Raw genomic sequence first — 141,252 nt, forward strand, 5'->3', positions numbered from 1 at the left:
AGCAGCAACAGAATGATGAGAGAGTGGGTCTCCGATCCTGTGACCAGGGACACAGTGGATTCCAATTGCCTTACTTGATGTCGTCAAAGCTCTGGGTGGCACATCCAAATATCAGAGCTCGGCTCTGAACATGTAATGACTGGCTGAGACTCACTGGCAAGTGCTCAAAATGGTTTATTCAACTCATAAACAAAAGGTGGTTCTGACATCGTGTACTGAGTAGATGGGGAGCTAGATTCTGCCTTCATTTCTAGGAAACTAATGTAGTCCTATGCCCTAGTACAAAGGCATTCCAGCTCTGTCAGATTCCCCTCCAGGCCTTCAAATTAACTGGGACAGCAGCAGGCAGCAGTACCCACAATATGCCACCAGAGGGCACAAGAGACTAACAAATTTACCAAAGGCATGAGCGTGGGGTGTGGTGGGGGAAGCAAAAACCAGTACTGAAGGTGGAGAAAATCTGGATTGAGTGGGGCTCTGTCAGACCGTGGGAACTCAGAGAAGATAAACAGCAGTGTGAGCAGAAAAGGGCTTCCGTGTTCTCTTGGCACTGGCTACATGCTCTCCTAACTGTGGGAGCTCGGCTTCTCCCGGTCTTTGCTCTGAGAGGACTTTGAGCTCTTCTTTTTTATGGCATCAATTTTCCAACTGTAAACATCCCACTTCCCACCTGTGCCCATCCAACCCAGTTTAGCACTGGAGTGCAGGGCAAAGATAGCAGGGTGAGGCACACTCCCCCAGCCCTTGGGCGGAAGGAGCTTCTCCTACGGGACTGGCGTGTCAGTTCTCAGTACGGCGCTTGGCACCGAGGAGGTGCCTGACAAGTATTAGCTTGTTGATAATTATTTGACACGAATAAATGCTACCAAAGGAACCACAGCAGGTATAGGGTGCTCCAGTGCCACAGTGCTTGAGTCCTTGTACTTTCTCACAGTCACTACTGCTGTCCTAGCCTAAGCCACGGTTCTTCCTGCTGGACCACTGTAATAGCTTCCTAAGTGGTTCACCTCCAATCCCTTCATCCTACAGCTCATTCTTCACCCAGCAGGCAGAGTGATCTTTTAAAACCATAAATCAGAATGTGCTACTTCCAAGCTTAACACCTTCGAAAGGCTTCTCGTTACACTCTGAATGAAATCCAAACTCCTTCCCCGGCCTGTGGGCTTCTGCACCGGCCGGGGCATGCCTGCCTCTGACCTCATCTCCTACTTCTTCAGCCTCATTGGCTTTCTTAGTCTGTCTAGAGCCCAGTGAGCTGGCTTTTGCCAGAGGGCTGTTGCATTAACTGTTCCTTCTGCTTGGAATGCTCTTTACTCAGATGCTCTGATTGGAGGACTCCTTGTCATTTAGGTTGCCATTGTAAATGTCACTTCCTCCCAGAGACAGCTCTTGACAATGCAACATAGGTTTCTTCTCCAGCCACTCCATCAAGTCCATTCCTCATTTAAAGGTGATCCTAGTGTTTATCGTGTCTCCTTGTCTATTATTTTTGTTTACTTTTAAGATTTTATTTCTGATTATGTGTATGCCTGGGGGGGGGTGCATATAAATGCGGGTGCTCCCGGAGGTCAAAGGCTTCAGATCCCCCGGACCTGGAGTTACAGGTGGTTGAGCCTTTCGATATGAGTGCTGAGATCTGAATGCAAGTCCTCTGCAAGATTAGGACACACAGTCTACACTTGAAACCACTGAGCTATTCTCCAGACCCCTTTCATGGTTTTTGACCATCTTGCTACACAATCCAGGCTGTTTTTTCAGCTTCCCATCCGTTTGCCTCAGTCTCCGGTGTCCTGGAATTACAGGAGCTTGTCAGTATGCCCAGGTCTCATTTGCTCCCAGAAGAGAAACTCCACAACAATAGTGACCTTGTGTACTTAGTTCAATTACTGCCCCAGCACCTATTAATAGAACAGAGCCAAGAGTCAGGCGGTGGTGGTGCACGCCTTTAATCCCAGCACTTCGGAGGCAGAGGGAGGCAGAGCTCTGTGAGTTCAAGCCCAGACTGGCCTACAGATTGAGTTCCAGGATGGCCAGGGCTATACAGAAAAACCCTGTCTTGAAAAAACAGAAACAATGGGGGCTGGAGAGATGACTCAGAGGTTAAGAGCACTGGCTGCTCTTCCAGGGGTCCTGAGTTCAATTCCTAGCAACCACATGGTATCTCACAACCATCTATAATGAGAACTGGTTCCCTCTTCTGGCAGAACACTGTATGCATAATAAATAAACATTTAAAACAAAAACAAACCAAAACCTAAAAAAATACATATATAGTGCCAAGCACACAGTAGGCAGACAAATGTTTTTCACTTGCATGAGTCGGGGCACATCTAGGTGGACAAGGAAAAGATGTTCACTTTCATTTAAAGCTGACAGCCAATCACTCTGTTCCCATGAATACTGACTGTGGAACTGACTTGGAGCCAAGACCTGCCCCAGTTCTGGCCACTAAAGGAAGCACTGAGCCTTTGACCGGTCATGGTTAGGGGTGGTGAAATGAACCTAATGTGTCTGCTGGGTTGAATGAACGTGGGTGAATTTTATATTTCCTCCTCCCTACTCCTCCTCGTCCTCTTCTTGCAAGACTGGAACGGAATGCAAGGCCTACTGCATGCTGGGCAGTGCGCTACCACTGAGCTATAGCCCTGGCGCCTATATCTGTTGTACTTTCGAAAGATAAAATGTGCGGAAACCTTAGCTTCCAGCCAGAAGTGATAGAAAATGGCTGATTATAGTGCTGAAGCTTGGCTGGTACCTGAATAAATCAGGGGAGGCACAGAAAACCAAGCATATCTGTGATACACTATCATGTTTTCAACACTGTGTACTTAGTGTTATCCAGGTACACTTTTAGCTGTATGGAGCTTGCATTTGCATATAATATATTCTCCAAGCAGGAGTTTCCTCGTTCAGAAAATTAGAGGTAGAGAGTAACTCCCTCTCACATTATAAAACCCAAGAAGATCAGGGAGGCTCGGCTGGACCTGGTGTATTAGATACAGTGTATCCTGACCACCTGCTCCTCCTCCTTCTCTTTGTCAGGGTTAACCCTTCCCTTCTCTTACAAGGCTTGGCAGGACCCCGTGGTCCTGGGTCACAGGCTTCTCCTGTGCATACGGAATAATAACCGATGCTTCCAGTTCAGAGGAAAAGGAAGAGGATGTTCTACATTGTAAGTTTTCCCCACTGTTTCCTAAAACTGTGGTGTCTGCTGGTCTAGACTGTTACCTGCTATAGCGCACGTCTGTATTGGGTTATTTCAGTATGTTAGCATTCTGTCATAGTCTACCCAACGGTCCTGCTTCTCAGAAGGGCTCGGGGTAAGCCTGGGGGCCAGGCTTAGAGACCCTTTCTGCCTAGCCAGCATGCTCCTGCAAACCTTTACAAACAGACTTGGTGCATTTCAGAGGCAGACAAGTTGACTGAAACGCCAGGCTCTAACCCGCTGGTCTGAGGATTCCCTGCTTCTGATGCTGGTTAACAACAGCTGTTCTCACACTGCTCTGGTCAGGGAGGCTGGCGATCAGCGAGGGCCTTCCGAGGTACAGCTCAATGTATTCCCCACAGCCAAGTGGAGCCAAGGCCCGCCCGCCTTTCTGAGAAAAGCTCAGGTACAGGTACGCACTGGAACACCTCTTGACTGTTGTGTTTAATGTTAATAGGGAAGGCTAAAGCAGCAGTCGCAGGGGGGCTGGTGGTAGGGCTGAATGGTCAAGGCACCTGGTGCCAAACGTGATGATTTGAGCTCAGTCCCTGAGACCCATGCGATGGGACATGAGAACCAACTCCCAAAAGTTGGCCTCTGACATACCATGGCATGCGTGCACCCCGCATACAGATACACAGACTCATATTAAAAAAAAAATCAAGAACCATTAAAATAGCAACAAATTGGGGCTGATAGTAGTGAATTCTAGTTCCCCTCCCACAGCAACCAGTCACGTGCCTGGGCAAACCGCCTAACACCCCAGGTACGGGGCTTTCTCTAATCCATATAGAACAGTGGTTGCAAGCATGAACTCTGACGGTATATTGTAAGAGGCCAGAATCTGAGCCCACTACTTACTGGCTGAGTTGGAGAAATTCTTGGACCCCCCCCCCTGTTCCTTGTCTGTCCCATCCCCGAACTGTTATGAGGGCAGGATGAGTTACTTATGCCAAGGGTTTTGAAGACCAAAACTGTATCCGCTGAGGTAATCTTTTTTTTTTTTTTTTTTGGTTTTTCGAGACAGGGTTTCTCTGTAGCTTTGGAGGCTGTCCTGGAACTCACTTTGTAGACCAGGCTGGCCTCGAACTCACAGAGATCCGCCTGCCTCTGCCTCCCGAGTGCTGGGATTAAAGGCGTGCGCCACCAACGCCCAGCAGCCGCTGAGGTAATCTTTGAGACACCTTCCTTCTCAAATATCCTACAATTTTCTTTTTAATTTCATTTATTTATTTATTATGTACACAGTGTTCTGTCTTCATGTATCCCTGCAGACCAGAAGAGGGCACCAAATTTCATTATGGATGGTTGTGAGCCATCATGTGGTTGCTGGGAATTGAACTCAGGACCTCTGGAAGAGCAACCAGTGCTCTTAACCTCTGAGCCATCCCTCCAGCCCCTATCCTACAATTTTCAAATTTAGTAACTGAGCCTTTCCCATGTCCCTAGTTCTAGCATAGGTTTCTTATCTATGAAATAAGCGAGTGGACTCATTCTGAAAGTCCCAGGTAGGATCCTAGAAACAGATTTGGTGGTGGGAATCTGAGGAAGGTGCTCATAAAATAGGCCTGTCCTTCAGACACAGAAAACAGAGACAGGGTTTCTCTATGCAGCCCTGGCTGTCCTGGAACTCCCTATATAGACCAGGCTGGCCTCACAGTGATCAGTCTGCCTCCGGAACGCAGGGATTAAAGGTGTGTGTGCCACTATGCCAGACATCCACAGCCTTTCTGGTACGTGCTGGATTAGTGCAAGGACCTCCTCCTTATCGCAAATGTCTTGGGTTTAAGAACCCGATGGGATCTGGAATGGTCAACAGTTAGGCCTCGAAGGACAAGAATGTAGGGAGAGCTTGACCGAGTTTCAGGCAGCTTCAGGTCTGGCTGAGGGACTGGGCAGGGGATTCAAAGGCAAGGTTATGCCGAACTCGCTTACATCCCGGGAACGGGCCCTTCTCTACTTTCTGGTTCCGTCACTCCACTCCTCAAAGGGTTAAAGTAGCTTTCACATGATTTCCCCATCTCCCAGGTAACTTGGGCAGCTGCTTGCGAGGGAAATGAATAAACATCCCGGAACAATTTTTCAGTTCATGAACCTGGCAGTGCACCCCAGCCCCCCACATCAAAGAAGCACAACCCTTTGGGTAAAAGGTGCCGGGGGGAGGGACTCTGCCAGTTGGCAGGTGCGGGGGAAGGGCTGCCCCAGAGAGCGTGGGGCCAGAGGGCGGCACCGAGAATGCCCCTGCCCACGGCCCGATCCGGTTCTGGGCGCAGCAGGTTTGCGTCGGGCCCCGCGCCCCAGAGGGCTGGGGAAGCGGAAAGAAGTGGGGTGCGGGCGAGCGGGTGCCAGGCGCACACACCTGGCGCCTTGTGGAATGAAATCTAAATTAATTATTAAACTCAACTCCCGCTGGAGGGAGCGGGGCCGCGGTGGGAAGGGAGGTCGAGCCGGCGCGGAGGGGGCTGGGGCTGGGTGGAAGGTGGGGTGAGGAAGGGGCGCAGGACACCCCGACAGGAAGGAAGCCGACCCTCTGGGCGGGGCGGGCATCTTCGCAGCCAGTGGGTGGCTTCGCCGGTCTCTGCGGACCCTCGGGTGAGGGCGGAGGGCACCCTGCAGGATGCCGCCCTGGGTGGAGGCGGGAGCGCGGGCGGGCGCCCCGACCCTCCCGCGGGGTCTGAAGCCCAGAACAGTGGCCACTTGTTTGGCGGAGACCCGGGGAAGACGCAGCGGACAGGGGAGGGGGCGCGCGGGACTCTGGCCTGGCTCACCCGTCTCGGGTCCCGGGGAGGGGAGTGGGCAGCAGTGCCCCCGCCTCTGGGAGGGGGAGGGGGTGCCCAGACAAAAGGAGCTTGTGCCTTTAAGGCGGGGAGTCCGGGAGCCGGCGGGGAGGGGACTTCTGGATCCGGGGTAGAGGGCGGCTGCGCTGGACAACAAGGGAGGGGGCGAGAGCCGGAGGCTCTGCCGCGCGGCGGGCGGGACAGCGGGGACGCGCGGGCACGGAGCAGGACGGCGGGACGGCCGGCCGGCCGGCCGGAGCCCGCGGGCGGGCGCGGCGGGGCGGCGAGCCGGGGCAGGCGCCGACCCCCGGCAGGTGAGCGCGGGGGGAGCGGGCTCCTGCGAGGCCGGGGAAGCGGGGATAGGGGAGTCTCGACAGTTTGCGGGGCGCCTGGGAAGTGGTCAAGGGAAGTGCTGGAGGAGATGGGAACCCGGGGCTCCTGGGGCCGGTTTGGAGGCTTCCACCCTTCTTCCCTTCCTGCACTCTCCAGAGTTTCCAGGCTTGCCCAGAGAAGCAAAGCAGGCATGCTCGAGGAGAGGAGATGCCCCCAGAGGTTGGCATCGGGGGTGGGGGGGGTGAGTTTGGAGTGTGGGAGACAGAGCTGGGAGGAGAGGGAGGCCCCTTCCCTGCCCTCACCCTGAACCTTTGGAATGAAAGGGTAGTGTCAGTGCCTACTTCCCCAAGGCCTGTTGCGGGGTGGGCAAGGGTGGGGTGGGGTGGGGTGTGGGCAGACTTTATTCAGAGTAGGCCCAGCCGCCTGACTGAAAAGCCAGAGGTGGGACTAGGTGGCAGGAGAGCCTTTCCGTGTACCTGTGCCCCTAGAGTGTCTCTGTAGCCAGAGGGCCTGAGAGTATGGTTGGAGCTGGCTAAGGGAGCCCTTTTTGGTCTTTCGGGAGAACCAGAGCTGGGGTAGGCTGTGCTGAACCTACAGGCCCTGGGGAGGTTCCTCTCCATCTGGAAAGGCCTGGAAATTGAGAGGGCTGGGCTCCAGCATGGTGAGTGTCAGGCTTCCCCCTGAGCATAGTTGCCTATGTGAACTTTCTGAAGTCTTTCAAACCATTTTGCCAATAAGGGCAAAGGCAGACAGACTCTGGGGACGAGGTGGCTGAGGGGTGGCCAGGAAGAGGGTTGGGCGAAAGTGGGCAGAGCCATTCTTGAGGCCAAGTCTTGGCTTCCAGACCCTGGGCTCGGGCTGAAGGATCGGGGATTTGGGAGGGGCTTGAGGTCTGGGAGACACTGGGCTTGGGACTGTGGGACTTGGCGCTCAGTGGACATGACTTTGGCTGTGGGGGCAGATTGTGTATGGAACAGCAGATCTGGGAGAGAGAGCAGAGAGACCGGGACTCGGGAGGAGGCCGTCAGGGGCATAAGGTTCCAGCGCCTGAAAGCGAAAGAGGGACATGGTCTGTGCCTTTGGAATTCATGGTGAGGGGTCCTGGAACAGGGAGGTTTGGGGGAACATATAGAGAAGTTTTGTGGCTTGGAAAAGTGCCTTCTGGTTTCCTGCTTTACTAGCCTGGCGTAGAGGAGTGCCGAGAGCCCTGCAAGTTCTCCAGGGTGGGCAGTGCCTGAGTAGAGCCCAGGGTGAGATGGTCACATTTGCTGAACAGAACTCCGAGGCTATCTCCTTGGGGAGTCAGTTAGTTCTTGAAGGACCATATGTTTCCCTGATAGTGTCTGCCCCTTCCTCCTCGCGTATGAACCAGATGCTAGGATGTGCTTCTAGGGGCTGGGAACATGGCCAGAAACAGGTCCTTGGGGAACAGAGACCTGGGCCAGTGGGGGTCCAGAGCGGAGATAAGAACGGGGTAGGGGACTAGAGAATGGGGGGAGGCGGAAGCAAAATGTCATGGTGTGTGGAGTCGGGGTGGGGGTGCATAGTGGGAAACTGTGCACTCTGTGTTCTGTCTCCAGCAGCTCTGGAGACCCACGGCTGGGGACATAGGGCCTAACAGCACCAGGCATCTGATTGGCTGGGGGGATACATGTTCTTGGTCATGACTGTTGTCTTTCCATCTCTACGACATTGGCAGAGCTTTGCACTCAAAGGTTTGTAAGGTGGGAGGAAGTAATATTAACAGGGTACGACAGGCAGGGAGTGTTAGATTCTCTCATCAGGACCATTGCACTTACCTTTCGGGTGAAGAAACTGACATGGGGTGGAGGCGGGCAGATAGCTTGTCCCAGCAGGGTGGTAAATCACTTTATGCTTTGAAACCTGGCCTTGTGCCAGAGATCAGGCTTCCAGTGAAGTGTTTTGAAGAGCCAGGGTTTCTTTGGTGACCTTTTCCAAATGCCAGCCTGACCAGAAGTCTTGTACTTCTGATTTGTCCTTCGAGACGGTGCTTTTGGTGCTGGGAAGTTGAAGGGCATGCTACCCTGTGGCTGTAGAGGGGACACTGGAGGAACTTGGCTGAGGGAGACCCAGAGGTGGAGTGCAGAGAAGTCCCCAGCTCAAGTTCTGCTTTGGGTCCTCCCAGCGCCTGTGTGGAGTGTTGTTCTTCTCTCCTGAGTGTGTGGATCTGTGGCCACCTGGGGCAGGTGCTGTGTAAGCTGCTTTCTGGTTCCCTAGGGAGTACAAATGTCAGTGCTGCCAGCTCAGTGGGTACAAGGGGCCCCTCAGGGTACCCTGCAGAAGCTAGGAAGAACCTAGCCCTGGGGGTGGTGTCATCCACGGATGACATGGCTGGCAAGGTGGTTGTCATGGAGTCATCCACTTCAGTCCAAGTCTTGTCCTTGCCAGAAATTTAGGATCTAAGACTGATTTGCTTGTCCAGAGCCTCTATGTGGGTGAGCTATAGAAAACTGCCCTGGTTGTCACCCTTTGTTTTTCTCTCTCAAATCTGTCCGTTCTCCCCCTGCGCCCCTGGGTCTTAGGAGTAGTTTCACAGGCTTTTGGCGAAGAACAGATGAGTGTAAGCATGTGGAAGGATCTTGGACATTTATGAAGGAGAGAAAGTATACTATTGCTAAGGCCATCCATCCCGTCAGCAAACACGCAGGAGTGGTAGATACCACAGTACGCAGAAGCAAAACCAACAACAAAACACCCCAAACCACCCAAATCCTTGCCCTCATCAAGTTGGTATCCCAGTTAGGAGTGACAGACAATGAACAAATAAGAAAAATTATAGAATGGCCGTTGCTGATAAGGGCCGTGGAGGGAGAAAAATTATAAAGCTGGTAAGAGAGATAGGGAGCCCCAGGAAAGGGAGTTGCTATTTTAATAGGCTGGTAAGAGTAGTTCTGATAAGGGACTTGGGCTGTGACCTGAAGGAGCTCTTGTTCCAGTTGGGAACAGACTGGGCTGAACTCTGTACAGGGGAACAACAGACCAGCTAACGTGACAGTGCAGCGAGGAAGGGGAGAATTGTCATGAGCGGTATTGACGACCCCACACCCTGAGCTCCCTTGCTACTGCCCCGTCTGTTTGCCTGTTGTACTAGGCATGGAACCCGAGGCCCTGAGTATTCTAGATAAGCGTTCTCCTACTGAACCCACGCCATGCCCATCCTACCTTTCTTTCTTTTCGGTCGTACATTTATTATCTACTGTTAGCCAGCCCTAGTAGCTGGCTCTGGAGCTAAAATGCTGGCCAAAATATGTGTAATTTCTACTCTCACAGAGCTTATAGTCCTAGGGAGAGAGGCATACGTTAAACAAGGAATGATTTAATTATAAATTGCAATGAGTACTATGGAGGAAATGGACAGAGGTGAAACTGGATCAAGCTTAGTCTAGAGGGGCTGGGAGGTCTTCCCTGAGGAAGTAACACTGAGCTGTGACCTGTGGAGGAAATTGGATTCAGCTTGCTGAAGTGTGTGTGTGTGTGTGTGTTCAAATGTGTGTGTGTATGTCAGTGTATATGAGTGAATGTGTCGGTGTGTGTGCATGTTTGACTGCAAGTGTGTGTGTGTGTGTGTGTGTGTGTGTGTGAGAGAGAGAGAGAGAGAGAGAGAGAGAGAGAGAGAGAGAGAGAGAGAGAGAGAGAGAGAATGTGTGGTGTGTGTCTCAAGGAAGGATGTGAAAAGAGAGGGCCTTTTGTATAGAGGTCACCGATTGGCAGTTCACAGCAGAAATCATTCCATTGATTGGATTTATTTGGCTTCTTATAGTATTATAATATATGTATATATGGTGGCGCACGCCTTTAATCCCAGCACTCGGGAGGCAGAGGCAGGCGGATCTCTGTGAGTTCGAGGCCGGGCTGGACCAACAGCCTCCAAAACAATACAGAGAAACCCTGTCTGGTAAAAACCAAAATAAATAAATAAACAAATAAATATGTATATAAACAAGATTTAAAAATTGAGAGATGTTGGGCTGGAGAGATGGCTCAGAGGTTAAGAGCACTGACTGCTCTTCCAGAGGTCATGAGTTCAATTCCCAGCAACCACATGGTGGCTCACAACCATCTGTAACGAAATCTGGTGCCCTCTTCTGATGTGTACATGGAGGCAAGGTGTTGTATTCGTAATAAATAAATCTTTAAAAAAAATTGAGAGATGTCACATTGAAATCCAAGATTTTCTTAGACTTCTGCTGAAAAAGATCAGAAGTTCAAGCCCCAGTGGGGCACCAATGGCACCGGTCAACTGGCACTAGATGGTTCTTGGCACCTTGTCTCAGTCTGCTGAATGTGTTCTCATCCTTGACACGGGAACCTGAACTTGTGGTGATGAAGAAGTCAATGCTAGTGGGTGGTGGTGGCACACGTTTTTTATTCCAGCACTCAGGAGGTAGAGTCAGGAGGATGGGTCTCTGTGAGTTCAAGGTCAACCTGGTCTACAGAGTGAATTCCAGGACAGCCAGCGCTATGCAAAGAAACCTTGTCTCAAAAAAAAAAAAAAAATAGGCAATATTCATTTTAGGAAAAGGGCAAATTCCTGGCTTTGGGGGGGTCAGTCAAGCTGAGAATCTTGATTTTTTTAACTTTAAAATTTACTTTTATTTTATGTGCATTGCTGTTTTGCCTTCATGTATGTCTGTGTGAGGGTGTCAAATCTCCTATAACTCAGCCACAGACAGTTGTGAGCTGTCATGTGGGTGCTGGGAATTGAACCCCAGGTCCTTTGGAAGAGCAAAGGGTGCTCTTAACCTCTGAGCCATCTCTCCAGCCCTTAGAATCTTGGTTCTTTTACTTGTTTGGCTGCTGTGTTCTTTCCACCAGTCTGTTCCAGTTCCTTACCTGTCATGTGGGGATGTTACTGTCTCTTGCAGGGTGGTTTTATCAGGATGCTTGCTGGGAGTGGGGGGGGAGGGACAGAATGGAGAGCAGGGTTGTAGGAAATAAGCTGCTATGGTGGCTGTGGCGACAGTAGTGGTATTAATTCCATCCATGCCCTTCCTCCCAGCAGCATGTCATGGTTTAGTGGCCTCCTGGTTCCCAAAGTGGACGAGCGGAAGACAGCCTGGGGAGAACGCAATGGGCAGAAGCGCCCACGCCACGGGACTCGGACTGGTGGCTTCTGTACGCCCCGCTACATGAGCTGTCTTAAGGATGCAGAGCCACCCAGCCCCACTCCTGCGGCGGCTCACACTCGGTGCCCCTGGCAGGATGAGACCTTCCTCAGGAGGGCTGGCCCAGGCCGGGGTCTGGAGCTGGGGCTGCGGTCCGTGGCCTTGGGATTTGATGACACTGAGGTGACATCACCGGTGGGGACAGCTGAAGTGGCCCCTGATATGTCACCTGGGCGCAGTCACTCCTGCTGGCACCGCCTGGTGCAGGTTTTCCGGTCTAAGCAGTTCCGCTCCGCCAAGCTGGAGCGTCTCTACCAGCGGTACTTCTTCCAGATGAACCAGAGCAGCCTCACGCTCCTCATGGCGGTGCTTGTGCTACTCACAGCTGTGCTCTTGGCCTTCCATGCCGCGCCCGCCCGGCCTCAGCCTGCTTACGTGGCCCTGCTGACCTGTGCCGCCACCCTGTTTGTGGCGCTCATGATAGTGTGCAACCGACATAGCTTTCGCCAGGACTCCATGTGGGTGGTGAGCTATGTGGTTCTGGGCATCCTAGCAGCTGTGCAAGTCGGGGGTGCCCTGGCAGCCAACCCACACAGCCCCTCAGCAGGCCTCTGGTGCCCCGTGTTCTTCGTCTACATCACCTACACGCTCCTTCCCATCCGCATGCGAGCCGCAGTGCTCAGTGGCCTGGGCCTCTCCGCCTTGCATTTGATTTTGGCTTGGCAGCTCAACCGTGACGATCCCTTCCTCTGGAATCAGGTAGGGGCCATCGGGTGCACTGGGTAGGAATGGGAAGGGGACTTGCTGAAGAGGGAGACCATATAGGGACATGTAGGTCTGTCAGGCTGAGCTTTCAGGGGTTGGCCTCTGCTTGGGACTTGCGTCAGTGGGAGAGTCCCAGGACCAGGTCTGTAGGGTGTCATGATCGGCCAGTCTTTGGCTGTTTGGCCCAGGAGAGATGGTATAGTCTGTAGACATGCTGTGTGCAGGCCTTGCATCTCTGACCTCTTGTTGACCCCTGACACTCAAGCTCTGGTGTCAGCTCCAAGATGCAGCTGTAGGTGCTGGGAATTGAACCCCAGGTCCTTTGGAAGAGCAAAGGGTGCTCTTAACCTCTGAGCCATCTCTCCAGCCCTTAGAATCTTGGTTCTTTTACTTGTTTGGCTGCTGTTCTTTCCACCAGTCTGTTCCAGTTCCTTACCTGTCATGTGGGGATGTTACTGTCTCTTGCAGGGTGGTTTTATCAGGATGCTTGCTGGGAGTGGGGGGGGAGGGACATTTATTCACAAGTGAGGCCCCTCCTCCTTGCCAAAGGCTACGGCCCATAGCCCACCATGGCCTCACAAGCAGAGAGAAGCTGGGTGCTCTGACATGGTGCCTTTCTTAGCCTGGAACAGAACATACCTTTTAAAAGTAACTTTATAGCTAGTTAGTGGTGCAACAAGTGCCACAGGGCAGTATCAGACCTCTTAAAGGGCCAGACCTGTATCTGCTAGTTCCTAAGTTCTCTTCTAGGCTGCCTGTGCGGTGGGGTTTGGGAAGAACTGCTTTTCTAGGGGAGATGCTTAGGACTGGGGCCTCCCTTCCCCCCTCCTGCCAGACTTGCCAGAAGGTGGGTGTGTGGCTCTTCCCTGCTCTCAGCTGGCCTGGTGCCTAGGGCCCAGCCCAGTGCCTTATGGGGAGGCTGAGCCTGGAAGGCCCGGAACTGCCAACCTCCTACCTCCCCAGGGTGCCTGGCTTCAGTTTCACCCTGTGGGGTCTCTGCAGATGCATTCCTGGGTTGTTGGAGAACACTGGTCTCCTCGTGCCCATCTGTGGGGCTGCGGCTGCCCATTCAGCATCTGGGAACTGAGAACAATCCCGTGTGCCCTTTGGGGCCTGTGTTCCTGCATGGAGTAGGGGCCTGTCGCCTCCCCAGGCAGCCCCTTCCCAGATGCAGCCCCACTCATGTTCCTAGGAAGAACTTTCCTTCCTGACCCACCCATTCAGACACACTGAGCGGTGTCATTGGTTAGGCTGGGGTGGCCTCCAGAGTCTTGGCATCCATTTTTTCTCACGGTAGATAGGGGTATGTATGTGTGTAGTTATTTCAGTCCCTCACCCCTCTTCCCCTTCCCTCCACTGTGACTCACATTTTCCTCTTGGGCTCCTGGGGCCAGGAAGGGAAGTTGCCTGGATTGCCCCCCTCCAACTCCCCCACTGGGGGCTATTCTTAGAAGCCCCCAAGGGAGATAAAGTGGCCCCTCTCCACCCCTGCTACTGAGAGGGGGAGCTCGGCATAGGCTCTCTGGAAGCTGCGTGGACTGGGAAGGGCAGCTGAGGGTCAGTGCCGGACTTAGGAACTGGGAGTGACAGGCCTCAGTTTTGCACGGAGGAATCGAAGATTAAATGTCCTGTCCTAGTCCGCAGGGCTAGTTCTAGTTCAGGGCAGTTGGTGTGCATTCCCTCCCTTCTCCCTAACCATAGCCCTGCCCCATTCAGCTTGGGTGGAGGCCCAGTGCCAGGCCCGGTGCCATGTTAACCCCTGAGTCTCCAGTCACACTGAGGCAAGCTTCTCTTGGACTTGCTGTCGAGTCAGTTCTAGCGATGGTGGTTTGGTACTGGCTATGCCGAGGCGGGAGCTTAGGCAGGAAGCCTTGAAGAGGTATGTATGTAAGAGTTGGAGGGCAGGGCAGAGAGAAGAGGAGGAGGAGGAAGAGGGGAGAGGAGAGGAGGAGAATCATACTTTGTGGTAGGGGTGGCCATGCATTCTTTCTACTAGCAGAACTGAAGGCTGCCATGCCTGTGCTTTGAAACTGGCCTTCAAGAGTGAGGGTCAGTGGAGAAAGCTTTCAGAAATCTGGAATCTATTAGACAGTGGGGTTAGGACAAAGACTTTGGAGTCTGATTGTCCAGGATTGGAGTTTCATGCCAGCTATAACCAACTATGGGATCTCGGGCAAGTAGCTGGGTTCCTTTGTGTTTGACCCGTTCACTTGTGTAGTGGGATACTGTTTCCTCATTCATAGACTTGTAAGAAATCCATCGGTTGGTATATGGAACGCGTCCTTAGAATCCTAGTCTTTGCACGTGGTCAGCAAGCTGGCTACTATAATAACAACAGCCATAACAGCTTACCCTGCCAGCCCATCATTTGGGAATCTGAAACAGGAGGATTGTCATGAGTTTGAGGCCAGGCTGGGTTACATAGTGAGACCGTATCTCAAAAATTCAACCATAGAACAACAGTAAAAAACAAAACCCAGTAGTGGTCATCTGTGGTAGTCAGCCTGCAGGGCCAAGGCGGGGGTGGCTTTAGAGATGTTATTCCTCCTGTTTTGGGCTATATTTGAGTAAATGGAGGCCTAGAGAGAAGAAGTGACTTGTCTTCTGGGTCACCCAGAAGAGGATGGGAATCTCAGACCTCCTTGGTGCTGTGCTGTGGGGAGAACCACATGCAGAAGGAATACTTGTCTTTTGTTAGTGTTGTTTGTGGGGCGGGAGATTATGGGGTACTGGGACTGGGCCCATAACCTATATGACTGTGGTTGGTATTCTTGCTCCGGAAGCCATGAAAAGCTCATTTTTCTGGTCACAGAATAATCTAGGTAGGCTGGGATGTAGAGTGCTGTAGGGAAGAACAGTGTGTCACAGGGATGGCACAGCTTGGGGACAAACATCATTCGGGACTTCATTCCTGCTCAAAGAATGTCCTGAGAGATCGGAGGAGCTAGTGCGCGTGGGCGCGTGGGCTTGTGGGCGCGTGGGCTCGTGGGGTGGCCATTCATTTACCTGTGCCACCCTACAGCTCGGTGCTAATGTGGCGCTCTTTCTCTGCACCAATGTCATCGGCATCTGCACACACTACCCTGCTGAAGTGTCTCAGCGCCAAGCCTTTCAGGAGACCCGAGGTTACATCCAGGCCCGGCTGCACTTGCAGCGTGAGAATCGCCAGCAGGTGGGGACCCCTTCCCTTAGCTAGGGTACTCCTTCTCTTCTCCCCCAGTACTTTGTAGATCAGACCTGCTGCCTTGTCCACGCTGTGGCTATGGAACACAGTGTGAGTGGTCCCCAAGGACTGTGCATCACAAAAGCCCTGGGGGTCCTGTCCTGTTCAAGGGTGGGAGGGAGGATATAGGAGTACATTCAGGGGGTGGGGATTAAGTGGAGATTGGTCTGAGAGAGCTAGGATAGATGACTTCTGAGGGCAGTGTCAGGCCAAGGTCCAGGAGGGAAACTCAGGTCACAGAGATATGGGAGGATTCTGGGAATGAGAAGGGAACAAGAAGGATCAAAATGGAAAGCAAAGAGGATAGTGGTTGGAACCACTGGTCTAGGAACGGCTGCTGCTATCGGTGTTGCCCCAGCATGTTGCCATGGAGATGAAAGAAGACATCAACACAAAAAAAGAAGACATGATGTTCCATAAGATCTACATCCAGAAGCATGATAATGTCAGGTAGAATGGGGATAGGGGACAATTGCCAAGAGGGTTGCTGGGTACCAGAGAGTCCTGGAGGGCTAGGAGGCCCGTCTCTCTTCTGCCGTTATCCACAGCATCCTATTTGCGGACATCGAGGGCTTCACCAGCCTGGCCTCCCAGTGCACTGCGCAGGAACTCGTCATGACCTTGAACGAGCTCTTTGCCCGGTTTGACAAGCTGGCTGCGGTGAGGGTGCTGGGGCTCAGGGGCAGTGTCAACGCTGATGGCCGCACAGCGTTGCTGGAGGCAGCTGGGGAGGGTGTGGGGGCAGAGGTGGCGGTGATGGTGGTGGGCCAGCTGTGCCCGGTGGTCAGGAGAGTGAAGGCGATCCTCCCCTCCTCCCTCTTTAGGAGAACCACTGTCTGAGGATCAAGATCCTGGGGGACTGCTACTACTGTGTGTCAGGGCTGCCCGAGGCCAGGGCAGACCACGCCCACTGCTGTGTGGAGATGGGAGTGGACATGATCGAGGCTATCTCGTGAGTAGTGTCCCTCCCAGGCCTTGTGGATCTGTGGCTTCCCAGTTTGCTCCTGCTCTGATGTGTCTTTAGGGATTTCCCCCAGTCTTCATAGCTTTCTTTTCCTTTGAGATGGGTTTATCCCTGGGGAAGGGAGCGGATCATTCCCCAGTCTGTGCTATGACCCCTTGCTCCTTCTGCCCCCAGCCTGCTGAAGGGTGCAGGGAGCTGGAGCAGTAAGGCTTTGTGGCTACAGAGCATGCCAGCCGGCAGGCCGGAGCCAGCAGCAGCTCAGTCCTACAGGACAGTGGCAGCCCCTGTTGACCATAGTTCTCAAGCCTTTGTCCTTGAGCTTCAGGTAGCCTCCTGCCTGTCTGCTCAAAGCTGTGCTTCTGTCCCTGCTTCTGTTTCTGTCTTTGGCTGCACTGCTTGAATGAAAACAACAACAACAACAAATTTTAAGCCAGGTGTTGGTGGCACACGCCTTTAATCCCAGCACTCGGAAGGCAGAGGCAGGTGGATCTCTGAGTTCGAGGCCAGCCTGGTCTACAGAGAGAGTTCCAGGACAGCCTCCAAAGCAATATAGAGAAACCCTGTCTCGAAAAACCAAAAAAAAAAGTTTTTTTAAACCACATTCATTTATTGACTCTTCCCTCTGTATGTATGTACGTGTGGATGAACCTGCCACGGTACATGGATGCTGGTCAGAGGATAACTTGGAGTTAATTGTCTCCTACTGTGTGGGTCCCAGGGATCAAACTCAGGTAGTCAGGCTCGGTAGCAAGTACCTTTTACCACTGAGCCACCTTGCTGGCCTCAGCTTGGGTTCTTGACTAGAGGACGAGAAGACAGCTTAGAGCTGATCTAGCGTTGCGTCTTCCCAGGCTGGTGCGTGAAGTGACAGGTGTAAATGTAAACATGCGTGTGGGCATCCACAGTGGACGCGTGCACTGCGGCGTCCTTGGCCTGCGGAAATGGCAGTTTGATGTGTGGTCCAACGATGTGACCCTGGCCAACCACATGGAGGCTGGGGGCCGGGCCGGGTGAGTGGAAGGGTCCAGTTGGTGGCAGGGGTGGGTGGGAGGGGGCTGGAGAGCCAGGGTCTTACTTGGTGGCAGGGGTGGGTGGAGGGGGCTGGAGAGCCGGGGTCTTACTTGGTGGCAGGGGTGGGTGGAGGGGGCTGGAGAGCCGGGGTCTTACTTCCTGGCTCCGTGCAGTCGCATCCACATCACTCGGGCCACGCTGCAGTACCTCAATGGGGACTATGAGGTGGAACCAGGCCGTGGTGGCGAGCGCAACGCATACCTCAAGGAGCAGCGCATCGAGACTTTCCTCATCCTGGGCGCCAGCCAGAAACGGGTCAGGGGCCGGGGCTTCTGGGAGAGGGGGGGAGGAGCAAACAGGGAGGTACTAGCAAAGGCTTCTTGGGGTTCCACTTCTGAGCCTGCGCTTATGCTACTCACACAGAAAGAGGAGAAAGCTATGCTGGCCAAGCTGCAGCGAACACGGGCCAACTCCATGGAAGGACTGATGCCTCGCTGGGCGCCTGACCGTGCCTTCTCCCGGACCAAGGACTCCAAGGCATTCCGTCAGATGGTGAGAGGGCTCTCTGCACCATGGGGGGCGGGGTTTCACTTTTTGGTCTCTCTCAAAATGAGGGAGCTGCCACCTCCATGTATGTGTTCTAAAGTTGGAAGCAAGGGGAACTGTTTCACCCAATGGGCCCTAAGTCTCCCGAAGTGTGGGGGGACACTCTCGTGGTTAGCGCCGCTCCTCCCTCACGCATTCTGTTTCTTTCTCCAGGGCATTGACGATTCTAGCAAAGACAAGTAAGTTGGTCTATGGGACAGGAAGGGTCAGTGAGGGAGGGAGAGGCATTTGCAGCCTGGGATGAGCTGTGGGAGCTGGAACCTCCCATTTCTCAGAATGGGTAGGAGGAGCGGGTACCACACATGTAGCTCACACAGCCTTCTTCGGCTGCCGCCTGGTCCCTGCCCTTCTCGTTGCTTCTCACGTGACATTATTCACGCACCTGGTGAAACCTGTGTCCTGTTACCAGCCGTGGTGCCCAAGATGCTCTGAACCCTGAGGATGAGGTGGACGAGTTCCTAGGCCGTGCCATTGACGCCCGCAGCATCGACCAACTGCGTAAGGACCACGTGCGCCGGTTCCTGCTCACCTTCCAGAGACAGGATCTTGAGAAGAAGGTTTGGGGGATACAAGGGCAAAAGAACGAGGGCTGGAGGGAGGGAGGGAGGAAGGGCCTGGCTGGGAGGCTGAACACAAGAAACAGGAGGACGAGTTAGGGATGGGAAGAGACCACGGCACAGGTGGGAACTCATATAAATTGGGCCAGCCGTTCCCCACAAGGCCCTGGGATTGTCCTGCTCTTGCCGTCCATGCCATCCCTGCCAGGGCAGGACCCAGCTCAGCCTCCTTTCTTCCCTCAGTATTCACGGAAAGTAGATCCTCGCTTTGGAGCCTATGTCGCCTGTGCCCTGTTGGTTTTTTGCTTCATCTGTTTCATCCAGCTCCTCATATTTCCACAGTGAGTCCCGTCTCTCTCACTACGTCCCGAACTTTCCTAAACACCTGTGCAAGCCACTGGTCTCTGAGATCAGCTCCGGGCATGGGATGGGGTTGCCCGGATTTTGCTGACTTCCGCCTGGTCTTAATCTGCTGCAGCTCTACCGTGATGCTTGGGATCTATGCCAGTGTCTTCCTGCTGTTGCTGGTCACTGTGCTGATCTGTGCTGTGTGTTCCTGTGGCTCCGTGAGTAGGGGGACTTCCCTGAGACTGCTGGGGAAGCCGGGGGGTTCCCATGGAGCAGAGAGGAGGAGAAGGCCATGTCTCTTGTTAGACCCTGCTCTTGGCTGGTCTTCCTTCTCAGCAAATGTCACTTCTAACTCTTGGTGTCTCGCTCCTGCAGCTCTTCCCCAAGGCCCTGCAGCGTCTGTCCCGCAGTATTGTCCGTTCACGGGCGCACAGCACAGCAGTTGGCACCTTTTCGGTTCTGCTTGTGTTCATCTCTGCCATCGCCAACATGGTAATTCTCCCATCTCTACCCTGTGCCAGGCATTTTCTGAGAGCTGAGAGGGTTTCCAGCCTTTGGGGAACCCGTCGGGTGGGACAACTCTTGTTCTCACTCTGTTTCCCCTGTCTTTTGCCACCCCTGGGAAATCTTAGTCTGTCAAGTATAAGGCACCTGGGTGTGGCCCTTGAGACCCTTTCCCTCATTGGCCATCCTTTTGCAGTTCACCTGTAACCACACCCCAATAAGGACCTGCGCGGCCCAGATGCTGAATTTAACACCGGCTGATGTCACGGCCTGCCACCTGCAACAGCTCAATTACTCTCTGGGACTGGATGCTCCCCTGTGTGAGGGCGCCGCACCCACCTGCAGCTTCCCTGAGGTGTCCGAGCAGTGTTCAGGCAGAGGGGGTTGTTTTGGCACAGTTATCCGCCTCTCTGTGCCAGGCCTAGTGACGGCACCATAGAGCCAGGAATGCAAAGTATTCTCCAACTTTAGGAGCAACCAGGGCCCCTCCTCTGTAGCTGAGCATGAATTATAAAAGGAGCTGGGGCTGGCAGGTGGTGGAGGGAGGGTAATCAGGCAGGGGGAGGCAGGGTGCTTCCTGCCCTGGGTGCCCATGGTCTTTGCTGTCACCCAACGCTGCCTCTGCTGTGGCCCCTCCCCCAGTACTTCGTCGGGAACGTGCTGCTGAGTCTTCTGGCCAGCTCTGTCTTCCTGCATATCAGCAGCATCGGCAAGCTGGCTATGACCTTTGTCTTGGGGTGCGTCTATTTGGTGCTGCTTTTGCTGGGTCCCCCAGCCACCATCTTTGACAACTATGATCTACTGCTTGGTGTTCATGGCTTGTAAGTTCATTGTCAGCCCCTTTCATGCCTCCCCTGACCCTTCGGGGCTGAGAGTCTCTGGCACTGAGGCCCTTGGGCTGTACAACTCACTTATGGGAGAAAGGGAAGGGGGGGCATGATATGTGACCTCAGGTAGTTCCCTCCACAATTCCAGTTGTGAAAAATTCCTGGGTCTTTGGGCTAACCCAAATAAAAAATCCCCATATTTGCATGGTGCTTTCCTGCCTACTGTGCTTTTGGTTTTGTTTTGTTTTGTTTTTTTGTAACAGGGTTTCTCTGTATAGCTCTGGCTGTCCTAGAACTCATTTTGTATACCCGGCTGGCCTTGAACTCACAGAGATCTGCTTGCCTCTGCCTCCCCAGTGCTGGGATTAAAAGTGTGCCCTACCACCTGGTTCAGAGAGTTGTGTGCAGGCAGAGCTCTGACAAAAAGCTAACCCTTCTGTCCCCTTGTGGCTACAGCCTGTGTTGGGGATAGTAAGAGTCTGCCAGGTTTGAGTCCGGCCTGCTTCTCACTGCCTTCATAACCTTGGCTAGTAGTTAACTTCTCTAAGCCCGGGTTTTCTCATCGGCAAGTGTCAGTATCACCTGTGTCTCAGGGCAGTGGTGACGATTACAGTAACAAACATTTCTGGAGCCTGATGTTAAGCATCCTGGGCACACACTAAATCTTTCAGACGTGGTACTTAGCTCTGACCACTGTTTCACTGACTCGGGATCGAAGCAACTAATCCTGCCTGGCCCATTTAGCTGCTCAACGAGGAGTACCTACTCAGGAAAGGCTTAACCTTTGCCCTTATTGAGCTCACTTATATGAGCAAAGGTGTTACCCACAGGCTTGATTAGTGGTTTGGCTTAAAGATGTAGTCCCTGAGCCGGGCGTTGGTGGCACATGCCTTTAATCCCAGCGCTCGGGAGGCAGAGGCAGGAGGATCTCTGTGAGTTTGGGACCAGCCTGGTCTGCAAGAGCGAGTTCTAGGACAGCTTCCAAAACCACAGAAAAACCCTGTCCTGAAAAGCAAAAACAAAAAACAAAAAAAGATGTAGTCCCTGACTCCCCCACAGTGTGTCCCCCCCCCCCAGCAGCCAGCATCCACTGACTTTTGTATCTTCCTGCCAGGACTTCCTCCAATGAGACCTTTGATGGGCTGGACTGGTAAGTGGGGGCTCTGGGACAGCAATGGATGAGGCTGGTCAGTGTCCCCTTCAGACACCAAGCAGGTCTCTGATTATTTGCAGCCCAGCTGTAGGGAGGGTGGCACTCAAATATATGACCCCTGTGATTCTGCTGGTCTTTGCCCTGGCCCTGTATCTACACGCGCAGCAGGTGGAATCAACCGCCCGCCTGGACTTCCTGTGGAAGCTGCAGGTGATTGGGATGGGTCTGTGCGGGAGGAAGAGGCTTCTGGGGCCAGAGCCTAGGCCAAGCCGGAAATGCACCTCTTGCTACCTGGCTGAGGCTGAGGCCGCCCAAGCACACCTGGCTCCATGCCTTCTCTGTGTCCATCTCCTGTCCCCGTCCCATCTCGTACCTGCCCCCTTCACTCCTTTGCCTGCCATTTAGGCCTTCTCTGCCCCGTGCGTTTTTCTTCCTCCATGAGGTTCCCTCTGATGCCCATCTTCAGGCTTTGGCCCACCCCTTGGGAATGTTGGGCGGTGGGTGATGGATGTGGTTGCCCACAGGCGACAGGGGAGAAGGAAGAGATGGAGGAGCTCCAGGCATACAACCGACGGTTGCTGCACAACATTCTGCCCAAGGACGTGGCTGCCCACTTCCTGGCCCGAGAACGCCGCAACGATGAGCTCTACTACCAGTCATGTGAATGTGTGGCTGTCATGTTTGCCTCCATTGCCAACTTCTCTGAATTCTATGTGGAACTTGAGGCAAACAATGAGGGTGTCGAGTGCCTGAGGCTGCTCAATGAGATCATCGCTGACTTTGATGAGGTACTTGTTCATTGACTAGCACTGGCAGAGTAGGGACGATTTGGGGACCAGGTAGATGGAATAGACTTTGGTTTGATGGGGTGAGTGCCCCTTGCCCTGTCAGAGACAGCAAGGTGGTGATTGTTGTGGGGAGTCAGGACATGAGGCTCCAGGAGGGTGGTGACAGGATAAGCATCAGGTGGTGTCGTTGGAGGGGGAGACAGTAGTCAGTGGACTAATCCATATGGGGCCAGGCAAGCATGACGGTCTCTTGAATCATGAAAAGTGTGAGGTAGTGTTCTGAGCACCCAGGTCAGGGATGGGCTGTCCACTGTTCTGGAGGGAAGTCCCCCACTCACTCTGGGACACAGTTCCTCAAAGCATTCAGAGTGTTTCTGCTGCAGGGGACAGTCACAGTCAGTCAACCTTCTGAAGCCACATGCCCAGCTCCTTGCCCGGGGTCCTGAACTGCCTGATTTCTTGGCTTCTCAGAACTACACTGAGAATAGCAATGGGAAGGGGAATCGCCCACTAAAACAATGGGGCTGTTGAGGGGAGGAGGGGGAAGAGAACTAAGGAATGACAAAAAGTGAACTTCGAAAAGACGTGGGTCTGGCTTGACAGACTCCTCCTCCCCACATTGTCCAGATCATCAGTGAGGAGAGATTCCGGCAGCTGGAGAAGATCAAGACCATTGGCAGCACCTACATGGCTGCCTCCGGGCTAAATGCCAGCACCTATGATCAGGTGGGCCGTTCCCACATCACTGCCCTGGCAGACTATGCCATGCGGCTCATGGAGCAGATGAAACATATCAACGAACACTCTTTCAACAATTTCCAGATGAAGATTGGTGAGGGCCTGGGTCTTGGCACGTTTTTTCTGGGACAGTTCGTGGGTAAAGCTGAAGGTCTGGCTTGGGAAGGGTCACAGGCTCAGGACTCCTTAGGGTTTCTGCATCCCACCCTCATGCCAAGTATGACACTAAGGACAAAGATCATTTATTTTGAGTCTCCCATGTGCTGGGGTCTTGTCCTAGATATTTTGAGTACATTTTAATTCTCACATTAAGCTCCCCCACCCCTTAAGATGAGAACGAGGCTCAGAGATTGACTTGGCGAAGGTTAGAGGACTAGTAGGCAGGTTTGTCTAAAGGCGGCTGCCTGCTCTCTGTGTGTGGTCAGTCTGAAGAGGTACCTCTCCATTGCACTGGTGGAAGGCAGTGATTGATAGCATAGGCCTGCAGTCTGGTCTGACTTCCCACAGTTCTGTTTATTGGCTCAGGAAGTTACCCCAGAATCTTGTCTGTACGATAGGGGTACAGCAATATGAGCAGTGAATGCACAGAGGCATATTTAGCATGTACAGCAGTAGTCGTCTGGACTCACGGGAGCTACTTCAACTGTCACGCCCAGACCTTTTTTTTTTAAACCACCAGGAGAATTGTCCAATTTCCACTTATTTTTTTCCTTTGGGTCCTTCTCAAGGTTCAAGGGAAGATGACTCCCTAGAGGGACCCGGAGGATCTTAGCCCCAATCTCTTGCTCTCTACTTTTGCTATTATCTCTGCTGCAGGACTGAACATGGGTCCAGTTGTGGCAGGTGTCATTGGGGCCCGGAAACCACAGTATGACATCTGGGGAAATACAGTGAATGTCTCCAGTCGTATGGACAGCACAGGGGTTCCTGACCGAATACAGGTAAGGGGATGGGAGCTGGGGGGGAGTATGGAACTAGAGGGCTTTCACCAGTTTGCAGGGGAGGGCGGCTGCACCAGTCTGCAGGGCAGGGGCAGGGCGGCTGTCTTCTGTGGCTGTTGGGGGAGGGATGGGGGGAGGGGGGCTAGCCTGATAGAGAACTCCTGTTGAATTCCAGGCTAAGCAGGGTTCCCTTCCCACTTCCCCAGGTGACCACGGACCTATACCAGGTCCTAGCTGCCAAGGGCTACCAGCTGGAGTGCCGGGGTGTGGTCAAGGTAAAGGGCAAGGGGGGAGATGACCACTTACTTCCTCAACGGGGGCCCCAGCAGTTAGCAGAGAGCAGCTGAAACTCAGCTGGAGGGACCAAGGTGGCCATCGAGTGGACTTCCTGCTCGATGGGTGGAGCTGCTGCCGGGGCCACTGAGCCTCCAGATCTTGCTGACAGCAAAAGGGGCCATCCCAGCAGGCTGTGCTTGGACCACGTTCGTCTGCCTTCAGAGTGGCAAAGGAAGAGGGGACACCAAGAGGATTATCCAAGTGACTTTCTCAATTGGGGTAGGGGCTGTTTGCTCTCCTCGTTTTTTTGGAAGCAGAAGAGAGGGCGACAGCAGGGGCCAGGTAGCCCTCCTGCCTGAGGGAGTCAAATGGCAACTCACTATGCCTACTGTTTCCCTGTCTGGGTGACAGGCTCAGGGCCGGGTCACTGCTTGCCCTGTTTTTCCTGGGACTGCCTTGTACAAAGCCTGGGGCGGGCATGAGGAATGCCTATTCCATGCTTGCCTTTGCTTGGCTGTGTCCTCAGCACTGGTCCTGGGCATGCCCAGCCCCAGACAAGTCTCCTTCCTGGGCACAAGGTAGAGGAAGGAGGTACTGTGGGGACCTAGCTCTAACCACATTTCAGGGGAATGTTTCCATTTGCCAAATCCTAGTCCCATGATCTGTCCCCAAAGGGGAACAAAGGGACCTCTGATAGTGAAGACTTAGCCCCAGTTCCTGCGCGCTCCAGGGAAAGGGGTATCTGGCCTCACTGGTACTGTGAAAATGACCAGCCAGAGAGCAAACCTGTGTGTGGGGACGTCGGAAGATCAAGAACTGGACATTCACCTGCAGGTGCCGAAGAGTACAGGCGGCCAGGGAGGAGGAGGGTGGCACACTGACCCGAGGCCCCAGTGTGGCCGCCGTTGGCTCCTTCGGCCCAGATCTCACTTGCTGTCTGCTGGCAAGGGGGCATGGAGTGTCTCTACCCCTTGTATTGCCAAATAGAAGAGAGTCAGGGTTCCAGGAAGGATGACCCTGACCCCAAACCTGGCCTCCTAAGTCTGGCACTAGGGAGGGCCTGTGCATTTGTGTAACTGTGTGCATGTTGCTTTGTGTGTGTGTGCGTGTTTTCTAGGTCTCTGTGTGTCCGTGTGCTCCACCTCCTCAGATCCCTACTCAGGGCCGCCTGTCTCCTGGGGGCCTCTGCCTTCTGTTGTTACGGCAGGGTCTCCATCAAGGCTGGAGAGAAATGCCCAGGTTGCACAGGAGTGGGGTGGGGTATGGTAGCAAAATGAAGAGTTGTGTGAGGAGAGGAGTCCTTTATGTGCCAAATCCCTAAGTGCCATTTGGGGGCCACATGTGCAGTATGATTGTCTCCCTGCCCAGGGCAGGGGCCCAAGCACCTGCTTAGTTTCTAGTGTTCCTTGCACTTGAACTGTTGGAGGTTTGGGAGGTGGAAGCTCAGGCATTCCCTGGGTTCCTCAGCTTGTGTCTTGGAGTATGGTATACTTTCTGACTGGGGTAGTGTGGGGTCCCTCTGAGGACCCAGATTTTGGTACTAAGGGATAGAGCCTGGGAAATTTAAACTCGGCTTTCCAAAGCCTTTAGCCTGAATCTAGCATGGCTAGACTCTAGTCCTGGCTTCCAATCCTCATGAAGCCTGCCAAGGGTTGGACTTAAGTCTCTTCCTTTCCTTGCCTTCTTTTTACCCCTGCAGCCTCCTTGACTCTGGCCTGAATTAGTTGGTGCCTTGGTTTGTCTGTCTGTACCTATTTAAGCCAGAGGCATATGCCTCAGTTTTGATTGGAGACCACTCTGTCTTAGACGCTGGCAAGGCAGAGGGGAAAGAATTTCACGGGGCACCGACGGGACGGGCAGTACTCTTGCCCTTCCTCAGACACCAGTTCTCGGCAGAAGCCTGGTTTCTGGCTTGGTCCTGCCTTCCTGGGACTCTCCACGTTCCAGTTGATGGACCACTGGGCGCTTGATTATCCAAGGTGCAGAGAGGGAAGATTAGGGGTCCAGACAGAAAATTCCTCCATCTCCCCCAGCTATATCCCTGGATAGGAAGGGACTACTCGATGCTATTGGGTGGGAGCGAGGAGCGAGTAAGCCAGAATGGGAAGGCCTCAGCTTTGGGTGGTGTCTGCTTCTTGCCAGGTGGGAGGGGCCTGTCCATACCCTGGCTCCCTGTACCACAGTGCCAGCCATGTTCTTCTCCTGAGTTACCGTTGCCCCTTTCCTCGCCGGTTGGCGGAGAAATCGGGGCAATGGGAAGCCATGGGCTTTGGTTTTATAATGTAACCACTGTGGGAGTGGGGGAGGGTGGTGAACCATGTATTTCAGTGAAATATTTAATATATTTAAATATCAATAAAATCAAACTCTTTGTAAAAAAAAAAAAAGCCTATTCCTCTGTAACTGTTTGGACACCGGGTCGGGGTCAGAGGTAACAAAGGCTGGTGCAGTTAGCAAGCTCTTGTCTCCGGGATCTCTGGGCCTCTTTCATCTGTGATCTAATGGCTTCCTGTGGTTTTCTGCCTGTCAGGATGAAGCTGCCAGCCCTACTGCTCAGGGCCTGTCAGCCCCAGGTGTTTACTCTGACCCCTGTCACGCATCAGGTCAGGACCCCTGTGGTTGTCCTCCCAGTGCTCAGGTCCCTTCACCCCTCTCACACCAACATCTGGCCTCATCCGGAACCTCACAGCTGCGCCCACAGGAGTCAGGGGCGCTGGAATAACCCTGCTGCCTCCCACCCCCAGGGTGAAGACGTGCCTTCCGGTTCAGTTTGTTTATTCTGCTTTCTCTATACCCTCCCCCCCCCAGCTTGAGGACTTGGCCATCTTCACCCCTCCTTGCACCCCTTCCAGCCTTCATCTCGTCCTGCAAGCCTGTCCTCCTCAGTATGGGGTGAAGGTTTTGTCATTGAGAATAGTATGGTCCATGTATCTGGAAAAGAGAGGAAGCATCCCAGATTCAGCCAGGCCAGGCTAAAGGGGAGGGTGTGTTCTTACAAATGGTCCTCACGACTCCCCCTGTGCAGCATGGGCATGGATGATGAAGGAGGGCCACCGAGGGCAACTGTTGCTGATGGATGTTGCTTGGATAGAAACATCCTCAGGAGACCACAGGGATGCTAGAGACATGTTCTGTGTCACCCATAAAGCAAAGCAGACAGATCTTAAACTATACTGTGTGGATACCACACTGCCCAGGGTCTGAGGCCCACTCTCCCTAATAAGACCCAAACCCCTTCTATTCTCTGACACCACTCCCCACCCCCTTTTCTATCTGAGACAGGGTCTCTCTATGTAGCTCTGACTGTCCTGGAACTCTATGTGGGCCAGCCTGGGCTCAAGCTCACAGATAACAGAGATCCATTTGCCCTTGCCTCCTGAGTGCTAGAATTAAAGGCTGCATCACTACACCAGGCCAATTCTCAGCTCTTATGTGGAGCTGAAACATGACTATGGGTTTCAGTGCAGGAGGAGAGAACTTCCTCTTGTCTCCCACCCTGACCCTTCTCAACCTGACCTGGTCATTGCGCTTTTAATGCGACAGTGGCGTGGAGCCCGGATCCATGGTGCTGTGTCCTCTGGGCGCACGCCTGGACTGTGGGTCCGCCAGAAGCTGAAGTTCTGAGCATCTGTCACTGGGACTCTGAAGACCTGATTGGGGACTGGTTCAGTTGAAAGAAAGGCAGGTTATTGAATTTCTCGTGTTTTTCTGTCTCAGGATAAAAAGCACAGTCCAGCAACTTGCTGTGACCAGTGCGAGAGGTCCTGGGAATGTGTTCACCACACCCTCCCTCTCTTCCGGATTCCAGCATCTCACACACTTCATGGTCAGATGGTTTAATCTTGGTGTTTCCTGTTGCTAAGTAAGCCCACCTCTAAGACGTGCCAAGATGGTGAGAAAATAAGTAGCAGGCCCATTGGGAAGTCTACAAGATGAGTCTACTGACTCAAGTGGCAGAGTTTGTTTTTGTTTTTTGAGAAAGTGTTTCTCTGTGTAGCCCTGGTTGTCCTGGAACTCCCTCTGTAGACCAGGCTGGCCTTGAACTCACAGAGATCTGCCTGGTTCTGCCTCCCGAGTGCTAGGATTAAAGGTGTGTGCCTTTTCTGAATTATCTTCTTCCATTTCATTTCCCTTGTCTGAACTAATGCTTTCCTTTGCTTATTCTAGGGAATTCCCTGAAACTAACCAATGACACCACCCCACTTTGAGATACCACACACAGATGTTATCATGTTGCTCAAAATATTGTATAAGGTGTTTGTGTGTGTGAAGGTGCACCTATACAGGTACTTGTATGTGCAGGTATACATAGAGGCCAGAGGTTCCCAAGGAGCCATCCAGAAAAGTCCTTCACTAAGACCTGGGGCTTAATGATTAGGCCATATTGGCTGGGCAACCAACCAACCCCAGAGGTACACTTGTCCCCTCCACAGCTCTGGAGTCCTGAGTGTACACTTTGGAACCTGGCTTTTTACATGGGTGTTGGGGATCAAACACAGGTCTTTATACTTGCAACATAAACACCTTCTTAACTGAACTGTCTCCTTAGGGTGTGTGTGTGTGTGTGTGTGTGTGTGTGTGTGTGTGTGGCTGATGCTGAGTGTCTTCCTCTATTGCTTTCCATCTAATGTTTTAATTAATTAATTTTTTTACTTTGGTTTTTGAAACAGGATCCCTTTACATGACCCTAGCTGTCATGGAACCTACTGTGTAGACCAGGCTAGCCTCAAACTCACAGGGATCTGCCTGTCTCTGCCTCCCAAGTGCTGGCATTAAAGATGTGCACCACTGTACCTTGCAAATTTTCTTTCTTTTTCTTCCTCCCTCCCTCCCTCACTGTTTTTACAAACAGGGTTTTTCTGTTCAACAACTCTGACTATCCTGGAACTCAATCTGTAGACCAGGCTGGCCTCAAACTCACAGGGATCTGCCTGTCTCTGCCTCCCAAGTGCTGGAATTAAAGACATGAGCTGCCATGCCCCACCAATTTTCATAATTTTAAGATCAAATTATGGTCTAATATTTTCTGGTTTGCTCTGTAGTCTTGAGAATTATTTAAGTCCTTAGTTCATTGACAAAATGTTACTTTTTTTTTTTTTGGTTTTTTTCGAGACAGGGTTTCTCTCTGGCTTTGGAGGCTGTCCTGGAACTTGCTTGGTAGTCCAGCCCAGCCTCGAACTCACAGAGATCCACCTGCCTCTGCCTCCCGAGTGCTGTGATTAAAGGCGTGCGCCACCAACGCCCGGCTAAAATGTTACATTTTTACCTAGTTATTTTCCTATTAGTTAATCATAAGCTTTAAATTATTTTTCCACTATTAGAAATAACTTGTACCCCCTTTTCTTATCTGTACCTGTTTTGATCTCTAAAATTTTTTGTTTAATTTTGGCCTAGCCTGTGATGAAGGCCTCTAATCTCAGTTACCTGGAAGGTTGAAGTAAGAGGACCACAAGTTCAAGCCTGAACAGTTTAGTGAAAACCCATCTTAAGCCGGGCTACACAGAGAAACCCTGTCTTAAAGCATTCCATTTATGTAATATTCTTATGATGACAAAAGAACAGAAATGAGCCGGGCGTTGGTGGCGCATGCCTTTAATCCCAGCACTCGGGAGGCAGAGGCAGGCGGATCTCTGTGAGCTCGAGGCTGGGCTGGACCGACAGCTTCCAAAACAATACAGAGAAACCCTGTCTCGTAAAACCAAAAAAAAAAAAAAAAAGAAAGAAAACCCATCTTAAAATAAGACTATAAAGAAGGACTGATGATATGTGTAACCCAAGGGTAGAGTGAAATTCTGTAGGGAGCTAATTTGAAGTAATTACAGAGTCACAGAGATATAAGAAATACTACTGGGAGATTCCCTGACCCTGAAAGGTGACAATTGGGACATTAATATACAAGACAAGAATTGTAAGAGACAATTCCCAAACATCCAGAGTTGCTATTCTGTAGCCTCTGGTACAGTGATCTGTTCAATTCTGTTTTTTTTTTTTTTTTTTTTTTTGGGACAGGGTTTCTCTGTGGCTTTGGAGGCTGTCCTGGAACTCGCTTGGTAATCCAGGCTGGTCTCGAACTCACAGAGATCTGCCTGCCCCTGCCTCCCGAGTGCTGTGATTAAAGGCGTGCGCCACCAACGCCCGGCTCATTTCTGTTCTTTTGTCATCATAAGAATATTACATAAATGGAATGCTTTGAGACAGGGTTTCTCTGTGTAGCTTTGTAGACCAGGCTGCCCTCAAACTCACAAAGATCTTTTTCTCTCTCTCTTTAAAAAATTTGTATGTGCATGTGTGTCTGTTGAGTATTTGCTACATTGTGGGAACCTGTGGAAGCCAGAAGAAAGTATCAAATCGCCTGGGGTTGGCATTACAGGAAGTTGTGAGCAGTCAAGTGGGTGCTTGGAACCAAACTCAGGTCTTGTGGAAGAGCATCAGGTGCTCTTAACCACTGAGTCATCTCTCAGCCCCAGGAATGGCTTTCTTTAGAGAACACACTCCCTGAAGGTTCCTACGTGATGCTGTATGCATTGAGAGTGTGTCCTACTTGCTTTTCTGGACAAAGTTGAAGAGCTCCCATTTTCAAGTGGTTGGGAGAAGTTAAATGACCAAAGGAACGTCCCCAAGGTCACCCAACTTGTTTGGTATTAAAGCTCAGTTTAAATTACTGGTGTTGGCTCTACTCCTTGGTGGTGCAGTGTGACAATACACCAGTACTTTCATTGTTTCAGCTTTGTGTCATTGTCCTCACAATTCTGAGAGCATGTTCATAAAACAACACAGCGTCCCCTTTTCCAATAACCATGTGACACCCTAGTCATTCTTTAGACACTCAGGCTTATTTCTTGTTGCCCACACCAAGATACTTACATGTTTTTAACAACACCTTCCGTACAGCTTCATGGTACCTCGAGTGGCTATTCTGGTGTATGGAGTAATTACCATCTTCTGAGACAATTGGGGGAAACCTAGAGGATACTGCATCCTTCTGGTCTGAAATGAGAAGGCTTGTTTTGAGTATTTGGCAAATGGGACTACTTTAGTCTTTGATTTCCTGGTCTCCATGCCAACAAGGTACATAGCAGGAATCCTTCTTAGCTCCCAGACACTCAGACACTCAATTCTCAGCATCCCAGGAGTCAAGTTATCAAGCCTGAGATAAAGCAGGGGGAGGAAGAACTCAGTGTTTGCAAGAATCCCTCGCCACTCCTCTCTGACTCCCAGATTTTGAGTGGCTTCCCACTGGACTCAGGATTCTGGACAGATATTTAGAACTGATGCAGGTGAAAAAAATGGCCTCTTATCTGGACATAGACTCTCCCGAGACTAACATGTTTGTAGAACTTCAATTGGGCTGAAAGGAGAAGAGCTTGTTAAATCTTGGAAGACCAGAGCGAGTTCCAGGACAGCCTCCAAGACAATACAGAGAAACCCTGTCTCGAAAAACCAAAAAAAAAATCTTGGAAGACAAGCAGTTTCTGGGCCTGAAGGAAGGTACGTCAGACTGCAGGATGGCTAGTGCTTCAGAAGTGCAGAGAGGTGCTAGAGTGATAGCTCAGAGGTTATGAGCACTGGCTGCTCTTCTAGAGGTCCTGAGTTCAATTCCCAGCAACCACATGGTGGCTTAGAACCATCTATATTAAGATCTGGTGCCTTCTTCTGGTGTGCAAGCATATATGCAGGCAGAACACTGTATACATAAAAAATAAATCTTAAAAAAGCTGGAGTGTGGGAGAGTGAGGGAGGTCTCTGTTGATTGGAACCTGGAATGCTAGGTGATATGGAGAAGGACAGGGGTGGGTGGGGGCCTGGGAGGGTTGTGTAGTGGGTAATGGTGTTCATCATTTTCAGAAATTGGCTCTTACAAAGCAGAGCTTGCATCTCACAAATGACCAGCTCTACCCCACCTGGCCTCTCAAAGCGATATGAAACAGGCTGGGCTTAAACACATCTGGATTTTAAGTTTCTTTGGAGACAACATCTCACTATGTAGCCCTGGCTGTTCTGGAACTCACTCTGTAGACCAGGCTGGCCTTGCACTCACAGAGATCTGCCTGCCTCTGCCTCCTGAGCCAGAGGCTGCAGGGAGGCAGTGTGCAGATAGAGCTGTTGCTAGCTCTGGTAACTGGGAGCAGCAGCATGGCATCTGTTCCTCCCTCAGCACACAGAACTCTGTACTTGGTGCCAGCAGTGCCCACCATAATGTCCAGGGCATTAGTGTCTGTCTGCACCTCAGAACCCTGAAGAGGAGTGGGTTGTGACAACTTCAAGATGTAGAACAGCATGACTTGGTCAGGGGGTGAAAAGAAGGATGTTGTCCAGGGTTGCTCCAAGATTTCTTCTGACTGTTCCACGCATGTGTCACCTATGCCATAAAGAGGGGCTAGATCACCTTGTCCCTTCTCTCCAAGCCCTAATAAGACCCAGATCGTCATCTTCCGTTCCAAGTGTCTCTGTTCTGTTCTCACAGAGCCGTGGCTCTGAGGCACTCTCTCCCATTCTTACTCTTCCTTCTTAGTGCTTGTCAGGGACGAGATCAGTGGAGACCATCGAAGATTGCTGCCTCATCTCAAGGGTGAGGGTGCTACTTCTGTTGTGGAGTTCTCTTCCAAATCCTAGTTGTTTCCCTCTTTTCCCTCCCCTGGCCTCACTCATTCGTCATCTCTATCCTCCCTTCTCTTTTCTGTCCTCCAAAGGAAATCTTGAATGTTTGATAACCAATAAGACACCTCCAGAGTGACGTGAAGTTTGAATGTCCCCTCTGTGAAGCTGAAGACGTAAGAGGGGTTGGAAGTCCTGAAAGCTTTGTGGGAGCGCCGTTCTGGGATGCTGGCCTGTAGCAGGCGATGATCTGCACTTAACTGTAGGTTCCAGCAATGAAAGGTCATTTCCTGGAAATGGTATCATTTGGGCCTGGTTGTTCAACTTTAAGCAAGGTAAAAGTAGTAATATGCCCATGGAAAAATAGCGGTGGATTGAGGATAGCAGGCGTATTTCTAGTGGGTGTCAGGATCTGGGTTGAGAGTAAATTGTGGTTCTAAATGCAGGAGACAGCAAGAGTGCCGTCTGGTCCTTAGGCATCAGACTGTGCTTAAGATACAACCAGATGATGTTCTCTGGTATTTGAAAGAGTCCAAGCAGCAGGCTCCCAGCTTCCCATATGGACGGTGGCCACGTCTGGTGTCTGCGAGACAGTCTCACCCACTTGGATGCCTGCCACTTGACTCAAGCATATACCTTGCTCCTTGGGTTGGTTTGATTTTGTCTTTCATTTTTCTTTTGGTCAAACTGGGAGATATTCTTGGTTTTATAGTGTCCCCCCAAAATGTCCAGGTTTGAAAAGGTGCCTGCGATGAAGGGTGGCAAGGGTGGGTAAGAAACATGTCAAGGTGGACAGTAGTGTCACACGCCTTTAATCCCAGCGGCAGGCAGATCTCTATGAGTTTGAGGCCAGCCTGGTCTACAGAGTGAGTTCCAGGACAGCCAAGGCTACATAGAGAAACCCTGTCTCAAAAACACAAACAAACACACAAACAAAAGCCCCAACAACAACAAAAAAGAAAAATATCATGGTTACTGAGGAATGTTCTCTGAATAGGACACGATGAGTCAGCTCCACTGTGATGGGAGAGCTGAACCAAAATCTTGTGGTACAACAGAGGTTCTTCACACAGCTAGTTGATGCCCTGTCCTGAATGGTGCTTGGGAACTCGGAATGACTATAAATAGCTTCTTTTAGAATTGGGCCATAACTTGGGGTTTTCCATAAAGCCACATTTAATGCTTTGACTGCACTTTGAAAACAACCTTGGTAATATGAGAGTACCTGGGTGGATCTTGTACTCATCCTAGTTAACGGAGGCAGAGTTTTCAGTACTATAGGCTATCCTTGAGCCAGCAGTGATCCTAGAGTCTAATTATCTACTACTTGGCTCATGGCTTCTGTTGGAACCCAGGCTGGTTGGGTCCAGTATTTCTAGCTGAAGAATACAGTCTCAGTGACTCCCTGAACTCTGACTTCTAGATGTTGGTTCCAGGTTCTTGGGTCATAACAATGACAGTATCCAACACATTATTTGCACTTGTCTTGACATGCTGGTTTACAGAAATCATACAAGATTGGGATGAGAGAAAATGCTGGCATTGTATGCAAGAATATAATGGTTCCTGAGCTGCCTGGCTGGCGCAGCAGTTATGAGTGTTAGATTGCTGTGCTGACCCTTGTTGCGCTAACACATGAGAACCAGAGTTCATATCCTCACACCCATGAAAAGGCTAGATGTAGCCCCGTGCATGCCTGTAACTCCAGCACTGAGGGGACAAAAATGGGGTTGCTGATACTTGTTGGCTGCAATCCTAGACAAAAGGTAGGAGCTCCAAGTTCAAGAGCCTCTGTCTCAGAGGAACAAGGTAGAAATAGGACATTCGGTGCCCTCCTCTGGCTTCCATGTAAGCACAGGCATACTCATTCATACATATATGTACATACACTATATATATATAAAGCACACATATGTATGCAGTTTCTTTTTAATTTGAAAAATGAGGGGGCTAGAAAGATGGCTCAGCAGTTGAGAGCACTGGCTGCTCTTCCAGAGGACCTGAGTTCAATTCCCAGTAACCACATGGTGGTTCACAACTGTCTGTAACTTCAGATCTAGGGGATCTGACACCCTTACACAGACATATGTACAGGCAAAACACCAATGTGCATAAACTAAAAATAAATAACTTTTAAAAAAGAAAAATGAGTCGGGTGTTGGTGCCACATGCCTTTAATCCCAGCACTTGGGAGGCAGAGGCAGGAGGATCTTTGTGAGTTCGAGACCAGCCTGGTCTACAAGAGCTAGTTCCAGGGCAGCCTCCAAAGCCACAGAGAAAATAAAGAAAAATGACCCCTATCTACAAGATCATATCAGATGGTAGTATTAATCATTGAAATTGACCTGGGCATATTAAAATGGTTTGCTGACGTTTGTTTGAAGGGCTGTCTTGTACTTACTGTCTTCCTTGATGCGAGGGAATTATCTGTGCTTTGGGGAGTGGACATGAGCCCAGGGAACCAGATCCTCAGCTATGTTTTCCAGATGGGGCCAGCTCTTTGCCTTTGCAACTTTGGTGGCACGTCTGCTGACTCTGAGTGCAGGGACGGCAGATGGGGCATGAGCAGCACAAGGACGTAGGTAAAGCAGATTCTCTAGAGATAAAGATTGCTAACACTAATGCACCCTGCACAGCTCTTTAAAGTAGAAGCCATCATTTAACAAAAGGAGCCAGAGACACAGAGAAGTTTAGTCATTTGCCTGAGGTCACAGACTCACACGTGGCAGGAACATACGTTTGTCCAGAGTAGCTCTGGGGACCTGATTCTTCCTGACTGCTCCCTGAAATATCGAGACTTCCAGGAGAGATGGTCAATTAGACTGGAAACATCAGTCTCCTTACCGATGTGCATAACTGAGTGGGGGATTTCAGCAAGCATGTCTGCTCGCCTGGAACAGACATGAGTTGGATAGGGGATATGGCATCACTTCCTTGATCCAGAGGGAGAGCCCAAGCTCTCTGGGCTTTTCTGGACATAGGATGTAATTAAAGTCAGCACTGGAAGCAGAAAGGGCTGGGACTTGTCATTCTTGCAGTGAGCTGGAACAGCCTCACTGGAGAAGAGCAGTGTGAAAAGGCTGAGTCCTTGTAGGAAAAGTGGCCTGTCTGCTGTCTATAGACAAAGTCACCATTGTCACCACCATGGAGGCAGGCCCATTCCGAGGCTTCAACATTGGTTGTGATTAGCATGAACATCTTTCCATCTAGTTTCATGGGGATGAAATTTGGTGGCCCACAGCAGTTAAAAGTAAGTCTAGGTTTTCTAGATACAGTTCCATAAGGTTGCTGTATACATTGCAAAAGCAGAGGGTCTCTGGCCAAGTTCATGGTTGACTGAACTGCCATCCGTGCTCCTGTTTGAAAGGCTAGAACTATAGTGCCCTCTGCTGGAGTACACAGGGGGCATAGTTTGTCTCCCAGCAATATATTGTCACAACCCAGGCATCTCAGAGAGAGCAAGAAGCCTAGAAGATTAAGTAGAGGACATTGCAGGCAGGGTTAGAAAAGTGGCTCCCTCCCTCCTTCCCTGTCATCCCCCCTCTGTGTGTGTGTGTGTGTGTGTGTGTGTGTGTGTGTGTGTGTGTGTGTGTGTAGGTCAAGGGACAACCTTGGGTGTCGGTTCTTGCCTTTGTTAGAGACAAGGTCTCTTTTGTTCACCTCTTCATACACCACTGAACTGAACCATGTGCTACCACAAATTCTCCTGTCTCTGCCATAGGGGTGTGATAGGAGTGTGCACTGACTACACCAGGCTTTTATGTGGGTTCCATCTGGGGATTGAAACTCAGGTCATTAGGTTTTCCTTACAAGTGCTTTACCCACCGAGCCATCCCGCCACTGCATTTATGCTCTACATTTAAATAATTAAGTTACATGTGTCCTAGAACTCACTGCATAGCCTGGATTGCCCTTTCGGTCTTTCCTGCCCCAGCCTCCCAAGTGCTGGGATTACAGGCATGAGTCATCACACATGGCTCACAGTGCTTAATCTCTGCAACAAAAAAGGTAGACGCTATCTCCATTTACAGGAGAGGGAACGGAAGCACTGCAAATTTGCAGTTAGCACACTACACACTGATGAAACCAGGGCTCTGCCATTAAGGATAGATGAATGTAGCACGAATTCTAGTTGGCATTAATAAAAACCCAGAGCCAGATATTGGGATTAAAACTGAAGGTCAGAGAAGCAAAGCAGCCAGCCACTAGAGAGTGCTCACCTCTACCAATATCAGACCGAAAGGGGTGATCCGCCAACCTCAGACTACTCACAGAGCTCCTGTCTCCTCCTGCCTTACATTCCTCTCTAGTGCTGGGATTAAAGGTGTGGGATCGCAAATGCTGAGATAACCTTTGTGTGAGCTGTTTCTCCTTAGATTGGATCACTTTTGTGTAGCTCAGGGTGGTCTTGAACTCAGAGAGATCCCCCTGCCTCTGCCTCCCGAGTGCTGGGATTAAAGGTGTACACCACCACCTCCCGGTGGTTTGCATATTTTTTTAAAAGCCTTGTTTTTTGTTTTATATGTATGTGTGTGCCTGAGTGTATGTACACCATGCAGTGTCTATGGAGGCCAGAGGACATCAGGATTTCCTGGAACTGGAGTTATAGACAGTTGTGAGCTGCCATGTGGGTGATGAGAATTGAACTCACGTCCTCAGGAAGAGCAGTCAGTTATCTTAACCACTGAGCCACCTCTCCAAGCCCTGTATTTTTCTTTTAATCAGGAGGAAAAGAAGGGAAGGGTTCAGGGACTGGGAGACTATCTGACTGCATGCCTTGACTCACCTCTGTGAGTTTTCATTATGTGTATAACAAGGGAACATGGAGGAAGCTCTTTTGAGTTGAATGTTTAATACACTCACACCCACTAGGAAAGGAAAAAAACCCATCCTTAAAAAAACTTGTGATAAAAATATACCACGGTAGTAAGAGTGTTAGGGAAGAGGAGCGACTATGAATAGGTTCGCTTACATCATTGTTGGGGAAGGGCTGGCTGAGGGGCCAAGGCAGAACGAGGCTGAAGTAAGCTTGTAGAACAGGTTGAAGAGCTAGTGCTGGGATTAAAGGTGTGCACCACCACCGCCCATCCCAGAAAATGTTAAGTAACTATTATAACCTATTGCTATAATTGTCTTATTAGTTACTATTAATCTCTTACGTATAAAGAAAAATTTAAAACAGGTAGAGTTTATGTATATATGGGGAAAAACAGCATATGTAGGGTTTGACACTGTTCAGTTTCTAGGTTTTCACTACAGATCTTGAGATACCACCTCCTACATAATTAGAAACTACAATAGGACTGGAGTGATGGCTCAGAGGTTAAGAGCACTGACTGCTGCTATTCCAGAGGTCCTGAATTCAATTCCCAGCAACCACATGGTGGCTCACAACCATCTACGATGGGATCTGATGCCTTCTTCTGGCATGCAGGTGAACATGCAGATAGGGTATCATATACAAGAAATTAATTAATTAATTAATTAAAAAATGAAGCTACAGTAATGATCAAGCCAAGATGCTCTGACACCTTCTGATAATCTTTCAGAAGGTATGTTTACTTCCTCTTTCCTTGAGGCTTGGTTTAGTGACTTCTAAGAAGATGGGTTAATTAATGTTGCCACTGTAATAAAATGCCTGAGGTAATCAACATAAATAGAGCAAAGGTTTTATTTTGGCTCTCAGGTTTGGGTGCTCTGGTTGATGATTACTTGACTGTGTATCTCCTTGGTGAAGCAATACATTATGGTAGGGTTGCACAATGGAGCAAAACCACTTACCTCATTGCTAAGGAGCAAAAGAGGAAGAGACAGGGATTCCATAATTACCTTGAGCACTCCCAATGAGCTAAAGATCTAGTATTAGTCACCCCTAAGGTTCATTCATCTCTCTATTGTGCCACACAGAAAACTAAACCTTTAAATCCATGGAGCTCAGAGGGACATTTAAGACTCAAAGGCAAGCGGTGGTGGCGCACACCTTTAATCCCAGTGGCAGAGGCAGGCAGATCTCTGTGACTTTGAGGCCATCATGGTCCACAGAGAGAGTTCCAGGACAGGCTCCAAAACAATACAGAGAAACCCTATCTCAAAAAACAACAAAAAGACCCAAAGAACTGTACAATAGAAAAGATAGAAATGACCATTATTTCTGAGACTAATACATAAAAACTCACTTGTGTTCTCTCTCTCTGTATGTATGTATGTATGTATGTATCTACCTACCTACCTACCTACCTACCTACCTACCTACCTACCTATCACATCAAGGGACAGTTAGCAACCTTAGAAACATTTAGGCAGCCTAAGGGGTGACCCATACAGAGATACTCTGATTTGTCTTGTTAATTGCTAGAAAGGCTTTGGCCTCCAGACAAGCCATGGCTCCTCTTGTCTGGCCCTGAATCTGGCCACATATGATTGCTGTTCCTGATATCCTGTCTGCAGCTGTAAGAGAGACCCTGACACAGCTAAGCTGTCCTGAACCTGACTCTGTAACTGGGGAGAGACATGTTATAGGTTTAGGTCTGTTTTAGGTAAGTTGTTACACAGTAATAGATAGTAAACAGTGACAGTTGGAAAGATGATATTGAAGAAGCCTAACGAATAAGCAATAATAAAAATATGTAGGAAGATTTAATAAGTTAGATGATCAACTCAGGAGGTTTCGTAGCTTACAAATGAGAACTTGAAAAGGGTAGGAGTGAGGAAACAGTATTCCTCGGGGAGGATGGGCTAGGCTTTTAGGATGGAAGAGCCGCTACTGTCTCCCACAATCATGACAGAAGAGCTGCACCCATTCCATCACTCCAGCGGTTTAGGACACCGGGGAATGGAAATCATGAGGTTTCAGCAAAAAAGGCATCTAACTGGAAACTAGAATAGTAAAGCTACCCCTTCAAAATGTCCAGCCTAGAACTCTACATCTGGAGAACTGTATGTATGAGGCTTGAAGAAAGTCACTCTATGTTCATAAATATAACTCTTACACATAAAGCAAATAGTTTCTCATTAAACTCTAGCTAGTTGCTCTTGCAGAGGACCTGGGTTCAGTTCCTGGTACCTACATGGTAGCTAAGAACTGTCTTGTAATTCCAATTCTAGAGAACCCAATGCCTTCCTCTGGCCTCTGGTTCACAAATCTATAAATAGGCAAAGCTCTCATGCCTGTAAAATAAAAACCAAGGAAAATTATTAAGTGGAAAATCTTTTTTGTTGGTTTGAGACAGGGTCAGTCTGTTGGCCAACCTTCACTTTGTGGCCCAGGCTGGCCTTGAATTTGTTGCCTCCAGCCTACTCTCCTAAATTCTATCATTACGGATATGAGCCACCACACCTGCTTCCTATGTCCATGTATCTGTGTGTATGCGATATATGCATATGTACGAAAGTGTGTGCACTTGTGTGTGTGCATATGTGCGGGTATGTATCTCTGTGCCTATGTGTTTTAGTGTGCATGTGAATGTGTGTGCATCTGCATGCATATGTGTGTGGGTGTGTGTGTGTGTGAAAGGCAGAGGACTTCAGGTATCTTTTATTGCTCTCTGCCTTAATTTTTAAAATTAAATGTTTATATGTATGAGTGATGAACCTGCATGTATGTCTGTGCATCTTTTGTGTGCCTGCAGAGACCAGGAGAGAGTTGGATCTGCTGGGCTGGAATTAGATAGAGATGGTTATGAGCTGCCATATGGGTGTTGGGAATCCAACCAGGTCCTCAGCAAGAGCATCTCTGAGGTATCCCTCCAGCTCCCTCCACTTTAATATTTTGAGACATAGTCTCTCAGTGAACCTGGACCTCACCACTCTAGTTAAGGCTGGCCCTTCGGATCTGCCTGTCTCTATGTCCCCCAGTGTAGGGTTTACAGTTGTGCTCACTGTGATATGTGGATGCTGAGGATTCAAACTCAGTTCCTCATGTGATATGTCCATGTTTTCACAGCAAACACTTTATCATGGTCAGCCATCTGGAATGTATAAAATTGGAGCTGGACGAAGTAAGCAGTGGGCAGGAGTAATATATTTGAAGTCCAGTCTTTACTCTAGCCTTAAATTCTATCTATGTCACCAATTTGGCCAAAGCACTGGACACTCAGGCTACAACACCAGAGTGGGTAAATAGGAGCATCTCATAGACGACTGTCCCAGTCAGGGTCACTATTGCTGATGAATCACTATGACCAAAGCAATTTGGGGAGGAAAGCATTTATTTGGCTTATACTTTCAATCATAGTACATCACTGAGGGAAGTTGGCTTAGGAACCTGAGGCAGGAGCTGATGCAGAGGCCACAGAGGAGTGCTGCTTACTGGCTTGCTTGCTCCCTTTGGCTTGGGCAGTCTGTTTTGTTTTGCTTTTTGGTGAGCCTCGAACTCACAAAGATCCGCCTGCCTCTGCCTCCCGAGTGCTGCTATTAAAGGCGTCAACACCCAGCATCTGCATGCTTTCTTTCCTTTTTTTTACATCTTGTTTATTTATTTATTTATTTATTTATTTATTTAGTTATTTATTTATTTATTACATATAATCTTCTGGCTACATGCCAGCAGAGGGCACCAGATCTCATTCAAGGTGGCTGTGAGCCACCATGTGGTTACTGGGAATTGAACTCAAGACCTCTGGAAGAACAGTCACTGCTCTTAACCGGTAAGCCACCTCTTCAGCCCCTCCTTTTTTTTTTTTAAGATTTATTTATTTATTATGTATACAATGTTCTGCCTACATGTATCGATGCAAGCCAGAAGAGGGCACCAGATCTCATTACAGATGATTGTGAGCCACCATGTGGTTGCTGGGAATTAAACTCAGGACCTCTGGAAGAGCAGCCACTGCTCTTAAACTCTGAGCCATCTCTCCAGCCCATCAGCATGCTTTCTTATGGAACCCAGGACCATCAGCCCAGGATGACACCACTCACAATGGGCTGGGCCCTTTCCCATCAGCACTAATTAAGAAACAGCCCTACAGCTAAATTATTTATTTATTGGTTTTTTGAGACAGGCTTTCTCTGTAGCTTTGGAGACTGTCCTGGAACTCACTCTGTAGACCAGGCTGGCCTTGAACTCACAGAGATCTGTCTGCCTCTATGTCCCGAGTGATGGGATTAAAGGTGTGCACCACCAATGCCCAGCCCTACAACTAGATGCTATGGAGGCATTTTCTCAATTGAAGTTTTCTTCCAGACAACTCTACCTTGTGTTAAGTTGGCATATTTCATTGTTCTATGGCCCTAGCTTCCTCTTTCCACCATGTTTTCTATTGTAACTGAGGACCAGCTTCTAATACTGCTATTGCCAAATCTTTCCAGTCTTGAGGGATGATTCTGTTCTGAGTTGCCTATGAATTTAATATCTGCTTCCCATAAGGTGATACATATCATAAGAAATGACCACTTTCTTAAGTCTCCTCAAAGCTAATATTTCTATAGGATTCCACTTAACTTCTTTATAACATTGATGTGTCTATCATCTGCTGGTCATTCTTGTATAGTAACTAGATAAACTAAAGTTGGTTTTCTAACAACCTGGAGCCTCCCTCTTCAGTTTCATCCTGTGGTAGGTTCTTGTCTAAATTCCTCTATGTCTGAGTAATTTTCTTATTTTCATTTACAAGTCTTTCTGAGGCTTGTATCTTGTCAATCCACTTTCATATTTGGCACAATTATCAAACCACTTTTCATATTTGCCACAAAGCCACTCTGGCTATTAAGGATAAATTATGAATTACCAGACTGATAGTAATTATAATTGTTATTATGTCAATCTCAGTGAAGTAATTTATCTTTTAATTTTCTGCTTCTATTTTAAACCCATCTAATGTAGCATTATACAGGGTCCTAACGCCCTGTGTTGTGATTTTTTTCCCCATCCATAACGTGGGAAAGATTTTTCCTTTTAATATTACTTGCTTGAGGACTTCCTAGGTTTCTTACCAAATCTGATGGCTTCTCAGTTTGTCCACAGCTGATGTGATTTCTCTGTATTATTGTGCCATGAGTTGGAGTGCCAAATGTTTTTTGTTTGTGAACTGGAGTGCCAAATTTGTTTGTTTGTTTGAGACAGGGTTTTTCTGTGTAGCCCTGGCTGTCCTGGAACTAGCTCTGAAGACCAGACTGACCTCAGACTCATATAGAGATCCACCTGCCTGTCTGTTCACTTCCTGTAAATTGGTTGCCTACTCTGCCTCTTGAACTATGGTTGACTTTATTTAACCCTGTTTATAATATTCAAGCAGAAAGCTTTTGGATTAAAGGTGTGTTGCTAGGGCTGAGCCACACCACAACTAGAAACAGGTTTTTCCAGTAAATAACACAATGTGATAAAAAACCCTGCAACATCTCTAGGAGGCATGGCAGGCATTATAAATATAATGCAAATCAAACATACACTCAAATTCTTCATCAGTTCCCTATAAAATTAAAATGTTTCTCAAGGTTGGTAGCATCTTCAGTGGCCTTGACCTTGTTTTAAGGCCTGCATCCTAGTACTTTACCTTTCTTCATGCCCAAGGCCTTGGACTTTACTTAATATGAATGGAAGTTTCTATTCCTTCTTCAGTGTTAATTCCCTTCTTGTTTATCTGATTAACTCCAATCAACCTTTTACACTTGGTTCAGGAAATGTCTCTGGAATCTCCCTCCCTCCTTTATTTTCCAAAACCTATAGTATCAGGTATTTATTCCTTTGAGTTTGAGAGTCCATATTTAATTTAATCATATACTATGCATATTACAAATTTTGTATAATTTATCTTCCTCATCAGATAGTCAGCTACTCTATAGTTTACTATAATGGCTATTCTTGGTTGTCAACTTGACTATGTCTGGAATGAACTACAATCCAGAAATGGAGGGTACACTTGTGATCTGGATCTTTTTATTTTTTTATTTTTTGGTTTTTTTTTCGAGACAGGGTTTCTCTGTGTTGTTTTGGAGCCTTTCCTGGAACTCGCTCGGTAGACCAGGCTTGGTCTTGAACTCACAGAGATCCACCTGCCTTTGCCTCCCGAGTGCTGGGATTAAAGGCTTGTGCCACCACCGCCCGGTGTGATCTGGATCTTGAGGCTGGAAGACACAGGCTTTTGATCCAGATGACACATTCCTTTATCCAGATCCTGAGGTAGTAAGGCACACCTTTGACCTGGGCTATACCTTCTGCTGGAGGCCTATATAAGGACATTGGACGAAGGAAGGGTTCATGCATTCTTACCCTGCTTGCCCTCTCCTTCCCAGCAAATCCATTTCTTCACTAGCATTGGAGCCTACTTCAGGATTCCAGCTACAGGGAAGACCAACTGAGACATCCAGCCTTGTGGGCCTGAGCACTCCTTGGACTTCCATTCATAGCTAACCAGTGTTGGGTTAGTTGGGCTGCAGCCTGTTAGTCATGGTAATAAATTCCCTTTATATATGTAGACATAGAGCAACTCATTCTGTAAGTTCTGTTATAGGGGCCTTCTTCCATCCATCTTTGTATCCTTAGTCACCAAGGTAAAGCACAGACCCATGATTAGTGGGTGGTGAATGCTGGCTAAATCAATTATATTATTTGGTTGAACCAATTACGTATCCTAATGAGAATATGAAATACCTGAAAGTGAAGCTGGATGGCCTCTGTCCCTGCTGTGTAAATTTCACTATGGTAGTAACTGGTAATGACTGATACATGTCTAACCCTTCCAGAAAGGGAAATGTCTGGCAAGTGTCGGAAAGGCCCTGTATCCCACTGTGCCAAATCTCCTTACCTGTTCCTTCAGTTGTGGTTTTCTTTTTATGTCGAAAGTAATGCTGATATCCTAGCAGATGCAAGTTGAAGAAAGCCATCCCAACGCCTCTTTTCAGAATGTCTACTCTGGAGTGCTGAGTTCTAGTAACCATGGTAATGTCTTGAAGAATTGCCATGACTGACGTTTGCTTTGTCCTATGAGGCACAGGATTTATAGGTCACCATGGAGTTGGGATTGAGTGGGCTAAATAATTCAAGGAAACTTGAGGAGTCAAATATGATTACCGACTGGGTGTTGGTGGCGCACGCCTTTAATCCCAGCACTCGGGAGGAAGAGGCAGGAGGATCTCTGTGAGTTCGAGGCCAGTCTGCTGTACAGATCATGTTCCAGGACAGTCAGAGCTACACAGAGAAACCCTATCCTGAAGAACACCAAACCAAACCAAACCCCAAAACCAAACAACCAATATTTTTTTATTCTTTGAAAATTTCATAATCTGTGTAACGTACATTGATCATGTACATCCTCCACTACTTCCTTTCAACTATCCCAAATGCCCTCCATCTTGTCTCCTTCCTAACTTCTCTAGTAGCTCTGGCTGTCCTAGAACTCACTGTGTAGACCAGGCTGGCCTTGAACTCAGAGATCTGCCAGTTCTGCCTCCTAAGAGATGGGCTTAAAGGCGAGTGCCACTATGCCCCACCTACTTCTCAAGTTATTTTAAATTCCTAATCTTAAAATCCCCAAATTCCAACATGAGTACCTGGTTCTGATGCTTCCAGATTTTGTATTTCTTGTTTTTTAAGCTTGAACAGAACATATTACATAAGGCTCAGGGTCAGAGATGGTTACTGTTTGTTGTAGATGCAGTGTCTCTCCTGAGGTCCTTGCTTTCGGTCTCCCCTGCTATCCTTGATTTTCCTTGCTTTCTTTAGGTTTATTGCACTGCAAAAGAGCCATGTGTCTGAGAACAGCAAGACTGCCTTGATGCTCCAACAGGGTCTGAGCCTTGCAATTCTTTCAGTTGCCATCCTGTTGTTATACTGGAATTTTATGTATGTAAGACTGGAGGACTTGGGAGTATTTTGTAATTTTATTATTAGGTTGTTGCCCAGTCTTGTATGTTTATGTAGTATTATGTGTGTGCACGAGTGTGAACATACATGTGAAGGCTAGAGGTTGACGTTAGGTCTCTTTTTCTATTGTTTTCCATTTTATTTATTTATTTATTTATTTATTTATTTATTTATATGTATTTATTTATTTTTGAGGCAGAGTTTCTCTGTGTAGCCTTGGCTGTCCTGGAACTCATTCTGCAGACCAGGCTGGCCTCTAACTCACAGAGACCCACTTGCCTGTGTCTCCCAAGTACTGGGACTAAAGGTGTGTGCCACCACTGCCGGGCTATTTATTTTGTAAAACAGGGTGTCTCTACATAAGCTTGCCTGACCTGGAACTCACTAATGTAGACTAGATGGACCTTGAACTCTGAGAGATGGGCCTCCTTCTTGAATACTGGTATTAAAAAGGCATGCCCTATCCTGCCTACCCCACCCCCTTTGAGGCAGGGCCTCTTACTGCCTAGACTATCTGGCTAACAAACCCAGGATTCCTCTTTCTCTGTCTCCCCAGTTCTGGGGCTACTGGTGAGGCACCAGTTTTTTTCCGTGTGTCCTGGAGATCTGAACTTGGGTTCTCATCCTTACGCACAAGGATAACACTGGCTCCCTAGCAGGACTTCAGTCTGCTGAGCTCGGTTTCCCACTGGGCAGTGATCTTACAAATATTTCTGCTACCTTACATAGTAGAGCAAGGGTAGAAAAGGCTGAAGCTGGCTAATGCCTTTCTCTCATGGTTATACTTTGGTAAAACTCAAGTTTTGTTTAAAAAGTTTCATCTGAGGGTCAGTGAGATGGCTCCATGGGTAAAGGTGACCGTGTTCAAGCTCTGGATCCCACAGAATGAAAATCTTAACGTTGCCCTCTTCCCTCTCTCTTTATGGGGTGGCATGTGCAACCCTGCATGCACAGGCGTATGTACATGTACACACTAATTGGGGGGAGGGGTTGCTTTGTTTTTCAAGACAGGGTTTCTCTTGAAACAGTCCTGGCTGTCCTGAAACTCACTCTGTAGATCTCAAACTCAGAGATCCACTTCCCTCGGCCTCCTGAGAGCTAGAAGTAAAGGTGTGCTCCACCACCACCCTGCCTACGCATTAATTAAAAAAAAATTTCCTTAACCAATCTTTTTCTCCCTATCATTTACTTACTTATTTATAGACAGGATCACTATGTAGTCCTGGCTCTTGATATGTATCCGAGGGTAGCATTGAATTCACAGAAATCCTCCTGCTTCTGCTTCCCCAGTGGTGGGATTAGAGGTGTGTGCCACCATGCCCAGCTTTATTTTTGAGACAGGTTCTCACTATGTAGACCAGGCTGGCCTTGAACTCATATAGACACAGCTGCTTTTACCTCGGAGTGCCGGGATCAGAGGTGTGCACCACTAACAGGCCTAGAGTAGATCCTTAGGGACAAGAATGCTGGATGTATTTCACAATGCTTTTTTTCTTCCTGCTTGTTAGAAACAAGAACGACTTTTTTTTTTTTTTTTTTGGTGTGGTTTGGTTTTTCTAAACAGGGTTTCTCTTTCTCTCGGAGCCTGTCATGGAACTTGATTTGCAGAACAGGCTGGCCTGGAACTCAAGAGATCCGCCTGCCTCTGCCTCCTGAGTGCTGGGATCAAAGGTGTGGTGGGACTTTTCTAACAATGAGAACTTGGTGAGGCTCCTATAGACATAACACAAAAGTGAGGAATCCATTGAGGATGACCTCCAAGAACTTTTTTTTTTTGAGACAGGCTCTATTAAGTAGCTCTGTCTGGAACTCACTCTGTAGACCAGGCTAGCCTCAAACTCAAATCAGCTTCCCTCAGGGATTAAAGGTGTGTGCCTGGAATTTACTTTGTAGATCTGGATGGCTTTGAACTTTGATCTTCCTGCCTCTGCCTCCTGAGTGTGTGGGTTAAAGGGACACACTGCTATCAATTGCCCTAAATCACTAATATCTTACAGACACAATGAGCTTGATAGGCATGGAAGAACAGGTGGGAAGTTGAGCCCAGAGTTCACAAGGTCAGTGCCTGCCTGGGTTATAAAGCAAACTCAAGACTAACTTAGTCAATTTAAAACAACAAATCAAAACAGGGCTGGATACAGCTAGGAGGTAGCGTACTTGCCCAGCATGAGCTCAGGGGTCTAACTTCAATCTTCACTGGAGTTGAAGGGCGAAGTGCACAGAAGGCAGACTGAGAGGAATTAATTATTTTGCTTAGGCTGAAAAGCTGTTAGACCTGGAGCTGGGCTCCAATTCAATAGCGGCCTGAACTTAGGAATTTTCCATGTGGTGGTGGTGGAAGTTTCCACACTGTAGAGGAAGTTTTAGTTTACCCATTAGCAGATCCTAGGATTCTTTGCTACTTCAAAACTATTTATTGCTCCAGTGCGTTTGGCACAGTCAGTCCTCTCATCTACCATGGGGGTCCCAGGGATGGAATTCAGGTCATCAGCGTGGGTAGCAGCCTCCTCTACCTGGTGAGCCATCTCGAGGGGTCCCAGAGCACTTCTTGGGTAAAAACCAGAGTCCCAAATTGAGATGGACTGCCAATTCCCAGGCCAGTGGTGGCTACAGTCGACTACTCATAGATCTGTGATTTGAGACAGCGTGAACATCAGAACTGTGCTGACCACTGCGACAGAAGCCTGGGAATAGACACCCTGGAGTGGACAGGAGGGTGAGGCGGACGGCAGCCCCAGCTCGCTGTTGTTCACAGCCCCACAAAGTGGACCCAGGAGTGCAGGCACAAATGATCTCTTGTTCTCCTTTGCTTGATAATCTTTCCCTAAGGTTTGGGTTTCCTAGAACTATTGATCCGGCCGGCACCGGCGCCGGGCACACCCTTGGGACCTAAGTGAAGGTTTGGAATCTGCCCTGGCAAGCATATCGCTTTCACTGACAAAAGTAAAGCAAGAGAAAAGGCCTCACCACCAAATGAAATTATACTTAGGTCAGCGGTCCCGAGCCTGTCGTGGTGTCGCACGCACGCCTTTAATCCCAGCACTCAGGCGAACACCAGGCCTGCCAGAGCTACACAGTAGGCTTTTCCTAAAAAAATCAATCAAAAACAGAGGACAGATCTCCATCCCCAAGTAAAAACACCCCAACACATCGTGTTCTTGGGACACGGAAGCATGAAATCAGCATGGTTAGTTTTATTCCTTCCGGTTGTTTATCCGCAGTGAGACGGAGGAAGGGTTGCTACCAACAGAGCTGCTTTTTCTCGATGCAGACCAGGCTGCCCTCGAACTCACAGAGACGCTCCTGCCTCCGCTTCACCAGTGCTGGGACTACAGGCATGCGCCAGTAAGCAATACACCCAGTTTTGTAAATGCAGCCTGAGACGACCAAGGACCGCCGGCAACGCGACCTCCGTACAGTTATCGCGGGGAGCGGCGAGACTTCCAAAGAACAACTTGGAAGAGCGCGCCGCCTCCGGGCGTCACGTGACCCGAGCGCGCCGGCGTCTTGGCTGCGGCTGCGTCCCTCGTCGCGGACTGGCTGCGGGTGCGTCTACGGGGTGTCGCCGGGTTCATTTCGGAAGTAGGCGCTTGAAGCCCGGCTTCCTGGGCGGAAGTGTGTCACAAGCTGGGAGTCGACTCTCGGGAGGAAGTTCGTCACGTCGCAGTTGTCTCGGCCCGGCGGATGTGTGTCGCCGCTTCGGTGACGCTGGGAAGTGCTTGCAGCCCCCGCCGCTGCCTTTTGGTTGAAGCACTATGGAGGGAGAGAGGAAGAACAACAACAAACGGTGGTATTTCACGCGGGAGCAGCTGGAAAATAGCCCATCGCGGCGTTTTGGCGTGGACTCAGATAAAGAACTATCTTACCGCCAGCAGGCGGCCAATCTACTCCAGGACATGGGACAACGACTTAACGTGTATCCTTGCGGCCTAGGCCTTCGGCCTTGGAGCCCGTCCGGCCATGCTTCGACGTCAGGCCGGGCACACCGGCGGGGACGCGAGCGGGTAAGGGGGTGGTGGCAGGAGCTGGACGTCTAAGTGGGGAGAGCCCACAATGGCGCTGGCCGAGCCACTGTTCGCGCGAGGGAAGTGAGGCGGAGTCAATTTCCCGCTCGCTCACCGGTGCCACCAGCCTGGCTGGGAATTCGGACCTCTCCCGTCTTTGTGCTTTCGCCCCTCCTTCCCAGCCCCTCTCATCTGAATTCTGACCTGTTCTAATGGCTTTTGAGAGTCTTTCTGCCGTGACCAAAGGCTCCATTTAAGAGGCTTCACTATTGACGATGACTCCCAAAGTGTGTAAAAAAGGGTTTCGGGAAATCGTGTACCCGGCGGGCTTATGAAGGTGGTCTAGAATTAGTGCCCCGGCTTTGGTTCCAAACCCGTTCCTCCCACTTGCTAGCTGTTTAACTTGCCAAATTCTTGTTTTTCAATGTCCACCACAACGCTTGAGTGTCAGTTGTTCTGGTAGCTGTTTCATAGAATTTAAGAGGAAGGAAAGATGCCAACTTCGGTTATTAGGGAGGTATAAATATGGGAAATAATGTTTTAAGTATTTTGCAGAGTATTGAATCCTTGATTCTCAGGGCATTAGAGACTATTCATTCGTTTTCAAATTTCAAAGATAAGATAATTTATTGACCCCCCACCCCGGTTTTTTTTTTCTCTTAAGAGAATACAGTCATTTGTGGCAAAACTAATAGTTTTGTTAAAACCCTTTCCATTTTCCATCTAACTTTTCTTTTAGGCGCAGCTTCAACTTATGTAGCATTTATTTAAGAGTGATGCTCCATGTGGTGTTCTCCTTTGATCTCAGCTTTGGGGAGGCAGAGGCAGGCCAAAGCTACAAAATGAGACCTTGTCTCCAAAAAAGAAAAAAGTTAGTTCCGACTATAGTGTTTAGGTCTTAAGGGTTATTTTTCTTCTAAATTTGTGATTAGTGTTATCTTTATTGACCAGTTCCCTATTCAAATCCAGTTTGCTTCCCAAGTATTCAGTCAGTGCACAATTAAACCTCTGCGTTTCTGTATATGTTTAAGGCACCCTTTTAAAGTGTATTTAAGCTTGTTACCGTCATATTGTCATCTCTATATAGTCATTGCTGCAGTCTGGGAATAAAACATTTTCCTTTTTTTTTTTCTTCTTGGCTAGAGGTACACCCACACAAACGAAAGACTCTAGGGAGGAGTTTATTTTTAGTGGGTCACCATCAAATCATTTCAAATGTTTTGTAGTTCGGAAATCTACACGTGATATTTCCTGGAAGAAGTAGAACTAAGCTGGGCTTGGTGGTGCATGCCTTTAATCCCAGCACTTCAGAGGTGGAGGCAGGCTGATTTCTGAGTCTGAAGTCAGACTGATCTACAGAGTGAGTTTCTGGACAGCCAGGGCTACACAGAGAAACCCTGTCTCAACACTCCCATATCTACCCACCCATTCCCCAAAAAAGGAAGAAAGATAAAAAGTAGAACTGAAAAATTAATCTCTGGAGTATAAATTATCTTTGAGCGAGCATGATGGCCCAGCAGGTAAAGGCGCTTGCCACCAACCTGATGACCTGAGTTTTATCCTTGTGGCCCATAGGGTGGACAGATAACTGGCTCCTGCAAGTTTTACTCTGACTCACCACACTTATGCTATGGCCTGCATCTCCCCTCCACAAGTAAATGTAATTAGAAAAAAGGTATCCTGAGCTAATGGATCATCTTTGCAGAAGGCAAATGACATGACAGATTTACACTTGTTTTGTTTATTCAGTCATGAGTTCTTATTAAGTTCTTGTTAGGTAGAAGACATGCTGTCAGTTGGCAGTTAATAATTTAAGTAGTTCAGGAAAACAAATCTGTTTGGTTTGAAGCTATAACTGTTACCTTCATGTAGGATAGTCTGCTGTGCTGTTCTTTTGGGAAGGGGATTCTCTTGTCTGTTATTGACCCTTAACTTAAGCATTTCAGCTCACAACTGACTATCAACACTGCTATAGTATACATGCACCGATTCTACATGATCCAATCTTTTACACAGTTCCATCGATATGTAAGTATAATTTTGTATGGTGTAATCCTTTTGGGTTTGATTCTAGGTGCCTATTTTATGATTGTTGTTATTGGACTAGGATTTTAATTTTAGAATTTAGGGCAGGTCATTTTAAGGTTAAAAAAATCATGATTTAAGTATAGCTTTCTACTCGTAATTTAAGACCATAAAAAGACAACCGGGCATTGGTGGCGCACGCCTTTAGTCCCAGCACTCGGGAGACAGAGGCAGGCGGATCTCTGTGAGTTCGAGACCAGCCTGGTCTACAAGAGCTAGTTCTAGGACAGCCTCCAAAGCCACAGAGAAACCCTGCCTCGAAGGGGGAAAAAAAAAAACAAATTAAAAAGACAACTGTAAGTTAGATTTTGCAAAACCTTTGATAAAATTCAGGGGTTAGCTGGAGGGGTTAATGACTGGGGAGGTGACTTTTAGGAATGGGGAAGAGCAATGGGAATAAAAAGCTATTTTTTTTTTCTTGGATAAGGTTGTAAATATAGTACTGTTTTCAGTTTTATTAACTGAAATGACCTATTTAACAGTTGGTGATTTGGAAGTGAATACATAGTGATATTTCAGTTGCAAGTAAGACTATATTTGTTTAAGTAAAATCCCAAGGTAAAGCTGGGTCTATGGTGATACAAGCCTTTAATCCCAGCACTTGAGAGGCATAGGTAGGTGGATCTCTGGTCTACAGAGTGACTACCAGGTCAGCCAGAGCTACATGCTTTTAATCCCAGCCCTCGGGAGGCAGAGGCAGGTGTATTTCTGTGAGTTCGAGGTTAGCCTGGTCTACAGAGAGAGTTCCAGGACAGCCTCCAAAACAATACAGAGAAACCCTGTCTCGAAAAACCAAAAAAAAAAAAAAATCTTTCATGTGGATTAGTGGGTCAAATATTCTACTATTATTTTTAAAGTCTTGAAGGAAACGTGTTTCAAATGTAGGATAATGCACTTTAAAAAACTTAGTTTTATTTTTGGGTGTGTTTGTGCTACTGCCCACAGAGGCTAGATGAGGGCACTGAATTCCCCTGGAGCTGGAGTCATAGGCCGCTGTGATCCACCCTAGGTGGGTGCTGGGGTCAACGTACTGAGACGTCTCCAGCTCAGATAAGACATTTTGAGTTATTTTGTTTTGATGCTATAAGAAGAAACTTTGTGAAGCTAAATCTAATTCTTGTAGTATAAGAAATTGGCAAAATCAGATTTAGAAGTAACAGGAAATTCCTGGGATCTTTAGTTAAGTATTGACAATTTTGAGTGATTAGTCAATTTGACTCTTTGCTGCAGTTAGTTCCTATACTTCTCATAAGCCTTTATTGAAGCTGTCTGATAGCCCTGAAACAGAAGTAGTGAATACAGAATGAAATTAAAGAGAAATTCTGTAGTTGTCTTAGTAATTTTGAAGAGTTTCCTCTCTTCTCTTCTCTTCTCTTCTCTTTTTTGAGATCAGAGCCTCACTATGTAGTCATGGCTGGATTTGAACTATCTAATTTTGGCTGTTTTGAATTTCTAAGTTCTGGCATTATGGGCAGGAGTCTTCTCTTTTATTGCAATAAAGGTTTGAAATTTAGGGTAGAATCTTAAATCAGGTTGTTTAGTCTGCATTTATGGGTTAAGCATATATTTCCCTCATTTAAATGACAGGCTTTTTGGGGGGGAGCGTCCAGACACTTTGTAGACCAGACTGGCCTTGAACTCATGTGAGATCCACCTGCCTCTGCCTCCTGAGTGCTGGGATCAAAGGTGTGGGCCACCACCGCCCAGCAGTAGTTAGTCTTCTCTAGAGTATTGGTTTTAGATATATTTTAGAATTAGCACATCCAAAATATTACTCACTTAACACATTAATTTTATAAGTTGGATTTAACTACAATCAATTAAAATTAGATTTGAGCCTGTTATGGTGGTGCATGCCCTTAATCCTAGCACTCGAAGCAGAGGCAGGTGGATCTCTGAGTTCTAGGCCAGTCTGGTCTACAGAGTGAGTTCCAGGACAGCCAGGACTACACAGAGAAACCCTGTCTCGAAAAACAAAACAAAAAGATTCTAGCCTAATGAGGTGCCTTGTAGCAGGAAAGGTGCTTGCTGTCAAGCCTGACAACCTGGATTCAATCCCTGAAATTTAAAAGGAAGGAGAGAGTGGATAGGGATCAAACCTAGAGCTTTACATAGACCAGATATAACTCTGCTAATTGAGCTCCACTCCCAGTGCCCTCTGTTTTCCTTAATCCATTGATCTGTTGATAGATATCTTGACTAGTTCCTTTTTAGCTTTTTAAGAGTGGAAGGATAAGGAAGGTTGTGCAAGTATCTTTGTGGCATGTCAGACTTTAGACTAGAAAATTGTAACTTAGGTAGCAGTGGGTTGCAAGTCAGTATTACAATGTTTCAGTTGCTGTGTAATCTTGTCTAGTCAGTCACTGAGATCTTTATCTACTTTTTTTTTTTTTTTGTTTTTTGTTTTTTTTGAGACAGTGTTTCTCTGTGGCTTTGGAGACTGTCCTGGAACAAGCTCTTGTAGACCACGTTGGCCTCTAACTCACAGAGATCCGCCTGCCTCTGCCTCCCGAGTGCTGGACTAAAGGCGTGTGCCAACACCTCCCAGCCTTTATCTACTTGTATATTGGCTTGAATTAATTTTCCTCCCCTAAATAAACGGCCTTGACTGTTCTGGAACTTGCTCTGTAGACCAGACTGGCCTTGAACTCAGAGATACCTCTGTCTCTGCCTCCCAAGTGCTGGGATTAAAGGTGTGGGCCATTGCCCCTGGCTTTTTAAAACATTTTTAGACAGTCTCATATATCCCAGGCTTGCTTTGAACTCAGAGAGATCTACCTGCTTCTGCTGGGATTATTGCAGGTGTGGGCTACCACACGGAACAAAAACTTTTTTTAAAATTTAAATTAGAAACAAGCTTGCTTCACATGTCAATCCTGGTTCCCTCTCCCTCCCCTCCTCCCTTGACACCCATCAACCCTCCCAATTCTCCACCCAGTCCCTACTCTGCTCCCCAGGGAGGGTGTGGCCCATTTCATCTGGGGCAGGACCTAGGCCCTCCCCTGTGTGTCCAGGATGAGAGAGCATCCCTCCATGTGGAATGGGCTCCCAACAAAAACATTTTTATTTAATGTGTATGTTGGATACATTTGCATGTTTGCCTGTGTGTAGGGGGCAGAGATTAGAAGTTGACACCAAATCTTCTGTTGCTCTCTACTTTATTTTTGAAATAAGATCTCTCTCACTGAACCTGGAGCATGCTGTTTTGATGGACTGGTTGGCCACGAAGCCTCTAGGATCCACCCATCTGTACCCCTCGGCCCTGGTATTTTAGATGTGCTGTACCCAGACTTATTATATATCCCTACTTATTCTGCTGAGCATCCAAATTTAGTTTTTAAAATTCTACAATTTACCACCCCTTCCCATATTTACAAAAGTAGGCAACCATCACCAGTGTTTGGCTTCAGAACATTTGTGTCAATTCTTTGTTCTTTTTTTTTTTTTTTTTTTTCGAGACAGGGTTTCTCTGTGGCTTTGGAGGTTGTCCTGGAATTTGCTCTGTAGACCAGACTGGCCTCGAACTCACAGAGATTTACCTGCCTCTGCCTCCCGAGTGCTGGGATTAAAGGCGTGCGCCACCAACGCCCGGCCAATTCTCGGTTCTTAACAGTCACTCCTAATCTATTCTTGCAGCCAGCCTCTGGGACTAACCTACTTTCTATCTGTAGATTTACTTATTATAAGGATTTTAATTTACCATTAAAAAAATGGTTGCACATATCTATAATCCTCACATCCAAGAGGCGAATGAAGCAGAAGGTTTGCTAGTTAGAGGCTATCTTGAGCTATATAAACATTGAGTTCCAAACCAGGCTGGGTGTGAGATCCCTATCTAAAAAAGTAGTGCAAACAAACAACAGACTTAATGTGATTTTTCAGTGTAAAACAGCTTTCCATATACAGTCTCCTCTCACTGAGCTCTTGCTGAAGCGTAGCTGTCTGTGATTTGAAAGTCAGAGGCAAGTGTACATAAGAAGGATGAAATATTTATACCAGATGCTTGATTGTTTGATGTTTAGCTCCTCTTGGGTTGATTGTCATTTGGAAATCAATAACAAATGTGACTTTTTTTCTTTTATGAAGTCTATGGCTCCAGCAGCCTTGTTTCTAGCAGCAAAAGTGGAAGAACAGCCAAAAAAACTGGAACATGTCATCAAGGTAGCACATACTTGCCTCCATCCACAGGAGTCACTTCCTGATACAAGGAGTGAGGTAGGTAATTACACTTTTTAAAAACCTTGAATCTGGGCCATTAACTTTTCAGTATTTAATTTTTAAAATACAAAGTTTGTTGTAAAATTAAAAACTTTGTAAGAGCAAAGAATCATGTCACCTTCATGTGTTTCTTTTTATCCCACTCTTTTTGTTTGTTTTCTGAGACAGGGTTTCTCTGTGGCTTTGGAGGCTGTCCTGGAACTAGCTCTGTAGACCAGGCTGGTCTCGTACTCACTTTATCCCGCTCTTTATATGGAAATGTTTTTCTTATTCTCTACTGTTTAGAAATGTTCAGTTGCTTGATGTGATGGCACATGCCTTTAATGCTAGCACTCATAAGACAGGCAGCCGGATCTCTGAGTTCAAGGCCAGCCTGGTTTATAAATCCAGTTCCAGGACGGCCAGGACTGCACAAAGAAATCCTGTCTCACAATACCAAAAAAAGAAAAAAAGGAAAAAAAAAAGAAAAAAAGAAAAAGTCTATATGGTATTTCATCATATATTTGCATATTTATATCTAACCATTCTGCGAACATAACACAATTTCAGCTTTTTATTGAAGTTAGAAGCATTCTTTGTGGTGGTGGGTTTTTTGTTGGTTTGTTTTGGGGTTCAGGGTTTCTCTGTAACTCTGGCTGTCCTGGAACTTGCTCTGTAGCTCAGGCTGGCCTCAAAGTCAGAGATCTGCCTGTCTCTGCCTTCCGGGATCAAAGGTGCACACCACCACACCCAACTTCTTGAAGTATGAAAAAGGGTCACTGCCTGACTTAAATATCAGTTTGGAAAATGAACCACGTGCCTAGAGATAATAAAATGTGTGTGTGTTTATTATATTTGATTTTAGGCAAAAGGTTAAGAGCATTGTAGTCAATAAAGAGTTCAAACCGTACTTGGGAGGTAGAGGCAGGTGGATTTCTGTGAGTTCGAGACTAGCCTGGTCTACAAGAGCTAGTTCCAGGACAGCCTCCAAAGTCACAAAGAAATCCTTTCTGGAAAAACCAAAAAAAAAAATTCAAACATTTTGTTTATTTATATTTTTCAAGATTGGGTTTCTCTGTGTAGACTAGGCTGACCTCAAACTCAGAGACCTACAGAGTACAAACTTTGAAAAATCATTTCAGATTAAGTTCTCCTTCCTTTTTTCCTGTGAGAATATGTTGGATACAGTTTCATAGATATGCTGCTGGATCTTTATCCTAAGCATGCATATATATGTACATACATATTTTTTTTTTCATGCTTCCTTGACTTTCATGTGTGTACTTGTGTTAGTGATGTTAGGTATTCAATCTAATACCTCAGAAAAAATGCTAGAGAAACATTTTATTGCAAAGCCACACCCCCAAGCTGGATGCCTTCAGCCCTATCACTTTGGAGGCAAAGGCAGGTGGATCTCTGTGAGGCAATCTGGTCTGCATAGTGAATAGTGAGAGCCTGGCTCCTCTCTCTCTCTCTCTTTTGACTTTTTGAGACAAGGTTTCTCTGTGTAGCTTTAGAATCTGTCCTGGAACTTGCTCTGTAGATCAGGCTGACCTCAAAGTCACAGAGATCCTCCTGCCTCTGCCTCCTGAGTGCTGGTATTAAAGGTGTGTGACACCAACACCCGGCCTGAGAGCCTGTCTCTTAAACAAAGGGGGGGGGGGTGCCGGAGAGATGGCTTGGAGGGTAAGAGCACTGGCTGCTCTTTTAGAGGTTGATTTCAATTCCCAGCAACCACATGGTGGTTCACAACCATCTGTAATGAGATCTGGTGCCCTCTTCTGGCATTCAGGTAGAACACTGTATACATAATAAATATATAAATCGTTAAGAAAGAAAGAAAGAAAGAAAGAAAGAAAGAAGGCAGAGGTAGGCGGATCTCTGAGTTCGAAGCCAGCCTGGTCTCCAGAGCGAGTTCCAAGACAGCCTCCAAAACAAAACAGAGAAACCCTGTCTCGAAAAACAAAAAAACAAACAAACAAAAAAACAAAACAAAAAAAAAAAACAAAAAGAAAAGGAAGCCACACCCCTAGTCCTTGGCTCTCCAAGATGGTTTCTCTGTGGGGCTCTGGCTGTCCTAGAACTCACTTTGTAGACCAGGCTGGCCTCACTCTGCCTCTTGAGTGCTGGGGTTAAAGGTGTGCAACACCACTGCCTGATGTCCTCAGCTTTTTAAAAAGAAGGGCGACACTCCTGGTTTTATCCATATATTTAAAAAATGATTTATTGTGTATTGAGTTAAATATGTCTGTGTGTGTGTGTGTGAGTGAGTGCTGGGAATTGAACTCTTGTCCTCTGTAAGAGCAATATATGCACTAAGTCACTGAGCCATCTCTCCAGTTCAGCTTTTAGAAGTCAATGATTAGAGATATTGAGAATCCTAACAATTTCAATTGAGACACAATTACGGATTTCTGTTACTAGGTTATTGAAGTCTCTTATGGGCATATTAATTATGTTTTATGAAAAAGATAGATGGAATTATATGTATTTTTTTCCTATTGAAATTTTCTGTATCTTTTCAGTTTTAATATATGTAGCTTTAAAATGAGCATTGGTAGCCACTTTTTTTCTCCACCATGATGCAACATCTGAGAAAACAAAGGGAAGGAGGATTCTTTTTGGTTCAGTTTCAAAGATTTCAGCCTATGGTTACTTATCTGTATTATTTTGGACCCAGGTTATGAGGCAGAATATCATGACCAGGAAGAAGCAGGTAGTAGAGCAAAGTCTTCATCTGGCAGCTAGTAGCTAGAGCAACAGTAAAGAGCCAGGGACAAAATGCTGTCTTTCAAGGGTGTGCTTCTGTGACTTCCTTCCTGGCCCCACCTCCTTGTTTCTTCTACCTTTTATAATGCCATCACATTATCACTGCATTTTCCCATTAATCCACTGGGGAGGTCAGAGCCCTCATGATCTAATTACTTCCTAAGAGCTGACAGTCAGACCTTAAAGTTTATTTTTTATTTATTAGTGTGTGGTGTGCCTGTGTGCCTATATGCATGTGTTCCAGCCAGCCAGCCAGCCAGCCACAGACTGGAGGCTAGAATACAACTGTGTGCCTAGCTTTTCTCTTTCCACCTTTATTGGGTTTTCTAAGACTGGTTGCCAGGCTTGCTTGACACATCTTAACTGTCAACCATTTTTCCAGCCCAACACCTAGACCCTTTAACACATCAGACTTTGGGAGACATTTCATATTAAAATCTTTTTTTTTAAATTATTTTTATTTATTTATTTTGGTTTTTTCAAGACAGGGTTTCTCTGTGGCTTTGGAGGCTGTCCTGGAACTCGCTTGGTAGTCCAGGCTGGTCTCGAACTTACAGAGATCCGCCTGCCTCTGCCTCCCGAGTGCTGGGATTAAAGGCGTGCGCCACCAATGCCTGGCCTTCATATTAAAATCTTAACACATTTCTTCCCTTTTCCAGAACATATTCACATAATTCCTTACTTGAGTATTTAGCCCATATGAGGTGGTAATATGAAGATGTTTGCTCCAGTATAAGAAAAAGAGGACTAGCTAGCATAGTTGGTATCCTTACTTGCTTTACTACTGTAAACTTTAGTGTGAGGTTAACTACAATATAGTCTCTTTTTGTAAAATATTAAGTACAAAGCTCAAGGACAATAAGTACAATCAGATATAGTGCTGTTAGAGGATCTGCAAAAAAGTGATGATTTTTAAAAAATGTATGTTATTAAAATATCAGTCTGAAAATAAATAAAATTGTGCCTTTTTTTAGTAGCCTTGCACAACTAGTAAAGTGTTGTCTTTTGATGATCTTGGCTCTTCCTGTACTAAAGAGAATAGGGAGAAAGATTATATTTCAGTTCCAACTCTACCTCTTCTCTCCCATACCACCCCTCTTAAGATTTAAAAATTTTATGAGTGTTTGCCTATATGTATGATAAGTGCATCACATGTATGTAGTGCCTGTGAAGAGGGAGGGGGCCAGACTCCCTGCAGCTGAAGTCACAGATGGTTGTGAGCTGCCATGTGGGTGCTGGGATGAACCTGGGTCTGAATTTTTCAGTCCTCTTTCAGTGGCCTCCACTTATGCCTTTTATTACTTTGTTTTTTAAAATTGTTTTACCCTTTTGTGGATGTAATTTCTGTTTTCTCTCCCATAGGCCTACCTACAGCAAGTTCAAGATCTGGTAATATTAGAGAGCATAATTTTGCAGACCCTAGGTAAGTATATTTTCCTTAAAAGGATGAAAAATTATGTATGGAATAATGACTTCATGTTAAAATCTGTAAAACTGGGGAAAAAAATCTTTTGAAGATTTTGGGAAGTGTCTGTTCCTGGGTAATAGTGGCTGTGGAGCTTGTAGTTTAGCCCTGGTCTGTTTCCACAGTGTAGGTGTATGGTGATCCTTGAAATAGAGGTTAGCAGGATTCTGTTTTTATATTTTTCTCATTGTAAGCTTTATGATTTAGTTTTTTGATAGTTTGGCAGTTTTCAACCTGATAAATAATGGCAAAAAATAGACTCAGATATCCAATTGTGTCTGCCTCCTAAGCATGCTGAGATTAAAGGTGTGTGCCACTGTCCCCACCCCTTCTCTTGCATGTGATACCAAGCTTGGTCAACTATATTTTCATTAAGAGACCTGAATTATAATTGGCAAGATTTTTGTTTGCTTGCTTTTTGTTTTTTAGAGACAGGGTTTCTCTATGTAGCCCTGGCTGTTTTGAAACTCTGTCAACTAGGCTGGTCTCAAATTCAGAGCTCTGCCTTCTGAGTGGGATTAAAAGTATGTGCCAGCACAGGCTAGTGAAACAGTACCTTTATTAGATAGAAACAAGTTCAGTCTTAATTCACAGTTACCAGTTTTCCTGTTAAAATAATTTGTATCATGTGATTTGTTCATTATATCTTTATTATGTTTTCATTTTAATATTATTTATTTATTTTGAGACAGCGTCTTAGCGTGTAGCCCAGACTGGTCCTTGAACTTACTATGTATGTATGAGATCAGATTGGTCTCAAACTTGGTCTCAGACTGGTCCTTGAACTTACTATGTATGTATGAGATCAGGTTGGTCTCAAACTTGCAGACACCCTCAGCCTTCTGAGTATGCCACTATGCATGTCTGGAATTTTTATTTATTTATATCCTCAAAGAAATTTTACTTCTGTTATTTTCCTCAATGCATTGACCCTGTTGTGTAATTTTGGTAATGAACTTTTGAAATGGGATAAAGAAGCAGGACACTGATGATGGAGAGGAATGAGAGGTCCTGAGTTCAATTCCCGGCGACATGGTGCCTCACAACCACCTTGAATGAGATCTGGTGCCCTCAATAAATAAAATTAAAAAGAGAACAACAAAAAATTTTCTAACCCAGCTCTCAGGATTGCCAGAGAGCTACAGCCAGCCTCAGTCACAGAATGGGGTTCTGTCACACTTTTTTTTTCTTTTCACTGTTAAGCTTCAAGGGACTGAGGACAGCTCAGTTGGTAAAATGGTTAGCATTCACGAATCCTAGGCTTGCTATATCAGTCCTCAGAACTTAACAAACTGCATGTTGGTAGTATATGCTAGTGTTTCCAGCATTTGGGAGCTAGAGGCAAGAGGATCAAAAATTCACAGCATTATAGTGACTTTGAGGCCATTCTGGGCTACATGGTACTATCTTTTCATACTCTTTACTTCCCTAAATAAAAGAGAGTAAACTTTGGAAGGCACATTTGTTTGTGTGGCTGTTTCTTTCGACCTTGTACTATATATCCATTTGTTCTTAAAAAGGATTAAAGCTGTTTTTAGACTTTATGTGTGTGTTTTGCCTACATATGTGTCTTTGCCACATGTGTGCCTGGTTGGTGCCCACAGAGGTCAGAAGAAAATGTCAAATTCTTTGGAACTAGAGTTACAGTGAACTACCATATGGTGCTGGGAGTCAAACCCAGCCCTCTACAAGAGCAACAAGTGCTCTAAACCACTCAGGCATCTTTCCAGCTGCCTAAAAAACAGATTTTTGCGTTTGTTTCTTCAGTGGTCTTAATTTTAGAGAAAGGTGTTATGTATACTGTGTGATTTTTGGTTCTTACACAGTACTTTTAGGAGAGAAAAATGAACAGGCCATTAATCATTCAGACAAAAGAGGTATAAAATGTGTTTTTTGTTTTTGTTTTTGAAGGGTTTGAATTAACAATTGATCACCCACATACACATGTGGTAAAGTGCACCCAGCTTGTTCGAGGTAAGTAATTGCAAACTGTTTTGAATTGTTTAGTTATTTGGGGGCTGTGCTTGGCTGTGGACTAAGGTACAGCCCAGCCCAGCTGCTTTGTCCATATTAAGTGTCCTGTATGGCTAGTGCCAGACACTTGGTTCTGACCTATTAGAAGAAGTGCTTTTAGATGCTCTTCATCTAATGAGAATGTGAGGTTAGCATTACTTGTCATTCTGACAGGATCACTTGTGAGACAGGCCTCTGGGTAGTAGATAGTAACCTTGATTGTGTTCTTGGAGACTGGAAGGCCCACCTAGTGGACCGGCCCATTCGTGAAAAAGGGGAGTAGGCAGCAGCTGCATCATCACCTTGTTTCTGACTGGATGCAGGTGAGCAGCTGCTTAGGCTCTGCAGCCCTGACTTTATCACTGTGATGCACTGTCTGTGAGCAGAATAAACCACAAAATGTTAGGGTCTTTTATTAGAGCAACAGGAAAAGAAACCAAGAGTTAACTTGTGTTTGGTTGAGGGTATTTTGCCAGTGTAGGGGAAGATTTGGGAAAGTCACCAACTCAGAAAATCTTGAAAGTTTTGGTGATACTGGGCCAGCAAGGTAGCAGCTCAGTCAGTAAAATCACTTGCCACCAGCCTGAGTTTGCGCCCTGAATCCCATGGAGGAGGAAAAAACTGACTTCCAAAAGTTGTCCTCTGATTTCCATATATACTCTGGCACTCCAGTGCCCTACCTCCACACACACGAGGGTGGGGAGGTGGGGGTGGCTGGGGGGTGGGTGGAGAAGAGAAAGTATAGTGTACTTTGTAAAGTGGATGATCTTATTTTAGTTCATGTCTAATTAAAGAAAACCCTCTAGGCGGAAGTTTCTGTCCTTCCCTGTTCTGCAGCCGTTCAGTCCCAAATAAACACACATAAGCTTATATTATAAATTATTTGGCTTATATATAATTCAGGCTTATTACTAACAAGCTCTTACAAGTTAAATTAACCATAATTCTTATCTGTGTTTAGCTTGGTACCTTTTCTCAGTATGGCATTCTCATCTTGCTTCCTCTGCATCTGGCTGGCGACTGTGTCTCTGCCTTTCCTCTTCCCAGAATGCTCCTAGTCTGGTAGCCCTGCTTATACTTCCTGCCTTGCTACTGGCTACAGTGAACAAGAACATTATCCCACATCAAAAGATGATAGAGAGTTAATCTTGAACTTATTTCTATTACTGAAAATCCATTGGGCATGATATACTTCTCTATTATTTATTTTTATGTGTATGGGTGGTTTGTTTGAGTGAATGTCTGTGTAGGACATGTATGGCTAGTACCCTTGGAGGCCAGAAAAGGGCATCAGATCTACTGGAACTGGATCTACAGATGGTTGTGAGCCACTATAAGGTGCTGGGAATAGAACCCTGGTTCTCTGAAAGAAAGGCCAGTGCTCTTAATCACTGAACCATCTCTTCAGTCCAATTTAAAAAATAGTTCTTAAATGATTAATTAAAAAACTAACTAATTTTAAATTGTTTTCATTTTTGAGACATAGTTTCACTTTGTAGCCCTGGCTGGACTGGAACTTATTAAGTAGATCAAGCTGACCTGGAATTTAAGATTTCTGTCCTCTTAAGTGCTAGAATTAAAGGTGTGCACCACCATATCCAGCTTTGTTTATGTTGTTTTGTAGAGTTTAAACTTAGGGCCAAGTATATGTAAGGCAAGTGTTCTGCCATTGAGTTACATCCCTAATCCTTAAGGTTCCTTTTATTTAAATAGTATCATTAATATCTGGAGTGCCAGTTGTGGTGGTGACACACACCTACATTCCCAGTACTAAGGAGGCTGAGGTCGGAAGTTATTGCACATTCTAAGCTAGCCTAGGCTGCATAGTGATACCTATCCAACAACACAAACAGCAAACAAGGAGCATGTGAGGCTGGACATAGGTCTCAGTGGTAGAGCCTTTGCTAATACACATGGAACTCTGGGTTTTATTCTGAGAGACAAAAGGTCTGGATATCATTGAGCATATAGATGTCTTGTAGAGTTTTATATGCCAAGTTGATAATCAGCCTTATTTTTCATGTTATTAAAACTTAAGTTTGTTTTTATGTGGGAGGTGGGGATGGTATTTATGTGCCACTTGGCATGTCTGGAGGAGGGCAGAAGATAACTTTTGGGAGTCAGTTCTCTTCCACCATGTGGATCTGGGGTTGAACTCAGGTTGTCAAGGCTGGTGGCAACTACGTTATCTCATTTTACCTGTCCAAGTTTTGTGAGTTCTGTGTAGTTTAAAAGCATTGAAGTAGCTGGGTAGTTAGTGGTGGCTCACACCTTTAGAGACAGGAGGGTCTCTGAGTTTGAGGACAGCCTGATGTACACAGAGAAATCCTGTCTTGAAAAACAAAAACGAAAAAAAAAAAAACCACAAAAAGATTGGAAATGAGTAGTAGAACATGTGTGTGACCTGAAAAAGGCCCTAGGTTCAATTGCAGTGACCCATTTCACCCTTTCCAAAGACCCAGATCTGCTTCCTTAGGTGGAGTGTAAACACCACGAACTCGGGCATTATGTCATCTAGTTTATCACTGTAGTACTTTACAAATAATGCTAAGTGTTTACTGTATGCTTGTCAAGAAGAATGAAATTAATAACTTCTTTTTCTTTTGTTTTTGTTAGCAAGCAAGGACTTAGCACAGACATCTTACTTCATGGCAACCAACAGGTTTATATTTTTATTTTTTTTCTTCTGTTTTGGGATTTGGAATTTGGTTGGACTGGATTTGTCACCTTTTGAGTGGTGTGTATAGTAAACTAGAGACAAAAGACCATAGAAATAATCTTTGATACAGTGTATTATAGACAATTCTCTGGAGAATGTGGATATTTCTGCAGACTCTTTGTACCTTACATTTGCATTATAACTTTTAAATTGCTAAGGTTTTATAATTATTTAGCTTATCCAATTCTATGTATTAGCTTTGCTGTAAAATGTCCGAGAGCATAATTCTGAAAATTCCTGTAATTTTAGGGATTGTTGGTTTTCTTCTCCTCTGCCCAAACAATGGGCACTTAACATATAAGGATTTGCGATATATTTTTCTGTAAAAGTGTTGTTAGTATATAACTTGTTCTGCTAAGTGGCTTGCTTGGTCTCAGGTTTGGTTTCCCGTATTGTTTGTTCAGAGAAACTAATGTCCTCAGTCATCAAGTGTAAGATTTTCAGTTTTAGTAAGTGGATAAAAAGCGCCATGGATGTAACTCAGTTCCTAGAGTGTTTTCTTAGCATACACCAATTCCTGAGTTTAATTCCCCAGCACTGTGTACATTGAATATGGTGGCCCATGTACATTGAATATGGTGGCCCATGCCTGTGATGCCATTTTATAAACACAGATAGACAAGCACACACACAAACGAGAGGGAGGAGAAATGAAGTTTCTAAAGAAAGAGTCAGGTATTAGATCCAGTTTGTACTTCTCAGCATTTGGAAGATAGGATTGCTGTGGTTGGAGGGCAGCCAAAGACTGAGCCCCTGACTAAAAACCAAACGAAATCTTGGGGGGGGGGCAATCAGGTATATTTATATTTGAGCAATTGTTTTTTATTGTGTTTTTTCTTTTGATTTTTTTTTTTCTTTTGAGACAAGGTCTCATGACCCAGGCTAGCCTTGAACTTTGATCTCTCATGTGTTGGGACTGTAGGCATCTGATACTGTGTTGGCTTTTTTTGTTTGTTTTTGGCTTTTTGGGTTTTTTGAATTGTTGTTTTAGTTTTGGTTTATGACAGGGTCACAGTAACTCTGGTCTTGAAGCTTGCTTGTAGACCAGGCTAGCCTCAGATTCACAGAGATCAGCCAGCCTCTGCCTCCCAATTGCTGGGATTAAAGATGTGCACCACCATAGTTGACTACCTAGTTCTTTTTCTTTTACTTTTGTTTTTGTTTTCTGTTCACTAGTCAGTGTATATATTATGTGATAAATAGGAAATTTAGAAATGTTGTTAACCTGACCAGTATTTTATTAGAAAATCATACTGAGGGCCTGGAGAGATGAGACAGGTTCAGGGCAGCACATATAGCTCTCCCAGAGGACCTGAGTTCCATTCCCAGCATCCATTGTGGGGAGGTACACCATGGCCGCAATTCTAACTTCAGGAAGTTGGACACCTATGGTCTCCTGGATACCTTCACTCCTGTGCATGTACCCCCATACAGACATGTACACATAACTGAAATTAAATCTTTTAAAGAAAGGAAAGAAGAAAATCACATTGAGTGCTGAGTCAGAGCACAGGATATTTCTTGCCCTTCTCACTCTCCCATGGTTTTTGTTTTTTTGTTTTTTGTTTTTTTTAATAATGGAGAGTTTTAGTTTAGGGTTGAGAATTGAGGGCTCATGACACTCTCTGTTTCCTTCCCTTTGACGTCAGCCTGCATTTGACCACATTTAGCCTGCAGTACACACCTCCTGTAGTGGCCTGTGTCTGCATCCATCTGGCTTGCAAGTGGTCCAACTGGGAGATCCCAGTCTCAACTGACGGGAAGCACTGGTGGGAGTATGTTGACGCCACTGTGACCTTGGAACTTTTAGATGGTAAGTTTTAGTGTAAGGGACCTTGAAACAAACTTCTTCATTTGTCACATATCTGGCCAAATGTGACTTGATTCAGATGAAAACAGTGAGTTAGTTGAGGTTATTCTTGTTTCATTATCTTCTTGTCTCTGAGGACTTCTTGAATGTTTTATTTGTAGAATTGACACATGAGTTTCTACAGATTCTGGAGAAAACTCCAAGCAGACTGAAACGTATAAGAAACTGGAGGGTAAGAATTATTGCTGACAAACTTATTCTTTCCTTTAACTTGGCAAGTGACTATACCAGAATCATATATGTACACTAGGTTTGGAATGTCCTTTTTCTTACTTAACAGTAATTGTGACTTGGTAGCATGGATGCTAACTAAAATGTCAGTCTGTAGGGGGCTTTGCTTTGGGGCCTATGCAAGTTGTGCAAATTGCCTTTTGCACAATTTCTTGGTCAGTGACTTTGGTTGAGTATTTATTTGGTTTGTTTGCACACATGTATCCACATGTAGGTGTGTATGCCTGTGAGCATATGGAAGCCAGAGGTTGATTCCTGTGTTTTCTTCTATTGGTCTCCATTATTTTTGAGACATGGTCTTTCTTACTGAACCTGGAGTTCACTGAGCTAGACTGGCTGGCCTGAACTCCAGGGATCAACCTATGTCTGCCTGTCTGTCTCCCTCTACCCACCTCACTCTGGAGTCACAGATACATGGTACTGCACTGGGATTTTACATGGGTGCTGGGGATCTAAGCTCAGATACTCATGCTTGCAATGCAAGTACCCCCTGAACCGTTTTCCCAACTCCAGTTGTATATTTTCTGTACATTGTTAACTTCTGGTAGAGAGGCAAGGTATGTATGGAATTACAAGGGTTGATTGTAATTTTATCCTTAATATTAGCCACTTAAAATGTTTTATTATTCTCCTTTCCTTCTTCTATCCCTCCCTTCCTTCCTTTTAAAAAGATTTATCATTGCATTTGAGCATGGTTTTGTATGCCCTTAATCCCAACATTTAGGAGACAGATCTTTGTGAGCTTGAAACCAGCTGGGGCTACAAAGTAAGACCCTGTGGTGGTAGTAGGGGAGGATATATTATTATTATTATTATTTTGTGTGTGTGTGTGTGTGTGTGTGTGTGTGTATGTGCGCGTGCACGCACACACGCACCCCTGCCTACTGCATGCAATGCCTGTGGAGGTCAGAAGAGGGTGTCAGATGCCCTGGGACTGGAGTTACAAGTTGGGAGCTGCTGTAGGTGCTGAGAACTGAGTCCAGATCTGCAAGAGCACAGTGGGTGCTTTTAACTTCTGAGCCATCTCTTCAGCCCAGGATTTTCTGTTTATATGGGTTGTAGTCTAAAGCTGTAATGCAGGTAATTTTAGTCTTATGAATAATGGAATCACTTCTTTTTACCACAGCATCAGATAGGTGAACTTGGGGTACATCTCAGTGATAGGATAAGTATTTAGCATGCATAAGGCCTTGTACTCAATCCTCAGTGCCCAAAGAGAAAGAATAAAGCCTCCTGCAACCCCTTTTTGAGACAAGGTCTTATGTGCCTCCAGCTGACCTTGAGCCTTGCTGTTAGAGGCTGGCTGGCCTTGGACTCCTGATCTTCCTGCCTCTACCTTAACTGTTGGGACTGCAAGCTGTTCCACCATTCTCCTGAGTCTAGGGAATTATAGATAATGCTTGCCTCTAGAAACTTTGGGTTAGACTTAGATTTAAGCATGTACTTCATCTTTATTTTCATATAAAACTCCAAATTTTCTAGAATTTAAAGACTAACGACATCATAGTTACACTGGATGCTTTAAGTGTGATTTTTTTCTAGGTGTGATGACGCATGACTTTAAGCTCTTAAGAGTTAGAGACAGTTGGGTCTCTGTGAGTTTGAGACTTGCCTGGTCTAGGTATATAGGGAGTTTCAGAACAATCAGGACTACATAGAGAAATTCTGTTTCAAAATAAACGCAAGAAACCCCACCTTCAATACATGTAAAGAAGAAGAAAAAAAAAACCCTAAAAAACCAAAAGGTTCTTAGTTGATGGTTTAGTATACTTACATGTAGTAATTGCCTGGAATGAAGAGATTTTATTTGCTTCATTTTAGGCATACCAGGCTGCCATGAAAACTAAACCAGATGACCGAGGAACAGATGAGAACACATCGGAGCAGACAATCCTCAATATGATTTCTCAGACCTCTTCAGACACAACTATTGCAGGCTTAATGAGCATGTCAACTACTTCTACAAGTGCAGTGCCTTCCCTCCCTGTCTCTGAAGAGTCCTCCAGCAGTCTAAGTAATGTGGAAATGTTACAAGGCGAGCGATGGCTGTCTTCCCAACCCCCCTTTAAGCCAGAGTCTTCTCAGGGTCATCGGACGAGTGAGAATTTAGCACTTATTGGAGTTGATCATTCCTTGCAACATGATGGTTCAAATGCATTTGTTTCCCAGAAGCAGACTAGTAAGAGCGTGCCATCAGCTAAAGTTTCACTTAAAGAATACCGTGCAAAGCATGCCGAGGAGTTGGCTGCTCAGAAGAGGCAGCTAGAGAATATGGAGGCCAATGTGAAGTCTCAGTATGCATATGCCGCCCAGAATCTCCTGTCACATCATGACAGCCATTCTTCAGTCATTCTGAAGATGCCCATTGAGGGCTCAGAAAATCCTGAACGTCCTTTTCTAGAAAAAGCAGACAAATCAGCTCTGAAAATGAGACTCCCGGTAGCTGGTGGAGATAAAGCAGCCTCCTCAAAACCAGAGGAGATAAAAATGCGCATTAAAGTCCACTCTGCAACTGATAAGCACAATTCTGTAGAAGACAGTATCACCAAGAGCCGGGAGCACAAAGAAAAGCACAAACCTCACCCGTCCAATCACCACCACCATCATAATCACCATTCACACAAGCACTCTCACTTACAGCTTCCTGTTGGTACTGTGAACAAACGGCCAAGTGATCCAAAACATAGCAGCCAGAGCAGCAGCACCTTAGCACACAAGACCTATAGCTTGTCTAGTACTTTGTCTTCTTCCAGCTCTACACGTAAGAGGGGTCCTCCAGAAGAGACGGGGGCAGCAGTGTTTGATCATCCAGCCAAGATTGCCAAGAGTACTAAATCCTCTTCCTTGAATTTTCCCTTCCCACCTCTTCCTGCAATGACCCAGTTGCCTGGGCATAGCTCAGACACAAGTGGCCTGCCCTTTTCACAGCCTAGCTGTAAAACTCGGGTTCCTCACATGAAACTGGATAAAGGTCCTCCTGGGGCTAATGGTCACAACACAACTCAGTCAATAGATTATCAAGATACTGTGAATATGCTTCACTCCTTGCTCAGTGCCCAAGGTGTTCAGCCTACTCAGCCCCCTGCATTTGAATTTGTTCATTCTTACGGTGAATATATGAATCCACGAGCTGGAGGGATCTCCTCCAGATCTGCCAATACAGACAAACCTCGACCACCACCCCTCCCATCAGAACCTCCTCCGCCACTTCCACCTCTTCCTAAGTGAAAAAAAAAAAAAGGCGGAAACTTAAAAAACAAAAACACTTTTTGTTTTTGGGTTTTTTGTTTGTTCTTTTGTTTTGACTACTGATACTGGACTACGAAAATTACATCCCTTATGAAATACGTCACCCTTGGACTAAGGAGTAAATTGATACTGAGATAGGTGGGAGGATGGTGGAGGGCCCCAGATACATCTGCTGCCTCATACATCTATTTTCTTACAGTTTTACTGGTATCAGAGGTAGGATTATGTTGAAGCTGTGAAGGATTACGAACACTCTGTTCTTGGCCTCTCCTCATCCGAATGGGGTTGATTGGAGTAGTTATCTTCCCTCTTCTTGCTGGAACTGAAATGTGGGGGTGATCAAGCAGTTGTGTTTAACATATCAGAAGAGAGGAAGTATTTAAACGTCAGATCTTTAAGAGACTTTTAAAAAATAATTTAAAGAAAGTAAGTTATCTGTTTAGTTTTTTTATATAATCGGGAATGGGAAGGGATTTTGCTGTGTGTATGAGGTACATAGCAATGACTGAGGGTGGGGGTTGGAGGGTGGTGTGTGTGCAGGGTGGGTGGGAGGGTAGGCTTTTGGCCAAGAGTGAAATAGTCTCAGGCCACTTGAAGTATTGAGACCTTTAAAATTGTGTGTGTGTGTGTGTGTGTTATGTGTGTGTGTGTGTGTGTGTGTGTTTGTAAAAATCATGTTACCCTTTTCTTCTCTCTTTACCATTTTCATATCCCAGTATTCTAGAGAGCATGGTTGGCCTTGAGAACATGAAGAGGCTTGTATTGACGTTGTAAATCATCCCCATACTGCAGCGCATGTTTATGTTGTAATTGAATAGTAGCCCTCTCGTTTCTAGTTAGGACATATGTAGCCAATGACCTGACTCTCTAGCACTATTATGAAAACTTCCCCCTTTATCCCTTTTTGTGTTTTCAATGCAGATGGAGGTGGGATTGAGGAAGAAGCTTATAGAGCAAGGCCGGCTACTGCCCTACAGAATGGGCCTTTTTGGTTGGGCTTTGGGAAAGCTCAGGTCTCTAAGGGAAGAAGGGTGTGCTTTGCTTTGCCTGCCCTGTCTGTTGGAGACCAGACCATGTGTGGTGACAGGTTTGGGAGAAGCCATGCAGTAATGATACTAAAGACAATGAAATTGTGATTTGGGATTCTGAAGACTTTGCATTTTAAGTTACATTATGAATGTAATTCTTGCTTTTTATCTGTCTGTCTAATGGTAAAAAACTGCATACTTGTGTTTGCAGCCTGTATGACTTCAGAGATGAGTGAACTTAACAGCGCTGGTGTAATGAGTGAGCAATCCTAGCCAACAGACACTGTTGTGTTAAGATTGTTTCTTTTGGGTGGCTTTTGATTCTAGACAGAAATTCCAAAGAGTTTTGTTTAAAAGAAGTAGATCAGGAATCCTTTTATTTGGTTTGATTAGTCCAAATATTAGGGAATATTTTTTGATGAAGGAAATCTTTGAAGAGATAATGGCTAGGAAAAAATTCTAAGCCAAGCTGTCTAACTGAAAATGCTACCTAGCCTCAGATCATTGCTATTTGGTTCGTTGCATGAAAAAAAAACATATATATATATGATATATATATACACACACACATGTGTATACACATCTGTATGTGTGTACTTTTTTTTTTTTGCTATGGAAAAAATGGTGCTATGAAAATAATTTGTCTCTTGTTTTAATTAGTGAAGTTTCTGTCATGCCAAGTAGTCTTTAGGGAGAGGTCAGATTCTTTTCACTGAAAGTCATAGAGAAACAGAAGCTGTGTGGTGCTGCTTGCCAGGAACAGACTAGGAAAACACTGAGGCAGTTACTATTGATGTAATGGCCCAGTAGAGGAGAATGTATAGGAGGCCTATATCTTAAGGTGATTTTCTGGTTCTTAATCTGCATGTCTGAACTGTCCCGAGTGCCTGCCATTGCTGAGCAAAACAAGGAGCTCTTTCTAATCTATAAGCCAGTGATATTTTTTGGTATGCAACTTTTAAAAGTGACATTTTCTTTCTTCTTGGTATTTCCTGTGTTGTGCAAGATAGATGTGTCATCATGGTTGGTAAATTTAGGCTTGGTATTTGTTTAGATTTTGTTTCCCATCCTGACTTTCCCAAAAAGGAATGTGCCATTTAGTTTGCATCTGTATCTGTGGGATTGACAATAGTTGATTTGGGAAAATGTTCTGGCTTTTAATTCTAATTAATGTCACGTATTTTCTAATCACATGCACTCCCTTACCACACAGTCTGTCATATTTGCTGTTAGAGCAGTTCTTCATGGTAATACTGTAGTTAAATTTCCAAGAACTCTGTCAGTAGTGAACTAGAAAAAAAATGCTTACTAGAATCTAAAGAGCTACTTCCCGCTATAGCCTGGTCTTTCTAATGTAGATCAACTTTGAATGTGGTTAGTTTATAGACTTTTCTTGTATTATTTCCTCCTGGTATTGTCTATAGTGCCTAGGTCCTGAACCTTTTTGTGGGCTCGGCATGAACTGCTGCATTATTTTTGGGTTAGCAGATACACCTGCCAGTTAGCATGCATATTGTCCAGTTTTGATATAAATAAGGCTTCTAAGCCAGTATGTGTCTCTCCTACCTTCAGACCTTCAAAGGTTGAGAAGTAGTATTTGTATATCAAGTCAGCTTTGTAAACATGGCTTTTTGTTTTTTCTTTTAGTCTAAGCTGTCAAGAATAAGTGACAGTGGTAAGCAGGCTTGGAGCCTCAACTTCTGTAAATCTCATTCCTAAAATTTTGCTTGACAGAAATAAATAACCTGTGGATTGTCTTTAGGGCTTTTAATCATACCTGTGTTGTTGGCTGAACTCTGGTGAATCATTAACTAAAGCCAGTGTGGTCTTCTGAAGTATTCAGTTAATGCCTTTTGGGTTTAGAAAACACCTAAATGTTAGTCTACTTTTCTCATTCATGAGTCATTGTGTTTTGTATCTGAGACCCTCAGCATTCTTCCCTTCTCGTAAATGATTTTCATGTTTTGGTTTAGTGTATCCCTTATTATTTCTGTATTGTTAGGTTCACCGGCAGTGATAGAAAAATCGAAATCTCCAATTGCAAACAGCAGTAGATTTGAGTATTGAAACAAAATCATGGTAACATCACTGCTGAGTTTCCTGAAGCCTTTGCAACCTAATTCCTCATTACCTCTCACACCTTGCTTCTAGACAAAGGCAATTGGAGGGGTCCTATCTATCCTAATATGGTTGGAATCTAAATATATGCGTTTCCATTATTTTGGGAACTGATTATTTTTTTAAAGATTTTTTTTTCTTTTGTTGATGAGTTATTTTGATACTCATGCTAGGAAAAGTGAGAAACTAAGACATCTTGAGATTGGAATGCCTATTTTATTCTCCTGGGTTTGGGAGAATTTAAGCAGTCTATGCAACCCATCAGTTAGTGAGAAATAGTTTTCCACCATCCCCTACTGAGCTTTCAAGGACTCATACCTCCCCAAATGCATTGGCGTTGATTGAGTTTTGGATCTTGATGGTTTAAGAAGCATTCTTGTTGCACCAAGCTGTCATTTATTTCCTTCTCCCTCAGTGGATGTAAGTTTGAAAGAAGAATGGTACTATAATCTTATTTGATGGAGTGGTCTAAATTCAGTATTTTTTCTCTGTGTTTTAATATTGCAAAAGTTTTTAACATGACCTTGGCAATGGAAAGGAGAGGGAAAGAATGTTGAATAAAAATCATTGTCTACTCTTTCCCTTTAAGAGTGTGTATTCCTGGTTGTATGAAGAGAATACTCATGGGTTTGTGTTGCCATGCTAAATGTGGAGAGGGATGCTTGACAGCATGCTAATTGAAGCCAGAGCAAGTGTGTCTCTCTCTCATCAGGTGACCTGGAGATGCCAGTGGAAGCAGAGGAAGTTATTAGCTGTTGGCCGTAATGAAATAACTTACAAAGTAGAAGTGCTGTCTGGCCTAAAAATGGAAAGAAAATAGTAACTGTAGGTGTAACTTAGGGTTCTGAACTTGGAACTGACCTATATTACCGTACTTTCCACACATAAAACTGTCCACTTTCTTATCAGACCAAAGAACAAAAAGAAAAAGTAAAATGAAAAACAAAGTAACACACTTTACCAGTTTATGTCACTCAGGTACAATTTTATCGTGAGCTTTTTGTTGTTGTTGTTTTTTTTTTTTTTTGTCTGATTTTTGTACTGCTCAGCATATTATTCTGCTGTTGCCTCTGTCCTCCGTGGGGCACCTCAGTTTTGGGTGCTACTCCTGGGATCTCTACTGCTGTTAGGTGAATGACGATAGGATGTAAGTGACCATTATCATAAGGGCTCTTTGTAAAAAACTTTAAAATCTCAAAAAAATTTTTTTGAAGAAGGATATTGTATACATTTTATAGTCTGGCTATCAGTTTGATATCTTGCTGTCAAGTATGTTTCTCAATCTGTATTTATCCATCCCATCAATAAACGTTAATAATGAAACACCTGATTGTTGTTTGTATGTGCCATGTCCTTAAATTAGTCTTTGGCTTACTTTGTTGAATCATCGCCTTGGTTATGACAGTATTAAGTTCCTATCACACAGTATCCTAGGACAGTTAGTCCATTGGGAGAACTAAGATATATCTACAATAAACCTGGTGTTGTAAAGCAGGGAAAACTTTATTATACTGTTGCATGAGTACTTGGAAGGGTAAAAAAAATGATAGCTTTACAATGATAGCAACACAAAAGCACTCATCTAGCAAGCATCAAGATAAAATTCAGGATTGTATCTTTGCAAAGCTGTGCTATTAAGATAGCCACAATGATGTCTTTGGTAGTATGTTTTTGTTCAAGACAGTTTCACTATGTAGCCCAGCTGGCCTCAAATGGCATCCTCTTGCTACACCCAAGATTATGAGTGCTGAGATGATTATTGGCATTTACTACCACATCTGATAGAATTTCATTTTGAAGAAGAAAAATTAGATTGTTAGTACTACATATGGTAGATTTTACATGTTAAATGCTTACAGGAAAAGAACTGCACAGTTAGGATTACCAGTAGCTTAAGATCTTTAAGGCTGGGCAATGGTGGCATGCATCTTTAATCTCAGCACTTGGGAGGTAGAGGCAGGCAGATCTCTGAGTTCGAGGCCATCCTGCTTTACAGAGCGTGTTCCAGGACTGTTGCTGGATTTTTCTTTCCTGCCTATTTGGTCCCACCACTCTTCTCAGTCCCAAATAAACATACAGATGCTATATTAATTATAAAGCTGGTGACCAATGATTAGGGCTTCTTATTAACTAGCTCTGTCTTAATCTGTTTCCACGTGGTATTATCTTACCTGAGAAGGGTCCAGAACTCTTTCTCCTTTATGATCTACATTGTGACTCTGGTGGGCCCCATCTGCCTACCTTTCCCAGAATTTTTGTCTCCTAGTTCCACCTATCTTCCTGCCTTAATGCCCAACAGTGTTTTATTCATCAACTAATAAAAGAAATATATATATATGAGAAAATCCCCCATCACAGGGCTACAGAAGATCTTTAAAAGGGGGCTGATAAGATGGTCTAGTGGGTAAGTGCCAAGCCTCACAGTCCCTGGGCTCTGCATGGTAGGAGAAAATTGATTCCTACTGGTTACCCTTTAACTTCCACACATGCTTCTCCACACCCAAATAAATATAATAAAAATTAAAAGGAAAAGGACACTAAAATGATTTATTTTTATTTCAAGCACATTAGTGTTTTACCTGCATGTATGTCTGTGGAAGGTGTCAAATCCTCTGAAACTGGAGTTAGAAACAGTTGTGAGCCACCATGTGGGAGCTGGGAATAGAGCTCTGATCCTCTGGAAGAACAGCCAGTGCTCTTAACTGCTGAGCCAGCTCTCCAGCCCTATGAAAAAAGGACACTTAAAAAAAAATTGTAGCCGGGCGTTGGTGGCGCACGCCTTTAATCCCAGCACTCCGGAGGCAGAGGCAGGTGGATCTCTGTGAGTTCGAGACCAGCTTGGTCTACAGAGCGAGTTCCAGGACAGCCTCCAAAGCCACAGAGAAACCCTGTCTCGAAAAACCAAAAAAAAAAAAAAAAAAAAAATTGTAGGTTCTGGTCATTCCCTCTGTTTTCTTTATTTTGGGTAAAGGAAGGGACACGAGAGGACAGTCTCAACAATTTAGGTAAGGGTGGCTTCAAAAGTGCTAAAAGTAATGAGAATTGTAAATACATAATGAAGATAGGGTCAGTGGAATTTGCTGTAAAATAGGAGTGAGGTCAAGTATGACTCCCATGTTTGACTTGACCAACTGGGAGGGCAGAGTTAACTGTATGGAAACAGGAACAGGAAATTGTCCTTAACATTAAGTTTGAGATTTCATGTAGACATTCCATGGGGAGGTCTACTGGACAGATGGGTATAGACTGTGCCATTCAAAGCAAGGGTTCAGGATAGTGGTAGCATGCATGGGAGCCATCGGTTTATGAATGGGATAAAACATAACAAGAGAGAAAAGTATTCAGCGTTCAAAACTTGGGGTGTGGAGGGATGATGAACAAGAGACTCAAATGACAACAAGAATAGGTTACTGAGGAAAAGGAACTAGAGTATAGAGATCTAGAAAATGTTTTAAGAAAGAAGGCTCAGTGGTAAAGTGCTCCGTGTGCAAACATGAGGACCTGAGTTTGCATCTCCAACACCTGCAAATGTCATTTGAATTAACAGGGTGAGTGGTTATCAGTTTGCTGTGGGGAGAATTCTACTTGGAGAAGATTCAAAAGGGTATAAGAGCTGGGAATGATGAAACACGTAACCTCAGCACTAAAGAGATTGAGGCAGAATACCTGTTTGAGGCTAGACTGGTCTGTATATGGAGATCCTGTCTTAGGTACAGCAATAGAGGAGTTAGCCTGAAGAAGTGGTAAGGTAAACCTTTCGTTACTTTTTACTCATTTATTATTATTATTTATTTGTTTTGTTTTTGAGACAGGGTTTCTTTGTATCGTTTTGGAGCCTGTCCTGGAACTTGCTCTGTAGACCACTCGGGCCTCGAACTCACAGAGATCCGCTTGCCTCTGCCTCTCGAGTATTGGGATTGAAGGCGTGCGCCACCAACGCCTGGCTTTCGTTACTTTTTAAATTGCAGCACGTACATATGCTTTCAGAAGATTCAGAAAACAGATGTGGGGCTTTAAGTGAATGTGATGAGAGCTCATCAAAGTCCAAAGGAAGGGTCCAGGCTTGCAGTCCTCATCTGGGTGATACCAGTTTAGGGACGAAAAAGGCACAACGCAATAAGAGCTACCTGGTGGAAAAGATTGTAAGATGCTCAGGACTTAGAAGCTGGGGAGCTGGTTCAGTGGGTAAGTGGTGAGCAGCTGAGTTATCATGTCTGTTTGATATTTCTACATTTGGTTGCAGATTCTCTTTACGATCAACTCCACCTGTAATCTCGCGTGCTCTTTGGTTCACGGCTAAACCTTATGTGCAGGAATCAGACAGCAGACACAGAAGGCTAGAGTACAAACAGTACAGACGGAATAAACTAAGACAGGAAGAATGTCTGGAGAGCGCAGCCTTTGGACAGGTGTGGCTGGAGTATGTAACGGGTCACGAAGCCGGAATAGCCTGCCATCTCTATAAAGCACGAAGTTACAGAGGATGTTAGAGAAGCAGGGTCTACACCAGAACTCATTTTAACTTCAGTCACCTCACCCGTAAAACGGAGAAAATAATTTCTACTCCTCAGAGCTGTTACAAAAAAAAATGTTCGCGTGTTCCACATGAAATGACCAGATCGTGAGTAGAACCGCTCACAATAGAAAACTAGTAAAGCCTTTTCATGTATAAACAGGGCCAGCCACCGTCCAATTTTCTACCTGCCGTGCAGGGACGGTAACGAGGTAGGTGCCTAGGAGCACCGGAGCCCAAGGCCTTCGGAAAAAGAACCACATTGAGAAAATATCCGGACCTGGCGACAGGCTGGGCCCGCCTTTCCGATGAGCCACTCACGGGCCGAGTTTCTGACAGACAGTTCACCTCAGCCACTTCCGTTGCGTAGTTTTTACTGTCCCGCCCCCTCAACTGATGTGTTGGCCTTGACCAATAGAAGCGCATCACCGGCGGAACAGCGGCCAATCAGTGTTTAGGGCCCCTAGGGCCGCGCTCCGAGCGGCCAGAGCGGCCAGAGGGCGAGCTGCGCGGCGCAGCGCGGCGGGGAGGTAAGATGGCGCCGTGCTTGGCGCTTCCCCTTCGCTGCTGTTAGGTTTGCTGCTCGCCCTTTCCGTCAGGTCAGCGCGGCACTTCGTCTCCTGCGGCGTCGGGGGTCACTCTTGACGGCTGAACTTTGGGGAATCGGGTTCTCCGGTGGCCGGGAGCCGTAGGACAAGATGGCGCTCGCAGGACGCCTCGGCTCTGCGGGCCGGGAGCTCCGAGGCGGCCGGGGACAAAGGCGGCGGCGTGCTGGCGCATGGGGGCGGGGCGCGCCGTTGGCTGCGGGGGTCCCGCGTGGGACTGGCGCCGCGCTTCCGGTCTGCTGTTGTGGGCGTTCGGCCAACGTGGTGGGGGTCAGAGCGGCTAGCGGGTCTGCAGGAGGGTAGGGCGGGTGGTTAGCCGCCGGTCGCCCCGCGGAAGAACGCAGACAAGGACTTTGGGCGAGGTTAAGGCCATTTTGGTCTTTTGTGTGACATGCCTTTCCCCTTCACCTCCCGCCCTTTGCAGGTTTTGGTATGAACAGGATTCGGATTCACGTCTTGCCAACGAATCGGGGGAGGATCACCCCAGTGCCCAGATCACAGGAGCCCCTTTCTTGTTCGTTCACTCACCGCCCATGCTCTCAACCGCGTCTGGAGGGGCAGGAGTTTTGCATCAAGCATATCCTTGAAGACAAGAATGCACCCTTCAAACAATGTAGTTACATATCGACGAAGAATGGAAAACGGTGTCCCAGTGCTGCCCCCAAGCCTGAGAAGAAAGATGGGTATGTGTAGATGTGTGTGCGTGCGCGCGTGCATTGGTGTTTTGCCCGCACGTGTGTCTGCGTGAGGGCTTCAGATCCCCTGGAGCTGCAGTTAGAGACAGTTGGGAGCCGCCATGTGGGTTCCCTGGAAGAACAGCCAGTGCTCTTGACCGCTGAGCCATCTACCTCTCCAATCCTAGGTTTTTATTTTGACTGCGTTTTGAAGCATTTATTTGCAGTTCTTTGTAGTGTGTTGTGGGTGTGGGCTTTCGTGTCACGGCACATGTGCGCGGAGGTCAGAGGACAGTTTGCTGGAGTCCTTTCTTCTACTTGGTGGGAACCGAGATAGAAGGTAGTTAAGATTGACCTGTAGAGTCACCGGACCGGCCTCTGTCGCTTTTCTTTTTTTAAAGACAGTCTCCCTCAATGCCGGAATTCCTCGTATGGACCAGGCTGGCTTGTAACACTTTGGGCAACCCTTTGCAATTTTTTTGTTTTGATGTTCGAGACAGGCTTTCTCTGTAGCTTTGGAGCCTGTCCTGGCACTCACTCTGTAGACCAGGCTGGCCTTTACAACATGAAAAAAATTTTATATGTATGGGTGTATGTTTGTGTACCACGTGTACCACGTTCATGTTTGACGACAGCAAAGGCCAGAAGAAGGCATTGGGTTTTCTGGAACTGGGATTACAGATGGTTGTTAGGAATCAAACCCAGATCCTCTAGGAAGATCAGCCATTGCTCTTAACACTGAGCCTTCTCTTCAGCTGGATCTTGGCAACCTTTTGCCCTTGAGAGTGTTGGGGATTATAGGTATGGACCAAGCCCTGGTCCCCTGCCCCTCTGCCTTCCTTGTTTCCCCCCAGACAGGGTCTGTCCTGGAATTCACTATGTGGATCATGCTGTCCTGGACCGTAAAGCACTCCTGAGTGCTAGGGTGCACCACCCTGCCTGTCCCCTCCTTCAGTTTTAAAACGAAAGAGGAACATATGTAGACGTGGTCATATCTGTGGAGGGTTAAGGATTTATTCTTTGGGAGGGGCATTAAAATGATCAGAACTGAAGCTGGGAGGTGGTGGCTCACACCTTTAATCCCAGCACTAGGAGACAGAGGCAGGCGGATCTCTGAGTTCCAGGACAGTCTGGTTTACAGAGTGAGTTCCAGGACAGGCATGGCTGTCACAGGAAGAAACTCTGTCTGAAACATCCTCCCCAAAGGTGAGAACTGGAAGAACACCTGAGGCAGGGGCATTTTTTTTTTTTTTGAGACAGGTTCTGACTGGTTCAGACTAATTTGGAACTCCTAATCTCCTGCCTCTGGGATTACTGTCTGCACAATCATACTCAGCTTTAAATAAAAAACAAAAACATTTATTACGTGTTTGTACGTGCTACCACACACATGCTAGCACACACGTGTGGTCAGAGGACAGCTTTCGAGTTGGTTCTTCTTCTGCCTTGTGGGTTGGGATAGAGCTTAAGGGGCCAGGCTTTGGCAATAGGTGTTTTTGTTTGCCAAATCATTGAATTGGCTCTCTTAAGTTAATTCTTAATGCTGGAGTGCTGACTCACTTGCTCAGCCTTGTTCCTTGTTAAATAATAGGCAGAGTGTATACCTGTCTGTTTTGGAAGGGGCTTATAGCTTTTATCATATACGCTTACCTGTACAGGAATATGACATTACTAGATAATTTGTATGCATCTTTTAATTTTAAAACCGAACCACATCTGTCTACAGTGAGTTGTAAAATGTGTTTCCAGAAGTAGCTTTGAAAAATAAAAGCATCTCTGATTTTTCTGTGAGATACTGTTAATAATTTTATGGTTAGACTGTTTTGTCTGATGACTTGAACCCTGGTTAAGCTACTTGCATTTCCCTTTAATAACAACTCCTGTGGGCTGGGGATAGCATAGTGTTAGAGCCCTTCCATGCATGGGGCTCTGGGTTTGACTGAGCATTTCACATACCACACTAAGCAGAAACAAAACCCTGGGTGGGTTGACTTGGGGCAGTCAAATTTCTGGTCCAAATGAGACAGCATCTTGTTATGTAGTCCTGGCTGTCTGGTAACTCACTCTGTAGACCAGGCTAACCTTGAACTTGGAGATCCGCCTGCCTTTGCCTTCTGAGCCTTAGGATTAAAGGCATGCACCACCACCCCTGGCTTTCACACTGGTCTTCAAGGTGTGAATATAATAAACATTTTAAATTTCCTAAAGACAAAAAATTATTTGGTGACTGAATATTGCTGACTCCTTTCAAGAGAGAACTAATTAAATATTAATGCTTTGTCTCCTTAGGGTGTCTTTCTGTGCCGAACATGCTCGAAGGAATGCCCTAGCACTTCATGCTCAAATGAAGAAGAACAATCCAGGCCCTATGGGTGAAACCCTCTTGTGCCAGTTGAGCTCATATGCGAAAACAGAGCTGGGCTCTCAGACCCCAGAGAGCAGTCGAAGCGAAGCTAGCCGGATACTGGGTAAGGATGTCAGGGTCTCCTGAAGGTGTCAAAAAGGAAGAAGCTAAAGAACGAACTTGGTTTAGTTCAAGGCTTTGTGCATTTGTGATTGTTACTGGGAATTTGGTGAGAATTCCAGGGTTGTTATTGCAATTGCTAGTTAGTTGTTTTGCATTTAGAGTTGTTTAGATATATTCTCCTGATCTGGTGACCTTTCTTTCTGTTAAATTTTTAAAAAGTTAAAAATTGTGAATTCTAAGGTTTCAGGTTGATCTCTTAAGTAATGTAGCTTCATGTGTGGAGTTACAGAGATGGGGGTCTTAATGGCTGCTCTCCCTTCCTCAGATGAAGACAGCTGGAGTGATGGGGACCAGGAACCCATTACTGTGGATCAGACATGGAGAGGTGACCCTGACAGTGAAGCTGATAGCATAGACAGTGATCAAGAAGATCCCCTAAAGTAAGTTGTAACTCCACCTAAGGCTTTTATGTATTTTATGTAGTTAGTATGTAAAATGTAGTGTGGTTAATTAATACAGGTGGGTTTAAGTGTCATGGTTCAACACCATCTTGCTCCAAGGCAAGATTTCTGATTCTTTTGTGGAAGTCTTGGACTGAGTTATGCCCATGAGATGTTACAGGGAAGAGATACCTTGACATAGGAATGGGAGGGAGACAGAGAGGCACTGGCTGGCTAGAGAAGAGAAAATGGGTTTAAATATGTGCTTGCCATACATCTCAGAAATAATGACTAATTATACTTGGATACCTGCTACAAAAATTCTATGGTTCTGACTTTTTACATGGGAAATAAAAGTATCCTGTAATTTGTTTTGGTTTCATGTCTAATGGAAGGAAAACTGATTTAGAAAAATATGTTAAGGTCTGCTGTAACCCCTGGTTATCTTAAGAGTTGTAGAAATATTGAACATTGCCACTGAAATCTCTAATAATTTTTTGAGACAGTATCTCATTATGTATCTCTGATTGGCTCAGGCTTCTGTTTCCTCTAGTATAAGTTTTTGAATCATCTTAGCAGTTAGACAATATTTGTCTTCAATTATGTATTGCAGAAGAGTACATATACATTATATATATTGTTGTGTTCCATCCCATCACGGTCCCCAAGACAGAGTTTCTTTATAACAATCCTGGCTATCCTGGAACTCATTTTGTAAGCCAGGCTGGCCTCAAACTAACCAAAATCCACCTGCTTCTGCTTCCCAAGTGTTGGGATTAAAGGTGTGCACCACCACTGCCTGGTTTATGCGCTGCCACCACCCAGCTATATATTGCTTTTTTGAAGACAGGGTTTCTCCGAGTTGCCCTGGCTGCCCTGGAATTCATTCTGTAGACCAGGCTGGCTAGGAAATCAGTACTGGATTTAAAGCAGTGTATGTGCCACAATTGCTGGGTAGGTATTTATATTGTTGTTGATTACACTTAATATACTCTAGTAACTAATTTTTTCACATTATAGTTTTATAGATGAGATTTTTTTACTCCAAAGTAGCCATTAAATTGCTTTGTAAAACATAATCTTTTTTTTTTTTTTTTGGTTTTTCGAGACAGGGTTTCTCTGTGGCTTTGGAGGCTATCAGTCCAGCCCGGCCTCGAACTCACAGAGATCCACCTGCCTCTGCCTCCTGAGTGCTGGGATTAAAGGCATGCGCCACCACCGCCCGGCTGTAAAACATAATCTTAACAATTTCATTTTAACACTTATTTACAAGATTTATACCATTTTAGCCAAAGCATAATGATTAAGTCTTGTTTCCTTTTAAATTTTGATTTCCTTGCTATTGTTTATATTCTCGCCTGGGAGAGTGAAAAATATTTTCCTAATACATGTTTTTAGTTTTGGATTTTTGAGGCAGGGTCTACCTAATCAGCCCTGATTGACCTCAGATTTAAGCATTCGTTTTGCCTGAGCCTGCTGAGTTCTGGGATGACAGGCGTGCATTACCATGCCTGGTTTAACTATTTTAATAAACTTGTTATTAGGTTAGTGTTTTCCATGACTTACTAATGCAGGCATAGCGTATTACCTTGTTTAGATAGGAAGAATTACTTTTACTCTTTTTTAAAATAAAGGGTTTGCATATGTGTTTTGCCTCTATGTGTTGTGTGCCACACATGTGTCTGATTCCCATAAGATCAGAAGAGGCCATTGAGTACGCTGGAACCAGAGTACTGCATGATGGGGACTGAACCCTCTGTAACAAGTGGTCTTAACCCCCAAGCCGTCTCTCATCATTCTTGTAAGACAGTGTCTGTGTCTTACAAGAACGACTGACGTTGAACGTATGAACCTCCTGCCTGGGCCTCACGAGGGATAGAGTTTCAGGTGTGTGCCGCCACACTTGGCTGGTCTTAATTTTTCTTCATTTCTGTTTACTTGACTTTCTTTGATGTTAACTACTTTTCTAAATATACGTGTATATTGACTTCAGTTTAAAATTTTTGGCAAATCTGCTTCCAGTCCTGAAGTAAATTTTTTTCTATATTCTGTATATTTCAGAATATAAGAAAAATTGTTTTGAGACCCAGTCTCAGGTATCTCAGACTGTCCTCAACAGGCTATGTAGCTTAGGATGACCTTAAACTTCTCATCTGATTATAGGAATGTATCAGCCATACTTTATATATGTACTTTTTTTTTTTATTGAGCCAAGGTCTCTACCCCTGGCTCTCCTGGAACTCACAGTGTAGACCAGGCTGGCTTCAAAGTCACAAGAGATCAACCTGCCTCTATCCTCCCAGCACTTGGGATTAAAAGTGTGCCTCAGCATGCCTGGCCACACTTTTTTTTAACAGAGAATGTCTTTTATGTACCAGAGGTATCTCAAACTTAGCCATCCTCCTGAATGCTGGGATTTGTGAATGCATAGACATATGCCATCTATGCTCAGATCTAGTGGCATTTTCTTTTTTGAGATTTTACTATTTTTAATTTTTATGTGTATGAGTGTTTTGAGTATGACTGTGTACCACTTGTGTACAGTGCCCGAGTTAACCAAAAGAGGGCATCTGATCACCTGGGACTGTACTTACTGTAAGAGCAAGGTAAACTGGAGAGGATGGAGCTAACTCCATCCTCAGAAAAAGCCACCCTGAGAAATTCCCTGCATGGCACAAGGCTGATTTCAGCTCCAGGCAAGGAACCATAAACAGTTCCAAGGAGCACCCAAACTGTACCCACCCCGGACAAAGTGACCTCATCCAGGTGGTCAGACAATGACTACTAATTTTGGCAAATAGCATCTTCTCGCCACAACTGTCCTTGTGGGCAACCGTTAGTAACAATTTTGAAATTCCTCTAGCCCACACGTCAATGAATCCAAAGGTCACCTACTCTTTCCCAATCCTGAACAGCCAAGGCATATGTACCACCCTGCTTGCAGTTTTTTTCCTTTAAAAAATCCCTTGCAATTGAGGCCAGACACCCTTTTCCTGCAGCTGCTGTGCAAGTTTACTGGACAGGGTCCCTGCCGAGGCTTGTAACTTAACATTAAACCTTGTGCATTTACATCAGTTAGTTGGCTCCTTGGTGGTCTTTATTGGAGTCTCACGAACTTGGCGTAACACCAGTATTCTATCTTCAAGCTGTATCGCTTGGACCATCTTTGAAGGCCAAAAAGTCTTCAGTATAAGATTGTATTTAAAGGAAAATTAGAACACATATGGTTATTAAATATTTTTGTGTTTGCCTAAATGTGTATCTATGTACATGGAGGCTCAAAAAGGGTGCTGGACCCTCTGAACTGGAGTAAGAATTATGAACTGTGAGTCCTGGGAATTAAACCCAGGAGCCCTGAACCATCTTCAGCCCCTGGTATATTTTGTAATTAAAATACTAAGTTGTTCTGACCAGGCGTTTTCTGTTCAATTACTGTATAAAAAAGATTGTAGATTAGTTAGTAAAATTTTCATGTTGCACATCTTTATGTACATAAATAATGAGATCTCCCTTCCTGTTCCACTTTGTGTGATAACCCATTGGTATCCTTTTGTGGAGAGACCACCCTCCCTTGAGTCTCTTCTTACAAAGAATGTGTTCACATCCCAGCACCCACGTGGGACATTTACCGTCACTTCTGATTGTAGGTCCCAAACTCATGGTGGGGGAAAGACTGGATCATTGTGGGTTTTTTGTTGGTTTATTTGTTTTTAGTGCTGAAGACAGAACTAAGTACTTTGCCACTGAGCTATATTATACCGCCACTCTTTTTATTTTTAATATCTTAGTAAAATGCTGTTTGAAAAATATTCCCATTTAAAAAGATATATCAGTTAGCATTGACCTTGTTAAATACAAATTGAGTCTTTTTAGAGTTTGAATGTGTTTTTTTTTTTTTTGTGATAGTTTTATATCTCGGTTGACCTTGAATTTGCTACACAGTCAGGCAAGCTTTGAGCGCCTGGTCTTTGTGTCTCCACCTTCTAGGTGCTGTGATTGTAGGCGTGCGTCCTGTTTCTTTAATGTCTTGCTGAATTTATTGTTTTCTTCTAGACATGCTGGTGTCTACACAGCTGAAGAAGTGGCTCTTATTATGAGAGAAAAGCTAATTCGTTTGCAGTCTTTGTACATTGATCAGTTTAAACGACTACAGCACCTACTCAAAGAGAAGAAGCGCCGTTACTTACACAATCGAAAAGTGGAACATGAAGCTTTAGGCAAGTTTGATGTAGTTGAATCTGACTATCGTGTAGTCAGTGTGTCCCTGTTTACCTAAATTTGGAAAAGCATCCTTGGTTACTAGTTACACCCTAACTGTTTTTAGTGGTGAATATGTAGTAAGTATCCCAGTACTTGAGAAACTGAGCATAGGGAGTTTGCCGTGAATTCAAGACCAGATAGACTGATGTCCTGTTTCAAAAATTTGAATTTTTGTGATTTTAGGTAGTAGTCTCCTGACAGGCCCAGAGGGACTTTTAGCCAAAGAAAGAGAGAATTTAAAGCGACTAAAATGTCTTAGGCGATATCGTCAACGCTATGGAGTAGAAGCCTTACTGCATAGGCAGTTGAAGGAACGGAGAATGCTGGCCACAGATGGGGCTGCGCAACAGGTAACTTGCTCATGTATCTCTAGGTGTTGATAGAGTTATCATGAAACACTGTCCAAGCCAGGCAGTGGTGGCACACGTCTTTAATCCCAGCACTCTGGAGGCAGAGGCAGGCGGATCTCTGAGTTCAAGGAGGCTAGCCTGGTCTCCAGAGTGAGTTCCAGAGAATCTGTCTTGAAAAACCAAAACAAACAAAAATGTTAAAAAAATGATTTGAAAGAATAGTACCAGTTGGAGGCCGGGCGGTGGTGGCACACGCCTTTAATCCCAGCACTCGGGAGGCAGAGGCAGGCGGATCTCTGTTTGTTCGAGGCCAGCCTGGTCTACAGAGCGAGCTCCAGGACAGCCTCCAAAGCCACAGAGAAACCCTGTCTCAAAAAACCAAAAAAAAAAAAAAAAAAGAATAGTACTAGTTAAGTTAAAAAATAAATAAATTGAAATAATAGTACCAGTTAAACGTCAAGAAAATAAGGTTGACAGAGAGTAACATGATCGTTCTTTGTATTTGTTGAAGCCTAGCATAACTTTGCTTGTGTGACTGAAAAATTGACAGATGTGCTGGGATTAAGGGTGTGTGCCACCACCGTCTGGCTATAGTTCTGTATTTAATATTTGCAGATGTAGGTTGACTATAGGTTAAGGGACAGATTACTTTATCACGCTTTTACAGAGGTATATTCTTTATACATGAAGTTTCGTTGTTGCAGCATTGGTGAATGGGTTTGTTACATGTTGCATTTTCTACCTTGTATGAATTAACTTTGCTTTTTAAACTGAATAATATCACAATGTATGCTTCCTGTGTAGGCTTATTTGTACTTGTTTTCTCAATTTTAGGCTCATACCACTCGTTCCAGTCAGAGGTGCTTAGCTTTTGTGGACGATGTTCGTTGCTCGAATCAGTCTCTTCCAATGACCAGACACTGCCTTACCCGTATCTTTTAAAACTGTTTGTTTAGGTTCTGATTTTCTGGTTATGACAGGCTAGTAGTGGTGTTGGTCAGCTTAATTGAAGATTTTGTTTACTTTGGCCCTGAATCAAGGCCAGCAGTGTGTTGAAGCTGTTGGTTTCAAGCAGGTGCCTAAATAAATGTCTTTCTATGGTCTGTTGGCCATTTTAGGAATTTAAAAATGTTATGGTCAATTCATTAGAAAGAAACATCTGAGTGGGGTGGTGGTGGCCCATGCCTGTAATCCCAGCACTCGGGTTACAGAGGCAGGTGGATCTCTGTGAGTTCCAGGACAGTCAAGGTTACACAGAAACCCTGTTTCAGGGAAACACACACACACACACACACACACACACACAACAATTCAACATCTGGCTTAATGTGATACCCAGCTTTGTAATTGTAGCGCTTGGCTAGCTACAGAGGCCAGCTAGGCCAGAGAATTGGGAGTTTGCCACCTCCCTGGGTCACAGCAAAAATCCTATCTGGGATAGATGAAGGGGAAGTGGGGAGCCGAAAAAAACAGCTGAGCCATTGATAACCGATGAGTGTGGCTGCCAGTATTAATGACATTCCAAGGTTTCTATATAATACTCTTACGTTATTCATTTAGCTTTTGTTCATTAAGCTAACTCTGTTACCAAGAAAAAGAGATTGCTGTGGGTTTTCTGCCCAGAACATTATTCTGTACTGTGAACTATGCAGTAATGTCCTTTTGTATGGTTAGTGCCCTAACTTGTATGTTTTTAACTTATTCAAATTAGAAACGTTCAAAAAATGGGCTCTCTCCCCCTCCTCCCTTCTTCCTAATTTGCAAATTTAAGCCATTAACATCATATGCAGAACTGCATTGCTGATGGGCTACAAAACCTGTGGTGACCTGTATGGGAGGGGGGCACAGAACCTTCTGCTGGTCTTGTCTTTGACAGGAAAGGGTTGTTTTTATTTTTGTTTTTTTCCTTCCCTTAATGAACTATTTGAAGTTGAATTTTACACTAATGTCTGAATGGCTTGTCTTTTTAACCTCAGTACTGGGACTGCAGGTGTGCACTACCACACCTTATTTAGAGCTACTGCTGTTAGAGTGTAAATGCTTATGCAAAGTACTGAGCTCTATCAATGACTGCTTAAAACATAATTGGGCTAGGTAAAGGCCAGGAAACTGCAAAGAACCTCTGTATGGGATGGAGGTTGAAGGGATTTTAAGGGAGGGAATTAGCCTATAGAACATAGGAGATATTAAAGTAGAGAGTGCAGGTGTGAGAAGGAGTGGTGGGTGAGGAGGGTGGGGATGGAAATCACCTAAAACAAGCTATGAAAATACTTAAGGAAACCTGTTGCTTTGTAAGCTAATTAAAAAATAAACAGCAAAACAGAACCTTTTTGCTGGGCATGGTGGCGCATGCCTTTAATTCCAGGCAGAGGCTGGCAGAGTTTGAGGCCAGACTGGTCTAGTGAGTGCCAGGGCTATGTAAAGAGACCCTGTGTCAACAAGCAACCTTTTAAATATTTACTGTAAAAGTTTTTTTTTGAAATGAAGCAGGCACAGTGGTTCATGGCTATAACCTCAGCACTTCAGAGATAATGGTGGGAAGATCAGTAGTAGCAAATATATTGTGCTATTAGGAACAGTGTTTCTGCAGACTTAGCCTATTTAAGAGCAGAAACAGCACTATGTCTTGGAAGAGGTTGGTAGGCGCTTCTGTATCAAGATGTTTTTCTCTGTCTTGTGTATGTTCCCTAGCACTGCCACAGCGGGGGCTTAGTGCCTTTAGTTTAGCTGTCCAGAATCCTGGAAAAGAGATGCAGGATGAATTATAAATTATTGACAAGCCGGGCGGTGGTGGCATACGCCTTTAATCCCGGCACTTGGGAAGCAGAGGCAGGGGGATCTCTGTGAGTTCGAGGCCAGCTTGGTCTACAGAGTGAGTTCCAGGACAGTCTCCAAATGAATACAGAGAAACCCTGTCTTGAAAAACAAAACAAAAAACAAACAAACAAAAAAAATTGACAGGTCTAGATGTGCTGCAAAATGATACTTATTAGAGAACTAAAGTACAGTTCTCCGAGTAGGGGTGTGTTCGTGACGTGGCAGACTCCTGGACTGTGGCACCTGCAGTGGATTGGTCTGTTTCCTTAACTGTCTCTGCAGATATTTGCCAGGACACAAATCAGGTTCTCTTCAAATGCTGCCAGGGGTCTGAAGAGGTACCCTGCAACAAACCTGTTCCTGTAAGCCTTTCTGAGGACCCCTGCTGTCCACTGCATTTCCAGTTGCCTCCTCAGATGTATAAGCCCGAGCAGGTACTGTCTGTGCCAGACGATCTGGAAGCCGGCCCCATGGATCTGTACTTGAGTGCTGCCGAGCTTCAGCCCACTGAGAGTTTACCACTGGAGTTCAGTGATGTAAGTTAGAGAAGCTCTGCTCTGATTGGTCCTTGAAAGAAGGCCCTCTTTATTAGTGGTGAGAATAGTTAGCGGTTTTCAGCCAAGAGGATGGATAAAGCTTTTGACATGATACAAATGTGTTTGTTACTGTATTTATTAGATATTTTCTGTTCCACCTTTTCTTCTCCCCAGACTTTTCTTGTGAGATAGGGCCTCACTATGTAGCCTGAGTTGAGTCTGAACTTATGATCCTTTATGTCTGTCCCCTAGATGTTGGTGTTAGAGGCATGTACCATCCAGGCCTGGCCTCCTGTATTACTTGGGATGTGATTGGAAGTGTGTGATTCAGTGATTTTTTTTTTCTTAAGGTATTCATGTGCAGGCAGCTATCAATACTATCTGAGGAGGTTTTTGCCACCTCAGAAGGAAACATAATACCTGTTAATACTTACTGTTGATTTGTTTTTTGTTTGTTTTGTTTTTCAAGAGAGGGTTTTTCTGGGTAGTCCCAACTTTCAATTTGTAGACCAGTCAATCTGGCCTCGAACTCACAGAGATCCTCTGGCCTCTGCCTCCCTTGTTTAATACTCACTTTTTGATATTTCCTTCCTGAGCCCTTACACTTGGAAGCACCTGCCAGCCACAAGAGAACTTCTCTCTTTTTCTTTTACCCTGTCTTTGAACTACCCTGTCTCAGCTTCTCAAGTGCTAGAATTAACAGGTATGGGTCACTACCATGCTTGACTCCTAAGTGTTCTTTTGTTGATGTATTTGCCAATGCTGGACATTTCAGTGAATTTTGTGTCTATGGCTTTTCTTAATCCCTTCTTAGTTTTTTAAAAAATTTATTTATTATGTATACAGTATTCTGTCTGCATGTATGTCTGCACACCAGAAGAGGGCACCAGATCTTATTACTAATTAATGGTTTTGAGCCACCATCTGGTTGCTGGGAATTGAACTCTGTCTGACCTCTTGAAGAGCAGGAGTGCTCTTAACCTCTGAGCCATCATCTCTCCTGCCCCATCCCCGCTTTGTTTTCTGAGACAGTATTTCTCCGTGTGGCTGTCCCTAACTGCCCTGGAACTCACTTCAGGCTGGCCTTGAACTCAGATCCTCCTGCCTCTGCCTTCCAAGTGCTTGGATTAAAAATGTATGCTACCACTGACTGGAGAATGCCTGTCTCACACCAGCAAACAAAAAGTACTTGCTGCTTATGGAGAGGACTTGGGGTTTGGTTCAAGCAGCCCAGCATCCGTATGGAGGCACACAGCACACACAAAATACACACACATAAATTAGAGCAAGGTTTTTTTTTTTTTGTTTTTTGTTTTTTTTGTTTTTTGTTTTCTTTTTAAAGACTGGGAGGGTTGCATTACTTTATATAGCTAGCATTGGCTGTCCTGGAATTTGCTATATAGACCAGGCTGGCCTCATCAAGAGATCTTCCTGTCTCTTCCTCTGTCTCGTGTCCTGGGCTTAAAGCCTGGCCCTGTGTGGTATTTTTGTTTTGTTTTGATTTTTGTTTTCTCTCTGGTTTTTGAGATGAATACAAAACAGGATTCTGTACTTCTTGTGATAGATTTTTTTTTTTTCCCAAGACAGGGTTTCTCTGTATTGTTTTGGAAGCTGTCCTGGAACTAGCTCTGCAGACCAGCCTGGTCTCGAACTCACAGAGATCCGCCTGCCTCTGCCTCCCGAGTGCTGGGATTAAAGGCGCCCGGCTGTTGTGATAGATTTTAAACATTCCTGTTCTGGTAGATAGACATTTTTGCTGACCCTTTTCAAAAAGAAGTTTTGTTTTTATTTATTTTATTTTATTTATTTTGGTTTTTTGTGACAGTGTTTCTCTGTGTAACAGTCCTGGAACTTTACTCTGTAGACCAGGCCGGCCTTGAACTCATTGAGATTCACCTGCCTCTATCTCCCAAGCGCTAGGATTAAAGGTGTGTGCCACCACTGCCCGGCAGAAGTTTTATTTGTTTGTTTGTTTGTTTATTTATTTGGTTTTTCGAGACAGGGTTTCTCTGTATTGTTTTGGAGACTGTCCTGGAACTGGCTCTGTAGACCAGGCTGGCCTCGAACTCACAGAGATCCGCCTGCCTCTGCCTCCCCGAGTGCTGGGATTAAAGGCGTGTGCCACCAACGCCCAGCCCAGAAGTTTTATTTTTAATTGACATATTTTATTACAAAATTTACTCAGTGTACAGACTTCACTTGGTTCAATTCTAATTTAATTTTTGATGCTGTTCTATATGGGATCTAAACATTTCTGTGTTTTTTGCTTGCTGCTTTAATGCTTTAATCCCAGCTTTGTACCTAAGATGACTAGCATTTGATTTTTTTTCTTCTTAAAAAATATTTATGTGTGTTTTGCTTCCATGTATGTATGTGCACTCTATGCATGCATGGCATGAGAGAGGCCTGAAGTTAAACAGGGTTGTGGGTCACCGTGTGATGCTGGTAATCAAACTTGGGTCTTCTACAAGAGTAATAAGTGCTCCTAATCACTGAGCCTGGATGGTTTCTTGTCTTCACAGAGCTAAGGGATTTAGAATGAAATCTCTTGAGATACTTGATGTGGCCATTGATGTATCATTGATATATTGATATGTGATATAAACTCTTCCCAAGAGAAATGGCCTTGCTTTTTTTTTTTTTTTTTTTGTGATTTTTGGAGACAGGGTTTCTCTGTGGCTTTGGAGGCTGTACTGGAACTAGGTCTTTGTAGACCAGGCTGGTCTCAAACTCACAGAGATCCCCTGCCTCTGCTTTCGAGTGCTGGGATTAAAGGCGTGTGCTACCAATGCTCTGCTTGGCTTTGCATTTTTAAAGCTCCTGTCTTCACTGCTTCCAGGGGATGAAGTTCCTGGGAAGGTTTGCCATATGTAGAAAACTACTTTTCTCCTTATGGTTTTGAGAGAGGTGATGCCAATTTGTTTTTGCTCTCAGAGTTAGGCAGTTTAGGTTGCAGTCTGTAAACCTCTTAGCCATAAATTTGGAGTGCTAATTTTAAGAGGAAAATGGGGTTACATTTTAACTACCTCCCTATATGACTCTTAGGAAATGAAGCCCTTTAGAGTCCTTTTTTTTTCTTTTTCTATTGTGATCTAGAGACTCAAAATATGTCTATTCCTCTCTGTTTTTAGTGACTTAACATACTCAGTGGTGGGGGAGATTGTAGAATAGAGGCCCTCTTTTCCAGAGAGTGGGCCTGGGGGCTGGGTTTTCCTTTTCTAATGTATGGAATAGTGCTCAGGGCGGGCTTTCTGCTTGAACTTGTCTGTTTTTCCTACCAACTCCTTAAAGATGTTTTCTAGTTGCCTGATGTACAAGAATCTCTTGCCAATTCCCTGGCATTCTCAGAGGGAACTGCTTTCACAAATAGACTTTACGTGTATTGTGTACCTATGGGTGGGAGAGCTGGGAACAATCCCAAACTTTAAAAAAGATTGCTAGAGGCCGGGTGTTGGTGGCGCACGCCTTTAATCCCAGCACTCGGGAGGCAGAGGCAGGCAGATCTCTGTAAGTTCGAGACCAGCCTGGACTACCAAGCAAGTTCCAGGATAGCCTCCAAAGCCACAGAGAAACCCTGTCTCGAAAAACCAAAAAAAAAAAAAAAAAAAAAAAAAAGATTGCTAGAAGCCGGGCGGTGGTGGCGCATGCCTTTAATCCCAGCAGAGGCAGGTGGAGGCTGGGCTGGTCCGACATCCTCCAAAACAATACAGAGAAACCCTGTCTTGTAAAACCAAAAAGAAAAAAAAAAAAGATTGCAGGAAACACAGTGTCCACAGTCTCAGTGGTGTAAGAGAGAACTTTGCTTTCTGTGAATAGCATAGATAGTTTCAGTACATCTGTAATGGATATTAGTAAAAGTGGCTGTGTTTCTGATTACACTGAGCAGTTTGTATAAATTGCTGTTGCTTTAAAGATATTTTAAAAGAATATAATGTGTGTCCCAGGCTGGTCTTGAACTCTGCTTACCTCCAGAATGTAGGGATTAAAGGTATGTGCACCCATGCTTGGTTTTTAAACTTTTTTTTTAAGATTTACCTGTTTTTGTTTTATTTGTATGGATGTTTTGCCGGCATTTATGTGCACCATGTCCATGTCTGGTGGCCTAAGATCAAAAGAGGTGTCAGATCTGGTTCTGGAGTTAACAGTTATGTGGAGTTCCATTTGGGTGCTTGCATTGAACCTGGGTTTTCTGGAAGAGCAGCATGTTCTTTTAACTGCTGAGCTATTTCTCCAGCCCCCAGTTGAATTATGTTTGACTTTTTGTTTATTTTAGATAAGGTCTTGCTATGTAGACCAGGCTGGCTTCAAACTCAGAGATCCACTTAACTTTGCTTCCTGATTGCTGGTATTAAACTTGTGAGCCACCACATCCAGCATTAGCTGTTAGATTTTTTTTTTAAAGTTTATTTTATTACATATACACTGTTCTACATGCCAGAAGAGGGCACCAGATTGAATTGTAGATGGTTGTGAGCCACCATGTGGTTGCTGGGAATTGAACTCAGGACCCCTGGAAGAGCAGTCAGCGATCTTAACCTCTGAGCCATCTCTCCAGCCCTAGCTGTTAGATTTTAGATTTAAGTTTTAAGGGGAGTAGATAATTTAACTGTTTTCTCTCTCCTTAATTATGAAAAAGGTATGGTTTTTATTCCTGGTGGTTAGAACACATACATAACAGTTGTATAAAATGATGGATTTCCTTGTGATGTCTTTATACATGCAAATAACATACTTTGATCATAATCTCTTTTCCCTATCTCCCTTTCTTACTGTCCCTTTTTCTTTTCCCTCTCCTGCCTGGTCTTTAATGTGGGATCTGGAAGTTCTTAGAGGTAACTTAAAAACATTAACGGAGCTTGTGTCAAGTGTCTTTGAACTTAGGTTGCCGTAGTACTTGAGCCATTTTAGTGAGTTGAGCCCTGAATCAATGTTGGTTTCAGGCAGGAGCCAAGAATGATGTCTTGGTCTGCTGACTCTTATTATCTCTGGTAATGGCTGATTCATATGGAAAAGTATAGTCTAGAATATAATGTCTTTTTTTTTTTTTTAAACAGAATACTTGAACTATGTTAAGTTTAAGACTGAGAGGCTTAGCTGGGCCAAGTGGCACAGGCCCATAATCCAGCTACTGGCAGGTGAAGCAGGAACGTCATAAGTTCAAGTCTTGCCTGGGCTGCAGGGTGAGTTCAAGGATAGCCTGGTCAACTTAGTAAGACCCATCTCAACTTAGAAATGGAGAGGGCTGGGAATGTAGCTCAGGATAGATTGTTTGTTCGCTGTGAGAGAGGTCCTTACTTCAGTTCTACCAGAAGCTTATGCTAGGGGTAGGGAATTAACAAAAATGTTATGTCTTTGCCATTCAGAGAAACTTGAGTTTCTGTGATTTTTTTTTTCTCCCTATCTTTCTTTCCTCTCTTTTAGCTGCTTACTTTGTGAATGTTGGTCAGTCTTGCACTCCTAATGTTTTCCAGTGGGCTTTGATGTTATTTTATCTAGAAGCTGGTTGCCCTTACCTATATACGTCAGTGAGGAGCTTAGATGTTGATTGACTATAATTAGCCTCAGAGGGACTATGTTTTTTAAATTACATTTATTTTCATGGGTGTAGTTTGAGTGTGCTCAATTGTGTGAATGTCTGTGGGAACACATGTACATGTCCACATGCTATGGCATGCATATTTGAGACAGTTCTTTCCCTCATTGTGTGGGTCTGGGGGCCTAAATACAAGTCATCAAAGCTTGTTGGCAAGTGACTACTCACTGAGCCATCTTGTTAACCCTGTAAATTTTTTTTCCTTAAAAGCATTCCTTAACACTTACTTGTTTTGTGAGAGTTTGTGTACATCAGAACGGTTGTGGGAGTCTGTTTTCTCTTCCACGTGGATTCTGGGTTTCAAACTCAGTTCACCATCACTCTTAGCAAGTGCCTCTGCTTGTTGAGCCATCCTGCTTGCCCTGGTGGAGGTTTTTTTTTCCTTTTGGTGTTTATTATAATAGGACATGTGTAATAAAAATTTAACACATGCTTTACAGTTTACAGTTCAGTGGTATTGACATTCATTGTGTTGTGCAATTATTACTAGTGTCTTTTAAAATTTCTTCCATTGGGTCCAACAGATTCTATACCTGGGTAGTCACTGTTTTACTTTCTATGATTTCTCCTAGGAATTTGCTTGTTGATTTATGTTTTGTTATCAGCTAAGAAAGTTTTCAATATCGTTGGCTCTTGTTTAATTGGTTTATTAGCATTCTAAGCAAGGGGAAAGAAGGAACCTGAGAATTACTTTGAACTTTGCTGAAAATTATGTCAATTTTAGCTTATTGATTTCGTAAATATTGCTGACAGGCTTTTCTCTTTCCTTCCCAGGACTTGGACGTTGTGGGTGATGGCATGCCGTGCCCTCCGTCGCCCTTGCTCTTTGATCCTTCACTAGCTCTTGAAGATCACTCTGACAAGGAGATTGCTGGAGGCCCAGTGGGTATCTTCACAATTGAGTCTCAGCTGGGTTCCCTCTAGTGACCAGGCCAGGTGGAGGTTTTCTCGGTTGGTTGGCATGAGTTCCAGGGAGTAGGGTGTATTCCCAAATAAGAGTAAAAGTGCTGCAGATGGTGGTTTTTCAGTGGGTTCTATAAAATGAAAGTATCTCTTTCAAGCTAGAAATAACAGTTCACTGATAGATCTTGTTGTTGGGCTTCTGTTGTGATAAAACAACATGACCAAAAGCAACTTGGATGGAAAAGGATTTATTTCACCTTATGCTTCAGGTAACACTGAGGGAAGTCAAAGGAGCCTGGAGGCAGGAACTGATGCAGAGGCCATGAAGGAATACTGTTTGCTGTCCTGGTCAGCCCGTTGTCTTACACCATCTAGGACTGCCCAGGAGTGGCACTGTTCACAATGAGTTCAGCCCTCCCACATTATCCAAGAAAATGCATTACAGGTTTAAGTTCCCTTCTAAAATGATTCTAGCCTAAGGTAAATGAGCTAGCATAGACCTTATATTTACAATTAAGGTAGGAAGTACTGGGTTTAATCCAAAACACTGCCAAAACAAAACATAAAACAACTTTTTCTCTCTTTTTTAATGCCTGTCTTGCACTAATTTTCCAGATGAGCTGTAGAACTAATAATAGTTCCTACTCATCAAAAGTAGGGCATACATTTATCTGAGTGAAAGATGGTAGGTAAATTGTCCTGTCTAAGGCAGAGTTCATTATTCTAATGTTCTTTTTATTTTATAAAGCCCGAGATAGGTCACGAATGGCTCTTACTGAAGACTAGCAGTTCTACTGTAGCTGTTGGTTTCAAGCAGAGGCCTAAAGAACTATCTTCCTGTGGGTTATCAGCTATTCTGGAACCTCAGTAGAGAATGACTGTTTCATTTGGAAGAAACAACCCCATTCTCTCCTTTGACAGCTTCAGTAGCTGATTCTCAGGGGAAAAGCAACCACCTAGTTACTTTATTTCTCTTGTTCTTGTAGCTACTATAAATGGGGATTGTTAAGCCAGGGTCATGCTTCAGAACCATTGCATGAGTCTAACCAAAGTGCCTTTATTTTAATAGGGCCAGATGCAGGTGACTGGGGATGGGTGCAGATCCCAGGTACCTCGAAATTTAGAGAAAGCCTGTGCATCATTCCCTCAGCATGGATTGACTACTGCAAATGGAAAACCAGAACCCACTTCTATCAGTTGACAGTTCATTCTGGAAATTGTTTGACTGTGGTGGATTTGAGCTTTCCATTCTCCAAACAAGTCATCTCTGATCATCTCTCACTAAGCAGGGACAACCCAGACTACATTGCTTTTCTTTGGCTATTAGCAAACATAAACCAAATTTGTGAGGAACGAGTCTTTAGTATTTAAGTTACAGGGTTCTTTGTGAGGAACGAGTCTTTAGTATTTAAGTTACAGGGTTCTTTGTGAGGAAGAGAGTGGTAATTCCTGCCTTTGGGACTATGCCTGGGAAAGAGACATTTTTGTGATGTGATTTCCTAAGCCCTGGATGAATCTACTAGGCAGGGGCTGCAGTCAGGAATGGCACTCCTTCGGGTGCTGACTGTTCAGTGTCTGGCTGTCTGTATCTAAAGGCCTGTGTTTAAACCTTTCCTCAGCCCACATAACTGGGCAATAGAAACACCTTTTCTTAGTGACTGACTGAAAAGCAGCTCACAGGTCTGGGCTCTCCTTAACTATCCTTCTTGTTGTTAACTTATGTAAATGTCTGGTCGAATCCCCCTTGTAAAATACAGTAAAATTATTGTATATAGTTTATATTAAATGTTAAAATGTTATGGAAATGTAAAGTAGTGTGAATTGAATTTTGTTTTTGTATTTGAGAGTGTCTATATTATTTTCTGGGACTTCAGTGCCATTTGATGGGAAGAGGGAAAAGGGAGGAGTGCATGATACTCCTGTCCTAGGGCAGGCATCACTGGGGAAATGGTATGAGAGAAGTGGCACTTGTTACCAGCTCACTGGGCCAGATAGAATTGGGTTCACTGCAGAGTGAGTTAGTTCAGTAGTGGGCTCAAGACTGTCCAGTGGTTAGGGCCTTGGTCAAACCCCATAGAGGGGATGAGAGGATAGGGGTCAGATGTGATGAGGTTTGTGTCAGGCTGGTTCTAGGGAAACTAAAGGAAGCTTCCAAAGCCCGAATAACAGTTTACAGAAAACAAGTAATAAAACTGTGAGCTTGTCCTAGGGGTGGATGTTGTTATTGTGTGAACTGTACATTTCTCCCTACGAGAAAGAATACTGAGGTGAAGATTATTAGCTTAGCCCAAGTCACTGTCAGGTGTTTCAGTTACTCACCTGTTGCATCTAACTAAGACTTACGGTTCCAGAAGGGGTAAGAGGCCATGGCAGGCAGGTGTGGTGGCAGGGTTAGGAGGCCGAGAATTCATGTCCTTGACTACAAGCATGAAAAGCAAACAAGTGGCACAAGGCTTTTAATCTCAAAGGCCAGCTTCCTGCAACAGCAAGTCTGTATCACTTGAAACTCCCCAAACTGCCCCCAACTGGACATTGAGGGTCCAAATGCTAGAGGCTGTGGTGGACATTTTTCATTTGAATAAGCACATCAGGTTTAGCCAATGGAAAATCCAGACCCACAGTACTGGACCAGAGATTGTCAGAAGGGGAGCTGGTCCAAACATCCATAATGGAAGGCCAGAGTGCATCTGATGGACCTGATCCAGGCCAAACAGTAACCCCCTCCCCCCATCATCAGGGCTGGGAGACAGGCACTGCTGCAGGATGAGAAAGGTTGTATGATTCGTGGGGAGTGTAGGTTATGGGAGGCTAGGTGGCATAGTAGCTCATGCTGCTGTACCCAACATTGCCTTTTTGACTGAGATGGATACAAGTGCTAAGGTTTTACTCTGCTGTACTGAACTTTGCTAACATTCCTTTGCTTATTAGTGTCCTAGCTGCCCAAGGAATCAGGAAGTAAATGAAACTTACAGATCTTAGCAAGTTCTTGAAGCCTACAAGGTTCATAAGTCTTCCCAAAGATATATAAGCAGTAACTAATTTCTGCAGAGAGGAGACTCCAAAATAAGCAAACTCTGTAAACCAGCTCTCAGCAAGCTGTGTCAGGAGCTCCAGGGGTGCGACTTCTGTCAGTTTTCACAATGTTGGGGTGAACTTTTTCGGTGATGTACCTATCTCTAAATCATCTGTGCTCCTGTAAGTAAACCAATAAACTCAGCAGTTCACTTAACTACTTGGGTGGAATTTCTTTGGTGTGTCATTGGTGTCCCAATGTGACTGCAATGTCTAGAACTGACCAGAAGAGGGAACTAGGGAGACTGTTCGTTTCTTCAATGCTGAGTTTTTCCAGCCAATCTGTAAGGTTGGGGAAAGGGGGAGGAATATGAGACAGGTAAGATAAGGGGGGAAGAGGGAAAGAAAGCAGAGTGGGAAGCTAAAGGAACAGAAGCTAAGGTAAATGATGACTGGAAGAGTGGGTGTCACTCCTAACTAAGCCCAGTAGAGACCTGAAAACATACTCTGGGAAGCTAAGTCATTAAAAACAAAAAACAAGCACTATTATCACATATCTTCCTTCTTGGGGGTTGGGGGATTGAGACAGGGTTTCTCTGTATAGCCCTGGCTGTGGAACTCACTCTGTAGACCAGGCTGGCCTTGAACACAGAAATTTGCCTGCCCTTGCCACTGCCTGACACACACCTTTTCAAAAACCTGTTTCATTGTAATACAAATTATATTTAGAAGCATGCAAAGAGTCTACAGAGTAGCTGCAAGGCTTTCAATTGTAGAGTGCTACTGAATTAATCAGTTACTTCAGTAAGCGTCCTCAGACAACAGAAGGTGAGAAAAGTGCTGTCCCCATACGTTTATCATTCCTGTTGTGCACATACAAGAATTAGCTTTAATAATGGTGTGACTTATAACTTCTGTACTAGCAAGACTAGTACCTCTGCAATGTCACCAGAGTAACTCTGCCTAAGCTCCATGATTCTTGCCATGCAAGGAACAATCCACCCACAAAGATCCCTCCCTCCCTTTCTCCTTTCCTTTTTTCAACAGGGTCTCACCATGTAGCCCTGTTTGGCCTGGAACTCCCTATGTAGACCAGGCCGGCTTCAAATTCAGAGATCCTCTTGCCTCTGACTCTAGTACTGGCATTGAAGGTGTGTATCATCACATCTGGCTTCATTTCTTTTTTTTTAAATAAACGTGTTGGACTAGAGAGATGGCCCAGCAGTTAAGAGCAGGTTGCTTTCAAACCTTTCCTATGGGGGGAAAAACACACAGGTAATTCCAGTTCTAGGGCATCCAATACCCTTTTCTAGTCTCTGAAGGCACTAGGGTACACAAATATATATGCAGTCAAATTACAACACAAAATAAAAATAAACCTTTTTAAAAAGCTTGAGCTTTTTATCTCAGCACAGGGGAGGCAGGGGCAGGTGGATCTCTAGGTTTGAGGCCAGCCTGGTCTATAGAGTGAGTTCCAGGACAGCCAAGGCTATACAGAGAAACCTGTCTTGATAAAACAAACAAAAAGCTTGTAAGCTGGATGTGGTGTACACACTTTTAATTCTAGCACTCAGAATGTAGGGATTGGTGGATCTCTGGGAGTTCAAAGTAAGCCTGGTCTTCATAGTTAGAAGGCAGCCAGAGCTACACATAAACCATGTCTCCAAACAAAAAAAGTTTGCACAAGTGGATTAAAGGTTTTGTCTTTTTCAAAGAAGAGTGCTATGTCTTATGTCTGTAGGCCAGAAGAGGGCATCAGATAACATAGATGGTTGTATATCACCATGTGGTTGCTGGGAATGGAACTCAGGACCTCTAGAAGAGCAGTTAGTGCTCTTAACCTCTGAGCCATCTCTCCAGCCTAAAGGTTAAGTGTTTTATAGATAGAAAGTATATCAGAATCTCTCTCTCTCTCTCTCTCTCTTTTTTTTTTTTTGAGACTTTTTCTGTGTAACAGCCCTGGCTGTCCTGGAACTTGCTCTGTAGACCAGGCTGGCCTCACACCCACAGAGATCCACCTGCCTCTGCCTCCTGAGTGCTGGATGATGATGATGATGATGATGATTATTATTATTTTGGTTTTTTGAGACAGGGTTTCTCTGTATTGTTTTGGAGGCTGCTCTGTAGACCAGGCTGGCCTCGAACTCACAGAGATCCGCCTGCCTCTGTCTCCCGAGTGCTGGATTAAAGGTGTGTGCCACCACTGCCTGGCCAGAATCATCTTTCTTCATCATTGTCTTCCTTTTCTCCTCCTTAGTTATGTTTTCCTTTCCCAGGCTTGATAGTGCCCTTGTTAAGCTGCCCTCGGCCTTCCGTTGGCTCTTTGTATAGCAATCTGTTTTCTTTGCTTTCCCTGAGTGTGTCAGCCTTCTGCTGACACAGCTGTTGTCCTCTGCAGCCGTGTTCCTCCACACCCACCCCCAGTTCCTTGGAAATAGAGCTGGAGAGTAGGTTGGATGATCTCCCTTGATTCTGGATCAGTCAAAATAAGGCGAAGGAAAGGCCAAAGGAGCCTGTATCAGTTACTTGTAATTAGCTGTGGAAACAGCTGGCTAAGGAGGGAAGGATTTATGTTGACTCCTGGGAAGTCTTAAGAGTCATCATCACAGCAGAGGTTTGGAGAGTCAGAACAGCTCACATCATGGCGGCCAGGAGCCAGAAGAAAGAGAATTTAAGAAGTGTCCAGGACAAGATATAGTACCAAGAACCCCCACCCCCACCCCTTCCCCGACCTAGCTTCTTCAAGTAGGTCCCATCTCCTTCCTTTGACCACCTTCCAGTTATGTCATGGCTCCGTCATTTGGTCAGAACCTTCCTGACCTAGTCATCTCTGGAAATGTCCTCAAGTGACACTCCCAAAGATACATGTACTGATCTCTCAAGCAGATCAACTTGATAATCACAGGACTGGAGAGAGGCTCAGTGGTTAATAGCACTTAGCTGCCTTTCCAGAGGACCCAGGTTCACTTCCCAGCACCCTCATGACAACTTGCAACTGTAAGTTTAGTTCTTGGGGGGTCTAGTGCCCTCTTCTGACCTCTGAGAGCACCAGGCATGTACCTGGTCCATAGACATGTATGCAGGTGAAACACCTATATTCATACAATTTAAAAAATAATTAAAACAACAAAATTGCCGGGCGTTGGGGGTGCACGCCCATCCCAGCACTCGGGAGGCAGAGGCAGGCAGATCTCTGTGAGTTCGAGGCCATCCTGGCCTACAAAGCGAGTTCCAGGAGAGCCTCCAAAACAATACAGAGAAACCCTGTCTCGAAAAACCAAAAAACAAACAAACAAACAACAAAATTAACCATTATAAGCTCCTTTAGGGGGCTGGAGAGATGGCTCAGAGGTTAAGAGCATTCCCAGCAACCATATGGTGGCTCACAACCATTTATAATGAGATCTGGTGCCCTCTTCTGGCCTGCAGGCAAACATGTAGGTAGAACACTATAAGATCTTTTTTTTTTAAAGCTCCTTTGGGTGTGTTGAGGCGTCTGTATAGCTCAGTGGTTCTCAGCTTGTGTGTCTTGACCCCTTTGGGTGTCGAATGACCCTTTCATGGGGGTTGCCTAAGACCATCTGTATATCTATTACAATTCACAATAGTAGCGAAGTTACAGGTATGAAGTAGCAGCAAAAATAACTATGGTTGGGGTCAGCACAACATGTATAAAAGGGTCGCAGCATCAGGAAGGTTGAGAACCTCCCCTGTAGCTTTTTTTTTTTTGAGATGTGAATTTGCTATGTAACCCTGATGGTGCTTGTCACACGGCCTGGGCGGTCACTACACTCACATCTTTCCTCTTGCCTTGGTCTCCTGAGTTCTGACTTGAACTGGTTTTCATTCCTCATTCATAATGGACCTTTTCTTCTTGGCTATGTCTTCACATTTCCAGCTACCTCTCTTTACACTTAGACAATTTGAGGAAATCTAACAGAGTCCCTGCGGGGCACCAGGCCCCATGCTTCCTGCCAAGTCTGGGGAAACAATGTGGAGGGTGACTTTTTGCTATGGATGGCAGTGGTCATACCATCCGTCTCTAGCCTCATCTCTCTTGGCCTGTTCACATTTCACAAATATGGCAAAGTCCCTTGTGCTTCATGATTTTTGCACAAGCCTCCCCTCTGCCTGGAGTGCTTCATCCAACAACCCTCTCTCTCTCTCTCTCTCTCTCTCTCTCTCTCTCTCTCTCTCTCTCTCTCTCTCTCTCTCTCTCTCTCTCCCTCTCCCTCTAATTTATTTTGTATACAGTCTTATGCTTGCATGCCAGTGTAGTGGAGGGCCCCAGATCTCACTCAAGGTGGTTGTGAGCCACCACCATGTGGTTGCCGGGACTTGAACTCAGGATCTCTGGAAGAAGAGTCAGTGCTCTTAACTGCTGAGCCATATCTCCAGCTCCCACCAACAAACATCTCTTAATGTTCAGCAGCTTTCATCTTAAAATTTCATTTCCTCAGGGAGGCTTCTCTGATTCTATGCATGTGTCCTGTGACTTTAAAATTTTTTTTTAATTTAGCATTTTTATTAGATATTTGAAGTTGTAATTCATTAAAATTAAGAGTAATTCTTTAAATTTTTTTCATTCCAATCCCAGTTCTCTCTCCCTCCTCTCTTCCCACTCTTCCCTCCTCCCCCCAATCCCACATCCCACCTGCTCCTCAGAGAGGGTAAAAGCCTCCCCTAGGATGTCATCTGAGTCTGTCCCATCAGTTTGTTGAGGCAGGACCAAGGTGCCCCTCCCCATGTCTAGCTGAATTCCTCTAGGCAGAGCATAGATTTTTGTCTTTGTTTTGACAGAGTCTCACTATGTAACCCGACTGCCATCTTCCCACCTCTGCTGGGAGTAGTCTCCTGTAAATGACAAATAAAAGACTCAGAGACAGATATTGGGATTCAATCTTCAAGCTAAAGATCAGAGAAGCAAAGCAGCCAAGCCAGTAGATCTTATCTCTATGCAGCTGAAATAGCAACCCTGTTTCCACAAATCCTTAGACGCAAAAACTCTCAGTTCCTGTCTCCTCCTCCCTAGTGCTGGGATTAAAGGTATGTGATCGCAGGTGCTGAAATCACCTTAGTGTGAGCTGTTTCTTTAAGGCTGGATCAATTTTGCGTGGTCTGAGTGGCGTTGAACTAACAGAGACCCGTCTACCTCTTAATCCTGAATCTTGGGATTAAAGATGTGTGCCACCACTGCCTGGCTTCTGTAGCTAACTGGTGTGGATGGCTTAGCATCCTGAACTCTCAAGAATGCTTTATTAAATCATAAATAATATATCACCACAGTTTTCTTTATTTGTACATGCATCTGTGTGTGCAACTGTGCATTCATGTGTGTGCAACTGTGCATGTATCTATGTGTACAGCTGTATATGCATGTGTGCAGCTGGTCATGTATGTGTGTGCAGCTGTGCATGCATATATGTGTGTAGGTGTACATGCATGTGTGTGCAGATCTGTACATGTATGTGTACGCACATACATGCAGAGGCCAGAAGCCAATTTAGAGTGTCCTTTCTTAGGAACCATCCACCTTTATTTAGGACAGGGTTTTTACTGACTTGGAAGTTATCAAATGGGCAAGACTAGCTGGCCACTGAGTCCCAGGGACCCTACTATCTTCACCTCACCCGTGCTGGAATTAGAAAAGGACACTGCCATGCTTGATTTTTTTTTTGTAAGACAGGATTTCTCTGAAGCTTTGGAGCCTGGAACTGCCTCTATAGATCAGGCTGGCCTCAAACTCTCAGAGATTTGCCTGTCTCCCCAGTGCTGGGATTAAAGGTGTGTGACACCACCACCATCACCGACACCCAGCGCTGATTTTTCTCTTTATTGTGGGTTCTGGGGTTGGACTCAGACCTCATGCTGGCAGGGAAAGCACTTTGTAGACTGAGCTGTCTCTCTAATCCTATCACTTTTATTAGCAGCTTTATTATAGCAAACTCAATACACAGTAAGCTGCACATATTTAAAACACATAGTTTGACAGGTAGATTTATTATTATTTTAAATTTTTATTATTTTTGTATGTGTTTGTGTCTGTGTGTATGTGTGCTCAAGGGTACATAATGGTGAATAGGGATGCTCCCTAAAAGGTTGCAAGGAGACAGTTTTTGTCTTACTGTGCATGCACCCAAAACTAGTCCTTGCTGGATCAACCATTTGATTCTTCATAAGTAGATATATTGGGAATATTCTTGAATATAATTTGTTAAAAACATTTTATTTTTGGATACAGAGTCATTCTGTGTAGCCTTGGCAGTCCTGGAGCTCGCTATGTAGACCAAGCTAGCCTCAAATTCAGAGATCTGTCTGCCTCTGCCTCCCAGGTTCTGGGATTAAAGTTTTGTGCCACCACCGCCCAGCCCACAGCCTTTTCTTAAATCCCTGTGTCACCTCTCTCTCCCATACCTCCTATTTCTCCTTCCAAAGCAATCACCAATCTGGTTTCTGGTGCTCAATATTATTTTGCACTTTCTGGAGTTTTATGTAAGTGGAATTATGTAATTGTACTCTTTTTTGGTCATTTTTCCTTATAAATATTTTGAGTCAGATATACTGTATGTGCCACTAGCTTGAGATCAGGTACATTGAATATGACAATGGTCTGCTACTTTTTATTGCTAAGTAATGTCTTATTGTGTATCCCTCCAGAAAAATGAGATCCTAATGTGTGAAAGCTGATGGCATCATGCCACAAGACTGAAGGAAGAGGTAATAAATTTAGTGAAATTTACTGGGAACTTATGGACAGAAGTGTGTCATAGGTGGGAGTGAGATAGCTCCCAGCATAGCTAAAGATAAGTCATTCTCAACCAGAATATACTTGGGTTTTCAAAAAAAAACCCCTGTTAACATGTTTGTATTGGTTAAGAAACAGCCTGGGCATCAATGGCCACCATATCGTATTTAGCTGGCTATCCTTGAGATGTATATAGGGATTACCAGCACGCAAAATGGTAATTATGAGCAAGATGGCCATGGTCATGTTAAACTGAACCCTTACAAATGGATGAATCACAAGTTGTTTATGTAGCCTGTGACTAAAGACATCTAGCTTGTATCTAGGTTTACAAATAAAGCTGCCATGAAAATGTTGTAGGTGAGCTTGTATGTTACCAATGTTTCCCCTTTTTCTTGAGTATGTATTTAGAAGTAGAATGACTGGAGGAGACAAAAGAGGAGATTAATGATGTTGGGCATCTTTTGTCAGACATCTGTTTCTCATCCAGGCACCTTCTTTAGTGATGTCTCCATTTACAGCTCCCCTGCTCTTAGCCACAGCCAGGGACCAGATCTATAACTTTGACCTCCATTCTTTTTCCTCTCCTTGAGCTGGAGGGCCCTACATTGCTCAAATAAAGATTTCTAAGAATAGAAACCACAAACTCAATTGTCTTTTTCAGAAAAGAGGAAGTTCGCTGGCTTTAAATAGAGACACTAAAAAGTTGGAGTATTAATTGTGAATAAAATAGTTATTTTTTATTTTTAGAGAACTCTGCAGGTTGTGGTGCAGAGATCTGCTGCTCCAGGAGGATCTGGGTTGAGATCAGGTCTGTGCCTCACGCTTAATACCAGAATGTGGGGCTGTGTTTTTTTCTGTGTCATGTACTTTTCAATAATCACAGGGGCACAAAAATCCAGACAGCAGTATGTAAAACATTTCCAGTTCCTTCTGGTATCACACTACTGATATTCTTCTGGCCAAAACAAGTCACATGGCTAAAGCTCAGCCTTCACCTAATGCAGAAAATATACTCTGTCCACTGCAGGGATGGGACGATCACATGACAGAGGGAGTAGGTAGAGAATTAAGAAGAGCTGGGCGGTGGCGGTGCACACCTCTCATCCTAGCACTTGGAAGGCAGAGGCAGGTGGATCTCTGAGTTCAAGACCAGTTTGGTCTACAGAGTGAGTTCCAGGACAGCCAGGGCTACACAGAGAACCCCTGTCTTGAAAAACTGCCTCCCCAAAGGGATCCAGTTCTCTTATCTGCCGAGCCATCTCTCCAGTCTCATGTTTTGTAAAAGGTGGTGGCAAGATCAAAAAGAGAGCTGGAGAGAGGAGAGGGGGAACCCTTGGACAGACTTAGTGTGTGTCTTAGGGTTTCTATTGCTGTGAAGAGACACCATGGCCATGACAACTCTTATAAAGGAAAGCATTTAATTGCGGCTGGCTTACAGTTCAGAGGTTTAGTCCATTATCATCATGGTGGGAAGCATGGTGTCATGCAGGCAGACATGATGCTGGAGAGGTAGCTGAGAGTTCTGCATCTAGATTGGCAGGCAGCAGGAAGAGAGTGAGCCACTGGGGTTGGCTTGAGCTTCTGAAATCTCAAAGCCTAATCCCTTCCCACACTTCCTCCAACAAGGCCACACCTACTCCAACAAGGCCACTTGTCCTAATACTTTAAAATGGGGGCCATTTTACTCAAAATACCACAGCTTCTGTATTGCCTGGTTTTGTGTGCCAATTTGACACAAGCTAGAGTCATCAGAGAGGAAGGAGTTCCAGTTGAGAAAATGTCTCTCAATGAGATCCATCTGTAAGGCATTTTCTCAGTTAGTGACCAATTGGAGAGGGTCCAGTTCATGGTGAGTGGGGCCATCCCTGAGCTGGTAGTCCTAGATTCTATAAGAAAGCAGGTTGAGCAAGATGGTGGAAGCAAGTCAGTAAGCAGCACCCTTCATGGTCTCTGCATCAGCTCCTGCGTCCAGGATCCTGCCCTGTTTGAGATCCTGTCCTGACTTCCTTCAGTGATGAAGAGCAATGCTGAAGTGTAAGCTGAATAAACCCTTCCCTCCCCAACTTGCTTTTTGGTCATGGTGCTTGATCACAGCAATAAGAACCCTAACTAAGACAGAAACTAGTCCCAGTGTAGTGGGACATTGCTGGGACAGACCTGATCATGTACTTGGAAGGATTGCGGAAAGACTTTGTAACTTAAGGCTAGAAAAGCCATCGAATGTTAAGAGCTCTGTGGATGTTCTGTGGGAGGTTGGAAGACAAGAATGCCGAGAGCAGTGCAGAAGATGGAGGTCTGGCTTGTGATGTTTCAGAGGGAAGGTTAAAGGCTCTATCGTGGCCGTTTGTTACTTTGAATTAAGATTCTGTGGTTCTGGTTAGCTGGGGCTGAAGAATCAGCTGTGATTAACAAGACACCATAACTACTAAAGTGAAACTTTCCTGGGATACTTGATGCTGCTCAGCGGGAGCTAAAAAATTAGTGGTGATTAAGAAGAAACCAGCATCACTGAGGTAAAATCTTCTGGGAAACGTTTCCTGAGAATCAGCACATAAAAGCTGTGTCCCAGAGGTGGCCAAGGTTGTACCTCATGCTGGCTGGAAGCAGGGCTTGGTAATGTGTAAGAGTCACCCAGGTGGTACTAGTTTTGAAGGCATGAGAGAGTGATGGAGAGGAGCTGAGGCTTGGCACTGTGAGAGACCAGGCCAGGTCATCAGTGGAGGTGCAGCTTCAGGATTAGTTGAAGCCCAGGACTGAAGGGGTCATGCAGAAAAGTTGAGGCTTAGCACCATGAGGAGAGCTTATGAGAGGGTATGGGTGAGAGTGCAGCCCAGTTGTAGCAGAAGACCCTAGTGTCTTGGAGATGCCAGCACCCTGCGTGACCACCAAGAACAGCAGCAGTGGAGCTGTGTGTGTGTGTGTGTGTGTGTGTGTGTGTGTGTGCGCGCGCTGCAGAGGGTGGAGCTGGAGATGTGACTCAAGCTCCTTGTAGGATAGGAGTTCAGAAGATGGTGAGTCAATCCCAGATAACTAGACATTAAGTTACTTATATTGGTAGAGTTTGGTTTTGCTTTGTTAGGATTGTGACAATGCCCTGATTCTTCCTTCTTCTAGAAGGTATTTAATTCAATTTTGATTTTGTTTTGCATCCTGGCTGTCCTGGAACTTGCTCTGTAGACTAGGTTGGCTTCGAACTCACAGAGATCCACCTGTCTCTGCCTTTCTAGTGCTGGGATCAAAGGCGTGTGCCATCACTGCCTGGCTCAATTTTGATTTTTAAGGGAGCCCACAAGATGAAAGACTTGAAACTTTTAAAAAAGGAAATTGGATATTTTAGAGAGACTGAAATTTTAATGTGTTTTTTTTAAATGTGAATTTTTAAAGACTGCGTGACTTTTAAAATGATTCATGATTTTAACGTGAGATCTTGGAAGTGAATAGGAAAGAAAGGGTTGTGTCTTAACAGTGATGTGTTTGTGTGTCACCTTGACACAGCTAGAGTCATCAGAGAGGAAGGGGCCTCAGCTGAGGAAATGCCTCCATGAGATCCAGCTGTAAGGTGTTTTCTCAATTATTGATTAATGGGGGAGGGTGTAGCCCATGGTGTGGGTGCCATCCCTGTTATGGTGGTCCTGGGTGCTATAAGAAAGCAGGCTGAGCAAGCCATGAGGAGCAAGTCAGTGAGCAGCTCCCTTCCATGGCCTCTGCAACAGCTCCTGCCTCCAGGTTCCTGCCCTGTTTGAGTTCCTGTCCTGACATCCTTTGGTGAGGAACAGTAAACCTGAGGTGTAAGCCTACTGTCCACATAATGTTGGGCAGCGAGGTCTTTGCACCTGGTCCCACAAGTCATAGGAGGAAGCCTCTCCAGTGGTGGCTTGAGCAGGTCACTGATCCAGGTCCATGAGCATATCAGAATGTGGACAGGAATGACAGTTCTTAAGACTGTCCTAGAGACAGGTGAACTTAACTTTCATTTTGGAGGCAGAGATAGGGAAATTTCAGAGCTTCTAAGAACCTAAGGAATTGGCCCATCCTATGGGAGCCATGTTTGAAGACATTAATGGCACCCTAGGGACAGAAAGAAAACATAGATTAGGGCTGGGGTCTTTAGGATGCTCAGCTAATCATAGTACTGTTGAGGCATATGGGGGAGGGGGTGGGTGTTTTGTTTTGTCTGGGATGCACACATCACATTATTTCCCCCCATTTTTACACCAGGAGAGCAGTCTCAAACTCTCCCAAACACTGCTCACATTGGTGAGCCAAGTCTTGGATGGACCCATCCCTGCGAGCTGCTGCTGGTCTCTACCCTTGGAGCCCCTCTTACCCAGCAGACAATGCTTTGGGATCTTTCACAGCCATCTTGGCACAGAGGAGGTCATCACTGATGTCATCATTCAAGAGCTCTAAAAGGAAAGGTATGAGAGGGGGAGAAGGGAGGGGGAGACATCTCTTTCCTTGTTTTCAATATTACATGTTATTGTTTTGGGAGACTCTTATTTTTTCCTTTATGAGACAGGGTTTCTATGTGTAGCCTAGGTTGTCCCAGCACTTGCTCTGTAGACCAGGCTGGCCTAGAGCTCACAGAATTTTACCTGCCTCTGTCTCCCGAACGCTGGGATTAAAGGTGTGCACTACCATTCCTGGCTTTCTTAAGGAAACTGAGGCCTACGTTTTAGAAGCCCTTAATATCTCTGAAATCCCTTTCTGGATTTGCCTCCTGTTTGCCCAGGTTTTCTGAGAACTGACACAGAACCTGATGAACTAGTGAGGGTCCATTTTCAGAACATGGCTTATCACCGAGAGTGTAGCTTGTGAGTGTTTGGAATAGTGATGCAGGTGTGGTTGTGCTGGGGGTAGAGTGGCTGTCTTGACAGATGGGAATACATGAATGAAGACAATGACAGAGTGTGAGATGGGGGCGTTGGGCAGGGTGAGCTGGGGCTTGGTCATGGGCTAGTGTGTGTCTCTTCTCCTTTTTGGGAAGGTTATCTGTAGGATCCTGCTGTAATGTGAGAATGAAGCCTCTGGGATCACGACAAAACTCAGAAACCTGGCTAAGTCCTTCTTTTTTGTAGTCGTTAAGGCTGTATCATCTCAGCTGTTTAAGATGCTGCATCACCTGGGCCACTGCTGGGGGGGGGAGATCTTGGTTCATCAAACCACAGAAGCCACGAAGGAATCCACTGCTTTTTATTTTCTGTGGAAACATAAATGGAATCTCTTTTCCAAAGTAACCTGTCCTTAAATTTAAATTTTGAAGTCAAGGCATTTTTCAAAAGGTATAAGTTGGATTAATTCAACAGCATTGATAATCAAGTGTACTTTAGCAGCTGTTCCTCTTTAGCAATCGAAAAACTGAAAAACACAATAGCATACAGCATCCAGACTCTCTGTGTATTTTCCATCTTTACGTGGCTTATTTATCTATTATTATTCTATTTCTTTTACTTTTGTTTATTTATTTATTTCTCTGAGACAGGGTTTCTCTGGAAATCTGCCTGCCTCTGCCTCCTTCAGCAAATCCTCCCGGTGTGCACCACCACAGCTGGCTTATCTGTCTGTCTGTCTATCTATCTATCTATCTATCTATCTATCTATCTATCTATCTATCTATGTATCATGTATCTGTCTATGTATCTATGTATCTATCTATTTTTACCACTATCCTGTTTCTTTTTCTCTCTCAAGCTTGTTTTTATGGCCACGTGTCTTATATAGGCTAAAGAACATTGCCAAAATTAAAGTGGAAACAGCCTCTGGGTTTCCAACATGGTGGGCGTAAATTTGACTCCTGCTCACTGTCTCAGTCTGTGCTGACATCCAGCAGCATGGTGCTGGCGTGGAGATGTGGTCACTGCCACTGCCAGATGCTCGTGCACACCATTCAATTGTTAGCAAAGCCTCTTAAAAGAACCTTGCTGGGTTTTTTGTTTTGTTTTGTTTTGTTTTGTTTTGTTTTTGCTTATGCTGAGTCAGGAAGACTCCCTTAAGTGAGCTGCATGAGTCTCTGTCTCTAGCAAAACAGAGCCCACCTGAGAGAAATGCTGCTACCAAGAAGCCATGCTTCTCTGTTCATTTGTTTCTAAAATCCCTTTTAAGCTTTTGTCATTCTACTCAGAAATTCATGATTCCACTTCTGACAACCATTATGTAGAATGTAGTTTTTCCCCGCCAGTCGCCAGGGCCCTGCCACACTGTCTGAACCCTCAAATAACTCACAGGACACTATATTAATTACAAAGCTGTTGGCTGTTTGCTTGGTTTCTTACTGACTAGCTCTGACTTAAGTATTTAACCCATAATTGTTAATCTAAGTATTTCTCTTACCAGAGAAAAGGGTCCAGACCTCTTACTCCTCTGGCAGCTACATGGTGTCTGTCTCTGCCTCTCTTTCCCAGAATCCTCCTTGACAAATAGTCCCACCTATCTTGCTTCCCTATTAGCTAACAGTGCTTTATTCAGCCACCAATAAGAGAGACAGATTTACAGAATGACATCTCCCATTAAGTCTAGTAGAGGAATCATGGTGGGTAATTGAGTTTGGAGAGATGGAGGCACTTGTAATCACTGAAGCATAGGTTGAACCAGAGCTTGCTGGAACACAGGCTCGTGATATCTCCGTGTGTAAGAAGTCAGCAGCCTGGAGGTGCTGCTCAGTGGCTGAGTGCTTCCTAGCACACACCAGGCTCTAGTGAAGCTCTGCAGCACTGCAAGAATGAAAAGAGAGTAAGGAAATAAATAGACGAATAGATAGATGGCGAGTAAAAAAGTCGCTGGGGCAACTTCCAGCTATGCTTGACATCTGTCATATCTGCCATCACCCACCATCCAACATTTTGGATTTGCTGGGCACAGATGGCACATGGCTGTAATCCCAGCACTCAGCAGGCAGAGACAGGCAGATCTCTTGTGAGTCTGAGGATGGCCTGGGCTACATAGTTCTAGACAGTGCTGGCTGGTTTTATGTCAACTTGACACAGGCTAGAGTTATCTGAAGGGAGGGAACCTCCATTGAGAAAATGCCTCCTTAAGATCTAGCTGTAGGGCATTTTTTTTACCTGGAGATTGATGCTGAGGGCCCAGCCCACTGTGGGTGGTGCCATACTTGATGTCCTGGGTTCTATAAGAAAACAGGCTGAGCCAGCCAGTAAATGGTATCTCCCCATGGCCTCTTGTAGACTGAGTTTCCTGTCCCAACTTGTCCCACAGCTGATTAGCCCCAAATAAACACACAGAAACTTATATTAACTATAAACTGTTTGGCTGATGGCTCAGGCTAGCTTTCTTTTAATTATTAACCCATAGCGATTAATCTATGTTTTCCTACAGGCTCTTATCTTACCAGAGAATGCCTGGCACTTCCTATCTTCCCGGTTGCTACATGGCGTCTCCCTGTGGCTTCTCTCTGCCTCCTGTCCCCAGAATTTTCCTTGCCTGGTAGCCCCGTCTATACTTCCTGCCTGGTTACTATCCTCTCAGTGAGTAAGAGAAACATACAGAAGGACATTCCCCCATCATCTCCTCTTTTCTGTCTAAATAAAAAGAAAGGTTTTAACTTTAACATAGTAAAATTATATATAACAAAACAGTTATCTAGTAAGAACTATAGTTAACAATATTTAGCCCATTAACATTTGGCAAAATTTAAAGAAAATATTTTATCATATATCCTATCTTTGTGATTCTAAAGTTCTATGTGTAACTTAACTTTTGTTATAACTAAGGAAAACCATAACCATAGCTATCTGTCTTCAACTGCATCAAAGATTTCAGAAGGATAATATGTAAACTCTAGAATTGACGGAGACATCTGACTGCCTGGACAGTCACCTGAAGTTTTTCTGTAACATTGGGGCACCCATCCTCAGTCTGAAAGTATCTAGCAGACTTCTCCGCAAAGCAGGGAATCTGAACTGTCCTGACTGTATTGGCAGTTTGTCAGTCATTTTTCTCTGTGCCCTGTAGAATGTCTGGCAGACTTCCATGAAGCAAGAACCCTGCAGGACTGTCCAATCTTGTTTTGGCAAGTTCAGCAGTCATTTTAGGTCCTTGATGTCCAGTTTATAAAGCATACAGTCAAACTGTCCAGACAAGAGAAGTTTCTTGCCCAAATGGCTATTTCTGCCATGTTGAAGGCAAACTCCTTAACTCCAAATAGAAGGCTCCAACCTTCTTGATGATATAGAAGTTGTGGAAAAGGCCAATATTGGACCACCGAATGTAGATTGACAAGAGGCAAACAAGGCAACCCTTTACCATCAGGAAACTCCTTCCCCCATGTCAAAATTGGTTCAGTCATTTCCAATCACTGTGGAGGACAATCCCTTCCAGAACAATTAGGAAATCCAGTGTCTATTGCAAAAAATCGTACTGCTTTGGATGGTAGAATAGCTTTGGAGGATGAATCAAAAATTCAGGGAGGAGGCCGGGTGTTGGTGGCACACACCTTTAATCCCAGCACTCGGGAGGCAGAGGCAGGCGGATGTCTGTGAGTTCGAGGCCAGCCTGGTCTACAGATCGAGTTCCAGGACAGCCTCCAAAGCCACAGAGAAACCCTGTCTCGAAAAACCCCCCAAAAAAATTCAGGGAGGAAACAGAAAACATATTTTGGCAGACTCCTGTAAAAGACCAAAGACCAAAACTAAGAGTACAAATCAATCATGTTATACTCAAAGGATTATTGAGCACAGGTACAGATGTCACCATTATCACTCCAGAATCTTGGGATCCAAGTTGGCCTCTTCAGGAGGTAGATGTTCAATTCTTAGGGATTGGAACCCTATCTTATGTAAAACAAAACATGAGATGAATTGAATGTATAGGGCCAGAAGGACAAAGAGGAAGGCTGAGGCCACATCTGGCTAATATAGCAGTAAATCTATGGGGTCGTGATCTGTTGAAGCAATTTAATACCCAGATTAACATTCTTCCAGTATCATAAATAAATCATAAACCAACTCATGTTTATGGAAAAAATGTTAAGGTACTATATAAAACAGACACTGATCATCCAGGTTGTACAAAAACAGAATAAAACAAGTGTTTAACTCATAGAGGAACCAAAATCCCTACCCTTAAAATGGCTAACTGACAATCCTGTCTGGATGGGACAATGGCCTATGACTTCAGAGAAGTTAGAGGAGGAGCTAAATGCTGGATATTTAAGAATCTACCAACCCTTGAATTCTCCCATATTTGTTATTAAAAAGAAGTCAGGAAAATGGAGAATGCTTACAGACCTGAGAGCCATTCATAAAGTAATTCAGCCAATGGGCTCTCTACAGACTGGAATGCCGTTGCTTTCTTTATTACCTAAAGATTGGCCTATTATAGTTATTGACTTAAAAGACTGTTTCTTTACTATGAAAGACCCCTACCCAGGACCCCCTAGGAAAAGAAAAGCAAGGCCAGGCCGTTGCCTAATGAAAGAAACCCAGACCAGGTGTCTCACCCTCAAAACAGGATGTCTGTGATAGCAGTCATGGGACCCGGATAATAATTGCTGAAGCGTGCTGGGAACTTTCATATGACAATACCAGGACACTTAGTCCTTGGCAACTACCCTGGCCCCCAATTGTGTCTGATCACTATAGCAATCATGGGACCCGGATAATAATTACTGAAGCGTGCTGGGAACTTTCATATGACAATACCAGGACACCTAGTCCTTGGCAACTACCCTTGCCCCCAGTTGTGTCTATGATCACCATAGTAGTCATGGGACCAGGATAATAATTGCTGAAGTATGCCTGGATCTTTCATAAAGTAATACCAGGAAACTTAGTCCGTGGGAACTACCCCTGCCCCCAAAATGAGCCAATGAAATGCCTGTTACTTATGTAACCATTGAAACTCTATAAATATTGTGCTCCCTGAAAGCCCGGTATGCTCTGCACCCGAGTTGCAGTAGCATCTGCAGGCGCCTGTGTACTCAATAAATCACCTCTTGTATTTGCAGCCAGTGGTCTGGCCCCGGTTCTTGGGCAGAGGGTTCAGTTCAGTGCCTGGCGCTTTGATGCCGAGGTCTTTCAACTATAACTTTACAAGAAAAAGATAGAGAAAATTTGCGTTCATGGTACCTACTTACAATAATTTACAACCTGCTAAAAGATATTAGTGGAAGGTTCTTCCACAGGGAATGTTAAATAAACCCACCCTGTGCCAATATTTTGTGCACCAGTCATTGGGAATAATATGTAAGCAATTTCCTCAATCTATGTTACTATTACATGCATGGCATTTTATCTGATTCAAATGTAGATAATTTAGAAAGAATGTTTGAAGAAGTAAAAAAAATTGCCTTGTTGGGGATTACAAATTGCTCTTGAAAAAATACAAAGAAGCCGGGCGGTGGTTGCGCACGCCTTTAATCCCAGCACTCGGGAGGCAGAGGCAGGCGGATCTCTGTGAGTTTGAGGCCAGGCTGGACCGACAGCCTCCAAAACAACACAGAGAAACCCTGTCTGGTAAAAACCAAAAAAAAAATACAAAGAAGAGATCCTATTATTTAGGCTATAAAATAGGTTAATGCTCTGCCACATCCTCCTGCCTGTTGCCATGGCCACCTACAAGCTAGTGCTAATCCAGCACATCGAGAGTGCCTGGAACCTAGAGAACCACTTCTGAGCCCAGCAGGCCACGAGGAGGCGAAGCGTGGTGGACAGGTGTTGCAAGATGCTGGCTATGAATTTGACATCTGCTTCACCTCCATTCAGAAGAGAGCAATCCGGATCATTGGATAGTCTTTGATGCCATTGATCAGACATGGCTGCCAGTGGTCAGGACCTGGTGCCTCAATGAGCAACACTACGGGGGTCTGACTGGTCTCAATAAAGCAGAAACTTCTGGTAAACATGGTGAGGCGCAGGTAAAGATCTGGAGGTGATCTTATGATGTCCCACTGCCTCCAATGGAGCCTGAGCATCCCTTCTACAGCAACATCAGTAAGGATCGCAGGTACGCAGACCTTACTAAGGACCAGCTACCCTCCTGTGAGAGCCTCAAGGATACTATTGCCAGAGCACTGCCCCTTCTGGATCGAAGAAATTGTCCCTCAGATCAAGGAGGGGGAAAGAGTCCTGATTGCAGCCCATGGTAACAGCCTTCCTGGCATCGTCAAGCCTCTGGAGGGGCTCTCAGAAGAGGCCATCATGGAGCTGAATCAGCCAACCCGCATTCCCATTGTCTATGAATTGGACAAGAACTTGAAGCCTGTGAAATCCATGCAGTTCCTGGGAGATAAAGAGACTGCATGGAAAACCACGGATGCTGTGGCTGCTCAGGGCAAGGTCAAGAAGTAAAGGCAAGCAGGAAGAGGCCTACCCCAATACCCTCCTCCCTGCCTGCTTATGCTTCCCACACCCTTCCTCAACACCTGCCACACTGACTTTAGAATCTTAAGCTTAAGTTGTAGTTGCACCCACTTTCTTCCTAGAACCTAATCAGAAAAACACCCTTGGGGTACAAGTTCTTGGTTCACATCCAGGGATGATTCCTCTTACCAGGAGAGTGGAGAGATAGTGATTACTTCTTCATAGTCCTGTGTGTACTAAGGGTCTGCTTTAGGAAGAGGTCAGGGAGGAACCATGCAATGGTAAAAGCAGTGAGAAGCTGCTGCCAAGTTTTGTCCCTGGTACTTGTCCTGCACTCTTCTGCAGTTAGGTAACGGGGGGGGGTGTAGTTATTTCCGTGGAAGGTGAAGGTAACTTATGTGGTGATTTAAACATACTACCTTCCTCTCTGACCCTAAAGGAGCTGCTGGACCCGGAAGGTTGGGATCAATCCTGTTAAGTCTGTGTTGTTACATTTACTTTTATAAAAAAAAAGGTTCATGTGTATTTATCAGCAGAAAAAAGCCCCTCTGCTGTTTCTAGTGGTGATTGAAATAGTTCCATGTGGTCACCAGAAAATAAGCCATTCCTCATATCAGATAAACTCCGTGTCCTCAAGGGGCAGGGGCGCTTATGGCTGTGTGCTAGGTCACTTCTGCCTTGCTTTGTAGAGCGGCTGTGCCCCTTGTTCATGTCCAGGTTTTGTCTTTCACTGTCTGAATCATGTTCCACCTGCTTGGCCCTACCATGTGGGCTCAGAACTGGTTTTGGGCATAACTACTAAATCTCTTTCCAGACCAATATAATAAAGGAGTAATGTACAATAAAAAATAAATAAAATAGGTTTACAAAAAATTAGACTCCACAAGGTGCAAATTAGAGGTTGAGACTCTTCATGACTTTCAGAGACATTTCCCATCTATGGAACGTTATTGGGATAAAACCTGATCAACTGATTCGTTTAAGCAAAACCTTAGATGGAGACAAGGACTTAAATAGTCCCAGGTAATTAACAGCTGAAGCTGAGAAAGAACTGGCTTTGATTTGTATGCCAGGGATAAATACTGATCTACTGCCCAAGGCCCCATAGATTGTCCAGGCCTCCTCGCTGACACCACATTTAGGGGATCTGGATCAGTCCCATGCTGGTCTCCCAGCCATCAGTTGGGGATCCCAGAGCTTTCCCTTGTTCAAGTTAGCAGTTTCTGTGGGTTTCACCAGCCCAGTCTTGACCCCCTTGCTCATCTTTCCTCCCTCTCTGTCACTGGGTTCCAGGAGTTCAGTTCAGTGTTTAGCTGTGGTTATCTGTCTCTGCTTCCATCAGTCACTGGATGAAGGATCTAGGATGGCATATAAGATAGTCATCAATCTCATTATCAGGGATGGGCATTTAAGGTAGTCTCTCCGCTATTGCTTAGATTGCCATTTGGTGTCATTCTTGTAGATATCTGGAAATCTCACTAGTGCCATATCTCCTTTCAAACCTAGAATGACTCCCACTATTATGGTATCTCTTATCCTGCTCTCCTCTATTCTTCCCCTGACTCAGCCTTCCTGCTCCCCCATGTCCTACTCTTCCCTCCTCTTCTTCCTCTCTCTTAGAGAAGAGGAATGAGCCTAGATCTCCTGAGCAGATTGGAAGCATGGGGGGATGGGAGAGGGAGACAGGGTTTCTCTGTGTAGCTTTGGAGCCTACAGGATCTTGTCTTCTTCCTCTAGTTCCTCAATTCCAATACTCCAGTCCCATCCACAGCTCTGCAGCAGAACACATGTGGCAGCCTTATCTGCCCCTCTACTCCTGTTTCATGGAGCAGGAGCAGATCTTTCCCTTCTACCTCACGTGTTGTCAATCTCTCAAGCCCACTAGTCAGCCCCTATAAACCTAAGGGCAACTCCAGCTATGGCAACCATTAGGCTGATAACAGACTCACACGTCTCCTCCTTCTCCCCTGCATCCCATTCCCCATTCTCATTCCCAACTCTGGAGCAGACAATCTGTGGTGGTGTCCCTCTCCTCTCTTGTTGGGGACTGCTAGAACCTTGAACAAAATGGAGTCTGTCAGCCATTTCTTGGCCTTCTGCCTACGTGACTGCGAGCACACATGCCCTTGAGACAAAGGAAAAGGTTAACCATAAAAGTTAAATTTACACAGGGCAGCCCACCCGCCTAGCCAGGGGGAAGTAACCCTTATAGAGCAATTGTCTTTGTTAACAAAAGGTTAAAGTGTTCCTTTGAATACTTCCTACCCCTCCCTAATTCCTGCACCTGACTTACGCTGACAAGCATTTGTGGAGTGCGACTGATGACTGATGGAAAATTATAGCTTTGTCTTTACCTTATTTGGTGTATATTTGAGTTGAGACTTGATTGGCATGCTTGTACCGCCCCCCTGAGATTCTTTTTCTATAAGTACCATCTCACCCCAAAAATAAACACTCATGATCAGCGAACGTTGTCTTGAGCCTGCTTCCCTTAACCTGTTGAAGTTTACTTTTAAGATCGGATCTGCTCGTGAAGACCCACCAAATTAGTAGCGACCCTCATCACCTCATCCCTGCGGGTCGGGGATCTCCTCCGGGGGTCACACTCTCTGACTCTATCCCCAATGATCCAAATGTCTTCTTCCCCAACTTGTGGTTTTGCCCCAGTTCTCTCTTTATTAATTTCTGTCCTCTCTCTTTCAGTTGATTTGGCCAAAAGTTCATCAATTTTAGTTTTCTTTTCAACAAACCAAGTCTTTGTTTTCATTGATTCCTTGTATAGTTTTGTTTTGTTCATATTTTTCATTTCTGTATTGTTTTTTATTATTTTGTATCCACTTGTTTGAGTTTGATTTCTTAAATTTTTTTTACTAATTTCTGGAGTTGTATAATACTGATTTGTGTTTTTGTTGTTATGGCTTTTTTGAGACAGGGTTTCTATGTATAGCTTTGAAGCCTGTCCTGACACTCCATCTGTAGACCAGGCCAGCCTCAATATCACATAGATCTGCCAGCCACTGTCTTTCAAGTTCTGGAATAAAAGGCTGTACTACCACCACCACCTGTAGGAGGAAAACAATGCCGCCATTAACCATGTGACTTAACTAGAGGTCCTGGCCCCCAAATTGGGCTTTAGAAGAGGTTAACGTTCAATTCTTAGGGATTGGAACACTATCTCAAGTTAAACAGAGTGTTAGATGGATTGAACTTTATTGGGCCAGAAGGACAGAGAGGAAGGTTAAAGCCATATGTTGCAGATATTGCTATAAACCTCTGTGGTCATGATCTATTACAGCTATGGGATACGCAGATTAACATTCTTCCCGTATCAGCTAGGAATTATAGACAAGCTCTTGGTGGTAGAAAGAATATAGTAAGGCAATACAGAAAACAGATGTCAAATGTACAGGCTGTACAGAAGCAGGATGCTAGTGCCAAACCTACAGAGCAACCAAAAGCTCTACCCTTAAAATGGCTGACAGATGAACCCGTCTGGGTGGGTCAATGGCCTATGACATCTGAGAAGTTAGAGGCTTTGGAGAAGTTAGTTCAGGAACAGCTAGATGCTGGACATATTGAGGAATCAACTAATGCATGGAATTCACCTGTTTTTGTTGTTAAGAAGAAGTCTGGTAAGTGGAGAATGGTTACTGATCTTAGAGCCATCAACAAGGTAATTCAGCCTATGGGGTCTCTACAACCTGGGATGCCGTTACCTTCTCTAATTCCTAAGGATTGGCCAATTATAGTTATAGACTTAAAAGATTGCTTCTTTACCATACCGTTACAAGAAAACAACAGAGAAAATTCGCCTTCATGGAACCTACCTATAATAATTCCTGTCCGGTACAGAGATTCCAGTGGAAGGTACTACCTCAAGGTATGTTAAACAGCCCAACTTTGTGTCAATATTTCGTGAATAAACCTCTAGAAATAATTCATAAAAATTTTCCACATTCATTAATATATCATTATATGGATGACATATTACTGTCTGATTCAAATAAGGATACTTTGGAAAAGATGTTTGAAGCAGTAAAGGAAACTTTGCCTCGCTGGGGATTACAAATTGCCCCAGAAAAAATACAAGAGGAGATTCTATTAACTATTTAGGTTATAAAATAGATGCTCAGAAAATTAGACCGCACAAAGTACAGATCAAAAGAGATCGTTACCAGACTCTTAATGATCTTCAAAAACTATTAGGAGAAATCTCTCAATTATAGACAATTATTGTGTAGAAGGGCATGATTTAAAACACCTGAAAATGGCTTTAAAAGGAGATAAAGACCTAAACAGCCCACAAGTACTATCAGCTGAGGCTGAAAAAGAATTAGAATGGGTAGAAAAGAGAATATTAGAAGTACATGTGGACCATGTGGATCCAAAACTGGACTGTATTCTGGTTATTTTACCATCTAGAGAATACCCCTCAGGACTATCAATGCAGAGGGAAGACATCATACTAGAATGAGTATTTTTGCCACATAAACAGAATAAAAAATTAAAAACATATATAGAAAAGATCTCTGATTTGATATTAAAAGGTAAGTTAGGGCTTCATCAACTGACTGGGAAAGACCCAGCTGAAATTATTGTACCTTTACCGAATGAGGAAATTTCCTCCTTATGGAAGGATAATGAGTATTGGCAAATAGCTTGCAGTGACATTTTGGGAAGTATTAGTAATAACTATCCCAAAACAGAGAGAATCAAATTCGTAAAGAAAACAATTTGGATTCTTCCACGTATCGTGAGGCAAACACCTATTTCTGGAGTTCTTACCTTCTACACGGATGCAAACAAATCAGGTAAGGCAGGGTATAAACCAGGAAATGTAAGTAAAGTAGTTCAAAGCCCTTAAAACTCCGTACAAAAGGCAGAGTTATATGCCATTCTCATGGTACTTAAAGACTTTACAGAGCCTCTCAATATAGTCATGGATTATCAGTTTACAGAAAGAGTTGTCTTGCACATTGAGACTGCAGAATTTGTTCCTGATAGCACAGAATTAACCTCATTTTTTTACAATTACAGGAAACCATCAGAAACAGGACTCATCCTGTATATATAACACACATCAGATCCCATACAGGTCTTCCAGGTCCTCTGGCACAAGGCAATGATGAAATTGATCGTTTATTCATAGGTAATGTGTTGGAAGCTTGAGAATTTCATAAGTAACACCATGTTAACAGCAAAGGCTTAAAGAAGGATTTTTCTATCACCTGGCAACAAGCCAAAGAAATAGTAAGAAATTGCCCCAGTTGCTCATTCTACAATCAAACTCCATTACCAGCAGGTTGTAATCCTAAAGGTATTCACAGAAATGAACTTTTGCAAATGGATGTATTTCACTTCCCAGAATTTGGCAGTTTGAAATATGTACACCATACCATAGACACGTTCTCAGGCTTCCAATGGGCTACTGCCCTCAGCTCTAAAAAAGCTGATTCTGTTATTACACACCTCTTAGAGGTGATGGCTGTTATGGGTATACCTAAAACAATAAAAACTGACAATGCGATCAGCCCCTCCAAGACCCCAATCCCAGCGAGTCCAGTTTCAGGTGAGATTGGGTCTCTGGCGGGGACTGCCCACCCATCACCCATCCCCCTTGATCTTCCAGGCTGCTCCTGGCATCCAGAAGACCTGCCCACACAGGAAAGACATCAGCCCCTCCAAGACCCCAACCCCAGCGAGTCCAGCTTCAGGAAAGACATCAGACCTTCCAAGACCCCAACCCCAGCGAGTCCAGCTTCAGGAAAGACATCAGCCCTTCCAAGACCCCAACCCCAGTGAGTCCAGCTTCAGGACCCCCTGACCATCACCCATCCACTTGATCTTCCGGGCCACTCCTGGCATCCAGAAGACCCGCCCACACAGGAAAGACATCAGCCCCTCCAAGACCCCAACCCCAGCGAGTCCAGCTTCAGGAAAGACATCAGCCCTTCCAAAACCCCAACCCCAGCGAGTACAGCTTCAGGAGACCTGCCCACACAGCAAAGAAGTCAACAATTCCAAGACCTCAACCCCAGCGAGTTCAGCTTCAGGAAAGACATCAGCCCTACCAGGACCCAAACTCCGTGTCAGCATCCCCAGCTTCAGCTGCAGGAAGGAAGGAGACCCGTGGAGACGGAAAGACCCCACCAGCACCCACTGGAAGAAGAGATGGGAAGAAGACAGAGATCACTCAGCAATAGAAACACCAACATGACCCCACCAGAATCCAGGGATCCAACACCAGCAAGACCCGAAAAGCACTACATAGACGAAGAAGAGGAGACAGACCTTAAAAATTATTTCATGAAGATGATGGAGACCCTCAAAGAAGAAACGAGGAAATCCCTTAAAGAAATAGAAGAGAAAACAAACAAAAAAATCCATGAAAGGGGGGAAAATTCAAGAAATAAACAAATCTCTCAAAGAATCTAAAGAGCACCAAGAAAAAACAACCAAAAAAATTAAGGAAACAACTCAAACAGTTGAAGGATTGAAAGCTGAAATAGAAACGATAAAGAAAACACAGAATGAAGGGATGCTGGAAATAGAAAAGCTGGATAAACGATCAGGAACTACAGATGCAAGTATCACCAATAGAATACAAGAGATAGAAGAGAGAATCTCAGGTGTTGAAGACTCATTAGAGGATATAGAGTCATCAACCAAAGAAAATCTCAAAACCAACAAATCCTTAACACAAAATATCCAGGAAATATGGGACACCGTGAAGAAGCCAAACCTGAGAATAATAGGTATAGAAGAAGGTGAAGAAATTCAACTTAAAGGTACAGAAAACATATTCAACAAAATCATAGAAGAAAACTTCCCTAACCTAAAGAAAGATATGCCTATGAAAGTACAAGAATCTTACAGAACACCAAATAGGCTCGACCAGAAAAAGAAGTCACCTCACCATATAATAATCAAAACATCAAACCTACAGAGTAAAGAGAAAATATTAAGAGCAGCTAAAGAAAAAGGCCAAGTAACATACAAAGGCAGACCTATCCGAATTACACCTGACTTCTCAATGGAAACGATGAAAGCCAGAAGATCCTGGACAGATGTCCTACAAACGCTAAGGGAACAAGGATGCCAGCCCAGACTACTATATCCAGCAAAGCTCTCAATTACCATAGATGGAGAAAACAAAATATTCCATGACAAAGCCAGATTTAAACAATACGTATCCATGAATCCAGCTCTACAGAAAATGCTAGAAGGAAAACCTAGAGCCAAGGAAGATAACTACATTCACAAAGACACAGGCAATATATAAACACTTTACAAAACACCAAAAGAAAAAGGGAGGAGAAACTACACAAAATAACTTCACTAACAATAAATCAAGCACAAACAAGGATCACCAATCAATGGTCATTAATATCCCTCAATGTCAACGGCCTCAACTTGCCTATAAAAAGACACAGACTAGCAGAATGGATACGAAGACAGAACCCTTCCTTCTGCTTCATACAAGAAACACATCTCAACATCAAAGACAGACGTTATCTCAGAGTAATCAAACGGTCCCAAGAAACAAGCGGGTGTAGCAATCCTAATATCTAACAAATTAGACTTCAAATTAAAATCAATCAAAAGAGATGAAGAAGGACACTTCATATTCATCAAAGGAAAAATACATCAAGACGAAGTCTCAATCTTAAACATCTACGCCCCAAATACAAAGGCACCTACATTCGTGAAAGAAACATTACTAAAGCTCAAAATGCACATAAAATCTCACACACTAATAGTAGGAGACTTCAACACTCTGCTCTCACTACTAGACAGGACCTCCAGACAGAAACTTAACAAAGAAACAAAAGAACTAATAGAAGTTATGACCAACTGGGTTTAACAGACATCTATAGAACATTCCACCCAAATACAAAGGGATATACCTTCTTCTCGGCACCACATGGAACCTTCTCTAAAATTGACCACATAATAGGAAACATAGCAAATCTCCACAGATACAAAAAAATTGGAATAACCCCCTGCATCTTATCAGACCACCATGCATTAAGATTAGAATTCAACAATAACACAAATCACAGAAACCCAACAAACTCATGGAGATTGAACAATGCACAATTGCACCATCCCTGGGTAAAGGAACAAATAAAAAAAGAAATTAAAGACTTCCTCGATTTCAATGAGAATGAAGACACAACATACACAAACTTATGGGACACTTTGAAAGCAGTGCTGAGAGGAAAGTTTATAGCACTAAGTGCCCACATGAAAAAACTGGAGAACAGTCATACTAGAGAATTAATAGCACAGCTAAATGTTCTAGAACAAAAAGAAGCAAACTCCCCCAGGAGGAGCAGACGCCAGGAAATAATCAAATTGAGGGCTGAAATCAATCAAGTAGAAACCAGAAAAACACTGAGAAGAATCAATGAAACAAAGAGTTGGTTCTTTGAGAAAATCAACAAAATAGATAAACCTCTGTCCAAACTAACCAAAAGACAGAGGGAGAGCATGCTAATTAACAAAATCAGGGATGAAAAAGGGGACATAACAACAGACTCTGAGGAAATCCAGAGAATCATCAGGGCATACTTTGAAAATCTGTACTCCACAAAATTTGAAAATTTAAAGGAAATGGACAATTTCCTGGATAGATATCACTTGCCAAAACTAAATCAAGAACAGATAAACAATCTAAACAGACCTATAACCCCTAATGAAATAGAAGCAGTCATCAAAAGTCTCCCAAACAAAAAAAGCCCAGGCCCAGATGGCTTCAGTGCAGAATTCTACCAGAAATTCAAAGAAGAGCTAATTCCAATACTCCTCAAAGTATTCCACACAATAGAAGCAGGAGGCTCACTGCCAAACTCTTTCTATGAGGCTACAATTACCTTGATACCCAAGCCACACAAAGACACAACTAAGAAAGAGAACTATAGACCAATTTCCCTCATGAACATTGATGCAAAAATACTCAATAAAATACTCGCAAACCGGATTCAAGAACACATCAGAAAAATCATCCACCATGATCAAGTAGGCTTCATCCCAGGAATGCAGGGATGGTTCAACATTAGAAAATCTATCAATGTAATCCACCATATTAACAATCTGCGAAAGAAAAACCACATGGTCATCTCACTAGATACTGAAAAAGCCTTTGACAAAATCCAGCACCCCTTCATGATAAAGGTCCTAGAGAGATCAGGGATAACAGGAACGTACCTGAATATAATAAAAGCAATATACAGTAAACCAACAGCTAACATCAAACTAAATGGAGAGAAACTCAAAGCAATTCCTCTAAAATCAGGAACAAGACAAGGCTGTCCACTCTCTCCATATCTCTTCAATATTGTACTTGAAGTTCTAGCTACAGCAATAAGACAACAAAAGGAGATAAAGGGGATACAAATAGGAAAAGAAGAAGTCAAACTTTCACTATTTGCAGATGATATGATAGTTTACATAAGTAACCCAAAAAACTCCGCAAGATTACTCCTAGAGCTGATAAACACCTTCAGCAATGTGGCAGGATACAAGGTAAACTCAAAAAAATCAGTGGCCCTATTATATACAGATGATGAAGTGACTGAGAAAGAAATCAGAGAAACATCACCCTTTACAATAGCCAAAAACAGCATCAAATATCTGGGGATAATGTTAACCAAGGAAGTTAAAGACCTGTATATCAAGAACTTTGTGTCTTTAAAGAAAGAAATCAAAGAAGATACCAGAAAATGGAAAGATCTCCCATGCTCTTGGATTGGTAGGATCAACATAATAAAAATGGCAATCTTGCCAAAAGCAGTCTACAGATTCAATGCAATCCCTATCAAAATTCCATCACAATTCTTCAAGGACCTGGAAAGAACATTAATCAACTTTATATGGAAAAACAAAAGGCCCAGGATAGCCAAAACATCCCTATACAAAAAAGGAACTTCAGGAGGCATCACCATACCTGACTTCAAGCTTTATTATAGAGCTATAGTCCTGAAAACAGCTTGGTATTGGCACAAAAATAGGCAGGTAGACCAATGGAACCAAATCGAAAGCCCTAATTTTAACCCACACACCTATGAACACTTGATTTTTGACAAAGAAGCTAAAACTGTACAATGGAAAAAAGAAAGCATCTTCAACAAATGGTGCTGGCATAACTGGGTACTGGTATGCAGAAGATTGCAGATAGATCCATGTTTATCGCCTTGTACAAAACTTAAGTCCAAATGGATCAAAGATCTCAACATAAATCCAGCCACACTGAAACTTTTAGAAGAGAAAGGGGGAGGTACTCTTCAATGAGTTGGTACAGGAGACCACTTCCTAAACATAACACCAGTGGCACAGGCACTGAGATCGACAATTAACAAATGGGACTTTCTGAAACTAAAAAGCTTCTGTAAGGCAAAGGACACAGTCAAAAAGACAAAAAGGCAGGCCACAGAATGGGAAAAGATATTCACTAACCCTACATCTGACAGAGGGCTAATCTCCAAAATTTACAAAGAACTCAAGAAACAAGTCTCCAAAACACCAAAGGATCCAATTAAAAGGTGGGGTACAGCGCTAAATAGAGAATTCTCAGTAGAGGAGGCTAAAATGGCCAAGAGACACTTAAGAAAGTGCTCAACATGCTTAGCCATCAGGGAAATGCAAATCAAAACAACTCTGAGATACCATCTTACTCCTGTCAGAATGGCTAGAATCAAAAACACCGAAGACAATTTATGCTGAAGAGGATGTGGAGAGAGAGGAACACTCCTCCACTGCTGGTGGGAGTGCTGACTCATACAGCCTCTTTGGAAATCAGTATGGAGATTCCTCAGGAAAATGGGAATTAATCTACCACTAGACCCAGCAATTCCACTCTTAGGCATATATCCAAACGAGGCAAGTTCATACAACAAGGGCATCTGCTCCACTATGTTCATAGCAGCATTATTTGTAATAGCCAGAACCTGGAAGCAACCTAGATGCTCCTCAACTGAAGAGTGGATAGAGAAAATGTGGTACATTTACACAATGGAGTATTACTCAGCAGAAAAAAACAATGGAATCTTGAAATTCGCAGGGAAATGGATAGCACTGGAAGAAACCATCCTGAGTGAGGTAACCCAGTCGCAAAAAGACAAACATGGTATGTACTCACTCATATATGGATTTTAGACATGGATCAGGATAGTGCTAGTCTGCATTTCCACTGATAGAGAGTCTGGGAAACAGGAAAGAATCTAAAAGATATGCATAGTACAAGAGAAGAGGATTGAGACAAGATCCTCTGAATGGATGGGGAACAGGGCGAGGGGTGGGGGGGAGTGGGACCTGGGAAGAAGAGAGGGGGTGAAGAGAAAGAGAGTTGGTCATGGGGGAACAGGAAGTTGAGGGGGTGGGGGTAGAATAGGGGGAAGAGGGAATCATAGGATCGAATACAGATCAGGCACCAGAGTGACCTCGAGTGATCTAAAGGGATAACACCAATTGGCAAGCTAAGCAATAGTGGAGAGACCACCTCGAATGCCCATTCCTGATAATGAACTTGATGTCTATAACCATCCGGGAGCCTTCATCCTGTGACTGATGGAAGCAGAGGCAAACACACAATTAATCACTGAACTGAACCCAAGGAACCCAGTGACAGAGAGAGAGGAGTGATGAGCAAATTGGCAAAGATTGGGCTGGCAAAACCAGCAGAGACAGCTGATCTGAACAGGGGAGAGCTCTTGGACCCCAGACTGACAGTGGGGAGGCCAGCATGGGACTGATCTGGACCCTCCAAATGTGAGTGTCAGCGAGAAGGCCTGGGCAACCTATGGGGCCCTGAGCTGTGGATCAGTGTCTATCCCTGGCATACAAACAGTCTTCGTGTGCCTATAGCACAAAGAGGGATGCTCTCTCAGCCTGGACTCTTAGGGGAGTGCCTGGACCCTACCCAGAGTAAAATGACAGACTCTAGATATCCCCTATGTGGAAGGATTTGGCAATAGGGTGGGAGGGTGGGGGGGGAGGGGAGTGCGGGAGGAGGGGAGGGAGAGGGAACTGGGATTGAAAATGTAAAACAAGATATTTAAAATTAAAATAAAAATGATAAAAAAACTGACAATGCTCCAGCATATGTCTCCAGTAAATTGGAACAATTTTTCAAATATTATAATATAAAACATGTAACTGGTATACCTTACAATCCCACAGGACAAGCAGTGATTGAAAGATCTAACAGAACCTTAAAAGAGATGCTTCATAAACAGCCAGGGAGAACAAAGACACCTAAACACAGGTTACATAATGCTTTACTAATATTGAATTTTCTTAATGCTGATGAAAAAGTCCAAACTGCAGCAGAAAGACACTGGACTACAGAGAAGACTTCTGAACTTCAACCGGTGTATTTTAAGGATGTTATGACCTCAGTCTGGAAACCAGGATATGTGTTATGTTGGGGAAGGGGTTATGCTTTTGTTTCCACAGGAGAAGAAAAGCTTTGGGTTCCATCAAAATTAATTAAGATTCGATCAGAACAGAAGACATCTCAGGAGGAGGAAGATAACAGCTCATCTACAGATTCATATTCTACCATGGGTAAAGTGACCTCCTAAAAGGAAAGAGAAATGTTTTGTTTTTTGTCTTCACAGGTAAACTCAGCAAAGAATACTGGACATATGGATTCCTGAAGAAGAATGAATAGCTACCCTGAGGACCATCAAACAAACAGTAACTCACTGTGTGGTATGAAAGTCTAAATCTCTCTATATTGTTTTTCATAGTACCCTTTTATCTTTGTTTCCTCATATACTTCAGTCCCCATTCATTTAACTGAAGCTGTCTTTGGAGTTGGATTGGCTCTCCTACTCTAAATTCAAGCATATTATTTAAGTAAAATTCAGAATTTCTGTATTATATCAAAGAGCCATTCATATCAGACAGAAGAAAATAAAATTAGGGACTGTTATCTGTGGATTTCTTTTTCTGAAAAGTCTAATTTCCTTCATGTTTTCCATCTTCCCTATTGTCACCTCTTCCAGTATGCATACATATACAAGTTGAAATATTTCTTTGTTAACATTAACGTTTTGAGTTTTCCAGAGAACAAGGGATTTCCTGACAGCAATCTTCAACTGCTTCAGAAAGAGAATGAGGATCCACTTCCTTGACTCCACCTGATTCGACTGGAAGCATCTGTACTGCCCCACATCATCGACTCCACCTGACAAGCACTCTCCTGAAACTGGTTTGAAACTACATCACTCTACACAACTCCGGACCAAGAAACTGAAACAGCACATCTTCTACAATCTGGCCAGAGCTTCAGACGAGAGCTTCAATCAACACTAAAACCCCAGTCAGGAACTTCAATCAAGCATCTCCTGCCATACAGAGACTGTCTGATATACTGAAGATTTTGTTACACTAACATTTTTCTTCTCACAGTTCCCCATGAGATTATCATCGTCCCATCTCAGCAGGAAGTAGTTTTGAGAATTCCACACCCCCTCTCCCTACTATTGATATTATAGGATAGTTCACACCTGTTAGTGTTAATATTCAATTATTTTAGAGTTGGGATTGGAAGGAGGTGTTCAGATTTGGGTGTTTCTTTCAGATAAGTTTAGGTTTAGATGACATAGATGTTTGATACATTTTGTTCATTGACACAAGTTAGTTGTTTTAAGTTTAAATATCCTTTTTAGACTAAAAGGGGAATTGTAGGAGGAAAACAATGCCGTCATTAACCATGTGACTTACTAGAGGCACATACAGATGAGTTAATAAAAGAGCGTTTTTACCACACCGCTAGCCACACCCACTTTAGGCATGACTAAAGACGTATACGGACAGATGTAAAGACGTATACAGACGTACACAGTGAACTACGTCACTAGCCAGGCCCACTTTTGGGCATGGCTAGGGTTGTTACGGGGGAAGGTATAAAAGACTGAACAACGGAAGTCTTGGCCTCTTTTTCCGGCTTTCGGCTTCCAGTTCAGCGGCGGAAAACTACTCAGCTCATCTGGGTTACTTGTTTGGTATCTTGTGAGTAATTTCTACAATAAATACTTAGTTTTATTTTCAGTAAGTATGCTGTTTATCGTTACAGCATTAACCACCACCACAAATAAAGAATAGGCTTTGGTGGGAGATAGATTACAGATGGCACATATGGATCGTGTGGAACCAAGCTTAAGTGCACTCTAGTCATGTTACCTCTAAGTACCCCCTACAGGAATTTTAGCAGAGGGAAGATACTGTCTTAGACTGGATCTTTTTTTTAACCACATAAACTAAGAAATTGAAAACTTATGTGGAAAAGATCTCTGAGTTGATTCTAAAAGGAAAATTGAGACTTTGTCAATTAGCAGGAATAGATCCAGCAGAAATTTCAATACCTTTTTACTAATGATGAAATTGACAAACTATGGGTAGAAAGTAAACCCTGGCAAAGACCTTGTAGTAATTTTTTGGGAGATGGTAACAACAACTATCTCAAAAGCAGGAGAATTAAACTTATAAAGAGAACTAACTGGATCCTTCCTCAAATTGTACAGGATGCACCAATAACTGGAGCCCCTACATCCTTTAGTGATGCAAATTAATCAGGAAAGGCAGGATACAAATCAGAAAATTTAAGTAAAGTGGATTAAGTCCTTATAATTCTCCCCAGAAGTCAGAATTATATGCTATTCTCATGGTGTTAATGGATCATAAAGAACCTCTCAACATAGTTACTGACTCACAATATGCATAAAGAGTTGTTTTACATATTGAAACTGCTGTATTTATACCAAATGATACACATTTGACTTTATTTATTCAGTTATAAGACATAATCAGGGACAGGAATCATCTCATATATGTAATACACATCCGATCCCATATGGGTCTGCCAGGTCCTCTAGCACAAGGTAATGGTGAGATTGATAGGAAATGTGCAAAAGGCCTCAGAACTTCATAAAAAACCCCACTATGTCAACGGCAAAGGTTTGAAAAAAGACTTTTCCATCACTTGGCAACAAGTCAAGGAAATTATAAGGAAATGTTCTACTTATTCTTTATGCAACCAAACTCCTCTACCTGTAGGAAGTAACCCAAAGGGTATTCAAAGAAATGAAATCTGGCAGGTGGATGATGATGGAGTTTCTTTCCCTCCTGGTCCTGTAGCCAATTAGCCCCAAATAAGCACACTGAGACATATTAATTATAAAATGTTTGGATAATGGCTCAGGCTTATTATTGGCTAGCTCTCAATTATTAACCCATTTCTATTAAACTATGTATTGCCACAAGGATGTGACTTACCTGAAATCTGGCATGTTATTCCTTCAGCAACATGCTGTCTCTTCCTGGTGGCCTCTCTCTCCATCCTCTCCACAGCATTCTCCTCCTCTGGTAGCCCCACCTATACTTCCTGCTTGGCTACTGGCCAATCAGTGTTTTATTCATAAACCAATAAGAGAAACATATACAGAAGAACATCCCCCATCAGATGGATGTGTTCCATTTTGTAGAATTTTGAAAATTAAAATATGTACACCACACCATTGACACCTATTCAGGTTTTCAATGGACAACTGCTTTGAGTCAGAAAAGGCTGATCCAGTAATTACACATTTGCTAGAATTTATGGCCATCATGGGAATACCTGCCCAAATAAAGACAGACAGTGCTCCAGCATATGTCTCTAAGAAAATGAAATGTTATTTTTTGCTTCTTGTAATATAAAGCATATTATAGGTATACCACACAATCCTACAAGGCAGGCAGCTATAGAAAGATCAAATAGAACTCTAAAGGATGTGCTAAATAAATAGGAAGGGATAACAAAGAACCCCCAAATTAGATTGCATAATGCTTTACTAACTTTGAATTTTCTAAATGCAAATGAGAAAGGAGCAACAGCTGCAAAGAGACATTGGATAATAGAAAAAAACTATGGAAATAAACCAACCAGTATATTTCAAAGATGTGTTGAGCTCTGAATGGAAACCAGAACATGTGTTACGTTGGGCAAGAGGTTTTGCTTTTGTGTCCGCAGGTGAAGAAAAAAATACGATACCATCAAAACTTGAACAAGATAACTCTTAATTAGAAGAGATGATAGTTCATCAAGCAGCATGGTTGCTTAACCTATAAAACTAGCAAACATTTTTAATTTGATCAGATATAACTTGCCAGGAACAACTTCCCCAAAATTTAGGGTTGGGGAAGGGTTTTATTTTTTGTCTTTCCTGGAGAATAAAAAGTATCCAGCTAAGGAAGCTGGAGACCACTGGACAAATGAGACATCTGAAGAAAAAGGACAAACCATCTAGAAAAATTGTCCCAAGAAAAAGTAAATTGGCCTATTGGTATATCACATTTACAACAAGTTAAAATTGCATGAATTTTCCCAAATGTTTGTTTCTTATTCCTATACAGATATATAATACAATTGGTCTTTTTGTAGTTTCAGTTGAAGATTAAAAACTAGCTTTGGAGTTGGAGAATGGCTTTCTCCTACTCTAAACCCAAGCATGCTTGTTAAAGTAAGATACATAACTTCTGTCTCATGTCAGAAGAGCCATCTGATATGGAATAGAATATTTAGGGCTATTGTAGTGCTACTAATCTCATAATTTTTGTCATGATATTAATGGTCATATAGAGTACTAACCAATTGTAGAAAAATGTTTGTCTACCTTCATGTACATGATTTCTGGTTTGAGTCTCCATCAGTTTTCTATAGAGAACCATGACCATGCCCAACAGTGACCTTTGAAGACTCCAAAAGGAGGATGGGGCCCTGCAATGACAATTTCACTATGACAATACCATTGTGCTGAACAACACCAACTAAGGATCAGCTTTGGACTACAAACTGCTCATAACAATTTTGAGGTGACTTGCTGAGATGATTCAGCCTTACAGACACTGCTCAGAACAATTTTAAGGTGGTTAGCTGAGGTGATCCAGAGTCACAGACTACTTTACCCAGCATTTGAAACTACTTGCTCATTATGCAGAGACTGGACAACAAATGATACAGCTTGATAATAACCAAAATTTTCTTTCCAGGATCCCCTAAAGATGTCATCACCCCTAGACATCAGGAAGTAACTTTAAGAACACGACACTCACATTCCCAAGAGGTGGGATGGGTGGTTTTTGGTCATTTGTTGGGTTATGGATTGTAGAGAGAAGCCTTTTCCTTGCCAGCAGCTTGGTTTTTCCCCACCAGTCTCCTGGGCTCTGCCTTGTTGTAGTCCCCAAATAACACACAAGACGTTGTATTAATTATGAAGCTGTTGGCCTTGCTTGTTTCTTACTGGCTAGCTCTGACTTAAGTATTTATCCCATAATTGTTAATCTAAGTATTTCTCTTACCGGAGAAGAGTTCCGGACATTTGCTTCTCTGGCGGGCTACATTGTGACTCCCTGTGTTTCTCCTACCCAGAGTCCTCCTCAACTCCTAGTCCCACCTATCTTGCTTCCCTATTGGCCAACAGTGCTTTATTGACATATACACAGGACTACCCCAATAATGGATATTTGCCATTGTCTAGGGGAATTTGTTACAAAATGTTGTTGCTTATGATCAGGAAGAAAGTTGTACAAAGGGGATTATGTTCAAGTTTTTTTTAAAAAGACAAATCCAAATATGATAGGATAAAAAGGGTAGATTATTGAATCTACTCTGGAAATAATAACCTTTTGAGACGAAAAGGTTAGATGAAGTAGATTATTGAATCTACTCTTAAAAAGCAACTACAAAAAAAGATAAAAAGCTGGTGAATCTCTGTGAGTTGGAGATCAGCCTGGTCTACAAGAGCTAGTTCCAGGACAGCCTCCAAAGCCACAGAGAAACCCTGTCTTGAAAAATAAAAAAACCCCAACTATTAGTTTTAAATATTTTACCTTGGATTGGACTTCTGTATATTGTGTACAAATGTTATATATTGATATAAACTTGACATTAATTTTGCTAAAACACACTGTGCATACATTTCTAATATTCAAGGTAGTATCTATCCAGCTCACTTAACAATGTAATACAAATTTCTAGTCCTTGAAAATTTTTATTATCAATTAAATAGGACAATAAGGAAATGCATGTTAATAATTAGTCAACTATAATAATAGAACTTGTAGTTACTTTAGGTATGCTTACAAGGTCAAACTGATATATTAAAAAGACAGGTCTTTAAACACTTCAGAGATCTACAGAATATGGCATTTAACATGTTTTTATAACAAAGGTTCTTTTTTTTATGACAATGAGACATGTCTGCTCCTGGTAGCACCAATCTATGTCAGAGAAGATGATGGGCACAGAAGAAACTCCACTTGGAGTTTAAGTTCTTTGTGGTAAAGGTAAGCCTCTGGGCAAGAAAGTGCCCTTGCCTCAACTTCTGACAGTATGCTGTCCAAATTGGACAAATAGGACACCAAAAAAAGTGACTGCAAACCTTGCCAAGATGAGGTGGTCCAGTCCTTCAGATTATACTGGTTCACAGAAATGTCTGTCAGATATGCTAGGCCTATAGGTCAAAGATTGATTCCTCAACATTGCAGAGCAGTCTTGGGTGACTGTCCAGGCAGCCAGCTGTTTCTGTCATTTCTCAGTTTTTGGAAGTTGCTTGCTCACACTTCCTGTTTACTCAGTTAACATTATTTCCTTCTTGGGTCTCTGAAGGGGCTGAAGACTAAATAGTATTATTTTAGCTTTCCCTGTTTACCAGAATCAGTAAAGAAACTTAATATAATGTATTAAGTATAATAGGTTTAAAAGACATTCCAGGACAATTTGATAATGAAAATTAGAATAGAGAGTAAATTAGGTACAAGACTTTGGACTCATCAAGAAAGAATAGATAATGGAGTATTTTCTCAGAATTTGTCACATATTTATGTACTAGACTAATCATATATATATTGTAAATAGTTATTGTACCTATTGTATATAGTTTTTCTTTTATTAATTATAACCTTTTAAAAAATTTTAGACAGTGAAGGGGGATATGTGGTGATGTCTTGCTTGTACAAATAAAGCCTGGGGGTCAGATAATGGAGCTTGCCACTAGCTAACCATAGAGGTCTGGAGGTCTGTACAGATAGGCAGTGAGGTAGCTGGGCAGAAACAGTTTATAAGTGGGAGAAATGGGAAATTGTTCTCTTGTCTGCTGAGACACTAAGGAGGTAAGGTGTGCTGTGTTATTTCTGATCTCTCAGTTTTTTCCTCTATATCTGACTCCAGTTTTTTATTATCTAGACCAATTAAGAACTCTATTTACAGTCTCTGTATCAGCTCTTGCCCCCAGTTCCTATTCTGTTTAAATTCTTGTCCTGACTTCCTTCAGTGATGGACTATGAATGTGGAAATGTAAGCCAAATAAACCCTTTTTTCCCCAGCTTGCTTTTGGTCATGGTGTTTTATCACAGCAACTGTAATACCTACTAAGACATAGACCATTGGACTACATGTGAGACTCTGTCTCAGAAACAAACAACACAAACAAATAAGAAACCAACAAAACAAAACAACAAAAACCAATCATTTTGTATTGGGTAGAGCTCACCAAGGAGATAGAGCCAAAAAAAAAAAAAAAGGATATATACAATAAAGCAAAGAGATTAATTGTAAGGGTTTTTGGCTCGTAAGTTATGAAATCTGAGGAGTCTAAATCCAGGCCTCTATCCTGCCTCTCAAAAGGCAGAAAAATGTGCTACTTGAAGCTCAGATATATGTTATTTAAATTCAGCAGAAACTATAACACTGTATAAAATTAGACTAGTAAAAGATTGTTTTAGTTCAGGGAGAAGTGTTGTTTTTTTTTCTTCCGAGACAGGGTTTCTCTGTATTGTTTTAGAGGCTCTGTAGACCAGGCTGGCCTTAAACTCACAGAGATCCACCTGCCTCTGCCTCCCGAGTGCTGGGATTAAAGGCATGCACTACCAACGCCCGGCTTGAGAAGTGTTTTTTTAAAAGACAGGGTATAGTGGTTTGAAAGAAAATGTCTCCCAAAGGGAGTGGCACTAATAGGGTGTGTCGCCTTGTTGGAGGAAGTGTGTCACTGTGGGGGTGGGCTTTGAGGTCTCCTTTTCTTAAGTTTACCCAGCGAGACAGACCACTTCCTGTTGCTAGTGGGTCAAGTTGTAGGACTCTTTTTTTTTTTTAAGGTTTGTTCATTTTATGTATGAGTGCTCTGTCTGCATATAATGCTAGAAGAGGGCATCGATCATGATGTAGATGGCTGTGAGCCACCATGTGGATGCTGGGAATTGAACTCAGGACCTGTGGAAGAGCAGCCAGTGATATTAACTGCTGAGCCATCTCTCCAGCCCCAAGACCCAAGATGTAGGACTCTATTTTTTTTTATTTAGAAAGAAATCTTACATATCAATCCCCCATTCCCTCTCCCTCCCATCCTTTCATGTCCCCTACCTGCTCCCCAAGGATAGTGAGGCCTTCTATGGGGGATCATCAAAGTCTGTCACATCATTTGGGGGAGGACCAAGGCCCTCCTCCATGTATCTGGGCTGCAATAGTTTCCCTCCATAGGGAACGGGCTCCCAAAGTCCATTTGTGCACTAGGGATAAATACCGTTTTCACTGTTAGAGGTCCTACAGACTGCCCAGGCCTCCTAGCTGGCACCCACATTCAGAGGGTTTGGTTTGGTCCAATGTTATTTCCCTAGCTTTATGACTCTGTGCTCTTACTAGGTCAGGTCAACTGTTTCTGTAGGTTTCTCCAGCACATTTCTTGGCTCATTTGCTCATCCTTCCTCCCTCTCTACAACTTGGTGGCAAGTGCCTTTTATCCAATGAACTTTCTTACTGGCCCAAGAAACTTGTTTTACAACAATTATTTGACATAAATATAAGTTTACTATTTATTTAAGATTAAAGCAATTTTCATATCAATTTAATGGGTATGATTATTTTTACATAAAGAACTGTATCTTGGGTTGGGGAATAGCCAGTCAGAAAGAGCATACATGAGGACCTGAGTTCAAATGCCCAGCACTCACGCTAATCTTGCCAAATCACCAAGTTTTAGCTAGCATCATCAATGAGAGACTGTCTCCAAAACTATGGTGGAGAGCAAAAGAGGAATCCATATTGACAGCCCTGGCTTACACACACATGCACCTGAGTACATGTACATGCACACACATGCACACACACATGTTTATGCACCTGAACACATGCACACGCATGTGTATACATACCAAGTCTAAAGATTTGAGTTCAATCCCTGCGGCCCAAAGGAGAGAACCAACTTCTGAAAGTTGTCCTCTGACCTCCATTTAAGTATGGTGGTGGGCACGCACACACAGACATACACATACATGCACACACATAATAAGTAAATAAAAATGTAATACAAATAAAAAAATTTCAAGACCTATTACCTGTATTTGATTTGAAACATTTTACATTTATTTTTGTGTCTATGATTTGTGTCCATGAATGCAGATGTGCGTAGCATGAAGTGTGTGTGGAGGTCAGAGGTCAACTTGGAGGAGTCAGTTCTTTCCTTCCATGTGGGTCCCAGGGATTGAACTCAGGTCATCAAGCTTGCCAGCAAGCTCCTTTTACAAGCTGGGCCATCTTGCAGGCCCTTTAAAGACCTGTTTTATACACCTGCATACCAGAGTGCATGAGAATGCTTGGGGTGGAAAGGCTGCGGAAGAGGAAAACAGCCTAAGAACCCTGCTCCAGACAGCCCAGGACTCACTCCTTGTCTCCAGTGCGCTTTTGCTCAGCCCCCTCCACTCACGCCTCATCTTCACTGTTTCCCTGTTGTCCACACATCTGATTCCCACTTCAGTTGTTCAGTAGCACTGCCCGGCCTTCATCGTCTCTTCCTTCTCCTCTTCATCTTTCTTTTTTCACATCGTGGGGTGTGAGAGAGAGTGTCTGTGTGTTGTGTATGGTGTGTGTCTTAGTGTTGTGTGCCAGGGGTATGGCATATGTGTGTTGTGTGTGGATGTGTATGGTGTGTGTGTGATGTGCGTGTCGGCGTGTATGTTGTGTGCGTGAGAGTCTGTGTGTGTGAGTGTGTTGTGTAATTGTGTGTTTTGTGTGTCAGTGTGTATGGTGTTTGAGTGTGTGTGTGTCAGTGTGTATAGTGTGTGTGTATATGGTGTGTGTGTGCTTGGGTGTCAGTGTGTATGGTGTGTATGTGAGCATGTGTTGTGTATCTGTGTGGTGTATGTGGTGTATGGTGTGTGTGTGCTTGGTTGTCAGTGTGTATGGTGTTTGAGTGTGTTGAGCGTTGTTTTGTGATGTGTTGCGTGTGCATGTGTGTGTGTTTGCCATGGTGACTCTGGGGAGGTGAAAGAGAACCTGTGAGAGTAGATTCTCTCCTTTCACCACACGGGTTCTGAGGATCAAACTCGGGTCCCGGCCTTGGCGGGAGGTGACTTTTACTCCCTGAGCCATCTTGCTGGCTCCTTTCTGTTATTCTTGACCATGATCAACAACACTGTAAAATGACCAAGGGCTTACAAGCTACAATTTAGCTGTTTGATCCTCATCTCCTCAGCTGTGGTGTCGCAGAGACCTCTGTGTGGGGGGGGAGGGCATCTTGTGCTGTTGACTGGAGGTGGGGCTGCTGGAGAGAAAGGTAACGACCGGGCATCTATTGTTCATAATATGTACTCAGAAAATAGTCTAACTATCCACTACTTGTTTTTACCCTCCACTTATATACTTTTCACTGATTAAATTAGTCCAGAATACACTTTTTATAACTTATTTTAAATAGTATTTTATCCATTCTTTGAGAATTTCACATATGTGTACAATGTATTTTGATCTATCCAGTCTCCGCCCTTCCCACGCCCTCCTCTGTCCTGTCCAGCTTCATGCCCTCTACTTAAAACCACATTTCTATTACTCTCCGAGTCCAGTTACCGCAGCTGAGTGCACATAGGAAAGGATGGTCCACTGAGCGCGGGCAACCTGCCGATAGCCACGCCACTGAACCAAAGTGACTCTCTCACTTAGAGGGGTTAACTGTCCGTGGCTCTTCATCTAGGGAGGGCGGCTTCTAGAGCTCCTACCTGACCTGTGCAGCAATTTCCGCTTAGCCTTGTAGGTTTTGTACAGATAACTACAACTGTAGTGCCTTCAGACGCCGGAAGAGGGCATTGGACCTCCTGGGTTCCCGGCAGTTGTGAACCACCTGATGTGGTTGTTTGGAATCAAATCCAGGTCTTCTGCAAGGGCAGCAACTGTTTTCACACTTGGAGCCATTTCACCAGGCCTGTCAAAGTCAGTCTCCTTCCTTCCTTCTTTTTTCCTCCCTCCCTCCCTCCCTCCCTCCCTCCCTCCCTCCCTCCCTCCCTCCCTCCCTCCCTCCCTCCCTCCCTCCCTCCCTCCCTCCCTCCCTCCCTCCCTTCCTTCCTTCCTTCCTTCCTTCCTTCCTCCTACCCTTCCTTCTCTCTCTCTCTCTCTCTCTCTCTCTCTCTCTCTCTCTCTCTCCCTTTCTCTTTCTTTCCCTCTCTTTCTTTCCTTTCTCTCTCTTTCTTTAAAATTATTTATCTGTCATGGAGGTTTCACCTGAACTCATGTCTCTATACCACTTGCATGCAGTGCTGGAGAAAGCCAAAAGAGGGCAGTGGATCTCCTGGAACTGGAGTTAACAGTTACTTGCTAGCTGCTGTGTGGGAGCTGGGAATTGAACCCAGGTCTTCTGGAAGAGCAACCAATTCTCTTAACTGCTGAGCCACCTCTCCAATCACCTGTTTTTTGTTTTTGTTTTTTT

At 44.6% G+C, this 141,252-nt stretch overlaps 4 protein-coding genes, 2 long non-coding RNA genes, 2 other non-coding genes and 1 pseudogene across 19 annotated transcripts; 7 read left to right on the top strand and 2 right to left on the bottom strand.

Annotated features, from left to right (window-relative positions):
• The first annotated feature begins 5,389 nt into the window (after nucleotides 1-5,389).
• On the top strand, nucleotides 5,390-26,515 carry Adcy6 (adenylate cyclase 6). Its single transcript, XM_021225517.2, is given in 23 exon segments — nucleotides 5,390-5,481; nucleotides 11,339-12,200; nucleotides 15,229-15,378; nucleotides 15,758-15,879; nucleotides 15,978-16,089; nucleotides 16,254-16,381; nucleotides 17,245-17,403; nucleotides 17,578-17,719; nucleotides 17,828-17,956; nucleotides 18,164-18,189; nucleotides 18,420-18,567; nucleotides 18,811-18,908; nucleotides 19,046-19,133; nucleotides 19,291-19,407; nucleotides 19,616-19,774; nucleotides 20,062-20,240; nucleotides 21,361-21,396; nucleotides 21,480-21,609; nucleotides 21,924-22,187; nucleotides 22,815-23,019; nucleotides 23,742-23,866; nucleotides 24,073-24,153; nucleotides 24,155-26,515. Coding segments are annotated over 23 exon segments (3,546 nt in total). The 5' UTR covers nucleotides 5,390-5,440; the 3' UTR covers nucleotides 24,200-26,515.
• A 391-nt stretch (nucleotides 26,516-26,906) lies between these two features.
• Nucleotides 26,907-44,654, bottom strand: Tex49 (testis expressed 49). Its single transcript, XM_040753876.1, has 4 exons — nucleotides 44,479-44,654; nucleotides 31,007-31,129; nucleotides 27,659-27,803; nucleotides 26,907-27,073 (listed from the first exon to the last, which is right to left on the bottom strand). Exons 1-4 carry the CDS (start codon nucleotides 44,633-44,635, stop codon nucleotides 27,025-27,027), a joined length of 474 nt encoding a protein of 157 aa, XP_040609810.1. The 5' UTR covers nucleotides 44,636-44,654; the 3' UTR covers nucleotides 26,907-27,024.
• A 4,056-nt stretch (nucleotides 44,655-48,710) lies between these two features.
• On the bottom strand, nucleotides 48,711-49,638 carry LOC121142891. The gene is made up of 2 exons (XR_005880014.1): nucleotides 49,403-49,638; nucleotides 48,711-49,289 (listed from the first exon to the last, which is right to left on the bottom strand). It is a non-coding gene; the product is annotated as an uncharacterized LOC121142891 (long non-coding RNA).
• Ccnt1 (cyclin T1) lies at nucleotides 49,269-70,480 on the top strand. 2 transcript variants are annotated; one of them, XM_005067182.4, is made up of 9 exons: nucleotides 49,269-49,452; nucleotides 51,487-51,568; nucleotides 55,712-55,840; nucleotides 59,954-60,014; nucleotides 61,968-62,030; nucleotides 64,686-64,731; nucleotides 66,438-66,601; nucleotides 66,760-66,830; nucleotides 68,711-70,480. In XM_005067182.4, exons 1-9 carry the CDS (start codon nucleotides 49,292-49,294, stop codon nucleotides 70,115-70,117), a joined length of 2,184 nt encoding a protein of 727 aa, XP_005067239.1. In that variant the 5' UTR covers nucleotides 49,269-49,291; the 3' UTR covers nucleotides 70,118-70,480. The 2 variants fall into 2 exon arrangements, 1 of the variants encoding a protein (XP_005067239.1); XR_001196266.3 differs by lacking the exon at nucleotides 66,438-66,601 and having other exon boundaries at nucleotides 68,711-68,848.
• Nucleotides 70,481-78,219: 7,739 nt separating this feature from the next.
• Kansl2 (KAT8 regulatory NSL complex subunit 2) lies at nucleotides 78,220-99,671 on the top strand. Of its 9 annotated transcripts, XR_005880012.1 has the most exons (11): nucleotides 78,254-78,396; nucleotides 78,827-79,085; nucleotides 81,366-81,544; nucleotides 81,869-81,983; nucleotides 86,037-86,200; nucleotides 86,427-86,593; nucleotides 87,428-87,524; nucleotides 89,693-89,946; nucleotides 96,314-96,421; nucleotides 96,712-96,887; nucleotides 97,512-97,644. XR_005880012.1 is itself a non-coding variant. In XM_040753878.1 (10 exons), the coding sequence occupies exons 2-10, from the start codon at nucleotides 78,835-78,837 to the stop codon at nucleotides 97,641-97,643; spliced, it is 1,467 nt and encodes a 488-aa protein (XP_040609812.1). In that variant the 5' UTR covers nucleotides 78,220-78,327; nucleotides 78,827-78,834; the 3' UTR covers nucleotides 97,644-99,671. The 9 variants fall into 9 exon arrangements, 7 of the variants coding, with proteins under 7 accessions (XP_040609812.1, XP_040609816.1, XP_040609811.1 ...); XM_040753878.1 differs by lacking the exon at nucleotides 96,712-96,887 and having other exon boundaries at nucleotides 78,220-78,327; nucleotides 97,512-99,671; XM_040753882.1 differs by having other exon boundaries at nucleotides 78,253-78,396; nucleotides 89,693-89,844; nucleotides 96,712-97,651.
• On the top strand, nucleotides 87,618-87,754 carry LOC121142993. The gene has a single exon (XR_005880136.1). It is a non-coding gene; the product is annotated as a small nucleolar RNA SNORA2/SNORA34 family (small nucleolar RNA).
• On the top strand, nucleotides 97,208-97,344 carry LOC121142994. The gene has a single exon (XR_005880137.1). It is a non-coding gene; the product is annotated as a small nucleolar RNA SNORA2/SNORA34 family (small nucleolar RNA).
• Nucleotides 99,672-108,653: 8,982 nt separating the features above from the next.
• LOC110340387 lies at nucleotides 108,654-113,723 on the top strand. 3 transcript variants are annotated; one of them, XR_002382184.1, is made up of 3 exons: nucleotides 108,654-108,715; nucleotides 110,421-110,620; nucleotides 113,535-113,723. It is a non-coding gene; the product is annotated as an uncharacterized LOC110340387 (long non-coding RNA). The 3 variants fall into 3 exon arrangements; XR_002382182.2 differs by lacking the exon at nucleotides 108,654-108,715 and adding an exon at nucleotides 108,900-109,213; XR_002382183.1 differs by lacking the exon at nucleotides 108,654-108,715 and adding an exon at nucleotides 109,917-109,967.
• Nucleotides 113,724-116,762: 3,039 nt separating this feature from the next.
• LOC101834249 lies at nucleotides 116,763-117,505 on the top strand (annotated as a pseudogene).
• Nucleotides 117,506-141,252: the final 23,747 nt, after the last annotated feature.

The sequence above is a fragment of the Mesocricetus auratus genome, unplaced genomic scaffold (genome assembly GCF_017639785.1).
Source record: "Mesocricetus auratus isolate SY011 unplaced genomic scaffold, BCM_Maur_2.0 Super-Scaffold_100010, whole genome shotgun sequence".
Classification (NCBI taxonomy): Eukaryota; Metazoa; Chordata; class Mammalia; order Rodentia; family Cricetidae; genus Mesocricetus; species Mesocricetus auratus.

What these genes read in the sequence shown, in the direction of transcription:
- Tex49 (XM_040753876.1), bottom strand. Translation starts at nt 44,635, where the DNA reads ATGGCAATTCTTCAAGACATTACCATGGTTACTAGAACTCAGCACTCC. An exon ending in AACCACAACTGAAGGAACAG is followed by an intron (nt 31,130 to 44,478) that starts GTAAGGAGATTT and finishes TTCTCATTTCAG; the next exon opens with ACCAGAAGGATGCAGTATCC. An exon ending in ATTAAAAGCGCAATGACCAG is followed by an intron (nt 27,074 to 27,658) that starts GTCAGGTTGAGA and finishes TCTCTTTTCCAG; the next exon opens with ATACATGGACCATACTATTC.
- Ccnt1 (XM_005067182.4), top strand. Translation starts at nt 49,292, where the DNA reads ATGGAGGGAGAGAGGAAGAACAACAACAAACGGTGGTATTTCACGCGG. An exon ending in TTCCTGATACAAGGAGTGAG is followed by an intron (nt 55,841 to 59,953) that starts GTAGGTAATTAC and finishes TCTCTCCCATAG; the next exon opens with GCCTACCTACAGCAAGTTCA. An exon ending in CATAATTTTGCAGACCCTAG is followed by an intron (nt 60,015 to 61,967) that starts GTAAGTATATTT and finishes TTGTTTTTGAAG; the next exon opens with GGTTTGAATTAACAATTGAT.
- Kansl2 (XM_040753878.1), top strand. Translation starts at nt 78,835, where the DNA reads ATGAACAGGATTCGGATTCACGTCTTGCCAACGAATCGGGGGAGGATC. An exon ending in AAGCCTGAGAAGAAAGATGG is followed by an intron (nt 79,086 to 81,365) that starts GTATGTGTAGAT and finishes TTGTCTCCTTAG; the next exon opens with GGTGTCTTTCTGTGCCGAAC. An exon ending in GACCAGACACTGCCTTACCC is followed by an intron (nt 87,525 to 89,692) that starts GTATCTTTTAAA and finishes CTGTCTCTGCAG; the next exon opens with ATATTTGCCAGGACACAAAT.